This window comes from Carassius carassius, chromosome 24 (assembly GCF_963082965.1).
Source record: "Carassius carassius chromosome 24, fCarCar2.1, whole genome shotgun sequence".
NCBI lineage: Eukaryota > Metazoa > Chordata > Actinopteri > Cypriniformes > Cyprinidae > Carassius > Carassius carassius.
The window spans coordinates 26,280,399-26,424,267 of NC_081778.1; the positions used below are offsets into that span (position 1 = coordinate 26,280,399).

The 143,869-nt window shown below is 38.0% G+C and overlaps 7 protein-coding genes and 2 non-coding genes across 17 annotated transcripts; 5 read left to right on the top strand and 4 right to left on the bottom strand.

Moving 5' to 3' along the window:
- Nucleotides 1-4,575: 4,575 nt before the first annotated feature.
- Nucleotides 4,576-13,306, bottom strand: LOC132103695 (potassium voltage-gated channel subfamily V member 1-like). 2 transcript variants are annotated; one of them, XM_059508793.1, is made up of 3 exons: nucleotides 12,896-13,306; nucleotides 9,513-10,481; nucleotides 4,576-5,117 (listed from the first exon to the last, which is right to left on the bottom strand). In XM_059508793.1, the coding sequence occupies exons 2-3, from the start codon at nucleotides 10,456-10,458 to the stop codon at nucleotides 4,609-4,611; spliced, it is 1,455 nt and encodes a 484-aa protein (XP_059364776.1). In that variant the 5' UTR covers nucleotides 10,459-10,481; nucleotides 12,896-13,306; the 3' UTR covers nucleotides 4,576-4,608. The 2 variants fall into 2 exon arrangements, with proteins under 2 accessions (XP_059364776.1, XP_059364775.1); XM_059508792.1 differs by lacking the exon at nucleotides 12,896-13,306 and having other exon boundaries at nucleotides 9,513-10,562.
- Nucleotides 13,307-15,409: 2,103 nt separating this feature from the next.
- On the top strand, nucleotides 15,410-15,481 carry trnae-cuc (transfer RNA glutamic acid (anticodon CUC)). Its single transcript has one exon. It is a non-coding gene; the product is annotated as a tRNA-Glu (tRNA).
- Nucleotides 15,482-15,951: 470 nt separating this feature from the next.
- Nucleotides 15,952-22,031, bottom strand: LOC132103300 (protein DEK-like). 5 transcript variants are annotated; one of them, XM_059508293.1, is made up of 11 exons: nucleotides 21,935-22,031; nucleotides 21,227-21,401; nucleotides 20,319-20,527; nucleotides 20,109-20,203; nucleotides 18,631-18,751; nucleotides 18,178-18,480; nucleotides 17,936-18,055; nucleotides 17,448-17,559; nucleotides 17,198-17,343; nucleotides 16,769-16,837; nucleotides 15,952-16,679 (listed from the first exon to the last, which is right to left on the bottom strand). In XM_059508293.1, the coding sequence occupies exons 2-11, from the start codon at nucleotides 21,384-21,386 to the stop codon at nucleotides 16,668-16,670; spliced, it is 1,347 nt and encodes a 448-aa protein (XP_059364276.1). In that variant the 5' UTR covers nucleotides 21,387-21,401; nucleotides 21,935-22,031; the 3' UTR covers nucleotides 15,952-16,667. The 5 variants fall into 5 exon arrangements, with proteins under 5 accessions (XP_059364276.1, XP_059364275.1, XP_059364274.1 ...); XM_059508292.1 differs by having other exon boundaries at nucleotides 17,936-18,040; nucleotides 21,809-21,940; XM_059508291.1 differs by having other exon boundaries at nucleotides 21,809-21,940.
- LOC132103525 (protein DEK-like) lies at nucleotides 21,985-26,190 on the top strand. Its single transcript, XM_059508642.1, has 7 exons — nucleotides 21,985-22,016; nucleotides 24,372-24,465; nucleotides 24,582-24,698; nucleotides 25,036-25,147; nucleotides 25,261-25,409; nucleotides 25,767-25,835; nucleotides 25,925-26,190. Exons 1-7 carry the CDS (start codon nucleotides 21,985-21,987, stop codon nucleotides 25,934-25,936), a joined length of 585 nt encoding a protein of 194 aa, XP_059364625.1. The 3' UTR covers nucleotides 25,937-26,190.
- Nucleotides 26,191-26,648: 458 nt separating this feature from the next.
- On the bottom strand, nucleotides 26,649-26,720 carry trnae-cuc (transfer RNA glutamic acid (anticodon CUC)). Its single transcript has one exon. It is a non-coding gene; the product is annotated as a tRNA-Glu (tRNA).
- A 423-nt stretch (nucleotides 26,721-27,143) lies between these two features.
- LOC132103301 (sterol regulatory element-binding protein cleavage-activating protein-like) lies at nucleotides 27,144-52,542 on the top strand. Its single transcript, XM_059508296.1, has 23 exons — nucleotides 27,144-27,313; nucleotides 32,455-32,655; nucleotides 33,669-33,789; nucleotides 34,506-34,663; nucleotides 34,789-34,997; nucleotides 35,107-35,212; nucleotides 35,367-35,539; nucleotides 42,790-42,916; nucleotides 44,802-44,914; nucleotides 45,103-45,197; nucleotides 45,288-45,386; nucleotides 45,567-45,779; nucleotides 46,374-46,738; nucleotides 46,846-46,992; nucleotides 48,594-48,795; nucleotides 48,880-48,995; nucleotides 49,164-49,668; nucleotides 49,751-49,836; nucleotides 49,948-50,030; nucleotides 50,397-50,563; nucleotides 50,755-50,835; nucleotides 51,157-51,363; nucleotides 51,465-52,542. The coding sequence occupies exons 2-23, from the start codon at nucleotides 32,534-32,536 to the stop codon at nucleotides 51,708-51,710; spliced, it is 3,741 nt and encodes a 1,246-aa protein (XP_059364279.1). The 5' UTR covers nucleotides 27,144-27,313; nucleotides 32,455-32,533; the 3' UTR covers nucleotides 51,711-52,542.
- A 4,559-nt stretch (nucleotides 52,543-57,101) lies between these two features.
- LOC132103302 (tyrosine-protein phosphatase non-receptor type 23-like) lies at nucleotides 57,102-68,606 on the bottom strand. Its single transcript, XM_059508297.1, has 24 exons — nucleotides 68,395-68,606; nucleotides 67,100-67,174; nucleotides 66,818-66,945; nucleotides 66,649-66,725; nucleotides 66,452-66,501; nucleotides 65,784-65,915; nucleotides 65,598-65,678; nucleotides 65,232-65,363; nucleotides 65,082-65,129; nucleotides 64,669-64,784; nucleotides 64,482-64,561; nucleotides 64,166-64,280; nucleotides 63,945-64,010; nucleotides 63,719-63,864; nucleotides 63,214-63,519; nucleotides 62,975-63,129; nucleotides 62,724-62,875; nucleotides 62,214-62,393; nucleotides 59,443-62,059; nucleotides 59,157-59,341; nucleotides 58,961-59,065; nucleotides 58,714-58,852; nucleotides 58,509-58,622; nucleotides 57,102-58,421 (listed from the first exon to the last, which is right to left on the bottom strand). Exons 1-24 carry the CDS (start codon nucleotides 68,476-68,478, stop codon nucleotides 57,777-57,779), a joined length of 5,928 nt encoding a protein of 1,975 aa, XP_059364280.1. The 5' UTR covers nucleotides 68,479-68,606; the 3' UTR covers nucleotides 57,102-57,776.
- A 7,284-nt stretch (nucleotides 68,607-75,890) lies between these two features.
- Nucleotides 75,891-91,389, top strand: LOC132103303 (uncharacterized). Of its 2 annotated transcripts, XM_059508298.1 has the most exons (9): nucleotides 75,891-75,982; nucleotides 76,493-76,846; nucleotides 89,075-89,428; nucleotides 89,543-89,797; nucleotides 89,931-90,018; nucleotides 90,582-90,669; nucleotides 90,827-90,859; nucleotides 90,972-91,066; nucleotides 91,222-91,389. In XM_059508298.1, exons 1-9 carry the CDS (start codon nucleotides 75,952-75,954, stop codon nucleotides 91,280-91,282), a joined length of 1,359 nt encoding a protein of 452 aa, XP_059364281.1. In that variant the 5' UTR covers nucleotides 75,891-75,951; the 3' UTR covers nucleotides 91,283-91,389. The 2 variants fall into 2 exon arrangements, with proteins under 2 accessions (XP_059364281.1, XP_059364282.1); XM_059508299.1 differs by lacking the exons at nucleotides 75,891-75,982; nucleotides 76,493-76,846 and adding an exon at nucleotides 88,432-88,572.
- A 1,329-nt stretch (nucleotides 91,390-92,718) lies between these two features.
- Nucleotides 92,719-140,589, top strand: LOC132103305 (serine/threonine-protein kinase Nek11-like). 3 transcript variants are annotated; one of them, XM_059508301.1, is made up of 15 exons: nucleotides 92,719-92,944; nucleotides 106,356-106,521; nucleotides 111,334-111,452; nucleotides 111,656-111,720; nucleotides 112,912-113,038; nucleotides 115,686-115,835; nucleotides 116,071-116,149; nucleotides 118,041-118,126; nucleotides 119,568-119,687; nucleotides 120,758-120,851; nucleotides 121,012-121,141; nucleotides 126,234-126,373; nucleotides 129,899-129,959; nucleotides 131,360-131,403; nucleotides 131,506-131,686. In XM_059508301.1, the coding sequence occupies exons 1-15, from the start codon at nucleotides 92,787-92,789 to the stop codon at nucleotides 131,605-131,607; spliced, it is 1,641 nt and encodes a 546-aa protein (XP_059364284.1). In that variant the 5' UTR covers nucleotides 92,719-92,786; the 3' UTR covers nucleotides 131,608-131,686. The 3 variants fall into 3 exon arrangements, with proteins under 3 accessions (XP_059364284.1, XP_059364285.1, XP_059364283.1); XM_059508302.1 differs by lacking the exon at nucleotides 131,506-131,686 and adding an exon at nucleotides 125,945-126,045 and having other exon boundaries at nucleotides 92,720-92,944; nucleotides 131,360-131,458; XM_059508300.1 differs by lacking the exon at nucleotides 131,506-131,686 and adding an exon at nucleotides 140,225-140,589 and having other exon boundaries at nucleotides 92,723-92,944; nucleotides 131,360-131,456.
- Nucleotides 140,590-143,869: the final 3,280 nt, after the last annotated feature.

Here is a 143,869-nt window from a genome sequence, read left to right on the forward strand (position 1 = left end):
TCCTCCAGAGTCAGGGCTAGTCACCGCTGATCCTCCAGAGTCAGGGCTAGTCACCGCTGATCCTCCAGAGTCCGGGCTAGTCACCGCTGATCCTCCAGAGTCAGGGCTAGTCACCGCTGATCCTCCAGAGTCAGGGCTAGTCACCGCTGATCCTCCAGAGTCAGGGCTAGTCACCGTTGACCTTTCAGAGTCAAGTCAAGTCACCGGTGATCGTCAAGGACTGAGTCAAGTCACCGGTGATCGTCAAGGACTGAGTCAAGTCACCGGTGATCGTCAAGGACTGAGTCAAGTCACCGGTGATCGTCAAGGACTGAGTCAAGTCACCGGTGATCGTCAAGGACTGAGTCAAGTCACCGGTGATCGTCAAGGACTGAGTCAAGTCACCTCTGATCGTCAAGGACTGAGTCAAGTCACCTCTGATCGTCAAGGACTGAGTCAAGTCACCTCTGATCGTCAAGGACTGAGTCAAGTCACCTCTGATCGTCAAGGACTGAGTCAAGTCACCTCTGATCGTCAAGGACTGAGTCAAGTCACCTCTGATCGTCAAGGACTGAGTCAAGTCACCTCTGATCGTCAAGGACTGAGTCAAGTCACCTCTGATCTTCATGAACAAAGGCAAGTCACCTCTGATCTTCATGAACAAAGGCAAGTCACCTCTGATCTTCATGAACAAAGGCAAGTCACCTCTGATCTTCATGAACAAAGGCAAGTCACCATTGATCTTCATGAGCAAAGGCAAATCACCAATGATCTTCATGAGCAAATGCAAATCACCAATGATCTTCATGAGCAGGGTCAGGCCAGCACCAATCTTTTGGAGTCCAGTAAGGACACCAGGGAATTACCAGAGTTTCGTCGTCCCGTTGGTCCAGCCGCACGGAGGTCTGCTCCGCCTTGGGGGGCTCTGGTCCTGACCACATGGCTGTGGTGGTCTTCTGCTCCGCCCTGGGGGCCTTCCGCCCTGACCACACGGCTGTGGGGGTCTTCCGCTCCGCCCTGGAGGACTCTGGCTTCGTCCACAAGGACGTGGTGGTCTTCTGCTCCGCCCTGGGGGGCTTCCGTCCTGACCACACGGTTGTGGTGGTCTTCTGCTCCGCCCTGGGGGGCTTCCGCCTTGACCACACGGCTGTGGCGGTCTTCTGCTGGGGGGTGCCACATGATGTCCTTATGGATTTCTGTTTTGTGTTTCTTGGTTTCTGTTATGTTTCTGTCTGTTCCCCTCAGTGAGTCTGGCCCTCCGTCCCTCCCCCTGAGCCTCCATCTGTCCGCCTCCCTCCTGGTCTGTGTTGTGTCTTGTCGTGGAGCGTCTGGGAGCCGCTCCGAAGAGGGGGGGTCCTGTCACAGTGTCTGGGTTGTGTTCCCTGGGTTTCCACTAGGTGTCCTCCTTTCTCACGGTGTCTGTCTCCTTATCACTTCCTGTTCCCTTATTTGGTCACCTTCCTGCTGTTTAGTAATTGATTGTTCCCCACCTGTCTCCTGTTCCCTCATTATCCTTCTGTGTATTTATACCCGGTCTGTCTGAGTCTGTGTTACGGAGTCCTTGTTTAATGTCCTATAGTTATTCATGTCCGTCGCTTCTTGCCTTGCTTTGCCTTGTCTTCGTGTCTTGTTTATGTTTGATATTCTGGTTTTGACCCTGCCTGGACTGTTTACCCCTTTGGATTACCCTTTGAATAAATAACTTACCTGCAATTGGTTCTATCTCCGTGCCTCATTGGATCCCTGCCGTGACATGGACACATTAAAAAAAGTTCATCTTTTAACTGCAGGTTCAATCAAGAGGGGTTTCATCTTCCTGCACAATTCACTTAAGACACAAAGTCAAAGAAAATGTATGGACAATGGACAACCTATAATAGAAAAGATTTATTAACTTTTTTTGTTAATGTGAGTTTGTTTCACTTTTAAAAACACTAACCATAATGGTTGTCATAATCACAATTTTAGGTGCGTTTAGATGGTTGAAGCAGAGTTTAAACTTCCTTGAGGTATTTAAACATCTTCAGGAGTTTGAGCCAGAATCCCTTAAATGTCCTTGGAACAGAACAAGCAATTTGCTGTTAGAGGAAATAAAAGCCCCATTTAAGGACTTTCATATTCTGATATTACATGAGCGACTGAGAAGAGGTATTCTTGTTCATTTAGAAAGTTTTCAAAAGGCACTAGAGATAGAAATAGCACAAATCCAACATATCTCCAGGCTGTGGATTTAGCATTCAGCTTGGATTCAGGGGATTTATTTGGATAGCAGGCCTGGCGATGCCTTTTTTTTCATTGATCGATTATTTTCAACCTAGAATTTTACATATTTTCCCCCATCATAACATGATACTAAAATGTTATGGGTAGTTGCTGGGCATTGCTATGCGGTTGCTAGATATAATGGGCATATATATATATATATATATATATATATATATAATTATTATATTTTTTTTTTTTGAAAGTGACGTGACATTCAGCCAAGTATGGTGACCCATACTCAGAATTTGTGCTCTGCATTTAACCCATCCGAAGTGCACACACACAGAGCAGTGAACACACACACACACTGTGAACACACACCCAGAGCAGTGGGCAGCCATTTATGCTGTGGCGCCCGGGGAGCAGTTGGGGGTTCGATGCCTTGCTCAAGGGCATCTAAGTCATGGTATTGAGGGTGGAGAGAGCACTGTACATGCACTCACCCCACCCACAATTCCTGCCGGCCTGGGACTCAAACTCACAACCTTTCAATTGGGAGTCCGACTCTCTAACCATTAGGCCACGACTTCCCTATTCCCTATTTTTTGCAGATTGGACCAAAAATCTTAATTCAAATAATTTACTTAGAAACAAGCTTGCACAGCCACAAAAATGAAATTTAGATTAAAGGCTTGTTATCCATTTACATGTCTAACTTGTCAAGTAATAACATATTCCTGCAGTGCAAATCATTTTTACTGTCTAGCTGTGGTCAGTGGAGCGACTGATTCTCTCTAAGCTTTTAAGCTCTGAATGTCTAGCTGCAACTGTTTCAGAGTAATGTGTCAAATAAGCCATGCATCTTTGAGCAGACCTGTTGCTCTTACAAGGTCATCATAATCTTCCAGCCATTTGTGATATTTTACAAGGATCAACAATTCGCAGGGAATATGCACAGGGAAAACTGTTTCTCTAATGTAAATTCAGCCCTTAAAACACAACCAAACAGGAAAATCCAGACACAGATTTTATTACAGATCTTCAAAAGGAACAGTAGGAACTACTTATATTACAAACAATCAATGAGTTGCACAAGGATGAATAGAACTGGCATGTAGCAATTTTTGAAAAATCATTTGGATGATTGTAGTGTCATTAAAATACTTTGTCCAGCTTAAAGTGCAGAGACAATTTGAAGTAAGTCGTTGGCTGATTTAGTCAAAACATGTAAACACTGTGCCGTTTTCAGAATTTTTATGGTTGTTTTAAGCAGGATAGAAACACTGATGCAACCAATGGTGAGAATTTGGGGTGGGGCTAACTGTTGTCCAACCAAGGGCACTGTTAGGGAAACCTGTTTAAAAAAAGTCTATTTTTGCAATTCTGTTTTGTGCCACTAGTGGAGTAGAAATCACACTCTTCACCCTAAAATGAGTCTTATTTTTCCCCTGAGGTTCATAATCAAGTTTTATTTTTCCTTATAAGAAAAAATTATAATAACAATTCTAATTTAGTTTTAAGACCATTTTCTACTCTGTTAAATGGTCTGTTTTTGTTGCTGCTGCCTTTCAAGTTGGCATGAAATATGATATGGAAATTCTCGATATTTTATTAATAATGCATGCTATTGATCTTATTGTGAATGATTCATCCATGTATGTTTAATTTTTATTTAATTGTTTTTTTTTACCTCATTTATTCACCCTCATGTTGTTTTGAAGATATTTTGAAGACTGCTGGTAACCAAACAGTTTAGGTTCCCATTGACTTCCATTGTATTATTTGGCCAGAAAATGAAAGTCAGTGGGAACCAAAACTGTTTCTTCTACTCTTCAACATTCTTTAAAATATCTCCTTTCATGTTCCAAAGAGGCAAGAAAATTATACAGGTTTGGAAAGACATGAGTGTGAGTAAATTATGACAGAATTGTAAACTGAATTTTAAAACCCTCCTCTTTCTTACAATTACATGCAGAATTTCCTCCATCCAATCAGCTTTACTTGGATTTACATCCCAGTATGGAAGAAAAGATCTGTTGCTTCTTCCATTACATCGCAACATTAAGAAATAACCCATTTGCATGTGAAATGAGCAGTAGCACTTTATCTGCAAGCTGCAGGTTTGGGCTCATTTCTAATACAGTGTTACCATTTTAGCCCCTTTGCAAAGCTGCATTTGATTGTTACAGGATTGCAATGTTTCTACATCGGAAACACTAGAATGTTCAGTTATTTTTTGCAGGATGAATTTTGAAATTTGAAGTTGTTTTTCAAATGCAATAAACTCTAAATATTAAGCAAATTTTGATATCTGATGATATGATGCCTTTAAAGGTTTTGAGATCCTTAAAAGACCACTCTCTCTCTCTCACTCACTTATTCTCTATCTGTCTCTCTCTCAGGCCGCTTGCAGGCCTACTGTTATCACCAAAGATCTCCTGCACTGCTGCGTGTGCTGGCTCGCTCTCGCCCCTGCAACCGCAGCATCTCCAGTACGCTTCTGCCATAGGCATCCCGCAAGTTCACCCCTATCGCTGACATATCCGAGGCCGAGCTGCGCGTCAGTCGTTTCAGCGCCTCCCCGTGCCGCAGCGCCACCTCCTTCATTTTAAGTGTGAAGTAGCAGGCGGAGAACCGATCGTTGATGATGGCGATAGGTAGCGAGAGAATTAGAATGCCAGATAGGATGCAGATGAAGGCCATCACCTTTCCTAGTGCCGTGTCCGGACGGATGTCTCCATACCCTACTGTGGTCATGGACGTGGTGGCCCACCACCAAGCGCTGGGTACATTGGTGAAGGTGGTCTCTGGCATGTCATGTTCAATAGCGTATTCCACTGTGGCAAAGATGGAGATGCCCACGGAAAGGAACAGCATCAGGAGGCCAACTTCCTCGTAGCATTGGGCGATAGTCATGCCCAAAGACTTGAGACCTGGATCACACAAAGAAGAGGTAAAGTTCCTTCATCTAAAGGCCTATTCACACCAGCACAAATGTTTTTTCAGACTTGTCAGTAAGACCAAGTCAAATAGCCATTCAGAAAAAAATATATATACGTATGGCAGGTGAATATTGGTATCGTTCTGAACAGACCCACTGGGAAAGTTCACCCAAAAATGAATATTCTATCATCATTTACTCATCTTCATGTTGTTATCAAACCTGTATGACTTACTTACCTCTGATGAACACAATAGAAGATATTTTGAAGAATGCTGATAACCAAATAGTTTCGTTACCATTGACGTCCATTTTTTTGGAAACGAAACTGTTTAGTTACCAACATTTTTTTTAAATATCTTCTTTTTTGTTCAACAGAAGAAAGTAAGTCATGAAGGTGTGCACAGACCTTGAGACTAATATTACTTTTTACATTTTAGAGTTGTCAATCCATTACATATTATTCAGATTAAATAATAAAATGAATAGAATAAAATGAATTGAATAGACATTGTTAAAAAGTGACTTTAAAACTCAAAGTGTTTTTTTTTCTATGTCAGGTCCATGATTTGGTTTTAATACCTTTTATTTAAAAAATGTTTTATTGTTTTTTATGATTAAATTCACTAAATAAATGTGTTAAATTAACAGCCCTAATTTTAACATTATTACTGCATGCCAAGAGGATAGAGACTACTGCAAATAATTAACCTAATTACTAAATTACTGTTAACCTTTAAACAATAGCATGGAAAAAGGAGAGGCATCTCAAATAATTAGGGAAGGAAAAACATTAGGGCACTTTTTGATAATTTGTGTAATTTGTGTCAGTGTTCCCCAATGCACTGAACTCTATATGTAACAAAGAATCAAGCTACAGCAAGTGTTATATGCTGCGTCCTAATTTGCTTATACTATATACGCCCTTAAAGGGATAGTTCACCTTCAGTTGCTGGCCCACATTGACTTCCATATTATTGGAAAAAACTAGCAGCAGAGTTATTATAATATATAAAAGAATCTTTCACCAAAGCACAATGGTTTGTGGGAAATATTAGCTATTAGAATGTCCACAGATCCACACTGCAAAAATCTACCTGAAAAAGTAGACCATCCAGGGAAATGGAAGATTTTTTCCTTCTTTTTTTGTATAATAAAAAATTATAATAACAATTTATTTTTATTTTTTATAATTTATAATTACTGAATTTATAAAAAGTAATTTAGTTTTAAAGACCATTTCTACTCTGTTAAATGGTCTGTTGTTGCTGCTGCTGCCTTTAAAGTTGGAATGATATGGAAATTCTACCTATCCACCCTTCAAAAATCTACTTGAAAAAGTAGATCATCCAGGGACATGGATGCAGGGATAATGTGTTACTCTATGTGTGTGTGTGTGTGTTTGTGATGGTGATTAGTTACATTGTTTCACCATTAGATGGGGACAAGAGAAATTTTTTTATGAGTGAGTCAGTAAAGATTTTTATTTTGAAAGAGAATGAAACAGGCTTGTTAAAAATGAAGTTATTTTTTTACTTTCAACACCACCTTGTAAGATGCAGCCAACAAAATAAGGACCAACGCTGTCATTGGAAATCACCCTTAACAGATGAAAGGTTAGTACGACAAAGATATCGCTTTCTTCAGCAGACATTCAGACTAATGTTTAATTCTGAATATGAGATTGAGCTGAAGAATGAATGCTGTGTCAGATGCAGGTAATCACACTCGCTCAGTCTCTCTCTTATAATACTCTACATAATAAAATTTTGCTTTTAATACAGTGATATAATAAGCTTGCAATGAAGCAACTCCTTTTCAAATTAGTAACAGAGGCTTGGGCTCAGAAGTTAAACTGTCAACATGAGATCTGAATCCATGGAGGAAGGAAGTTGTTCTGCACAAAAGAGGGTTTTTAAATACACTGTTGTTTCTTATGTATTCTTATGTATTTACACAATAATGCCATCGAACTGTTGTACAAATGCAATATCATACTTGTAGCCATGCGATATGGCTGTATATCAGCACGGCTGTGATTCGACCACAGACACAAGGCCGCAGGTAATCACAGCATGCCGATATACAGCCATATCGCATGGCTACGAGTGTGATATTGCGTTTATACAACAGTTCGATGTACAGCGATGTAGCACTGCTACTTGTGGGATATTGCTCCATAAATATATAACATTTGCATCTGCCAGTTTGTGAATATTACTGCAAAAGATAAATCAAGATGTTTATAACAGTTATTAAATCATCTAAGATATTCTAGCCTTTAAATATAGACACCTGAGAACAGCTGCTATACTCTCTCACTACAAAATATCACGGCTTCCTGAGAAATGCTTTATTTATTCTTTTTTTAGCAGCCTCACTGAATACATTTACAGACAGAACATCAAGAATCTAAAGTCGACACCTAGCCTACTTACTGTGTGTATCAAAGCATGTCCTTTTATTTTTAGAAGCAGGAACTGTATTTTGTCATTAATACGCTGACTTTTATGGCCCATTCCATTCTCATCTTGACCAACGTGTCACATTTGTCTGAGCACAGTTCATATTTGATGATTATGGCTATGGGGTTTGCCTGACTCCATTCACGTTCATTTATTTTGTATCTTCTGATCAGACGAACCACTACTGAGAATAAACACCTTCAGAGGGGCAGAGAACGTTGTAGACAAGAGGGACCCCATTATTAAAATGTGACAGTTATGAAAATAGTCACTCCCATTCCCTCAGTCGATTATCTGTGTTCCTGTAGCTCAATGGGTAGAGCATTGTGCTATCAAGCACAAGGTGGGGGGTTAAATTCCCTGGGAACACATGATAGGTAAAAATTGATAGCCTGAATGCACTAGAAGTCGCTTTGGATAAAAGTGTCTGCTAAATGCATAAATTTAATTTCTGCTAAATGCATAAATTATCTGTCAGTGTTTTCTTCAGATATTTATCCTGAGAACAGAACCGACCGTGTCTGCTTAAAAATGTGTTAAATCTAAACAATGATAGTGAGACCCTGTGAAAATTCAGTCTGTTATTTAGTCTTGAAATAAAATATGGCTTTATCTCCTTTAAAAGAGAAAAAGAACCATCCAATGGATAATATATGAAACTCAGTTTTCCCTAATTTTACATTTCCACATGGAAGTTGGAATGATAAAACCCAAGTCGTACCAAATTTCCCCAACCGTACCCTTGTCTTTTAGCTCTTGCATATCATGTTGTTTAATTATTTGTGACTTTATGGCAGCATCTTAGAAAGAGATTCTTTCTTTTCACAAAAATGCAAGATCAAAGCCACCAGTCTGTTCTCAGTAACTTTGTGTGTATAAGGATCTTCCTCTAAGTCTCCCTGGGATACTGTCAAAATATGAATGGATGAATAAATTTACTCTCTCTCCCAAAAATAGACTGACATCATCATGAATTATTTCATTCCCCAGGTTGAGAGTCCATCAGGACCATGTTAAAATGCCCAAATGTTCTACTGTACTGCTAAACAGTGTGCTGTGTATTACATTTGATGAAATATGGTTTATATGATCTTAAGCAGAGCTTCAATGCAATTTTCTTCATCTTCATTAATCAATAAATACATGTTTAATACAGGTTTCAACTCTGATCTTACTGTAATGGGTGGAACTACATTTTAATTTTTTATTTTGGATTTTCTTTCATTTCCTTTTTTTTGATATAGTGGAATCCTTGCTTGCATTTGCTAAAGTTCTAATATAAGTCATGTCTATTTTATGATGCTTCATGCATTTATTAATCGTAATTGTCAATATAACATATTTTCAAACTGGTCAGTCTTGTGTCTTGCGAGTACCTTTGGCAAACCTGCTGCACTTGATTCACATGTCATTTTGCAAAGATGCATTAAACTGCTAAAAAAATTACAGCATAGACATTTGTAATGTTACAAAAGATTTCCTTTAAAAAATGCTATTCTTTTAAACATTATAACAGTCAAAGAATCATAAAAAATTTATAATGGTTTCCACAAAAATATTTATTATTTATTAAATGTAAAAAAAAATATTGCACTACTCTCTTTAACATTGATAATAAATTTTTCTTGAGCACCAAAACAGCATATTATAATGATTTCTGAAGGATCATGTGACACTGAAGACTGGAGTAATGGCTGCTGAAAATTCAGATTTGCCATCAAAGGAATAAATTACATTTCAAAATATGTTAGAATATTTTTTATTTTTATTTTACATTGTAATAATAGTTTGCAATATATTCTACTAAATGTTTGATCAAATAAATAAGAGACTTTTTTCAAAAACATAAAACATTTTTACCAACCCCAAACATTTGAACCGGTAGTGTGTGATTATATGATAAGTATCAATAGGTATTTCACCTGTTGAGTGTCGGCCAAGTTTTAGCATCCTGAGAGACCTCATTAGGCGCAGCACCTGAACTACCCGTCCAACGTTCTCCAGCTCCGTAGATCCACCATGCAGGCTCTCCACAGCCAGAGTCACATAGAAGGGCAGAATAGCCAGCAGGTCAATGATATTCGCCACACTCCTGCTGAATCTACACTTATCTCTAACACACATGTACCTGAGCACCAGCTCACCGGTGAACCAAATGATACAAATGTACTCAAGAGCGTCCAAGATGATGGGTGCACCAAGTATAGTGAAGTCCAGCGAAATCAGAGCAATGTTCAGGATGGACACCACCACAAAGAACATCGATAGCGTCCCAAACATCTTGGCCGCCTTAGAGGAGTCCGGCTTCTCCATAAGATCCCATAGACGTTGGCGTAAATCCTGGCACAAAACACCGGTGAAGTCCTCCTCCTCGTTGTTTATTACTTCAGCATCCTTACGAATATCCAATGAATCCTTCATCTCCTTCCGCCGGTAGTATCTGTCCCTACAACAGCTGTCTATGCGCATCTCATCGATGCCCCAGTACTCGATCTCCTGAAGGAACGAGATCACACACAGCTCCTCTCGCACATGTAAGTGACCCGTCTTGTAGAAGTTCATGATGTACTGAAAGGTCTGCGAGTTGCGGTCAAAGAAGAACTCGTTCTCCAAGAAATCTGCATCGTCGCATAGATCTAAAGCAGAGTCTCGACTAGAGAGGGCCAGCTTGCCCAGGCGAGTCTCCGGGTGAGAGGCCAACAGTTCCTGAGAGAGGATATACCGACTGCCTCCCACATTTATAATGAAGAAATCCAGCGGATCGTTGCTAGGTAGTGCAGGCTCGCTGAAGAAAACACTAGAGTCCAAGGACAGCAGTGAAGCATTGTCCTCATAGAACTCTGCTGGACTTGATGAATCCGTGATCATTGTGTTCTGTGTAACGCTGAGCCCTGAGAGACCCGGTGAAGGAAAGTGCATTAGTATGACAGAATGGAAAGAGCAGTATCAATAATAATAAGGATTTGGCAGCTGGTCTAAATTTAGGATAAAAATTACACATATTTAAACTTTTCACACTTTAAATGGTCTCTCATAACCCTGGGCAAACAAAATCTTCAGTTGTCATACTTTATGATATAGTAAAAAAAAATTTTTTCCGATTTTGATATTTCAGACTGTATTTGTGAACCATTGTTTAATGCTGATAACCCTATTGCACAAAATGAGTTAGAGAGTTAGTTTACCCTAAAATAAAAATCTGTCATCATTCATCAAACACCATCATGTGTTTCCAAACCTGTATGACTTTCTTTTTCAGATATTCTGAAATATTAAATACAATATTTAAAATATATTTAAAACATCTCAATGAAGGTCAGTGGGGTTCAATGTTGTTTTGTACAAAACAGTTGAAACATTCTTCAACATATCTTCTTTTGTGTTCCGCAGAAGAAAGAAAGCCATACAGGTTTGGAATGACATAATGGTTAGCAAATGATGACAGAAATTAAATATTTTTTGGTGGACTTTCCCTTTAAATCTTCTGAAACATGCAGTAAAAAATAATAGCGCCTCCTCATCACTCCAGTTAATGTTTTTGCGCTGATGATTTTTACTGCTTTATATAGATGCTATACATTTCAGCTTTGCAAGTTTGTGCAAATGTATAAAGCATATGAATATTAATGGTGTAAGCCAGGGATAGGCAACTCCGGTCCTGCAGGGCCACTATCCTGCAGAGTTTAGCTTCAGCCCTCATAAAAACTCACCTGCCTGTATCTATCTAGTAATCCCGAAAACACTGATTGCCTTGTTCAGGTGTGTTTAATTAGGGTTGGAGCTAAACTTTGCAGGACAGTGGCCCTCCAGGACCGAAGTTGCCTATCCCTTGTGTAAGCACTGAGACTAACGTGCAAGCAACACATTGTTTCACTTTGACACCTTGAAAGATTCATAACTCAGGGTTAAAACTGACCTTAAGTCTGGGTTTAAAAAGATGTTAACACAGGTCTAAGTGTAGTATGAAGCCCTATTATATGTGTTTTATCCAGTAAATATCACACATTACAATACTTCATCTGCCTTTACGATTCTCAAATAAGCATTTTAATAGATATAAAAAAGACAGTTTGGATAGTCTGTGTATACAGTAAGCTAAGTGTAATACCAACGTATTGATAGCTCTGTGTATTGAATGAGTAAATTCCCTTAATGAAAATGTTTTTTTTCTCTCTCTCTCTCTCTCTTTTACGCCATCACTGGCAGACATCAGACACGGTGGGAGGGAGAAGAAGCCTTTGGCAGTGTCCTACTTCTTCAAAGCTGCGTTGAGATTTAAATATTTTAGCTGGCCTGTCTAATTAATTGAACTAATGGTACTATTTTTGTAATCATTAATTCTCTTTGGTAAGGTCCTCTATAATATTGTCACGATGGTCATTTTAAAACCTGCATTTTTAACAAGGTCCCATGGGATCACACTAAAGAGATCTGAGCACAATGTAAGAACAACCTTTCAGAAGGCTTTTTTTCACTAAAGCAAGCCACTGTCAATGTAGCTACTGTATCACTGTAAAAAAGTGAACACAAGCACTGCTGTTTATACCTCATCTCATCCTTAAAAACACTTTCATTAGTGTAACCCAATAGACTCAAGTCAGTCCAGTCACATTAGATTCTATTTCTGACTGAAAACCAGTCAATGCAGAATTAAGTACATTTTAGGATTTGAAGTTAAATTGTGTTCCTTTTTTTTTTACATTCTCAGCAACATAAAAACATTCTCAGCAACATAAAAAAATTGCATTTTCAGTGTATTTTTTACATTCTCAGCAACATAAAAAATAGACTGAAAATGCAATTGAAAGGAAAAATCTGTCTTCTCTGATCTTAAAATAAAATGCATGGAAGTAAAAGCAGACTTCATCTAAGCATTCTAAAAAAAAGTAATGTACAAATTTGAGCTCTACTACAATTATACTGAGAATCTTTTATTTTGAAACAAAATCTGGTTCAATATTAAACATATTCAGTGGGGAATATAAAGGAGAGGTTTGTGTAGATCCAGAGAAGTAACAACAAATTAATATTTTATATAATTAAAACAATTCCCATCTATCAATCTGATAATGCCTGTGCAAAGTCATGCAATTTTTGTCAGTTATTTTACAAGGTATTTAGTGCACAGTTAAAGTGCTGTCTACAAGATTCTAAATAGAAAATAATATATGAAATCAATTAATACTCAAACGGGCTGTATGTAAATAAGTTTTAAACTAATGCAGCCTTTTAAATATCAGCTGGTTATCTAAAAATACAAAACATAAAGAATGATACAGGAACAACAGTAACTGTGGACACCCACCTTCAGCCTATAAACCTACACTGAAAGCTCGTGTGTGAGGTGAGCTGGATCCATCTGTCTCTTCACTCTGTTCCCACTTCAGAAGATGCTGTTCCACTGTCGCTAAACTAAAGTACATAAAGCAAACCAAATATTCCCAAATGCTCAGAGAGAAGAACTGATGCGGCTCGCGGTTTCGCAGGTTCATCAGAGTTCGGAACAGTTCTGAAGCGCGCCTCGTGCACCTTTCAGAAGCGTTTTAACGCGCTGGAGAGAGTGCGAGATATCAACCAATCAGGAGTCATTTTCAGGCTGCTAAGCAATAACCTCCAGACACTTAATACAACCAAAGAAAAAAAAAGAAAAGAGAAGAAGAAAAAAATTAGAAGCGTTGTAATCGTCTGGAAAAATCAAAGCCTTCGCTGTCACGAGATCTACGCTCGTATGCGCGCGCACTCGCGCAGCACATAGAAAGCAAACCATGCTTTGATCCTCGTGGGTGGGTCAACTTTGCCCTTAAACCTACGCTTGTATTAAATAACTTTTCCCACACATTTCAAAACAAAGTCCATGGTTTGGTGGTACGAACAGGGTGGACATGCAGCTGCGAGTTGATTTACAAACTCTGATTTTTAGCATAAAACCCGAGAAACAGGAGCTTGTGAGAGGATAAAGATTTGTCGGTCCCTGCTTTTAGGAAGTCTGAAATGTAGAAGCACATGCCAAAACACTTCTTTAACACCTCAGATGTTTATTTTACTGATTTTTAGTGTTATATGATATACCGATTAATATGATATGAATATAACAACAGCAATAGCCTATGGAAGAAAATGTAGTCTAATCACTTTGATTAGAACATTTCTGATCTCACTGCAGGCCTGCATATTGTATAACTACCTAATTGTATAACTGGTGATGTGTTCATGAATGAATGAGTAATTATTGAATCGGCAGGTGGATCAAAAATGTGTGGAAGGAGATCTGTGGTCAGAATAGCATCCCATCATTATTTCACTATTGCTGAATGAGCACACATTTTCGGTACAAAATATTAGCTGCAGGTTTTCCTTTATTCGTTATTTGGTCCAACTTCCTAAAGTTACAACATTTCTACATAAAATTTAATTGAAATGTAAAATAACTGATGAATTTAACTTGCACTGTGAGTGAAAAATATGAAAAGATGCATAATGTGCACCTGATGTAGTGAATAATTTTGGAAATGCTATTTCACTATTTCTCAGCCATGTAAAGTAGCATGTTGCCCTCTGCTGTTGGTAAAATTACTGGAAATATTCCTAACTATATAAATACTCGGGGCATTGCGTATATATTTTTTTTTTATGTTCTAAATGAAATATAGGCCTAAATTATATAGTGGCCTTAAAAATATTTGGACAATTAAGTATAGTATAGCTTTTTATTCACATTAGACCTATATTTTTGATGCCACACACCCAAAGGGACAATTTACCGACCCTCTTGTTCCATAGGCCTATACTTGAAGACTGTTGTTCTTTGGAGAAGTTATTGACAGGCAACATCCAGTATTCACTTTAATCTTTTTTTCATACAACGAAAGTGAATGTTGACAATGGTGAGGTTGTAATTCAAAAATCCTAACATCTCCACAGAAGAAAGGAAGTCTTACTAATTCGAAACAAGTGTTGGGCTTGTTACGCCAAAAATGTAATTTATTACACATTAGTTACTCTTTTCAAAAGTAATACTATTACTTTACTTATTACCAGTGTTGGGCAGTAGCTAGTTACTAATAGTTGAAATAATAATATTACTTTTTAACTAGTAGTGTGAATAATTACTGATATGATTTTAGTAATAATATTACATTTACCTTCCATAAAACAGCTTGTTACTGGGTTATTTTTGATGCCTCAACCCCTACTGATTTGAAATCCAACAATCCAATAATTCCTAGATTAATTTTCAGAATTTTCACAACTTGCACAGACACATGGAGTCACCTCCAGAGCTTCGGGAAAGCTAGAAATATGAAAATGCTTACATTTCAGATGTTGGAAATATTGGCATTACACCGATTTTGTAGTTTATGATTTACTGATTTTGCATTCATTTTATAAAAAAGACAGTAGACATTTATAATATAAAAAAGATTTATAAGATTTATATTTAAAATAAATGCTGTTCTTCTGAACTTTCTATTCATCAAGGAATCCTGTCGATGTTTCTGCCATGTTTCTCCTCCCGCCTGCAGTCAGGAAGTAAACGAAGTAAACAGTGTGGCGTTAAGACAATAATTTCTTCTTAAATTTCTCTTAGTTTGTTAAATGATTGTTATTTATTTGTATTATATGAACTCCATGTATTATAATGTAAGGAAAATTCTCAGTTGTCATTATTTGCTGAAAGGGGAATTTAAACACAGAAGTCCTTTAGAAGCACTGAGGTGTTAGCCGTTGGTTGATTGTTTAAATGTAATTTATTCTAAAGAGAGGATACTACGCTTTGTGTAACTCCTAATATGACATTTCTTGCGAACAACCGCAGTAATCCCTGGTGGTGTAGTGGTTAGGATTCGGCGCTCTCACCGCCGCGGCCCGGGTTCGATTCCCGGTCAGGGAACGACTTTAATTTTTTATTCACAGAATAGTTTAATAAACGTAGAAACTTCAAATCTATCTGTTGCCTACAGAAATTTGTTTGGAAAATGCCCGTTTTATAGCTAGGAGGGCGAGATCCACTAGGGGGCCTCAGCAAACACCTAATGGAGCATACGGGGATTTAGAATTATTCTAATTAACATTATTATTATTAATAAAATATGAATAACACACCCCCAATATTTTCTGGTTTCCCATTTTTGTTTATGAAAGAAAAACGATTAAAACAAGCAACTTTGTTGTCATTTTAGCAAAAATATTGGAATTTGGGAAAATAAGCTTTGCATGTTTGACAAATGATGGGGTTCTATTCAAAAAGGTTTACAAATGCTCCACAGATTAACACATTAAAACAGTTTAAACTGGAACAAAAACTTTGAAGCACAACACCATCGAGTGGCAATTGAACCTTAATCTTAATAAACAGACAGGTTATTTTCTATGAAATATCAATTTATTTCAAAATAAACACACCTCTTTGTTTCTGTTTTGTTTTTTAGTTTTTGTGACACATTATAACAGAGCCATATGTCTGATGATAACTGATATATTGGTTACTGAGGTCAGTGTATATAACAGAGGTCAACCCAGGACTTATCAGAGAACCTGATCTAACACTGACCTGCTGGTATGAGTAACATCTCAAATTAAGAGATACATTTGTTCCTTATGACTTGCATTAAATAGAAGAAAGAAAAATGCACATATAAAGTATATTTACAAAAAATCATCTAGAAATGAGAGCAAAACAAAGATTAAAAAAACAATGTTTTTTTTTGCTCTTTTCAAATTAGAATTAATATGCCAAATTTCTTTAAGCACAACACTGAAATGGAAGCTGACACTGCCAAAATATTATTATTATATTATGATGAAATACAATAACAAACCAAACAATTAATTTCTAAATGTGGCATGTTTCAACAACCAAACCACATCATTCACTGTCAAATTAAAAACCAATTTAACTTTAGAAAATACTTTTTTTTAAATACAAATAGCAGAATTTGCTAAAGAGTTGAGAAAACCTTATATAAAATAAAAATAAGAACTACACAATAATGAACAGTGTAATAAAAATCGAGTTTTCTACACGATCTTCAGATCTTCATCCTCACTGTCCTTTTAAATAAGGCATTTTCTTCACTTCAGGATATCAACTGAAAAACAAGAAAATTATCCATTACAAAAGCTGCGAACTGACAGAATCGATTATAAAACACTGGTTTAGTATTTTGGAGGTACTTACACCTTTAACTGTCTCCCGGATGAATTCCTTTCTGCTGCTCAGATCAAAGTCAGGATACTTGTCATAAACCTACAATGAAGAGGAAGTTCATAAATAAGTATCTGGAAACTTTTCAGGATGTCAAACATTAGTGGAACATATCTATATCTATTGTAATGAAATACACCTGTTCTAGGACTCCTGCATGGACTTAAAGGAACTGATTTCATCCATTAAAAATCACTGGACTTCAGTTGGTTACATACAATTGCAAAATGGATCAGAAAAGTGAATGTGCACCTAAGGTGAAACACCTCATTAGTTTGAAGACACCATTCAAGTTTGATATTTTGTTAATGCATTGACATTCACATATTTAAAGTATCGAAAAAGCCACTGTAACCGCTCAAAAATCCATTTTGTCCTGATAAATGCTTTGAAATAACATACTTTTCGGGTAATCTGCTTCATCGTAACTTCCTCCAAGTTGGCATCTTTCAAGAGATCCTTGATTGCCTCCTTTAACTGTTCTTCAGTAGGTGGTTTTTTAACCATCTTGATCAATGGCCGATCATCATCAGAGCTTTCACTTTCATCTGGAAGAATAATACAGCTTTTAAAGAAAAAATAAAATAAAATAAAAAATTTTTTAGATTTTAACTTCTGGTCTTGAATCTTGAAGCATTTGCTGCATTATTACCCTTGCTCTTGCTTGCTTTCTTTTTCCCTCGGTTGCTGCTGCTGTCAGCTTTCTTGGTTTTTGGGACAGGCTTTGCTGGAGCTTTCCTCTTTGTTGCAGGTTTCTTTTTTGTCTATTAAATTTGTGAATTAAATGGTGAGTTAAATGTAGTGTGTACGGTTACAACAGCAGTTAAGAAAATCAGATGGAAAAACTGAACACATTTCTGGGGCATCTGCAGATCTATAAATCAAAAGTGCTACAAAAGTTGTACTTGTTCTTATTATTGTGTCATAAATGAAATTTAGCTATTTCTTTCAGAGGCAGTTTAAAACTCAGTTTTCATTGTCCAATTAAGCTGTAAATTAACTAATTGTTCATCAGCCATTTTTAATACCTGACTTAATCAGCAGACCAAAACAACAAGCTTAAATAAGCTTGAATTCATTTGAATTATGTGAAAAAAATTCTGAATTCACAAATAATATTAATAAGTGTTTTTGTCTAACCTTTTTTGCATTCTTATTTTCATGAACGTCTTGGTCACTTTCATCTGATGCAGTCTGTTCCGACTTTTCTGATTTCTTTGTAGACTTTGTGGTTGAAGATTTCTTCTGAGGAGGAGATTTCTGTTGATTTGTGGACACAATACAAGCAATTTACGAATAGTTATATATTGCCTGAACTGTAAAACAATAAATGTGGAGCATTTAGGGGAAAAAAAAACAGAAAAAAAAACCTTTTCAATGACTTCTTCCTCCTTGCTCTCCTCTTCAGGAGCATCATCATCATCATCATCATCATCTTCCTCTTTATCAGAAAATTTATCTTCACTGTCTTTATGTTCTTGATTTGCTGTTGCAGACTTCAAAGTGTCCTTACTGTTCTCTTTGCCCTCTTCATCATCATCGTCATCATCATCATCACTACTTGAATCAGTGACAATGGGTTTGGACTTCCCGCTTTCTACTTTTTTCTGGGACTTTTTACTTTTGGATGAAGATTTTTCTCTTTTGGCATCTTTGGTCATCTTCTTTTTCTTCTTTAGGACAGGCTACAGACAGTAAATACACAAAAAGCCATTGGCAAACAGCAGAAGACAAACTCATTTCCAAAATATCTAGTATCACATTGACTGTAAACTGATATAAAAAGTTGCATTGTTATTATTCAGACCTAAAAAACAAACAAAAACAAACCTCACCTTTCCTGAGTTGGTTGGACATGTAAGAAATTTCATGATCCTCTCTGAAAGAATAATTTGCGTTCCAGACCTCTCCAGATCAAGAGTCTGACAAATGGTTCTGAGTTGTTCCTTGTGAAGCCTGCCAGACAAAAAAAAACCTAATTACCACACCCACTTTAAACCAATGACAACTAGAAAAATATTTGACTTTATGAATAATTATCCAAGGACCTCTTGTGGAGTTGACATGGAATAAACCACAGAACAAAAACTGGTCTGACAATGTCACTGTCAATAATACCTATCAGAGCACACATAATCTGTGCCTTCATCCCTTCATATACTAGGGCTGTCACTTTTAGTTCGAAAATCGATTGCACAATCGATCGGACCAAGTTTCGAAAATGAAAATAGGGAATTGATTTTAACCAAATATGTACACTATTAATTTAAAAATAATTAAACAATTAAAAAATATAGATGTAACAAACAAGCAGAAAAAGAAAATAAGGAATTCCGAAAGTGCAGTATGCCTTGCGAAACCTAGACAAAAAATACCAGCAATTTTACACGCCTATAAGACCCAGTGACGTCGAAAGCGACCTCTTATGCTGCGTTCACACCAAACGCGAATAGAGCGTCTGGCGCGAATGATTTCAATGTTAAGTAAATTCGCAAATTCCCCTCATTCACGCATCTATTTGCAGGAGATTCTGAGTTATGAAAAGGACCATTGCAAGCTGACAGCGACCGGCTTTTGTGGTGGAAAATTTGCAGTAATACCCCCACCTTGCGCAGCTGTACCTGAGTGTCCCTGGGACATCAGTGCGGTCGGAGCACGTTCTCTCAACAGCTGGACATATAGTGAATAAAAACGCTCTGCTCTGGCCCCCGAAAATGTTGATCGACTTGTTTTCCTGTCCAATAAATTTGTAATGGCCCTAGCCTTTTTGCACATTTCATTATGCCGCCTAGCCTAAGTGTCGGTTACGTTCAATAAAAAAAACACACATGGCCTGTTCTCAAGTCCATTAACAGTTTCATTTTTTGAACAGTTGTTTGAAATGGATTGAATCATTATTTAAAATAATCTTGGAGATTTTTGAATTGCCTAAATCATAAATGCAGCCGGGTTGAAGCCTGCAGTGATGTTTTTCTTTTGTTATGGCAGCCGTCCCCTCTGCATATATATTTCTTCGAGAATGTTGCACTCCTGTTGCTGTTTGTTATTCTGCACGAAACTTCATGCCAATAAATAAGAAATATTGATGACTTGTGCGTTTCCAGTGCTCTTTTTACGTTCGTCCGTTATTTGATGTTGAAAAAGGAAACGTCTTTTTATTTAGACATGGAAAATCGATTTTACAATCGATTCAATGAACACTTATGTCTTAAAAATCGAAAATGATTTTTTCACAAAAGTGACACCCCTATTATATACCACCGACGTGTAAATATATTAAGAAAAAAAAAGTCAAACCAGTTAAATAGACTACCTTTTCACCTTCTCCATTTTTTTGCTGTAAAGGCTACTGTCCTCCTCAAAAGGAAATCCATTAAACAGCCGAAGATTTTTACGCAGTGTTGACGCCTGTAAGAACATCAAGCAGCATTATTCAGTTACAAACTGTTATCTAACAATAATCTGTAGCAACATATGCTTTTTGCCATTTATGTGTTAAATGAGTTCTAAAACTAAACCTTACAGTTCCTGGGCGATCATATACAATCTTATGTAGAGGTTTGAGCAGAGGCGCTTTAAGCTTTCCGATGGAGTGATTAATCCGTGCAATGTCTCCCAGTTTGGCGCCACTTCCTGTGCTCTCAATCTTTGGCTTTTCCTTCGGTTTACTCATCAAATCAAGTCTCTGGATGATTTTTTTCTCCCGTTTTCCTTCAAGAATTTCGGGCTCGACTGCAAAGATAATTAAAAGGACATTACTGCTCTGTTCATAATGTACATACATTGCATTCCTATTTATATTCTGTATATACTCAATACTGTATATAGCAACTCCACTGTACATTCTGTAAATCATAGCTTCACTTACTCTGCATTTATATGTATATAAAACACTATGGCCTGGTTTCATAGACAGGGCTTAGCCTAAACCAGGATTAGGCCATAGTTCAATTAGGACATTTAAGTAATTTTTATAAACATGCCTTAGAAAAAAACATTTCTGGTGTGCATCTTGAGACAAAACAAAGGCACTGATATATTTTAAGATCAATCAGTACAAGTTTCTTTAATTTGAAACAACTCAGACTTGCATTTTAGTCTAGGACTAGGCTTAAGCCTTGTCTGTGAAACCGGGGGTATATTCTTGCACTCCTGGTTAGATGCTAAATGCATTTCATTAGCTCTGCATTATTTTGTACTCTGCATAATTACAATAAAGTTGAATCTAATCTAAAAATCTAATTACAAAAAGACAAAAACTGTAACGTTTGAGCATGGAATCAGGTATGATTTAATATATGAGCTGAATTATTTTATTTTTTTCATAAAAACTCAATACAAAGTAATGATACTGTAATAATACTTATAATCAAAAATAACAATTCTTGAAATAAAAGCTTTGGCGTCAATTGCTGATGTGAATTAACTTACACAATTTGGGTTTAGACCTGCTTCTAGGTTTAGGGCTTTCTGATTCATCCTGCTCTGTATCATCAGATGGACTCCTCTTCTTTTTCTTCGCCTTTTCTTTTATTGAATTTTCATCCAAAGGAACATCCTCTAAGTCGACAGCTTCCATTTTTTCACTCATGATCTCAGTTGCACCCTAAATAAATGGACAAAAAGACAAGTTTCTGTGCTATAATCGTCAATTCAACAGAATACTGTTAGTAGACGTGTTATTACTAGTATAATTCACATAAACAACAGCTCCATTCGTCGCCTTTAATCACATTATCAGTAGTGCGCTCATGCTGCAGAACGAATTTGGCGCGTTTGTGTCTCAGTTGTATAAACCCCAGATACAAACCTCCTGCGTGCTAACAGACTAGGAAAGTACGACCAATGTGAGGTAAACTATGTGAAAACGGCGGAAAACGTAAATTACAAAATCAAACGTGAGAAAAAATAAACGTTTACTCATACATAAACTGGCGACTTAAAGCTTTTAGACTGATAGCGCAGCAGAATAGCATATTCATCCCGCCTACTTGATCACAAAAACACAATTACATTTCCTTTTGCAGCAAATCGTGGAAGTCCTGCCTTCGTGTACGTGAACATAAAATTGAGAGAAAATGTTACAGACTGTAAAACCTCAGTAAACCTCATGGGCTTATACTTTATATATATACTCACTGTACGTTAGTGTTGCTGCCAATTGGTCGCGACGGTGGTGCGCAGTAAACATGGCGTTTGAAAAGAGAGGGCGGGCTATCACGTGACCACGCGGACACATAAAACCTATTCATAGGTTTCACATGACGTCACCATAGACTGTATGTCGTTTCAGTGGGCGGAGCATACATGAATATCCATGAGTTTCCAGTATTTTACAGATATATTCAAGATAGGTTCAGAATTATATTTTTTATTTTATTTATTATTAGTGGTGTTTGCCATAGGCAAATATTATTATTATTTTTACGGGGGTTTGGAGTCTGGGTTTGTTCTCCCTCAGCTAGGGGTGGGTGATATAAGCCTAATAAAAATCTAACAAATCTTTTTTTTTTTTTTTTTTAGAAATATCATGATTTTATCCTGATTCTTTGTCATGTTGGTTTTTCTATTCTGCAAGCTGTTTGAGCATCACAGACAAACTAATTTCCCTTTTATAAAGCCTTTTAAATATGAAAAAGTGTGGCAGATATTTAGGCCAGTGCATGGGTAAAGATATAAATCTTTGTCTTTATTTTATCTTTGTTATTAAAAAATGAGAACAAAGATACACATTACAAATACAGATATTATACAAATAAAGTGTTTTATTTTCAGGTACAAGAGGTGTATTTAGCAGGAGCATTAATAAAATTGAATGAACAAATATAAAAATAAAGCCCGATATACACTGATTTCTATTAAAGCAACTGAATTAAAGTTTTTCAGTCAAGACTATTGAGTCATTTTTCTCTGTGTGTTTGGTGTTTTATTAACATTAAAGGAAAAATTCACCCAAAAATTAAAATGGTGAAGAAAAAAAATCTGAATTAGTTTCCTTCTTCTGCTAAACATAAACACTTTTTTGAAGAAGGTGGAAAACCAAACAGTTGCTGGTTCACAGTGACTTCAGAGTATTTTTCCCCTACTATCAAAGTTAATGTGGACCAGCAACTGTTTGGTTATCAGCTTCTTCAGAATATCTTCTTTTGTGTGCAGCACAAGAAAAAAAATTATATACTGTAGGTTTGAGACAACATGTGAGTGAATAAACAATGACATAAATTACATTTTAGGGTGAACTATCCCTTTAATTACAGTCGACAGCCTACTGTACCTTAAGACCCGCACACATCTAATATACAGACATTCGATTATTTCAGTTGTTTACTTTCATTTAAGACATATCCAACTGAGTCTATACATAAACCTTGTGTGTTTTGACAGTATTAGCACAAAACATAACTTACTAATCAGGCACAGTTTGAAGGGCTTTTTAGTTTTCGATCCGCGCTTTGATTGTGCTCAGAAAAACCGCACGTCTGAATTAAAGCAGATTAAAAAAATATTTTTAAAAAATTGTGAATAAGTGTAGTGTCCCGCTGAGTTAACTGTGGTGTTAATGTATGTCGCTGTGTATATTCATTCCGCTGAGCCAGAACTGCAGCTGATAGAATGTGCGCAGCACACAATGCAACGATATTTCTTCGAAACCAGATCGTGGATACATTTTTTTATCGTCCACAACCAAAAATATTAACATCTTACCCTCGGCAGAAATCGAGGACAGAGGGCAGACCGCACCGCGAGGGCAATTTAGCGTTGGACCTCAAAGTCAGGGGCTCGAGACCACCTAAAATTACATTTATTTGAAAGCATTTGTGAGAGCTCGATTATGAGTAAATTAGTCCTTCCTGTCTGTGCAGCGCCTCTCTACAAATGAAGCTGTGGATTTGGATTACTTCAAAACACAAATATATTTTTGCTATAACTTTTCTGTTTAAAATCATTTTATTGACAAATCACAGGGAAGCGTGTGTGAGTGATCTGTTGTTTCTGTACGTGTGTGCGTGAATTATCTGACTTTCAAAAAAACTGTTTCAGTCAAAATCAGGCTGTTCAGCTCTCAATGCACTTCGATCCCATACGCTGCTTTAGGGTGGCAACTGGAGTGTCAAAGCTTATTCTCCCTTGTGGACACGCCACTGCTTTAAAGCTCTGCCTGGTAAACTTTTCATTGGCGTTCTGTTCTCACATGATGCACTTTTTTTGAGCTCGTACCCCCGAAGCGCGCGCACACTCCGGAGCAGAGGGTGGCGGTAATGCACCTAATTACACTGGATTCCAGCCGCCGTTAAAAACCAAGTAGAAGAAGACGAAGGCATTGTTGTTGGTTTATCAACCTTCTGTCAGGAGCCAAGATGGGCAGAGGATCACCAATTCCCCCAATGCTGCGGCAAAAAATAGTGGAGCAATTTCAGAAAGGAGCTTCTCGGAGAAAAATTGCAAAGAGTTTGAAGTTATCATCATCTACAGTGCATAATATCATTTTAAGATTCAGAGAATCTGGAACAATCTCTGTGCGTAAGGGTCAAGGCCGGAAAAAAAGACTGGATGCCTTTGATCTTTGGGCCCTTAGACGGCACTGCAAAGACAGTGAAGATACATTTTCTGATAAAGAGGAAGATGATGATGATGATGACGCTACTGAAGAGGGTAGCAAGGAGGAAGAAGTGAGTGAAAAGTTTTTTTTTCCTAAATGCTCCCAATATTCCTTTTTTTTTTTTTACAGTTCAGGCAATATATTACTATTCGTAAATTGCTTGTATTGTGTCCGCCAAATCAACAGAAATCTCCTCCAAAGAAATCTTCCACCACAAAGTCTACAAAGAAATCAGAAAAGTCAGAACAGACTGCATCAGATGACAGTGACCAAGATGTTCATGAAAATAAGAATGCAAAAAAGGTTAGACAAATCTTTCACATAATTCAAATAAATTTAAGCTTATTTGAGCTTGTTGTTTTGGTCTGCTGATTAAGTCATTCATTAAAAATGGCTGATGAACAATTAGTTAATTTACAGCTTAACTGGACAATGAAAACTTTAAACTGCCTCTGAAAGAAATGGCTAAATTAAATTTATGACACAATAATAAGAACAAGTACAACTTTTGTAGCACTTTTGATTTATAGATCTGCAGATGCCCCAGAAATGTGTTCAGTTTTTCCATCTGATTTTCTTAACTGCTGTTGTAACCGTACACACTACATTTAACTCACCATTTAATTCACAAATTTCCTAGACAAAAAAGAAAGCTGCAACAAAGAGGAAAGTTCCAGCAAAGCCTGTCCCAAAAACCAAGAAAGCTGACAGCAGCAGCAACCGAGGGAAAAAGAAAGCAAGCAAGAGCAAGGGTAATAATGCAGCAAATGCTTCAAGATTCAAGACCAGAAGTTAAAATCTAAAAATTTTATTTTTTATTTAATTTTATTTTGTCTGAGTTTGAAATGCGGTATTTTTCTTCCAGATAAAAGTGAAAGCTCTGATGATGATCAGCCATTGATCAAGATGGTTAAAAAATACCCACCAACTCAAGAACAGTTAAAGGAGACAATCAAGGATCTCTTGAAAGATGCCAACTTGGAGGAAGTTACGATGAACCAGATTACCCGAAAAGTATGTTATTTCAAAGCATTTATCGGGACAATATGGATTTTTGAGCGGTTACAGTGGCTTTTTTTTTTAAATGTGTGAATGTCAATGCATTAACAAAATATCAAACTTGAATGGTGTCTTCAAACTAATGAGGTGTTTCACCTTAGGTGCACATTCACTTTTCTGATCCATTTTGCAATTGTATGTAACCAACTGAAGTCCAGTAATTTTTTAATGGATGAAATCAGTTCCTTTAAGTCCATGCAGGAGTCCTAGAACAGGTGTAGTTCATTAAAATAGATATAGATATGTTCCACTAATGTTTGACATCCTGAAAAGTTTCCAGATACTTATTTATGAACTTCCTCTTTATTGTAGGTTTATGACAAGTATCCTGACTTTGATCTGAGCAGCAGAAAGGAATTCATCCGGGAGACAGTTAAAGGTGTAAGTACCTCCAAAATACTAAACCAGTGTTTTATAATCGATTCTGTCAGTTTGAAGCTTTTATAATGGGTAATTTTCTTGTTTTTCAGTTGATATCCTGAAGTTGATATTTAAAAGGACAGTGAGGATGAAGATCTTTATTACTCGAAACTCGATTTTTATTACACTGTTCATTGTTGTGTCGTTCTTATTTTTATTTTATATAAGGTTTCTCAACTCTCTAGCAAATTCTACTTTTTTGTATTTAAAAAAAAGATATTTTCTAAAGATTTTTTTTTTTGACAGTTAATGATGTGGATGGTTTTGGTTGTTGAAACATGCCACATTTAGAAATTGTTTGGCTTGTTATTGTATTGCAGCATAATGGGTTGACCTCTGTTGTATACACTGACCTCAGTAACCAGTATGTCAGTTATCATCAGACATATGGTTCTGTTATGTGTTACAAAAAAAAGTTTCCAGTTTAAACTGTTTTAATGTGTTAATCTGTGGAGCAGTTGTAAACCTTTTTGAATAGAAACCCATCATTTGTCAAGCATGCAAAGCTTATTTTCCCGAATTCCAATATTTTTGCTAAAATGACAACAAAGTTGCTTGTTTTTAATCTTTTATAATCAAAAAATGGGAGCCCAAAAAATGTTGGGGGTGTTAATTAGAATAATTCTAAGTCACCTTATACTCCATAAGGTGTTTGCGAAGTCCCCTAGTGGAGCTATACAACGCATTTTCCTGCTGTAGGTAGCAGATAGATTTGAAGTTTGTACGTTTATTAATCTATCCTGTCACAAAACAAAAAAAATCAAAAAGAAGTCGTTCCCTGACCGGGAATCGAACCCGGGCCGCGGCGGTGAGAGCGCCGAATCCTAACCACTAGACCACCAGGGACTACTGCAATATGGTACAAGAAATGTCAAATTAGAAGTTATACAAAGCGTACTATCTTCTCTTTAAGATAAATTAAATTTAAACAATCAACCAATGGCTAACACCTCAGTGCTTCTAAAGGACTACTGTGTTTAAATTCACCTGCCAGCAAATAATGAAAACTGAGAATTTTCCTTACATTACAATACATGGAGTTAATATAATACAAATAAATCACAATCATTTAACAAACTAGATAATTAAATTTAAGAAGAAATTATTATAATTAAATTTAAGAAGAAATTATTGTCTCCACGCCACACTCGACTTAGTTTCTCCTTGTGGCCAGTAGAGTTCGCAGTACTATGCGTTTTAGGGCTTTAACATTTCCTGTCATGGCCCATAGAGGTCGTAGGTTGCCGCTGCAGCTTTATTCCGCTGAAGGTTGAAGTTGAGGGGTCACGACTCATGTTGGAGAGTGGCTTACACTAGCTGAAACGATGCAGCCAGAACAAAAGTAGGGACTTACATCCACCAGACTGCTGGAACTCAACAGGAGCCGATTCACCGTTAAAACAAACCCCCAGAGAGGAAAGGCAGAATCTGTCTTTAGGGTATGGTTTGAGTGCTTTTATCTTGGTTTGTGTTCATATGGATTGCTGAATTAACGTTAGTTCATTTTAGAAGAATGGCAGGCCGTTAGTGCTATTTATTTCTGTTAACAGGTCCAGTAACATGCAGTCAAAGCGCTTCTTAGATATATGTATAATTTATAGCTTGCCGCTGTACTGACGAACATGCTAACGTTAAATTACCTATCAGATTGTGCTACCGACAATATATTTGCATTGTTTTAGGGGTAAGAGTAGGTGTGGACGGGTAGGTTTAGAGTAGGGGTAGTTGTGGACATTAAAAAACCCTTAAACCACATGAAAAAGATGCTGGTAGCATAAACTGATATGTATCATTTTTCGCTATCGATTTGTGCTAAGTTAACTAACATAACTTATCTTTTTAACGGAAGGTAAGTTAGCACAATCAGAGCGAGTAGCACAAATCGGCGAAACACCGGCACATTGAGGTGATTAAATAAGCATTTAATGTCTGATGTGTTCTATTTATTGACTACACATGTCAAGTTAATCAAAATAAAACTGGCAGGTGTTTTATCCACGAACTATTGCTAATACTAAAACGTTAGCCGCTCGGCTAAAGTTAATGTCATGGAAACGTGCATCAGTTTCATCTCCTTGCACTACACAAAGATAATAAATAATATCTCATGGATTTTAAAAGGCATGGAATGCAGGACAGTGCAGACAACTGAGTTAATGCAAAACTGTATTCATATGTAGTTCAGTGACCATAAGCTTTAGCTCTTTTAGACTGTTAGATATTATATATGACTGACAGCAGAAGAAACGTGGAATTGCATCAGACTGAGCACCGCGCCTTGTATTATTACAGTATAGTGCTTAACGTCAGTTTGATCGATACCGTAAAAGTACCACGGTACTATGAGTAACATAAGTATTAATGCTTAAAAAAAAAATGGTGTGACCTTCTCAATCATCACTGTACCTGGTACTATTGTTTATATGTCTGTTTAATAAACTGTAAAAATTTCTGGCTTATATGCAGGTTTTGTTGTGTTAGTTAATTATTTACAAATTTTGAATAATTTACTTCATTATTGATTTTGAAAGATATTTTTGGGGAAAGTTATTATGAGCAGGCTGATATCCCTGTCAGATAATTTACAGTGGGACATTCTGATGCAGACATAAATCCAGAGATCTTTTTTAATACATGAGGTGGTCTTGATGTTTTCATTTAATGTCAGATTTGTGGTTTTTTATTACCTTCATTTTTTGAAACCGATGTAAAACTGGTGTATTTTCAGTGCCCTATGTGAATAAAAGCATTGCTGGGTGAAAATATGACATTCACTTAGGACTGCACGATTCTGGATAAATTGAGAATCAAGATTTTTTTTGGTCTCATATAGAGATCACGATTCTCCTACGATTCTTTTTTATTATTATTACCATTATCACAAGTATATAAATTAATAATTTTATTTTGCAAGGATTCTTTAAATTGATAAAGTGTGACAAAGACATTTATAACAAAATATTTCTATTTCACATAAATTTTGTTTGTTCTGAACTTTCTATCAAAGAAACCTGAAAAAAAACTCATCTGTTTTCAACATAATAATAATAATAATAAGCAAATCGGAAATATTAAAATAATTTCTGAAGATAATGTCACACTGAAGACTGGAGTAATGATGCTGAAAATTCAGCTTTGCATCACAGAAATAAATTACATTTTAAAATACATTTAAGTAGAAAGCAGTTATTTTAAATTGTACAAATATTTCAAAACTTTACTGTTTTTGCTGTACTAAATAAATGCTCAAATAAATGCAGGTTTGGCGAGCAGAAGAGACTTTAAAAAACATTACACATGGTACAAAAACTTTTGACTGGTAGTGTATATATATATAATATTTAAAACCCCAGTTTTTTATATTAGAGTGATGAAAAAGTTGTTTAAATCACTGACTCAACGACTCACTCATAAACATACTACACTTGTTTCATTACTGGATGAATCAGCGTTTTTGAACTATTCTCTTGAATTAATAATTCATTCGTTGACAAATACATTTTTAGGTTTCTCGTCGCCACCTAGTGGTGAAACAATGCAATCGACACGAACGGTATTTGAAGCGCAGTACTTTCAAAAGGGGATTTGCTCTTTTTTGATCTCTATAATATAGACATCAGTGTTTATATCTGAACTATAAACTTTATAACAGTATTTCTTTGATAATATAAATGACTGTAAGACAGAAATATTACTGTGTAGTTGGAAAGACCGTTTGTGAAGATGTTTTTTTTTAACCAAACTTGGTAACTGCTCTCTCTGTGTTACACAGTGTGAACACGGATTTGAATGATCCGGTAAGAATCTGTCAAAGGTTTAAAACAGACTCGGGGAATCGTTGTCATTTAGAAAAAAGATCGAGAGGGTGTCTGAATCGAGATCGCGATCTTTTAACGATTAATCGTGCAGCTCTATATGCACTGTTTATATTCAAGTGTTTGTCGTTGTTTTGATGTTTCGGTCCAAAGCAGCAACTTTGTGTTTCACTCTGAAGTTGTATCCCAGCATGCATGATAGTTACCAGGTTCTTGTGTCACCATATTGTCAAGCAGGGTTGCTTGGCACAAACCGGTCTGTCTTTCTGTCTGTCAGCCGCACGTGTTTATCAGCCTGTGCCTGCACATTCTCAAGAATTTATGGTCGTTGCCTTTTGAGTTTGCCAGGATTTTCAGACTGGTGTCTCTGGACTCTGTTCTTTTGAAAATCTTCCAGATTCAGCAATCGAGGGAGGGAAAACATGAGAAAGAGAGACTTTGTCAAACTTAGTCTTAACCCTCTATGCTGGAATAGGAAAGGAACTCTTAAGTTCAGATAAATAGGAATAATTGACCTCAAATTCTTTCATCATTAATTTATTCACTCTCATGTTTCTTAAAATGTGCATGACTCTCATTTTAATGGTGAACAAACAGGTCTGTGTTGTTAGAGCTGCTGTAATCGCTGTAAAAATTGGGGTTTCAAGCTTCAGGATGGATGCAAATAAATAATAAAATTATCATATAAGGGTTTCTTATGGCTACTGTTCTAGAAGTCTTTAGACTTTTTAGAAGTCTAAAAGTTTGTCGTTATTCAATTGTTGACCTTAAAATCTGCATTAGCTTTTTTATTTTGTTACAAATTATTGTTGTAATTTTTATGCATTTACTGACAATTCTAATTTTATTTTTAATTCTGTTCTTATTGTTACTGCTTTTATTGTGTGTATTGATGCAGTATTGTATATATAACAATCCTAAGGTTCTATGAAATTGATCATTTTAAAAATTTATTTATTGGATTAATTAAAATTGCATAAAAATGATTGAATGATATGAGGGGGAGTACATGACTGATTTTTCATTTTTAAGTGAACTATTCATTTAAGGCATTTGAAGTTTCATTTGAAGGTTCAGTTGGATCCTTTTGGGGAAATTTCTAAAACTCATCTCAGCGCATCTCTTGAAATATCTGCCATTAGTAGCTTGCATTGTTGGTTTGAAAGGAGAGTGGCACTTGAATCTCATAATAAGAGAACATTGCACTGATATCTTAATATCAAAGTTGTTGACCTTTGCCTTGATTAAAATCAGTAATTTCTTATTTTAGATGGGGAGGGGGTGCTCTGTGGTGTAGTAACAGGGCCACTCGATGACAAAAAAAGAGCTTTTTGTAAACCATAGACCACCAGTATAAACCTTGAACCCTCTGGTTTCAGAGTTTGAAAGTCCAGAAACTACCTCTGGGCAAAGGGTTAATCAATCCTAAAAGAATGATCTGCTAGCTGGCTTGTTGGCAGAGATGTGTTTATGGGGTTTTTGGTTGGTAACGCATTACAGTAAGGTTAAAATCATTAACATTATTTATTGCATTGGGTATCATAAACTAACCATGAGCATGACTCTTTTTTTTTTTTTTTAGCATTTAGTTAATCTAGGTGGGGTTTTAATGAATACACTACCATTAAAAAATTTTGGAGTTGATAAGAATTTTAAAAGAAGTCTCTTATGTTCACCAAGGCTGCATTTATTTGACTAAATATACTATAGAAACATAATTTTTGTGAAATATTATTGCTATGTAAAATATTAGTTTTCTATTTCAATATATTGTCAAATGTAATTTATTCCTGCGATTGCTTGGAAATTTAATGTTCAGCAGCCATTACTTCAGCCTTCTGTATCTTTAGCAATCATTTTTTGATATGCTAATTTAGTTCCATTTGTATATTTCTTTAATATTAGTAATATTATTGTGGAAGCAGTGATACAAATTTTTCAGGATTCTTTGATGAATATAAAAAAGTTCAAAAGAACGGCATTTATTATAATGGAAACCTTTTTTTGGGACATTTTAAATGTCTTTACCCTCACTTCTGATCAATTGAATGCATCCTTGCTGAATACAAATTTAAATTTCTTTCAACAAAAAAATAAATAAGTTTTTGGTAGTCTGCATATTACACATTTATGTCGTATTCATTGTATTCAAGTTAGTTTTTTATTTAAAGTACCAATGATCAATGATGATGTATTAATGCATTAACGTAATTAATAAATGATATTAAATGTTGTATATGGTAATACATTTATTAACTAATGTTAATGAATTGAATCTTAAGTGCTTCTGCTTGGTTTTATGCATCACCTGCTGGCTCGTGTCATGTCAGAATCATAATACATAAGTTTTATGTTGGCATGTGAATGTTTTTGTACTGTTGGTGATGAATAGCAATACAGCTTGACATAATCTACTATGTTTATATATATATATATATATATATATATATATATAAGCGTAAAGATAATGCTTTTAAATTAAATAAAAAAAATAATAATTTATGCATTTAGGAGACGCTTTTATTCAAATTCATTCATGCTAACATTTTTTTATCTAACGTGTACCTTGGGAACTGAACCCACAACCTTTTGCCGTGCTATTGCAATGCTCTACCACTGAGCCACAGGAACACTTTTAATGCACAATGTGCTCTACAGTGCTAAAAATGCTTTTAGGTTTTATCAGTAAGAGGAAAAAAAAACATATCCTTCACATCACAATGAATGAGATCCGAGAGTAGTTATGTATATGCTTGTTTGCACAGATCCCTGGATGCCCGCCGGTGCACTCGCCCTGGCCGCACACGCAGACTCGATGGCCATCAGCTGACACCTCCCCCCAGGATGACGGTGAGAGAGCGGCTTCGGCAGAACATCTCAGCCGCCTTCTACCGGCACGGCCTGCTATGCTCCTCCTACCCAGTTCCCATCATTCTCTTCACATCTGCCAGCATCCTGACCTGCTGGTGAGTCTGCAGTCATGATATTTGATTCAAACAGGAAGTAATAGGATAGGAGCGAGATTTAAACTAATCAGGGACACAAACTCTCTCAAGGTTGAAGTACTTTATGTACTTCTGTGAGTTGGGAAAAGTAGCTTATCCGAACAAATCTGTGAGTGGGGTGTTTTCGCCTGAGAGAGGGCAAAATAGGAAGGAAACTGGCTTGTGGTAAGTTGTTTTGCACAGTTTGATTCGAAAGCAAGATTGTGCCAGGAGGACTGTGTGTAGCACAAGCACAAAAGTGGAGCACTGAACGCTTTTCTCATGCTTTTTCTTTTAGCCTCCATCAGCAAAATGTGAATTAACTCTCTGACGATTTAAAAAAGGGGCAAAATCCATGCGGAAAAGAGTGAGTAAGTGAATATTTCTCTCAAAGAACAGCCCAGTGTCTACAGCTGCCTGGAGGAACAAAAGTAGGTTTTGTGAAGGTGGCAACTACTTGCCACAATGGATGTCTGAGTTCTTTCTCAACTAGAGACGAGAAGGTACTGGGCAGTTACACAGAATAGCTTGACTCAGCCTCGAGACAGATAATAAAAGAACTTAGTTGAACTGTATTGAACACAAATTAAGCACACAGAATGATCATCCAACTGGAGAGTTTACCAGTCCTTCCTTGTTTGTATTGCAGGCAGTATTGTGGGTCTTGAGCAATAATATTTCTTAGTAAAAACAAGAATTTTACACTTTCTGTCCTTGGCTTTCTTAGAGCTTGCCTGAGGATATCAGAGATGACAAGTTAATCATACTGATCTGTGCTCCCTCCTGGTGCAGCACCTGTGACTGACTGATTGAATGCTATAAAACTGTCAGTAAACATGCAAAAACAACTCTTTGCATACTTATCGCCCTTTTCATTCAAATATGATTTGTTTTATGGATCTTGTATGGGCTCTTCATCATGAGGTACCGTGTCTGTGAGGAATTTGAAAAAAAAGATTGCTTTGTTGTTCCATGCTTTACCCTTTCTTTAACAGTTATCCTCTGCTGAAGCTGCCTCTGCCAGGAACAGGGCCTGTCGAGTTCACCACTGGAGTACGAGACTACTTGACCCCATCCCATGAGTCCCAGGGCGATCTGTCTGAGCGCCCTGATTGGGTAAAATTAAATGCTTTTGGTTGATATACAAATATCAGTTCTGTACAATTTTTGTTATTTTTGTATTTTGAAAGAAATTTGCATTATTATGCATAGAAAATCCAAAGAATCCTGTTTCCACAAAAATATTAAGCAGCACATTTGTTTTCAACATTAATAATAATAATAAATAAAACTTGAGCACCAAATCAGAATGGTCCTGAAGAATCACTGCAGTTTTTTACTTTGTTATTATTTAAATTAATGCAGCCTTGGTAAACATAAAAAAAAAAAAAATCTTACCGACCACAAACATTTGAATGGTTGTTACAATATAACCATTTTGAAGTATGTTGCCTTTCTGTGGAATTATTGGCGTGTTGCCAAGGCAGGCATTGGTTAGAGATTGTAAACCTTGCAAATGCTCGGTGTGCGGTGTGTCCTACACTGTTACAGACATTAATAATATGGCATTGAATCATTTTGAGTATTGTTACTTTTCTTATCAATCCGACCTAAAAAGACAATTTCACCTGGTGGACAAAGACCATTAATAAAAAATCCCATTGCCTTGCATGAAAAAGTGACATCTACACTTGTGGCCAGCAAACAACCACCTGCCACACTTCAGCATCATGGAATTAACTTGGTCAAGCACCACTGATAATGTAAAAGTCTAGTTTCTTTTGAACCTGTGACCTGATACTATTAATCCAAAAATGCTGCTTTTCCTGCAGTATCGGGGTCCTCCGGTGGCCTACATCCAGCAGGTCTTGGTCAAGGCAGCGGTCTCACCATGGGACAACAGTCTGGTTCCTGTGGACGTGTTCCGCTCTCCCCTTGGGCGTGTTTTCAGTGTTCTGGAGGAGATCAGAAACCATGTTTACACAGACAGGTCTAATATTCCCACCCTGACTTATAAGCTTCTGTTGATTGATTTCAAACCATTTATGTTTGCGCTTGTAACCACACATTTCTCAACCTCATTCTTTTCATTTTTCCTTATGTTTCTCTTCTTAGAAGTCTGGAGGCGCTGTGCTTGCAGGTGACGGACCTGTTGCCAGGGTTGCGGCGCATGCAGGCAGTCCTTCCAGAGCACGGCTGCCTGCTGGTATCCCCTGGCAACTATTGGCAGAATCGGCGTGACCTGTTTGATGCCGATCCAGACCTCCTGAAGACAGTCCACCAACATGAACCCAAAGGCCTTCATACTTCAGCCACTCTGAAAGGCAGGAATCTAAATAAATACAATTAAATCTCTGCTCAAATTAAAGTTACCCTTTGTTTTCGGAAACCTGTGCACTCACTCACCCCATTTTTACTCTGTGTGGTTTTTAGATTTACTCTTTGGTGTCCCGGGGAAGCAGACGGGTGTAAGCCTGTACAGCAAGAAGAGAGTGGTGACGTACACCATCACAATTGCACTAAGCTCCTATGATGCAAGGTCAGCCTTTGGAATATTTGAAATTAATTGTGGTTTCTAAGACAGGCGTTACATTTTCAAAATCTAGTTTTGGTTTTAATATTGTTTGTAGCGAACTAATCATAGTTTTCAAAAATTTTTAACATCTCCTGTGTGTGTTTGTGATTTTTGACAGGTTTGTAGCCAGTCTCCGAGCACGTCTGAAACAGCTTCATCCTTCAGCGAACTGCAGTCTGCGGGAAGACCACATGGTGCACGTCCATTTCAAAGAGGAGATTGGTATCGCTGAGCTCATCCCTCTGGTCACCACCTACATCATCCTTTTTGCTTACATCTACTTCTCCACCCGTAAGTGTCATCCCTACACATTTTCTGTGTCATTAATTTTCTTGTCCCTGGTCAGTACAATTATTATTTTTTTTTAAGGAATTAATCATTTTATTTAGCAAGTATGCTTTAAATTGATCATTAGAATGACAGTAAAGACATTTATAATGTTAAAAATTATTTCTATTTCAAATCAATGCTGGTCTTTTCGACTTTCATAAAAAAAATAAAAAAAATACTGAAAAAAAATGTTATCTTGAATTCCAGAAAAATATAAATCAGCACAACAGTTTCAACATTAATTACAATAATAAGAAATGTTTTTAAACACCAGATCAGCATATTTGAATGATGTGTGAATGATTTCTGAAGAATCACGTGACACTGAAGACTGGAGTGATGGCTGCTGAAAATTAAGTGTTGCTATCCCAGGCATAAATGACATTTTAAAATAACTTATTTTTTTTTTAGATTTAAAATAACGGTTTCCTATATTAATAAATTTCTCAAAATAATTGTATAATGTATTTTTGATCAAATAAATGCTGCTCAAATTTAGCAAATTTGAAGATTTGCTAATATTCAGATTTTATTATTTAATTTTTTTTTTTTTTTTTTTTTAAGTGTAATAATGTTTCATGATATTACTGTATTTTTGATCAAACAAATGCATCTATGGAAAACATGAGACATCTTTAAAAAAAATACAAAAATAAAAATTAAGAAATATTACCAATTGCTTTTAAACTGTGGTGCACATGCATTTTTCTTCCTGGTTTCGCAATATGTGTTGCACCTGTACATTCTGACCCTGGAGTTAGAACAGAGTGTCATACTATGTCTGTGATTTGAAACAATAGGTTATGTTCTCTTAACATGTTTGTAGAAGATTCCATAACTATTTTATTTAAAGGGCCACATATTCTCAGGAAGTATCTGATGTGCATTTAGTTTCTATAACCTTCATGGTGAATATATTTGCACAGATCAACAAAGAACTATCAACAGTGCTTATATTCTGATGTTGGATGATTATATGCACACATCTGTTTATGCCTCGAAAACATTTGGTTTTGTGTGATATATTGAAAATTGCTGTAAATTCTGTAGTGAATTATGCTAGTGTAATATTATTGAGCCTTTGATTTGTGTCCATTACTCTTATTCTATTCATGGGAATGGCACAGTCAAAATGACTGTAGATAATAGTACTTGCCAGAAATGGGAATATTCATAGTGTTTTCTGCTGCTCTCTATTGTTCTTTCTCTATTAATCATTCTATAGATTTCTTAAATTATTAAGAAGTAACATTACAGAGTGTTGAAACTGGATTTTTTTTCCAGGAGCCTCTGGGAAAAGCAGTAAATTGGCAGCAGAAAGCTTTTAGATTAACATAGCTGTTTGGTTTCTGACTGAGTGTGACGACTGGGTGAAGGAGAAGCTGGAAACAAGTGTGAGTATGAACAAAGTTTTAATGAGAGACGATAACCAAACAAGCTGGAACACAAACAACGCTGGGAAGAAGATACAGTCCGAGATGGTGGAAGGAGGTGATGAATCCAGATGGCGGTGGTGAGTTGGCAGCAGGAACTGCGGGGAATCGAGCCGAAGGTAAGTTGTGATGCTTGTGGTGGTTGCGAAGAGTGGACGAGGTTCCGGGGGAAGACACGGACATCCAAAACGCAGAACACAACAGAAAGCAAAGCATTAGATTAACCGAATATGTCGGTTCCCCATCTAAGAGACGTGGCGGCGGGGGAACCGGAGTAGGCGGATTAATACGTGCATAAAACACGGGTTTAATTTTGGACACATGAAAGGCGGGATGTATCCTCCTGTACGCTGGAGGTAGTTTGAGGCGGACTGTCACAGGACTAATGATCTTGGTGATAGTAAACGGGCCAATAAATTTGGGAGCTAACTTGTTAGATACGGATCGCAGAGGAATGTTAATGGTAGAAAGCCACACTTTTTGACCCACGACGTAAACGGGAGGCTTTGACCGGTGGCGATCGGCCTTGGCCTTAGTGCGCTCCCTCACCCGGAGCAGAGTCTCGCGGGCTCTGGTGCAGGTGCGGTGGCACCTCTGGACAAACGCGTGAGCGGAGGGGACCGCGACTTCAGATTCCAGACTGGGAAAACTGGTGGCTGGTAACCTAAGCTGCACTGAAACGGAGAAAGGCCTGTGGCTGACACTGGTAACAAATTGTGAGCGTACTCCACCATAGAGAGTTGTTGGCTCCAGGAAGAAGAATTCTTGGAGACCAAACATCGCAACGTCCTCTCTAAATCTTGGTTGGCTTGACAGTGACCGCTGTCTCCTTGGCTGTCGGTAATTTGGGCAAGGGAATGAAATGTGCCGCCTTCGAGAACCGGTCCACTACTGTCAAAACGACCGTCGTGCCATTAGAGGGTGGGAGGGCGGTAACAAAATCTAGTGCGATGTGGGACCAGGGTCTCGAAGGGACAGACAGCGGTTGAAGGAGCCCATCAGGAGGTCGGTTAGATGACTTACTACTGGCGCAAACTGAGCAAGCCAAAACAAAATCGTGGACGTCACGAGCCATAAGTGGCCACCAGAATCGTTGTTTAACTATCCCATTAGTTCGACTTATCCCTGGATGACAAGCAACGTTAGAGCAGTGACCCCACTGAATGACTTCGGACTAGGGCTGGGATAAACGATTATTTTTTAAACGATTAATCTAGCGATTATTTTTTCGATGCATCGATTAATCTAACGATTAATTTTTCAGACCGATTTGATTTTGATTATCTCCCCATTAATTGACTACTAACAATTTATACATGTTGATTTACATATCTGAATGAAAAAAACATAAATTCCTTAACATTGCAATATATGTTTATTGCTCTTAAAATTACAAAATAAAAGACTGACTAAGAATGCATTACTTTGCACTTGTATAGAGACAGCATTCAATAAAACCTTGAAACCTTGAAAACACATAGCTTACTGAAACAAGCTTACTGAACACATAGGGCCTAGCTTACTGAAAAAATAAGTTCTTTCAGATGAAAATAACAACAACTTGATGTCTAGTATTCAATAAAAAAGGTCACCCAAAATACTTGTTTAGAGCAATTGAAAGAATATAGTATGTAAATGTAAACTTGAGGGCTTTAAGCTAATACAGAGAGTGCTATTACAAAAAAAAAAAAAATTAACAGTGGGAGCCAGCAGCCTGTCATGGAGAAAAAAAATCTCTGAATGCTCCACGTGAAACTTTGGTGTTTCGCCCTTTTTCTATCTTGTTTAATGATTTTGATTAATATGCACAAGGGAGGGAGAGAGCAAGAAGCGCTCGTGTTGTTTGAAGACTGTGAGTGCACGCGCAGCCGGGGCTCTCTCTCGTACGCGCCCTGTCACTGTCACTCACCGTCAAATAAGGCTTTGACAGCCACCAAAAAAAAAGATCAATGCAGAAAAACCCCTGGATTGGTTATATAACGTTGGACAGAATGTTGATCCGGCCATCGCGTATATTCAGCGCACATAAGGTAAACGTTTTGCAAGCATTTTTTAGAGAAATAAAACCAGGTAGACGAATCGATGCGCATATTTTGCGTCGACGTCATCGATGACCTCGATGCATTGTCCCAGCCCTACTTCGGACCTTAACTCATCCAGCACAAATAAACGATTCGATGGACAACCGGACGGAGGCGTTACCCCTTCTAAGGCCGTCTTGACCTACGACTTGACCTCCCATAGGAGTGCTGAGACAACTACTTTCTCAGGTAAAATACACTCGGGAGTCACCTGACGGGCAGAGGGATCAAAAAGACGTGATAAAGAGTCAGGTTTGACATTTTTGGAACCCGGGCGGTATGATAGAGTAAAATCAAAACGACCGAAAAAAAAGTGCCCACCGAGCCTGCCTGGAATTGAGTCTTTTGGCAGTTCTAATGTACTTTAAATTCTTATGATCGGTCCAAACAATGAAAGGTACCCCTGAGCCTTCCAACCAGTGACGCCACTCCTCTAAAGCTAATTTGACGGCCAACAATTCTCTGTTACCAATGTCATAATTGCGTTCAGCAGGAGATAAACAATGGGAGAAAAACGCGCATGGATGTACCTTATCGTCCGAGGCAGCACGTTGGGACAGCACTGCTCCTACCCCCACCTCTGATGCGTCGACCTCCACCACGAACTGCCGTGTGGGGTTAGGGGCCACAAGGATGGGAGCCGAAACAAAGCGGCTCTTGAGGTTAGTGAACGCAGTCTCGGCTGCGTCCGACCACCTGAACGGAGTACTGGGAGAGGTCAAGGCCGTCAGAGGTGAGGCTAGTTGGCTGAAATTGCGAATAAAACGCAGATAGAAATTGGCGAACCCCAGAAACCGCTGTAGGGCCTTACGGGAATCTGGAGATGGCCAATCTATCACAGCCTTAACCTTGTCAGGGTCCATACGTATTCCCTTGAACGAGACGATATACCCTAGGAAGGGAACAGACTTTGCATGGAATACGCATTTCTCCGCCTTGACAAAAAGCCCATTCTCAAGTAATCTCTGGGGCAGTCGTCTGACGTGTTGAACGTGTTCCTGGAGAGATGAAGAAAAAATCAGTATGTCATCCAGGTAAATATATATAAACTGATCTACCATATATCTCAACACGTCATTAACGAGTGCTTGGAAAACCCCTGGCGAGTTGGAGAGCCCGAACGGCATCACAAAGTATTCAAAGTGCCCTCTAGGGGTATTAAAGGTGGTTTTCCATTCATCCCCCTTCCTGATGCAGACCAATGATAAGCATTACGTAAATCCAATTTTGTGAATACGGATGCTCCCTGTAACCTCTCAAAAGCTGAAGACAAAAGTGGCAAAGGATAGGTGTTCTTTATCGTAATGTTGTTCAGCTCTCGGTAGTCAATACAAGGTCACAGAGAACCATCCTTTTTACCCACAAAAAAGAATCCCGCCCCCGCTGGAGAAGTGGAAGGGCGGATGAACCTCGATGCCAAGGAATCAGAAATGTATTTCTCCATGGCCTCCCTCTCCGGAATAGAAAGAGAGTATAGTTTGCCTTTTGGCTGAGACTTACCTGGCACTAAGTCTATCGCACAGTCGTAGGGACGATGCGGAGGAAGAGAAGCAGCACGTGACTTACTGAACACCTCCTTCAGGTCCAGGTACTCTGCGGGCACGTTTAATAATATCATGTTCTCCTTCTGAAAGACAGAAACAGGCACAACAGGACAAGCAGAAACCAGACCAGACCCATGACAACTTTCACTCCACAATGTGACAGTGTTGGAACCCCAATCCACTCGTGGATTATGTTTGATTAACCAGGGGTGACCTAAAACAATGGGAGCTACGGGGGAGTCCATGAGAAAAAAGGATATGGTTTCACAATGATTGCCTGATGTGAGCAGAGGGATGGGTTCAGTATAGTGGGTGACGTGTGGCAGTTCCTGGCCGTTGAGTGCGGTGACATGGATGGGAAGAGACACAGGCAGGACAGGAATGTTCAGGTGACGTGCAAGGAGTGAGTCGATGAAATTACCTTCGGCTCCAGAGTCCAAAAGGGCATGACAGTCGTGAATGTGATTCTCCCACCGCAGTTTCACCGGAAGGAGAGTCAATGATGTAGTTGAGGACTTCCCAGCGGAGATCCCACCCGATAGTAGCCTCATTTTTACTACCGGGCTGGCTCTTTTACCGGGCAGGAATAGATGGGATGTCCTGAGCCTCCGCAGTATAAACACAATCCTTGGGACCTCCGCCGCGTTCTCTCCCACCGGGACAGCCGAGCTCTACCCACTCGTGGTCGTCGACGGGACCGACCGTGTTCTCTCGACTCGAGCGGCCCCTTTGCGGAGAGATGGGATGGTGTGTAGGACTGGTCTGTCTACCCAGACTGTTAATCCGGGCATCAACTCGAAGAGCCAGGTCGATTAGTCCTTCTGAACACAGTCGGCCAGCCCATGCAGGAATCGATCCCACTGCGCCGCCTTGTTCCACTGGCACGGCCGCGGCCGCCAGGGTACGGAACTGGATGGAATAGTCCGTGACCGAAGATCTACCTTGTTGCAGGTCTGAGAGCTGGTGGGCGGCTTCCCTGCCGGCCACAGCTCGTTTGAAGACCCGTTTCATCTCATCCGAGAGGGTGTGGAACGAGGCGCAACATGGATGTTGGTTCTCCCACACCGCCGTCCCCCATAAGGCGGCTTTGCCAGATAGTAAAGTCAGGGTAAATGCAACCTTCGACTCCTCGGTCGCGAAGGTGCGGGGCTGTAAAGCAAAGTGCATGGAACACTTGTTAAGGAAAGTCTTGCAGAAATTTGTCTCACCGGAATAATTCTCTGGCGGCGGAAGTCGCGGCTCTGTCCGGAAGTGATCCTGGGAGGTCTCCCGGGGGACGCAGGCGCAGGCAGTGTGATTGGCGCAGTGGGAGAGGTGAGCTGGTGGATCTGCTGGGTGAGCTCGGACACCTGTGTCACCAGCGCTTGGATAGCGCGTCCGGTGTTTGCGATGCTCTCCTGCTGCTGATCCATTCGATTGACGCTGTGATGGATGAAGTCAGACAAGGAGGTGGTGCTCGCTGCTTCCATGATGGTGAGAGCGTTCTGTGATGACTGGTGCAAGGAGAAGCTGGAAACGAGTGCAAGTATGAACAACGTTTTAATGAGAGACGATAACCAAACAAACTGGAACACAAACAACGCTGGGAAGAAGACACAGTCCGAGATGGTGGAAGGAGGTGATGAATCCAGATGGCGGTGGCGAGTTGGCAGGAACTGCGGGGAATCGAGCCGAAGGTAAGTTGTGATGCTTGTGGTGGTTGCGAAGAGTGGACGAGGTTCCGGGGGAAGACACGGACATCCAAAACGCAGAACACAAAAGAAAGCAAAGCACGCTTAACCAACATGAAACAACACTCTCACAAACACAAGATGTGAGACAAGCCATTATATAGAGAAGGTAATGAGTGACAGCTGCTGCTTATGACAATTAACGGAGACGCCCACAAACTAATCAGTGCAGACGCGTAACACACAGACTTCACCCACAAAGTGCAAAACCCAGAGATCGCGGTTTACCAACCGTGACACTGAGCTTTCGCCAAAGGTTGTTTCAGTCTGGTCTGGTGATTATCCTCAGAACAGCACGTTCAGCATCAAGAATTCACATGCCTTCTTTCTAGCAGCATTTGTATGGATGTTCAAGAGCTCAGTGACGTTGAAAATGCTCTTGATAAAAAATAATTCTGGTAATCCCTGCCTCTCACTTCACAGGAAAGATTGACATGGTGAAATCCAAATGGGGCTTGGCGCTGGCTGCTGTGGTGACGGTTCTCAGCTCTCTGCTCATGTCTGTGGGACTCTGCACTTTGTTTGGCCTGACACCCACGCTGAATGGAGGGTAGGAGCTTAGCCAAAACACACCTTCATTCATACCACTAGAATGATTCTGTGCATCAGTATCACAGGGCTTCTATAGACTTATTCCCTCTGGAATTGAAATGTCACTGTTTGATCTCTGAGCAGGTTGATGTATAACCAGACGTCAATAATAATGATAGCAGTTTAGGGGAATTATATTGCCAGGAAGTGGGCAGGGATAGTCGTCCTCCAGCCTATAAGGCTGCATGTGTGGACTTACAGTCACAGTGGTGTGAGCTCAAGCTGTCCAAACAAATTTGACGTGGTTTACTAGGACAGGTTGCAGTCAATACATACACACTATCTAGGCCACATGTGTACAACAGGGTAGAGTTGTTCCGATTCCGATACTAGTATCGGAAATATCACCGATACCACAACAAATTCTGGCATCGGCGAGTACATGAACCCATATACCAATCCGATACCATTTTCAAGACCTAGTTATGACCGCTAGCTTTGCCTAACCACTGCACGGCTCTTCTTCGCTGCTCAGAATGCATTGCAAACACCGGAAGTTGTACTGTGTTGCCACCAGGTTGCCACAAGCAACCCCTGTTTAGAGCAGCGAAGAAGAAATGAAAACGCGTTAGCAGCACTGATCTATATATGACTGGATCGCTCATCGCGTTCTAAACTGCCAACAGACAGTGAAGCCGCTTCTATATTATAGATCAGTGGTTAGCAATATGTCCGCTGTTTAGCAGTATTTCAGACTGGACCAACCAGACAGTAAAGCGGCGACTAGGGATGCCACAAGTACTGGCACTTCACTACCAAGTCGGTGCTGAAAATTTAATAATGTGATGATACCAGCGTCTCTGTAGTAGCTACCGGTAGTAAGTTACCGACTCCTGAGTATATTCGGTACCCGCAGCTGCGTTCAGTCACTTCAGTGTTAGTCTAAGTGCTGGGCACTTAAATGCAAAATACTATTTAAATATTACTCCTGCAAATTCTACATCTCTGTGGGAGACGGGCACAGATGCGCGGGAGCTCGCTGTTTTGTAGTCTCTGCCGTGTGTCACTATATGAGGACACGAACACATAAAGCGTCACTTCATGAGAATTTACCGTTTCATTTGAGAAAACTGTCATATCATAAACACAGACACTCAAAGATCTTCATGGAGAGTAAATTGACAATATATTTAGCTACTGTTGTAGCTTACAGTAGATTTAGCTACGTCTCTATTAATAATAATAATTATGCCTAGACGGTTGCTTGTTTTTTACTTGTTTTGTTGTAAAGAGATTTTCTGATTAATATAGAATTTTTTATATTCCTAGACTTATTTGTTGCAGTTTTTTATACAGTTATATTGTAAAACTAAAATACCTTTTTTAGTTTGCGGTGTTCGATTTTTGGCTGCATTTGAAGTTCTTTTTCGCTTAAGAAAATAAATATTACTGTCAAATTCATGTCAGATAATAAAAATACTGTAATAAATACAGTAGTTCATCATGTATTTGTTCATGTTTTATCAAGGGATAAGTCTGAAGCACACCATAAAATAATTCTAGCAATTTACACAGGGCTAGTAGTATATGCAGCTGTATATACAGATATACACCCAGGTATCGGATCAGTACTCTGTATCGGCCGATACCCTGAGCCCAGGTATCGGTATCGGGAAGAGAAAAAGGGTATCCGAACATCTCTACAACAGGGCTGCGGAAAGTCAAGTCTGACTGAATTTTTCTGTTTTCTGATATTATCATCAATAATGAGCTAGCTCCTCACGTTCCTCACATTCATAGAATATATTATTTTTACATCAGAGATTATTTAAACAATTTTCTTTCTGGTTAGTTTTGATTTGATTTTCAAAGGGTGATTTGTTTTGTCTGCTGCTGTTCTGCAGGGAAATCTTCCCTTACCTTGTGGTGGTAATTGGTTTGGAAAATGTCCTTGTCCTCACCAAGTCTGTTGTGTCAACGCCTGTCGACCTTGAAGTTAAACTGCGTATTGCTCAAGGTCAGAGATGATGCATTCATCTGCACTGTTAAAATATGTGCACTGAATTTTCCTGTCCTTTTTTTAGTAGATGTACAGCCCATTCACTACTAAGCACTAAGTCTTACTGTTTGTTGTGTAGTGACACTTTATAACAGTATTATAATGTTTGTGACCGTTCATAATATATTAATACATTTTTTCTTAAGGTCTAAGCAATGAGAGCTGGTCCATCATGAAGAATATGGCCACTGAACTGTGCATAATTCTCATTGGATACTTCACTTTTGTACCAGCAATTCAGGTGCAGCTCTTGTAAATAACTCTGATATATGATCTGCTTTTGGTGGTAGTTGTGCATTTCCCTCTTTTTTTTTTTTTCTTCTGTGTGTAGGAGTTCTGTCTGTTTGCTGTGGTGGGTCTGGTGTCCGACTTCTTCCTGCAGATGTTTTTCTTCACCACTGTGCTGTCTATTGACATCCGCCGCATGGAGGTGAGAACCACCCACATAGAGAACATTCTAGAAATTTATTTTACAGTTCCACATGAAATACACAAATCATTCATTGCTTCATTTGAGTATCTGGAATGTTCTTTTTTTTAAATTATTATTATTATTATTATTATTATAATTATATCGCCTTTCTCAATTCTCACGTCTCTATATAAACAGTTGGCTGATCTGAACAGGCGTCTCCCAGCTGAAGCGGGGATGCCTCCACCTAAACCAGGCCCTTTACGTCCACGAGAGACACCTCCGCCACCCCGTCCTTCTCCCCACACCATCACCCTTCAGGCTCCTGCGTTCCGAAACCTCCGCTTGCCCAAGAGGCTCAGGGTGGTGTACTTCCTAGCCCGCACTCGCCTGGCTCAGAGAATCATCATGGTAAAAATTACGCCCTTCTAAGCTTCATTGTGACATTTTGAGCTGAAAGCCAGTGCCAATGTAATATTAAGAATAAAAAAATTATTTAAAGTACTTTTATTCATCAAATAAACACTCAATTGATCAAAAGTAACCGTACCATAGAGACATTTATATTGTTACAAAAGATTTCTATTTCAAATAAATTCTCTTCTTTTGAACTTCCTATCCATCTAAGAATCCTGAAAAATAGTAAGCAGTACAACTGTTTTCAAAATTGATAATAAAAGAAACATTATTATCAATAATTATCAATAATAAGGTTGGAGTAATGGCTGCTGAAAATTCAGCTTGCATCACAGGAAGAAAATATATATTTTAAATATTAAAATAGTTATAAATAATAGTTATTTTAATTTGTAATATGCAATTAGATGTTGGTTTTTGATAAAATAAATGTAGCCTTTGTTAGCAAAGAGACTTATTTTAAAAACATTACAAATCTTAATGAACCAAAACTTTTGAACATTCTAAATTATATGCATAAAAAAAAAATAAAGAAAGCATAAAATATTGTTTAATTTTATTTGAATGTGTTGTCCCTTTATTTAATAGGTTGGCACTGTGATCTGGATTGGGATCTTGGTCTACACGGACCCTGCTGGTCTGAGGACTTTCATTGCTGCCCAGGTGTCAGAGCAGAGCCCTCTTGGGGAGGCGGGGCTTCCTCCTCACCTGGGCGTTGCTCCAGTGTTTCCTGGTGGAGACCCAACCAGCACACTGAGCGTGCTTCCTGCCCCTGAACCCACTCCTCTACCCGAAAACCAATCCCGGGGTCACCGAGCAGCCCGCCCAGAAGTTGCCCCTGTGTCCAGCCCCCAGATCACTTGGGGCCCTGAGGATGAGGAGCTATGGAGGCGGCTTTCTTTCCGCCACTGGCCCTCACTCTTTAGCTATTACAATATCACTCTTGCAAAGAGGTGGGCTACTCTCTCATTTCTTGATAGATGATATGGTTTTGGCCCTTTCTTAACATCTTATTTTGTCTATTGTGTAACACATTTATGCCCCTGTCTGTTGCCCTCAGGTACATCAGCATTCTTCCAGTCATCCCCGTCACGCTCCATCTAAGCCCACAAGAGGCCATAGACACACGCCATCCCCAGGATACACGCCACGCTCCTCCTCCCAGCATCAAGACCTCCGATCTGCAGACAGACCTCACACTCTACAAGTCAGTGTCACACTTCAGCTGTCTGGGTGTTCTACCTGCTTTTAGAAATGTCACTTCTGCAGTCACTAATTCAGTTTGAATTGTTATAACAAATTAACCAGATGTTTTAAGAAATGAAACAACAAATATGCATTGCTGCTTTCCTATTGTTTTTGTTCATTTTAATTGTATTTATTTATTCGATTTCATTTAAAAGTTCGGGGTCTGTTCGATTTCTTTTAATGTTTATGAGAAGGCTCTTCTGCTCATCAAAGCTGCATTTATTTCACCGGAAATACAGTAAAAACATGAATTTTGAAAAATATATTAAATTACTAAACCGTTATTTAAAATTTATATTAATATTTTGAAATGTAATTTAATGTTGTGATGGTGAAGCCACATGATTCTTCAGAAATCATTCAGATATGCTGATTTGGTCCTCACATAAAATGTCTTACTATCAGTGTTGGAAACATTTGAGCTGCTTAATATTTTTGTGGAAACTATGATAGGATGAATAAAACATTAAAATGATCAGCATTTATTTGAAATAGAATTTTTGTACTTTACTGTCACATTTGATCAATTAAATGCATCCTTGGTGAGTAAAAGTATTATTGTCTTGTAAGTAGTAAGTCTACTGACCCCAACTTTTTGAATGATTTATTTCTTTATGAATTAGGGTTAGGATTAGGATTGAAGCATGACATAAATGTACAGCATGCTATACATTATGGTATTGCATTGTTTAAATTTTTTTTATATTTATATTGCCCTCAAATTTTCAGTGGGCAAATGTATTGCCCCCTTAAGAAAATGTAAACTAATACCCTTTTCTTATAGTGTAATACTAGTTGTAACTGAACTTACAGCAGGAATTGTAAGTGACACCACAAAAACACATTCCACCAGCCTTGTCGTATAACAATAAATAGAAAACTGTCATAAAACACCTATGCTATTTGGGTGTTCACCAGAGGGTGATTAGTATAAGAATGGAATTTTTTTGTTCTTTTGTTCACCGTGTTGTATTTATAGATCAGGCAGTAGTCATTCATTAGTAATCTATTAGTTGCTCAATGACTTTTCTCAGAAAACATGTATTACCGCTTTCCTTTGTGGTCTTTCTATGAACAAATGTCAAGGATTTAAACTTCATGGTCAAAATATTCTTTTAAAGAAACAAACCCTTGCATTCTTCATTTATACATGGAAAAACTGTCACTGATTTACTACGAGTGCCTGAATGAGCTCATACTTGCACACACTGGAGATCCAAATATCTGACTGCAGAGACAAACTCGCTTTTTATCTATGAGGACATTATGGTTGTTAGATACACATCAGTTGGATGTATGTCAGTTTGCTCTACCTAATTCTTCCTTTGGCCCCCTGCCTTGTTTTCTTGTTTTCTGTGCTGTATTTACACTGTGAGGACATATATAGAGTGTGTGCACGTGCTCAGATGTTGTTCAAAATTCTGCATGTAATGCTTACCTCTGAGTTCCCATTCCTGGAGGCGGGTGGAGTGGAGTTTCAAGAGAGACTTGTTTTTGTTTAGAATAATGGCTTTTTAATTATTTTTTTTGAAATTTATTGTAATATGTGTTTTTGTTCAGGGTGGCAGCTCTTGGACTTTTCGCTGGTGTGGTGTTAGTTCTTTTACTCTTCTGTCTGTATCGTGTGCTCTGCCCACGGAACTACGGGCAGAACGGGGTTCCCCATGGGCGGCGCCGCCGTGGAGACCTGCCCTGCGATGAGTACGGCTACTCACCGCCAATCAGTGAAATTTCCCCTCTGCTGCTGAGAGGCCACAGCATGGTGAGAATCGAATTTACATGCACTGACACATTTCCATAAATGCACTCTGAGATATATAAAATTACATTTGGCATCTCTTTTCAGGACATTGAGTGTCTGGCCAGTGATGGCATGCTGCTGGCCAGCTGTTGTCTGGCGGGACATATCCGTGTGTGGGACGCACAGACAGGAGACTGTCTCACTGTCATACCCAACAATGGGTAAGGAAATGTATAAACTCAATTAAACCGACCTGCACCCAGTGTATGGTCCCTAATAAATGTAATATTCAAAAAATATATGTATACGCTGTTGTACATGTAAAAGACAGTATATATTCTTGTAAATTTTTTAAAATTGTATTTTTACGCATGTGTATCCACTCTTAGTCTGCGCAGGAGCAGCAGCAGTGGTTGTTGGGAGCACCGTGATGGCTGGGATCACTTAAGTGCTTGTGAGGCTGAGAGCCTCTTGGGGGGAGATTTTCGGGAACCGGGAGGAGGAGCTGTGGGAGGACCAGATGTAGATATCTTCCCAATAAGGAGGAGGACCACCCCTGCACGCCCTGCCCTGTTTGGGGACCAGCCGGACCTCACCCCTCTCATCGACACCAACTTCGGGTCATCACCCCCATCTCAGACTTTAAGCAGCTCTGGCTTTGATTTCGGGGGATTGGTAGAGAAAGCGTACCAGGAGCATGAGCCCTCACCAGCACTTGCCTTCCCGCCTTCTCCTCCTCCAGCTTCACAACAAAGGCGACGTAGCCTCGGGGACCAGCCTGTGTTACCCCCAGAGCTCCCCCCACAGAATAATGGCGACTGGGACAGCTCGGTGTGGGCCATGGAGCTGAGGGGTAACCTCATTGCCACAGGCCGCAGCAGTGGCAAACTGCAGGTGAGAGAAAGAGAGGGCTTTTATAAGGATAACATTGATCTATCAGTGTGATTGATATGATGTCCTTATTTTCTCGCTTCAGCTGTGGGATGCAGTAGAGGGATCATTACGGTGCAGTAATGAAGATGGAGTATCTGGAATCACTGCCTTGGCTTTTCTCAATAACAGGTGCATTTCATAACAATGTGAAGCTCAAGCTCATATATAAGCCACACCCTCATTTCACACCCATCCACCGGACTTATGTTTTCCTGCTAATGGAGATATTTTCAATTGCAGAATTGTGGCTGCTCGTTTAAATGGCTCACTGGATTTCTTCACAGTGGAGATCACCAAGCCTCTTGGATTGTTGCAGTATCGTGGTGAGTAATGTCAAAATAATACAAAAAAAAAGGTTATAAACCTTAAAAAAATTACAAAACCAGGCCTGGAAATGTCATTCAAATAAATGAAACCAGGAAAGTGATAATTTTTATTATGAATATACATTTTTATTTATTTCAGCTAGAATTTTTGTCTGCATTGTCTGAGTGGGATTTCTATAACATGATTTTTAAAAATACTGATCAAGTAATCAAAGCCAACAGGAAAAGTCACTGAAGTTCATTGGATCAGAAAGCATGGGAACCCTAAAAACCAGAAGATTAACACTGACAGTTACTCACAGGAGAAAGTGGAGGACCAAATAAAGTGGAGTTTTAAGCATTTTTCCTGATTTTGTGTGTAAGGACCTCCAGGCCGAGGCAGTCTGCCCCCCTCCCCCTGTTACAGCAGTGAGGATGTGATCAGCTGTCAGCTGACGCGCTCAGTGCAGTGTGCCCACCAGAAGCCCATCACTGTGCTCAAAGCTGCCGCTGGCAGAGTGGTCACCGGCAGCCAGGATCATACAGTCAGGGTGAGGGTAATATATAAGGGAATTATTACATATCAAAAATGTAATGCTTATATAAGGTTGATGTGTGCATCTGTGTGAGTTCAGATTCTGGAAATCTGCAGAGCTTCCTGTGGGCACAGGTTTTGTGCAAGCCTACTGTTAACTTGTGCTTTAGTTGGGTGTATTTTTTTTTATTTCTTTTTATTTTTTAGGTGTATCGTTTGGAAGATTCTTGTTGCCTCTTCACCCTGCAGGGCCACTCAGGTGGTATAACTGCCATATACATAGACCAGGTCAGAATCACATCACTAGATCTCACACATATACACATGCAGTTTTGCCATTCATGTTTCTGATCTACAATATTTGTGAATTTACTGAACACATGGTAGACAGACGGTTAGATGGATGGATGATTGGTTGGATGGATGGATTGATGGATAGATGGAAAGGTAGATCTAAAGATAGGTAGATGTTTAGTTGAATAGATGGGTGGATAGTTAGATGAATAGATGGATGGAGATTGTCTCTGTACAAATAATTACATTTACTTTTTGCAAATGGAAAAAGTGTTGAGAGATTTTCCCATCACAGTTTTTTTTGTTATGTTGTAGACCATGGTTCTAGCCAGTGGGGGCCAAGACGGCGCCATCTGTGTGTGGGACGTCCTAACAGGCAGCCGAGTGAGCCACGTGTATGGTCACCGTGGTGATGTCACCTCATTGGTTTGCACAACTTCCTGTATCATTAGCAGTGGGTTGGATGACCTCATTTGCATTTGGGACCGTAGTACAGGCATAAAGCTGTACTCCATACAACAGGTGTGTGATGATGAGAATTAGGACTGCAGGATTTCAGCAATAAATCAGCATCTTGTGATTTGTTATTAATGAAATAATATCTGTCTTTATGTCCGTTTCAGGAGGTGGGCTGTGGGGCCAGTCTAGGGGTGATCTCTGAAAGCCTGCTGGTGACGGGAGGACAAGGTTGTGTGTCATTTTGGGACCTGAACTATGGGGACCTGCTGCAGACGGTGTACCTGGGCCAGAGCAGCGAAGGTCAGAGCGTCAGGCAGCTCCTGGTTCTGGACAATGCCGCCATCGTCTGTGACTTTGGTAATGAGCTCAGCCTAGTCTACGTCCCCTCCGTTCTGGAGAAGCTGGACTGAACACACACACACACACACACACAAAAATACCAGCCCACAGATTTGGTGAAATTTCAGAGTGGCCGGCACAAAAGCATTCACCCTTTAATCTGTATCACTGCAAGTTCCTTGCAGACCTGAATGATTTTTCTCGTGCACCACCCTACACTTGGTAGGGAGGGAGTGGCCACTTTCTACCACATCTGAACAGGATGTAAATGCAAAACCTGATTTTTTGGTGCCTCTGACGCTTCATAGGAGTATTGGTAGAACACCATACAGAATATTCAGTGTATGAATCTGGACAGAATTACATCAGGCTAGTACAATAGCTGCAGTGTGAGGTGGCTCACTTGGTCTGCCTTAAGATGTCTGTTTGCGTGTATGTGAGTGGTAACATGCTCACGGTGAGAATGCCAGGCCGCCCAGTCCAGAAACTCTCAACTGTGTGACAGCTAGAGGTGAGAGAGTTCACAATAATATGTTTGTAGAGGGAGAGGAGGAACAAGAGGTGGTTGATGGGGCAGAAAAAGGCATAGATATTTCCTGCTGAAAGGAGTGTTTTTTTGTGTGTGTGTGTGCAACTTATCTTTGAGTGTTTGAATCTTCAGAAGTATTCAGGTTATGTTGCACCCCATAATCAAAAGAATTACCTGAGGTTTGATTAAAGACCCTACAGCAAAGTTCGAACATCTTAGCAACTGCATAGTAATTATTTTGCAATCTTGTATAAAGTCAGTTAACCTATTTTAGGTCAATTCATATATATTAACTCTTATATGACAATTAAACAGCCCTGTCCTTTTTAAATACATAAGACAGTAGTTTTTTACATTACAAATTATATATATTTTTTACATTACAAATATATATATATATATATATATATATATATATATATATATATATATATATATATATATATATATATATATATATATATATATATACATACATGTAATGTAAAAAAAATACTATATTAAAGAAAATGTACTTTAATAATTTTTTTAAGTACAACTGTAAGTATATTTACATCATGACTGTATTTGTTATACTGAATTTATTTTGAAAATGGAAAAAAACTATTACAAGCAATCACAGCAATGCCTTTTTTTTAACGTTTAAATATTTGTTTTTATTTTCCTTTCATATATTTATATTTTCAGCGTAGAGAATTATGCAGGTGGTGCCTAATTGTCACAAAAAATAATGTCGCAATGCAAATAATGTTTATGATCTTTAACATAGACCTCAGTTTTTGTATTTTTCTTTTCTTTTGATTTTGGGATGAATTATGAACTGGATGCTGTGTTTCTGTGAGTGGTTATGTTTGTAAGATGCATACTGTTTACGTCTGAATCTCTGGGGTAAGGCGGGGGGGTCTCTTTAAAATTGAAATCAATTATTTATTAGTGAAATTTCTAACAAAATTATGCAAAATTTGGCATATAGATAAGTTAATGTGGAGATGTGGTGATAATAATTAATATGCAAGAAAACCTTTGACTAACTTACACTGTAATAATATGATCATAAGTCAGTTACTGACAGACGCCAGGCAGCTATGGAAGCATATGGGTTGCAATATTCAATTTGGGTTGTAATATGCAAAATGACAATGCAATATGTAAAATGACAATGCATTTCTGTATTTACATTTACATTTTCCAATACATTTATGCAACGTCTGGTGCAAAATGAAAATTAAATTACATAATTTTCATTTGCCATTTCATACAACAGTTTTAATATGTAAAATGAATACTAATTTTAATGCTTTATAAGTTGCAAAATTAAAATGAAAATGTATTACAGAAATGATTAGATATGTATAACATGTTCAAGCAAAAACTGTGGCAAAATTATCATTTAAATGCTATTTTTCTTAAATGCATTAACACTCACAGTCAAGACACTTACGATTGCATTTTCATTCAATGTCCCGCAATGAATTTAGCAAAATTGAATGTGCACATTGAAAATGCATTCCGAGCCGATCACGTGTCCGCCCCCTCCCGCCATGTCAATCACTGCGTGAACAAGGCGGGGCTTGCAGAAAGACTCAAATCTCAAAAGAGGATTCAAGTGAGCGAACATGGACAAGAAAGTTGGTCCGTGTACGTTTTGATCATTTCGGTTTATGGCTTCAATATTTCATTCGCACTTGTGGGCGGGGCTGAAACGCTGCTTTCATCTGATTGGTCGAATCGCTCCACCTTCAGCTCGGTCTTTTTATTCTTTCAGGCAGAATAAGAGTCAGTGCGGGTGAAGCACTGTAATGTCTGAAACTACACTCACTGTTAATTAGCATAATATTTGAATCAGATGTAGCTGGGCACATAATTCAAAACAACCTAGAAATAATTTGCAGGTCTCAGCAGCACGAATTATGTGCCCAGCTACATCTGATTCAAATATTATGCTAATTAACAGTGAGTGTAGTTTCAGACATTACAGTGCTTCACTCTCACTGACTCTTATTCTGCCTGAAAGAATCAAAAGTCCAAGCTGAAGGTGGAGCGATTCGACCAATCAGATGAAAGTAGCGTTTCAGCTCCGCCCACAAGTGCGAATGAAATATTGAAGCCATAAACCGAAATGATCAAAACGTACACGGGCCAACTGTCTTGTCCATGTTCTCTCACTTGAATCCTCTTTTGAGATTTGAGTCTCTTGACCTTCTGCAAGCCCCGCCTTGTTCACGCAGTGATTGACATGGCGGGAGGGGGCGGACACGTGATCGGCTCGGAATGCATTTTCAATGTGCACATTGTATTTTGCTACATTCATTGCGGGACATTGAATGAAAATGCAATCGTAAGTGTCTTGACTGTGAGTGTTAATGCATTTAAGAAAAATAGCATTTAAATGATAATTTTGCCACAGTTTTTGCTTGAACATGTTATGCATATCTAATCATTTCTGTAATACATTTTCATTTTAATTTTGCAACTTATAAAGCGTTAAAATTAGTATTCATTTTAGATATTAAAACTGGTGTATGAAATGGCAAATGAAAATTATGTAATTTAATTTTCATTTTCATTTTGCACCAAACGTTGCATAAATGTATTGGAAAATGTAAATGTAAATATAGAAATGCATTGTCATTTTGCATATTACATTCTAAATTGAATATTGCTACCCATATGCTTCCATAGGCAGCAAGATGAATAGCTAGAGAAAAGAGAAAGCAATCCTTGCAATCCTGCCTTAAACACATGAAAAATCAGTTCCTTGGCCCATCTTGTCATATCTGAGTCTTGGACTGAAATTTGGAATGGATATATAATACGGTTCATTTCTACAGCACCTGTATGTTGAGTGCATTTTTAGCTAAGCTGTCAGTACGAATCACCCAAAGTCATTAGAAATGCTTCTAAATGCAGCAGATGATGAAAACCTTTGATGGAGTTTGATGCCTCTCTGTGCTGAAAAGTGATGGACAGGGCTGCTTTTTATTACTAGATTGTGTCTATTTTCTTATTTTCCTGTATTAAAATGTGTTTTTGTTGTAGAGTGATGAGCAGTTTACAGGTTTCACTGAGATTGTTGACCATTAGTTGTTACTGTATATTTGGGCCCTGTTTGTAAATGTGTGTATGATTAAAACATTAGTATAACCAATCCAGCCCTGCAGAAGCCACACTGTGTGCATTGGTTTGTCCTATGTTTCATATAGCCATATCAGTCAACCACTTTTGTGGTTATCTTTCAGGACAAATGCACACATTTGTGAGAACTGAAATTGAAATGTTAAAATGCACTTAGAGACTTCTTTGGTTTCATTTGACAGTAGCAGAGATTTAAATATGCTTCATTTACATTTTCTACACATAGGTTTGTCCGAATGTGCATTCCAGTGACAGGGTTTTTTTTTTTATTTTTTTTTTATTTTTTATGTTTGGATAAGAAAATATACCAAAAGTGTCACCATGCAAATGAGTCTTAGGTGTTTTTTTTCTGCACTTTAAATCTTATCAATTCGATGATTTAAACTTTAAGTTTGCTTTCATTGCAGTGCAAGGACCCTATTCGAATTGCTCTGTTTCTTATCACAGATTTTTGTTTTATTTGATTTTCGCAAAAACATTACTATAGTGCCCAAAAACCATTGAAACCAGTTTTTTGCTTGCGAAAAATATTTTTCTTTCTGATCAAGTCAATAGAAATTAACATGACTCAAGTTTCATGAATGTAGTGAGAGAACTGGTGTTCAATTAGTTAATTTTATAAACTACACACTTGAAACCCTGTAGTAGCATTGGTCAAAACAATTGTTCTACTATTTTTATTTATACACACACACACACACACACATACACACACACATGCACGCACGCACGCACACGTATGTGCATTCTTCAGTGGGTTTGTGATTGTGTTATTGATATGGCTGAACTTTCATAGGACCAATTGGTCTTACAGACTGTACAACTGTTGTGTGTAGAGCAAAGATGTTCTAATTTGTTTAAACATAAAAAAAGCCATCATTTTCACCATGATGTGATGTATGGCCATTAATCACTCAAGAACAAATGTACAGCTAGCAGCTGGGAATAGTCCTGAATTATTTATGAGTGGTAAATTTTTTTTAACATCATATTTTTAGGGTGTCATTTAATGAGGTTATACATTAACCACATGAGCACAGAGTGCTGAGAAAAGACAATGACTTATTTATAATCATCTCCTTGACCATACTGAAAAGCATCATTTAGTTGATGGCAGGGTTGCTGCCCCATACAATGGCAGCAGTTTTATTGTGAAGAGTGAAATAGCCCCAAGCTCCATTGTGTTGATTTTACTGCTCGCTCTCCCTTCCCAGAGGAGCACATTCCTAGACATGATCGATGCATGTGGTATTGAAGTGAAATACTGCTCTCGACTTGCTGTATCTTACTGCTGCTGAAGTAGAAATGGGCTGGAGGATGTTAAAGTGATGTGAAATGCCTGAATGTTGCACTGTTTCTTAAGATTGGGAGGGGGCAGAGAGAGACTGGCTGTAAATATTTTGTCTTTTTTGGGAGGGCCTACTCTGCCCTCTTCTCTGTCTTTTCCAAATACACTACACTGTGTACCAGACAGTAGAGGATGTAACTAATGCTCTGTTTTATTTTTAACACAGATAAAAAAAAACCTTTGTACTTATTTGCAAATAAAAAGGCTTTCATACAAAGTGTTTTCCTTTTCTTTGTCCTTATCTGTTAAACTTCTGGTATTAAAATTGTATTCTGGACTAAATATTACAATCTATCAAACATTCGTAGATGCATGCATTTATTGAAAATATGAATTGCAACCTGAGAGTAAGGTAAGTAATGACAGGTTTTTAGAACAAATAACAAATTTGAATGTGTGATGTGCAGGAGACTGGGTAAATATCACTTTAAAAAAAAATAAATGACACCATTTATATTGACATTTGTTAAGATTTATTTACACCGTTCAAAGAATGACAAATTAGAATCAACTCATAAAAATGCTATGATTTCTGAAGTGATTCAGAAGTTTAAGTGTCTTAAGTAGGAGTACATTAAGTCATATCAAGTAGTATTCTCATCATCACCTTCAATTTGTCCCTACATATACTTTGCAGATCACTGTAGCTCAAAACAGGTGCGGTGACTAATAATATGCAACCCACAGTGCAAGCAGTATGTGTACAAAGGGCAAGCAGATAGTCGCTCAATCAAACTGTTAATATCTTTTCTGATAATAACAATAGTAGCTTAAATAACACTGTTTCCATTCTCAATGTTTATATTTTTGGTGTAGAGGCAGATGCCCATTGCAGAAGAGCCAACACTTAGGCACCTTACAGGCAATCACAAACACCATGGCATTAGGAATGCATGCTAGGAGACAAGACTGGATTTACGCAATGTAACCTGAAACACCAGGAACAGTGCTGGAAAAATGCCAACTGGAAAAACTTAACTTTTCAGAACACAAGCGGACAGACTTACACACAGTGGTGAGGTCCAAGAGGCATGTGCATGGACAAGATGATACACAGGGTCAGAAACAGTTCATAAGAGCACTGCCTGTGGGGGAGAAGATGAAAGAGAGCTCCATTATGTTGTTTCAGCTTTTGTTGAGTGTCCAGAGAGGATCCAAACTACTGAGCGGATCATCGCCATCTGGTGGTCCCTGCAGCCCTTTGCCTTCTTGCGGATGAAGGAAGCTTTGCTTGTTAATCCGCTGCTTGCCTCGATAAGCACTGTCCATAGTAAAGGCTTCAGGTGTGAGAGAAGCAAGCAGATCTAAAGATGAGGATGTGGGCGGAGCAGGGACATGAGGTGGTGGAGAAGGGGCATGAGGGGCATGAGGTGGTGGAGAAGGGGCATGAGGTACTGCTTCAGTGGATGGGTGGTGATTTGAGACTGGAGATGCAGGAGTTGAACCAGTGATCCCATTCCCTTGGACGCTGGGAGCTGAAGGTGACTGCGTCATGCCTGGAGAAGAAGTGCAAAAGAGGGGGGGACTGATGGAACCAGGCATAGCTTCATAACAAAGCGGGTCCTGAGAGGGTGGAAGTGACATTTCTGTAGGATCTGGTTCCACTGTGCTTGGCGCTTTGGAAGCAGAGGGAATCTGGTCTTGGCCAGAGTCTTGTTCATGGTCAACATTGGGCGGTCGAATGCTAAGTTTGGCCACAGTGGCCTGTATAGAACTAAAAGGCATGTCTCCTCCCAGAACAATGTCCTGAGATTCCTGTCGGGGGTATGACTAGAAAGACATACAAAATATTAGATAAACAATCACACTGCTGTTCAGTTTATGAAAAAGGCAAGTAACTAAGAAAAAAGTGGTTACCTTCAATGCAATATTATTTGAAGTCCTGGTGCAAGGGGATGTAATAATGCCATGACGTTGCAGAACCTGCTCTGTATGTTTAAGAACAGCCTCATAGCAAAATTTGAGGTGAAGCTGTAGAGGTTTTTCAACAAAAGTACCATTAAATTATATCAACTGAATGCTCTTTGCAAAATCTCAAACCTCATTGAAAGTGTACATTTACCTTCTCTTGCAGCATGTTCTTCCTCTGCTGCCTCATCTTCCTCACCAGCTGGATCAGGTCAGGTATACCATTACCTGCTTCAATTTCTTGCAGCGCTGCATAAAGCAGACAGAAGGCACCAGTACGGCCAACACCAGAGCTATGAGAAACAGAAACAAAAAAGTAAATGTTCTACTTCTCTGCATTTTGCTTTGCCTTGTCTGTGTTCAATATAACTTGTAATGTACTTTGTGATAAAGTATGGTACCTGCAGTGCACTATGACTGGAGTGTGTAGTGGACGCTGAAGCAGGTAATGTCCGTGGACTTCTTGAATGAAATGGATGAGGTTGGTTTTACTATCTGGAAGACCCCTTTTTGTAAAAAATAAAAAGTTATTGTTTTGAGAGGTAGTGGTTTTAATAGACTGACCGTGTAAAATACTGTTTAAGAATGAGTCCTCACAGTTCAGGCCATGAAGTAAACTGAAGGTGTACAACGGTGCGTTTCAAACTTTGATCTCGATACTCCAGTTCTATCATGTGCTCTATATGGGTAGGAGTGATCTTCTGGGTGGTCAGGGTAAGGGTGATTGGCCCCTGGGCAAATTTTTGGCCTCTCTCTGAAGGAAAGTATCTCAATTCCTTTTGCTGAGAATAAAATTAAATGCATTGTAAATCATTTATAATAATTTTAAAAGCCAGTGATATTCTAGAACTTTTCATAAAAACTCATGCCAAAGGATATTTACCTTCTCCAGTTCTAGCTCAGACACTAACATGACGATTACAGAAACTTTCTGCTCGTAAACCATGAGCCAGAAGTCGGCTGAAGTGCCAATGAGGGGACCCTGTGTTGCAATGAGCCGGGGGCAGTATGGGGATAGGTCCTCAATGAAACTGGCATTGATGTAATCATCTTTACCGGAGTGCAAGACAACACGATTGCAGTCGTAAGGCATCACATCCTGATGGCGGTTCTTCATGGTGTAGCAACGAGCAATAGAGATAGAGAGCTGGCGAGTATCCTTCTCCTGCTGCTCTTGCAGTTCTTTCCAGTGGGCATCAAGTTTCGACAGACCTCCCTCCCATGTTGGGCGCTCTAAGGATTGAATTGTTGATCTAAACCATTCCAGCTGTGCACTGAGTTTCGAGACCCTCTCTGGTGCTTGGTAAGGGTCACCCTGGATAAGTCTCACACCCTCAGCTTTTTTTCTGTGATGTTCCTCCTGAGGGTCAACTTTTGTGGGTAGTAAGACATTTGCGATGTCCTTAGTGCCTCCATGCTGGCTCTCGGGGCTTGAGGAAAGCAAGTCATCAGTACTAGAGTTCTGTCGCTGAAACAAAGTGGACTCGGATGAAGTCATGGCACCAGCGGGTGTTGGAGCCTGAACTGAGGACTGTGGCAATGTTGCTCCTCCAACTTGGGTTAGAGCAGGAGATGGTCGCTGGGTGACCATACCAAGGGAGGGAGGACCAGGAGAGGGAGAAGGTGATGGGGCAGGAGAAGGTAGCACATGAGGCTGTGGTGCACCTGGTGCTCCTGAGGATGGAGGTATCATGCTTTGAGGCCCTGGGGGAGCAGCATCTACAGGATGCTGCATTGGTCCAGAAGGAATGTTCCCACTTTGTGGAACAGCATAAGATATTGGACCTCCTGGGGATAGCTGTTGTGCGACTAAAGTCTGTGAAGTGGGGGGCTGGGACTCTGGCTGCAGAGCTGCCACCGACTGATTTGATAAAATAGGAGTACCTCCAGGAAAACTCAAAGGTGCAGAGCTAGGAGGAATGGTTGGCTGAGGTTTGTAGATATTGTGAGGGATAGCTGGAGGACAGGACTGGGGAAGGATTTGAGGATGAAGTTGGTTTTGATGCTGTGAAGGATTGCTAGGGTGTATTTGTATCTGTGATGAATGAGAGCCATGTGGGACCTGAGGTTGAACAGGAATAGTAGCCCTCCCAGGGACTGCCGGGTACACTGGCTGTTGGTTGGGTTGATGAGAAGGAATTATCTGTGACTGAGGGCAGTAAGATAGTGATTGGGAGACTGAGGGCATTTGTGGATGAGAGGAAGGAGACATGTGAGTGGATGGTGCAAGCATTTGTGGCTGCTGGGGAGGAGTCATCTGTTTTGAGGCAGAAGGTATCTGCATATGCGGTTCAGGGCCTAAATGATGAGAGGCTGGGGGTATCTGGGGGTGAGGAGGACCTGGTAATTGACTGAAGGGAGGTGTTTGGGACTGTGAAGCAGATGGAATCTGTTGACTGGCATGTGCTAAGTGTGACATTGACACAGGAGGCCCCGGCTGGGAGGATTGGGAGGATGGTGGCATCTGTGAAGGCATGCCTGGATGGGGAATCTGGCCCGGAGTGACAATGTTAACTTGTGGAGTTTGGGACTTCGGATAAAAAGAAAGAGGGGGGTAACCCTGATGAGGCTGCACATGGGTAGCTGGAGCTCTAAACTGTCCTTGGATTTGAGGTTGATGAAAGTTTGGTGGTCCTGGTTGTCTTACTTGAGCTATGTACTGTGGGAACCGAGGCTGATGCCCAGGCAAAGGTCTAGGCATTTGCTGTTGAGTTGGTACAGGTGGGTAAAATTGCTGCTGTTGACTTTGACCTCCCTGTTGAGCAAATACCTGCTGAGGTTGAGGCTGGTGAAGATGGGCTGGCATTGCCTGTGGAGTTTGGCTTATGGGAACAACAGGTTGGTGCATGTACTGGACATGGGGTGTCAACTGAGGTGGAGCTCCATACACTGATGATACTGGTGGCATCTGTTGGTGTTGGCCAGGAGAAGGCATAACTGCCTGGATAGATGCAGGACTGTAGCTTGGAATAGGTGTCTGTACACTATCCACTGTAGTGGTGGAAGGTTGGACTGGTGGGCCGGGTTGGTTCTGTGAAGATGGAGGGTAGTACCCAGACACAGATGGTGGTGGAAAGACCTGACGGTTGGGCAATTGTGGGAACTGTTGTTCTGCCAGAGGAGGCTGAGTAAGACTGTGACTGAAACTCTGAGACAGGGAAGGGGTTGGAAAACAGGAGATCTGAGCAAGGACTTCAGGAGGCGGTAAATTTGGAGGAAATCTGGGTTGAGTATAGAGTAAAGCTGAGTTAGCTCCAGACCAGCGCAGAATAGAGCTAGCAGCGGCTCCAGAAAGTGCAGCATGATGACCAGATGGTGGAATGGTAAGTCCAGGAGGCAGGCTGCGTAGCTCTTCTGGGAGATCTCCACCAAGGGCTAGGATAGCAGCACTCAGCTCTGCCAGTTCAGGGTCATTTAAGTTGGAAGGATCCACAGTTTGGCTTTGCTTCGGGGGTGGTTTTGGGGCAGTGGGTCTTTGGGGCACCTTTTTTTTTAGCTCTCTGTCAAACGTTAAGAAGAGTCAAATTACAACTAAAATTTTACAAAACAAATGAAACTTTCTATTAAAAACAAGACACTATGTCAGACCAAGAGTTTTGTGTGCAAAGACTGATACAACTGAGTAAACATATTGATGACCAAACTCATAATTACTTTTCCATTATGGCTTGTCTCTCTTCTTTGCGAGTCTTGCAGACAGTCTTGGCTTTCTCCAACAGGCGAGAGGCCTTTGTTTCCAGATCTTCATAAAACTCTTTGCCCTCCTGAGATTTCTTAATTAAATCTTCATAGGCCTCATAGGAGGCCACAAGCATCTGTACAGTGCTGTTCCATCTAAAAAGTAAATAGACACCATTTATATCTTTTGGAAGTATACTGATGAACTATGTAGATAAATCTTCCGTTCAAGATGCTTAACAGATTATTATTATTAATTTAGTTTTTGATTTTCTTTAGTCTTACTTATTTAAAAAAAAAATCTGTTATCAATGTCATAAATGTATGTATGCATGTTTGTAATAGCTCCTAAAAAAAAAAAACCCACAACAAATTCTTTGTGTGTTTGCACACACTTGAAACAAAGCAAATACTGATTCTGATGATGCTACAGTTACTAAAGTTTATGCATATTTGTCATGTAAATGTAATTCCTTTGAGTCATACTTATGTTCAGTTTCTGCCAGGCCCTTGCGCACAGTGGCATACTGTACATTAGCTTCTGTCAGTGCCTTCAGGATATTCTCTTGAGCTGTCAGGTTCTGATCAATGTATACTTTCACCTGCTCATACTTCTTAAGCTGCTCCTCAAAGAGTTTCTATGAGGGAAAAGTAAGCATAGATAAAACCATAATACAGTGACTGATGTCTAATACAATCCCTTTAAAAAATAAGTTGCAGTCATGTAAAGCCCATACCTTCATGTCAGCATGCTCAGTTGTTACCAGAGAAGTAGTTATGTCATCATGCTGAATGAGGTCTCTAAGCTGTTTTTCCAGGGAGCTTCGTTGGTCCCGCATTTCCTGCACTTTACCCAAAATTCTCTTCATAGTCTGGAGACCTGCCATCTCATCTGAAAATGACAAAAAATTATAATTCTCATAAACATACATAACATGAATTTTCATGTGAATTATTTAAGTCATAAAGCACCCACCCTCACTAAGTTGAGGTTTTGGCAATGCCTCTCTAAGGGTGTCTAGTGGTCCACCGAGGAGTCTCAGATTGCTGATGTGCAGATTCATGGCCCGGTGAAGTTCTGTGTTGGTAAAGCTGGCTTTTTTGTGTGCCTCAAAATACTTTTCCAGGTCTCTCCGCAGCTCGGCTAGAGCTGAGGGCCGTTCTGGTACAGCCTGCTTCCCAGCAGCCTCTTCTAAACTTCGCTCCTCTGCCTCATCCTCATCTAATACATCTCGAATCTCCCGCAGAGAGCCTTCTACATCGGTGAACACACCTGAGAGGACTGAGGAGGGAGGAAAATTAGTTAAAAACAAGAGTTTAGACTTTTCTAACGTTTTACTATATTTTATTTATTAAAGAGCTTTAAATAGCTTGAATTTAGATGCACAACTTGATTTAATAATAAAAGCTTAAGTAATCAGATTTAATTACTAGTAACATAAAAATACCATGAAAAAGGACTTTGAAGTGATGCCACTAACCCTGCATTGACTGGATAAGGTTTTTTACAGTATCAGGTCTCACACTCAACGCAGCACATTTTTCCATCAGCACAGAAGGTAGGGTATTATACATCTCCATATTGTCAACTGACTCAGGGTCTAGACCGAGAGAGTCCATGAACTGTCTGTAGGAATATGACAATTGAGACATTTAGATGCATACTATGTATTTTGTATGAAATTACTTTAAGCTTTTTACACTCACTCTAATGTTTCATTCTTGTTGTCTATTTTTGCCATGACTTCCCTTAGCAGCTTGGCCTTCTCTTCACTGTAATTTTAACAGAAAAAGAAAGTTTTAAACCATATTAGATAGCACAGGGGAACTGACAATTATTAGAACGAGGAACTCTTGAATGGTGTGTGTGTGTGTGTGTGTGTGTGTGTGTGTGTGTGTGTGTGTGTGTATATAATATATATTTAAACCTGTAGAGAGAGGAGGCCTCGTGGGCAGCCATGGGCACCAGCTTTGCAAAAATGTCTGGGCCAGTGACAGTGGGGTCTGTTGGGTTTACAGGCAAGGCTTTCACCAGTGGGGCCCCTGTGATAGAAGCAGGAAAGCATAAACTCCTAGGGCAGTTTTAAATCTTTCCACTTACTTTTTTTTTTTTTTCCTCCAGCAAATATTAATTTGCATCTTCTAGTCAAATATTAATTGCACTTCTTCTAGTCATACCATATAATGAATCAATGACATCCCAATGCAGTTACAAAGCACTACAACATTTGTTGGCTAAAATACCTTTCACTGAGGTCAGTGTCTCCAGAGGTGGCACAGATTCATGGTAAATGAAGTCATTGTCTTTTTGGGCAGAATTACATCTAAAATGAAAAGTGACATGAGAAGTGACAAATGAGCTTCCTGTGACTTTTTATACAAAATGCATTACGCCTTACGGTAAGTTAAGCATAACATCTTATCTGCTCACTTTCCGCCAATGACATCCATGGTAAATCTAAGGGCTTCCTGTACACTGTCTGGCTGACCCTTAGCCAGCTTAATTGCCTCGCTGAGTTTGTCTACGGAGCTTTGAAGGTAAGCAACCTGTTGAAAAAGAAATAAAGTATTAGATTAGATTAAAAAGGTTTACAAAACAGCCGTTTCTTTCTGGGTTCATTTCAAACTTCTCAAAAACATCCTCTTCCTCTTTATATATAATAGATTTTTTAAAATGGTTTTATGGTAAACTATAAGAGATAAGACACACTGGTCTTCCTTAAAAAAAAAAAAAGATCTTTCTGTGGCCAAGAGACTAAGATGAGGTTGAAACAAGTTCTCCAAGCCAAAGAGCACAGATGGCCACTAACTGAAACAGAAGACAGAAAAACAGGCATGTTGTACCCTCTCTCCATACTTCTGCTGCTCTTCAGCCTGTTTCCCCATGTGCAACTGTTGAGAGAACAAGGATTTGTATGACTTGCTTAGAAACCTAAAAAATTCCAACAACATGCTCTGTAGTTAGTCCAAACTCATTTTTAATAGAAGACTCACATGAGCAACTGCAGCAAAGTAGTAAATCTTCATTTGCACTAATTTTTTCCAGTCTTTCTGTATCTTTCCTAACATTGAAGCGGTTTCTGAGTTCTCCAGAGCTCTGCATGCCTCTTTGTAATAGTCCACCACCTGAAAACAAAATATTATATATCCAAACATATCTTACATATCATACTGCCAGCAAATGGGATGTGTATATATATATATATATATATATATATATATAGCTATAAGCATGCTCAATTTAGTAAAAAAAAATCCTAAAGGAGAAATGTGAAAACCCTGAACTAATCTTTGTCATGGATTTACCTTAATTTCAAGCCAAGGTAATTGTAAACGGTAGAAAAAAAAATAAGGAAGTACCTGGGCACTTATCCGAGCGACGAGAAAGCTCTTCCTGTTGTCCAACATAGATTTTTCCAACAGGCACTCTTGGGCCTGACCCTGAAAGAGGCAGTTGGTACTTTAGCCCTAATCTACAGCATAGCATAAAGATGAAAATGCGCATCCTTATGACAGCAGATGAGTGAAACTAATGACAGCTCATACCAGCATGAGGTTGATGTTAAGATTGAGGATCTGGTGACTCATGTCCACACTGAAGTTGTGGCTGAAGTGATCTCTCAAGTAGGTGAACGCTCCAGCCGAGCACTGGAAGTGTGTGCAAGATACTTTCATTCCCTAACAGTGAGGGGAAAAGGGACAGTTATGAATAATCCTTTAGCTGCAATTATGTGTACCAGACCAGTAAAAATAACATTCACATACTGCTTGAAATCATCTGACGTTTCCCACATAGTCACAGCCTCACATGACACACCCACGGACTACTCACACTCACAGTCTGTTCGCTGACTGATCAATGCATATTGCTCTCAGAACTCGAAAGCATTTTCTCAATCTGGTGTCATGTAAAATGGTGGCGAGGTAGCACTTTACCACAGCAAAATTCTGTTCTGTTATTGCTATTTTCTTAAAGTTGGCATGAAATGGAAACTCACACTATTTTCCTATTGCTTCTCATTGATTTTTAATGTGAATTATCTATCCATGCATATGATTTATTTGTTATTTGTGAAGAAGCGCTAAAATATAAATAATTATTATTTTTCAGCCTGATGATTTAAGTAGCAGAAACAGCAATTCCGACATGATGTATTAAATCACATGATATTTCATTCGGTGTATGTAGGCTGTGTCTTCTCTTATTCATTCACCTCTTCGGACACCCTGTTGTCCATGGCTCCCAACATTGAATGGAGTGCTCCTACAACATGGAAAACATGACTTGAATCAGGAAACAAGCTTGATTCTGAACAATACCCTTCTCTCAACAACACTGTAGTTATTTTAATCACAGACAATGCAGTCATTGACTAGAGGTATAATACGTATCAGTCTAGTACTAGCTCACCCAAATTATAAAGAATGCAGGCCTGCTCATAGCAGATGTCCTCGTGGGTCACTGTCTTCCCAGAAAATATCTCTGTCCTATATATTAAACAAGAAAAAGTTTAAGGGAAAAACTAAAAGTCAACAAAAAGCAGTATAGGGAAATATGATGGCTGGGTTGGTGCCCTCACCAAGAAATCGGCACAGCAGCTTCCTGCCCCAATCCCAAAGGCACACGACTCTGAAGATAGTGCAGTTGCCCGAAGTACTTCCTTAAGGTGCTGCAGCCTTCAAAGTCTCGTGTGACATTCACAGCACTCTAGAAAGCCAAGACAATGAAGATAATGAAGACATGCATGAACATAGACGTCTATCGGTTGCTTAACTGGTGATAGAAATGTTAAGTGTGATTTTCAGGGAAGACATGTGACATGATGACTAAAAGTATGCCTTGAATGCACAGTAATATTTACCTGTCTCAACTGCTCCAGTTTCTTCAACTGCTCATTATAACGGTCAGGATCTTCACCGTAGTTCTTTAGTATGAACTACGAAAAATTTAAAATGTATATGAATGATCAAAAGATCAAAGCAATGACGTGTTCCGGTCTTTCTGGGCATTAATGAGACTATCAGTACAATACAAATAACAAATAAATAAATCTAATATTTGGTGCTTATTTGATTAGTGATGTATAAATTGTGCAAAAATCATAATTATTTCTTATTTATTTTATGCCATAACTGTTCTTGGTCTTACTTTTTTTTTTCTTTTTTGAAAACTTCCTGTTTATATCCAGGATTAAAAAAAAAATCTTAAGCACTTAAGCATTGGTAATCAAAAGAATTATTATTATTTTTTTTTATTTTTTTGGACACTAACAAGACCATTCAATACAACATAGATACAATTTTAAAAGATCACAAACACTGTTACAGCTTAAAACACTTGAGAGTAAAGAGACAATGAAAATCATAATCAGGCTTTGTCATGGAATCTACAAGAACAATCTGGAGTTGCAGTTCCTCTTGAACCCCTGACTCACTAAACTATTAGTATTGTTAGTATTGTTATTTTGTTTGCATTCAGCACTGTCAATAATTACCATGCAAAAACATAAACAACCTGAACCTGCTATTCTCCCTTTGGCCTAGTTTGTCAGGAAAGGATCTGATAAACTAACATGACACAAGCTGATAAAAATTCCTGACAGCTGGAAGGAAGTGAAGGATAGTAAGTTTAACACAATAATATATGCATTTAATTCACTACCACACAAAGTTATTTTATTGTGTCCTCAAGCAGGGACACTGCAGTAATTCCAGAGGAACCAATGATGATTATAAAAAAAAAGCAGAGATTCATGACTTTAGTGGCATGTCATTGCATTCCATAACATAACATGACTGTATTTAGTGATCAAAAAACAATTAGCACAAGAGTAGATCATGCCTATGGCGATTTTTTTTGTCATTTAAGAGTTTAACATCACCAGTCCCCGTCCACATTCATTACAGGAAAATACAATATTGTATTCCACAAAATGACACCTGGGTAAGTAAATAATGACACATTTTGGGTTAATGACAGATATATTTTTGGTGGAACTGTTCCTATAAGAAAACACAGAATACCTCACATACTACCTGAAAAACAAGGCCCCCGACTCAAATCTGAGTTTTGGGGTAGATCACTTATGTTTATTTTCAGCTTGAACAGGAGCAGTGACTGCAGTGAGTGTCTGATCAGGTCTGTCTGGTCCCTCACCTGTTTGACAGTCGGGCTGAACTCAAACTCTCCTGCCTCCTTCAGATCCAGCCAGATCATCGGCATTCGCGGCACGGCTTCCATCGCAGCCGCCGACTAAACTAGAACAGAAGTATAGCGATCACGCACCTGGAAAGATAGCTGCGGAAATATTATTTTCTATTTTACAGCTCTAAACGTCTGTCATGTCCCCATTTTCACCCATACAGGAAGCGATTGCAGCTTCCGGAAGTGACATCATGATATCTGACCTGTGAATCTGGGAAATGTGGTCCTGCAAAAAATAAAAATAATAATAATAATAATAATAATAAAAATGTACTGATGCTTTAGCCCATTGTATTTACATCATTATACTGTAAATGTAAAACCTGCAAATAAATTACTTTATTTTCTGAATTTTTTAATTATCTGGTGTTCAGGTTTGCTTGACTAGTGTCATATAAATAGTGCAGAATCTCAATTCTTGCCATCTCTATGATATAACTTTTCTTTAATTTACTTATTTAATCATAAAACCTTGTTTATTTCTAGGATTAAATGAAACATCCTATTGATTATGAATGTCTTCTCAGACCTTTCTCACTGTATCTCTGTTATTGCTTATGGTTTCATTATGCATCATTCATTTAAAATGTCACAGTAGATATTTTATAGAATTAATAAAGTGTTTTGTGCTCCCAGGTGTTGTCAGTGATCAGTGTGTGTTATCCTCCTCTGAACTGTCCCGTGAAGTGATCCAGTGTCACTATTGACTGTAGATTTACATGTTCACATGAGCAACAAGTACAGCAAGTGCGATGAGAAAAAAATTGGCACAGATGATCCTGGAGTGAACATTTCAGTAGATGATAAATATAAAAGATTTACTCTAATTACTTCTTGATGCTTTTGTTGTTTTGTTTGTTTTGATTAAGGGAGTATAGGGTATTTGAGTATAAAGACGTGTTCTCACTATTAGCCAGTTGCCTTTTATTAACATATTGGCTGTTTATTCGTACTTCTAAAGCACATATTCTTCATGACCATATTTTACATATTAAACAACTACCTTACCAACTATTAATAAACAGCAATTTAAAAGTTTATTGTAGTTAATGGTTTGTTGATAGCGACAATTGGACCTTAAAAGAAAGTGTGACCACATTTTCATATCTACAAAATCATATTCATATTTAGAAAATATATTTCCATGACCTTTGTTAGTGGAACATAAAATAAGTCATTTAGCAGAATGTCTGTTCTTTTCCATACTATTATGTGAATGGTGACCAGTTGTCAAGATTTAGTGGTTTAATGTCTGTAAATTTCTTACACAACATAAGAGGTACTGATGCTATTTTTTGATTGTATCTCAGTTGTAAAACATTTACAAAGAAATTATACCTTGACTTAAAGGATAATGTGTCAAAAATGTATTTAGCTTTATAACTTCGGAGCATGTTTTACATCTGTAGATGGGAAAATAATGTTAAGAAACTTTTTGGTTCTTATGTGGTGTTAAGCCCCGTCTAGGGGTAGAGCGTAACATGGGAAAAAACAAGCGTGAACCATCAACTTCTTTTGAATTTTATTTGGGAGTCCACTTTCAGGAGCTGACAGTGTCAAAATAATAAACAAAATGTGCTAAATATTAAACCCTCTAAATTACCCATCCAAAATAAAGCAGCAAAAAAAAAAAAAAAAATGTATATATATATATACACACACATACAATTCTCTTAACCGAACTACCTAATCCAAAAACAGAGATCCAAATATTACAAAAACAAAAGGTGGCGTCTAACTCCTTACTTTCCCAAAACTATTTACAATATTCACAATAAAAGATTTACAAAGAAACATCAAGTTCAGAGGAATATCCAAAATTAAAAATCATACAACAGGCAAAAGGTTCAAGTAAGCCAGAGGTTCACTGCAAAGCAACAAATATCCAAGCAATCTCAATCTAGTATACAAACAGGGGTAAAACAATACAAGCACAGTACAAACAGCATGGTTCACAAAATGGCCACCCCCATTAAAGGAAATGCTGTCATCTCTTTTAAAGGAGCGAAGACCAATCAGAGGACAACAGCAATGAGTCTGCAGGAACCAATCAGCAGCAACCTGGGCAGACACAGACAAACCAAAACACAAAAAACTATAGGGTCGTAACACCCCCACAACATGTTTTACATAGTTTACAATTAACACCTAGACAGAGAATCTGCTATCACGTTGTCAGCACCCTTCTTGTAATTGATTTGTAATTGACAGATGAGTGACCAACGCATGAGTCTCTGGTTTTTGTTACACATTCTTTGGAGAAAAACAAGGGGATTATGGTCAGTGTATACAGCAATGGGTTGTGGACTAGAACCGATATATACTTCAAAATGCTGTAAAGCAAATAAAAGAACTAGGGTTTCCTTTTCAATGGTACTATAGTTTACTTGATGAAGATTAAACTTTTTAGAGTAGTAACATACAGGATGGTCATCTCCTTGGTCGTCTTCTTGTAATAGGACAGCACCCACACCATTTCCACTGGCATCCACTTCAAGTTTGAAAGGTCGACTGAAGTCAGGAGCAGCTAGAACAGGAGAAATACATAACAGACTCTTCAAAGAAACAAATGCACACTGACAGTTATCATTCCACTGGAAATTGGCATCTTTGCAAAGGATATCTGTGAGGGGTTTCACAACAACAGAAAAATTCTTGCAGAAACTCTGATAGTACCCGGCCATCCCAAGAAATCATCTAAGATCTCTTTTTGATTTAGGCACAGGAAAATCAACAATGGCTTGCACTTTGGCTTCCACAGGGCGAACAGTACCATGACCAACTTCTTTGCCTAAATAAGTGATGGTAGCATGACAAAACTCACATTTTGTTACATTAAAAGTGTTAAATTGGCATCTCGAAATCTGGTAAACACTTTTTCTAGAGTTTTCAAATGATCATTCCAAGTATTCGAGTAGCAGACCACATCATCCAAGTATGCTTCACAGTTCTGTACATTAGCCAAGACACAATTCATTAGACGTTGGAAGGTCGCTGGAGCATTTTTGAGCCCAAAAGCTAAGATCTTATACTGAAGGAAAGCATCAGGGGTAGCAAATGCTGAAATCTCCGAAGCATGTTCAGTCAGCGGCACCTGCCAATACCCCTTAAGTAGATCTAGCTTAGTTACAAACTTAGTGCTGCCAATGCGATCAATGCAATCATCTATTCTGGGAAGAGGATAGGAATCTGCCTTGGTTAGTTGATTAACCTTTCGGTAATCAGTACAGAAACGGGACGTTCCATCAGCTTTGGGACCAACACACACTGAGAACACCACGGACTACAACTGGGTACAGCCAAACCATTTTCAATCAAATACTGAGTTTCTTTCTTCAGGATTTCACGTTTCACAGGGTTTACACGGTAAGCATTTTGTTTAATGGGTCGATGGTCACCAACATCAATTTCATGCATTAGCACATGGGAAGTCGTGGCCTAATGGTTAGAGAGTCGGACTCCCAATCGAAAGGTTGTGAGTTCGAGTCCCGGGCCGGCAGGAATTGTGGGTGGGGGGAGTGCATGTACAGTTCTCTCTCCACCTTCAATACCACGACTTAGGTGCCCTTGAGCAAGGCATCGAACCCCCAACTGCTCCCCGGGCGCTGCAGCATAAATGGCTGCCCACTGCTCTGGGTGTGTGCTCACAGTGTGTGTGTGTGTGTGTGTTCACTGCTCTGTGTGTGTGCATTTCGGATGGGTTAAATGCAGAGCACAAATTCTGAGTATGGGTCACCATACTTGGCTGAATGTCACTTCACTTTCACTTTTTTCACTTTTTTTTTTCACATGAGTCACAGTAGGTACATCCGAGAAAATCGATGAATACTTCTCAATCAACTGCACAATTTCACTTCGAGCTAGATAAATGAGAGAGCTTAGAATTGAGAGTTACTAAAGCTTCAGAATTTTGAAGACGTGCACCAGAAAGGCATGCACTTCCTAACCGAAGATCATCCATACTTGGAGAATAATCATAAGAAGCTGCATTTACAGAGGCTACTACAACTGGAGTCACAGAAGTTACAGGAACACTGATGGAGTTTTTAGAATTAGAACGAGAACGTGAGTTTTTAGAATTAGAACGTGCAGAGCCAGGCAAAGGTAGCAACACAAGAACTTGATCGCCTATTTCAAATGAGCGTTGAACAGTCTTTTTTATCAAATGTTCCCTTCATACGGGTTTGGGAAGCTGACAAGGACTGTTGTGCTAACTTCCACACAGAATGCAAGCGCTCACGAAATGAACTTACATGATCTAGGACACTCTTAGAAGAAAACCCTGGCAGACATCCAGAAAGTAATTGCTCTTGCAACAATTTTAATGGACCACGAAGGGTATGTCCGAAGACCAACTCAGCCGGAGTAAAACCAAGGGATTCCGGAGTGGTGTTGCGAAACAGCAAACAACAGAAGAGGAATCTGCTCATCCCAATCTTTCTCATGTTGGAGACAGTAAGTTCTGATCATAGTTTTAAGAGTTTGGTGAAATCTTTCGAGGACACCTTGGGACTGTGGATGGTAAGCACTAGATGTACAGGGTTTAATACTAAACTCTTTCATTACCTTACGGGAAAGCCTAGACATAAAATTGGATCCTTGATCGGATTGAATGAATTTTGGAAGACCAAATGTTGTACAGAACTTCACTATGGCTTTCACGATGATCTGAGTCTTTAGTGAACGTAGGGGAATGGCTTCAGGGAACCTAGTAGCACAACACATCAGCGTTAACAGATATGAGTGACCAGATTTAGTTCTTGGCAAAGGACCAACACAATCAATAACTAGTTTCTCAAATGGTTCACTCATTACAGGAATGGGTTTCAAGGGAGCTGGAGGAATAACTTGGTTTGGTTTTCCAGCAACCTGACACTCATAGCACAATCGACAATACTGGGTAACTGCAGACTTCATGCCGGGCCAGAAAAAATGTTTAAGAAGATAGGTCTTCTTAATACCCAAATGTCCGGACAACTCATGGTCATGCCCCACACTCAGTACATGTTCTCGATATGACTTAGGAACGACTACCTGGAACACAGAGCTCCAATCTTGCTTTAAGCTCTCAGGTCTCCACTTACGCATTAGCACTCCGTCGTCAATAAAATACGGGATTGTATGGTCAGCTATCTCAGCTTTGTCAACTGCAACAGAACAACATGACTTCAAAGTATTCAACTTCAACATGACTTCAAAGTAACAACATGACTTTTAACTGAACCAGTCACAATGTCTGAACGCAAGTACACAGTATGCAAAGGAACTCTTACAACCCCAAGTTCTATTCCTTGAACTAGAACTTCTGAGTTACAACTAGATTGTGCTGAAAATGGAAGTACATCTGCCAAGATGAAGGTTTGTACGGCACCAGTATCTCGAAGAATACGTACTGTTCTAGAATTTGAATCTGATTCAGACAATGACACTACACCTTCACAAATAAAAGGTTCAAAGGTAGGATCAATAGAGGGTAAGGAGTCAGGAGAATGAGCGCATACAAAAGCTACAGACTTTGATGCATTCTGAGCCTTCCTCTGGCTTTTCCTCTGTAATGCAGGACAAACAGCAATCAAATGTCCTTTTTCATGGCAATAAAAACATTCTCTTGACATCAATGATAAATCATTTGTGTGATTATCTAGGGACACAGCATCTGCACTCTTAGAACTATAGTTGCTATTCACAACAGTGTGACGTGACAAACGTGGGGACTGAAAAGCAACCTTGTGCGCAAGCACGAATTCATCTGCAAAAACCGAAGCTTCAGTTAAAGAAGAAACTTTTTGTTCGTTGAGATAAACTACCACTTTTTCTGAAACGCAGTTTTTGAACTCTTCCATCAAAATTAGTTCCTTTAACTGCTCAAACGTAGTGACTTTGCTCGCTACACATCATTTCTCAAACAATGTAGTCTTCTCACGTGCAAATTCGACAAATGTTTGACTGGGGTTTTTCAAATTAGCCCTAAATTTTTGACGGTACGCTTCTGGAACAAGTTCGTACGCTCTTAATACAGCCACTTTAACCGAATCATAATTCATGCTTTGTTCAAGTGTCAACACCGAACATACCCATTGCGCCATCCCAACAAGTTTACACTGCAACAAAAAAGGCCAAATATTTCTCGGCCACTTTAACGTGGCTGCAATGCACTCGAACACAATGAAATACGCGTCAACTTCCCGTTCTCTAAACGTAGGGACTAATGAAATTTGTTTACTAATATCAACATCAGCGTCAGGACTTAGACACAGGCAATGTTGCAGGAAGAAAAGGAGAAGTGATTACCGGCGTCTACACAGGAGTATTTCCCCGTAACACTGGAGATTGTAACTGCTTAGCCTGCCCAAACTTCAATTCGAGCTCCAGCTCTTTCACCCAGACATCTCGTTGTGTCTCAAGCTCTACCGCTCGGACATGAAACAGCTGACTTTGGTATTGGCTTCGGCTTAGCTCCACTTCCAGTTCTTTCAACTGGATGGCCAGTAAGGGGTCTTTTACCACCAATTGTTCTACTGTCGGCGCGATCGTAAATTTATCGAGTTCAAATTTGGATGACATACTAATCACCGTAACTCCTCCCTTACCAAAAGAAAAATCCCAGTCAAAGAGAAACCACAACAGAACAACTAAATGACTCATTACTTTCCACTGGAATGGACGAAATGGATGAGCTACCAATTTACCAAGAATGGACGAGCCACCAATTTCCATGTTACGCCCCATCTAGGGGTAGAGCGTAACATGGGAAAAAACAAGCGTGAACCATCAACTTCTTTTGAATTTTATTTGGGAGTCCACTTTCAGGAGCTGACAGTGCCAAAATAATAAACAAAATGTGCTAAATATTAAACCCTCTAAATTACCTATCCAAAATAAAGAAGCAAAAAAAAAAAAATACAATTCTCTTAACCTAACTACCTAATCCAAAAACAGAGATCCAAATATTACAAAAACAAAAGGTGGCGTCTAACTCCTTACTTTCCCAAAACTATTTACAATATTCACAATAAAAGATTTACGAAGAAACATCAAGTTCAGAGGAATATCCAAAATCACAATCGTACAACAGGCAAAAGGTTCAAGTAAGCCAGAGGTTCACTACAAAGCAACAAATATCCAAGCAATCTCAATCTAGTATACAAACAGGGGTTAAACAATACAAGCACAGTACAAACAGCATGGTTCACAAAATGGCCACCCCCATTAAAGGAAATGCTGTCATCTCTTTTAAAGGAGCGAAGACCAATCAGAGGACAACAGCAATGAGTCTGCAGGAACCAATCAGCAGCAACCTGGGCAGACACACAAACCAAAACACAAAAAACAATAGGGTCGTAACAGTGGGACCATCAGTGCTAATGAAATTAGGAAGGAAATGGAAATCAGCATCCGCAATAGTAATTTCTTTCTCTCTCTCTCTCTCTCTCTCTCTCTCTCTCTCTCTCTCTCTCTTGCGTTTTGTCTGACACTCTGCATAAAACATCTTCTGTAAGCTAAATTACAATGCTGCTTATTATTCTGCTTCTTCTGCCTGGTAAGAAAATATTTTCTTATGTATTTTGTAAATTTTGTTTGTTGACCATTTTTCTTAATTTTTTTTTATTATTTGATTTAATTTATATCACATTATAATAAACTGAAAATTAATTGACTATATAAAATGAAGACCAAATCTGAGGCCACTAAAATGTTATTTTGTGTACTTTTTATTTTCTAATGAAAAGGTTAGATGTTTAGATGTTTTTTAATATCTGGTGTATATGGAGTTCCCATTTTCTCATTTGATTAGTGACAGAATCTTGAATATCTCTTATTTAAAGAAAAGCTGTGGCTTAAATATTGTCCTTTTTATGGTTTTAATGATGCTTTATGTGGTCTCAGACTTGTGGACTTCACTGTACTCTGATATTGCTGATTGAAAATTTCTTAAAACTGGCATAATGGATATTTTAGATATCTGTAACAGATATTGTCTGAATAGATCTGATTAAACTATCTAAAGTAACAAATACTCTAAATAAATCAAGTGTTCTGTGCTCCTCAGGTGTTCTCAGTAATCAATGGAGTGTGAGTTATGTTTCTCTGAGTCCGGTCTGTGCTGCGAGGGGATCCAATGTTTCTATTAACTGTAGATATGAATATCCAGATGGTCAACAAGTACAGCGAGTGATGTGGTGTTCAATGAGATCAAACCATGGCTACTGTGCGGTTAAGCCGTATGTTTATGATGAATCCAACAATAATCAAAAAAACTTCCAATACATTGGAGACAAAACCTCAAATTGTTCTCTTTTGATCAGTAATATTGATCAAACACATTCTGGAGAGTATAAATTCAGATTTATAACCAATGGAAAAAAATATACAGGTGATCCTGGAGTGAACATTTTAGTAGACGGTAAATATAAAAGATTTACTCTAAACTAAAAAATTACTTCTTGATGCTTTTGTTTTTATGTTTGTTTTTATTAAAATAAATCTCCCAGTTCAATTTTAATTTTTATAGATTTAAAAGTGTCCATGAGCAGGTCAAGAGAAAATGGAAGCACAATAGTAGGAGACTCTCTGAATTTGACGTGCACACTCAGCTGTTCTGGTAATTTAGCTGATGTTCAGTGGTTTAAGAATCGTGATCTGATTCGACACTCAGCCCGTCCTCACCTTCAGCAGAGTAACAGCTGAAGACTCGGGGAATTACTCTTGTTCTTTGAGAAACTTTAAAACAACTGTATCTGAAGAAAATACCATTTATATTGAAGGTTGGTCAAACTGATATATATATAATTAAAATTTTCATATTCACACAATCATATTTATATTTGATAAATGAGATAATTGACAATAAATGGTATCTTTTTGTTCTCCTCAACAGATGTCAGCGGGTTCCCAACTGTTCTGATTATTGTGCTGATTTTAGTCTCACTTGTTTTCATCGCTGCAGCTGTGATTCTTATAAGAAGGTAACTAACACACTAACACACACCAATGTATTATAAATCTCTCAGTCAATCTGAATAAAACATTAATTGATATTCCACAAGTCAAGTCATCTTTATTCATAGTGCTTTATACAATATAGATTGTTTCAAAGCTGCTTAAATAAGAAAGTGACAGAATCAATGATTCAAACATCACCAAAAATGAGACAAATCCAAATTCTATAAATTATCATTTAAGGAAATTTTTGCATCCATTTCTTCCTGCTTAAAGATCAGGATACATGACACCAGCATTAGGTGGGAAGGAAGACTTCTGTCCTTCTAGTCTGTCCAGCAGCTGAAAAACTTAGATTAGAAAGCAGAATGAAGAAAAGAGATGATTTGGTGCATCTGTGCATAGTTGTCAGAAGAGTTTTATAATGTTGGTGAGGGTCAGTGGTTAAGGCTTATGACACAATGCTGGTGAACTGCAGCCAAAATAAATTGCATCAGATCACTTCATGTTTTTTTGATTTATTTTTATAAGGAATCATTAAATAAATAATTCTGTCACATTTTCTCTTACAAGGAAAACAAAAACTCAAGTAAAACCAAAGAAGAAGATTGAAGAAGCCGAGGGTTCTCTTTACTGCACTCTTCAAACAACTGTAAATATGAAACCTAAATATAAAAACTTACAAACATAAAACATTTATCCTTAGGGAGTAAACATGACATGTAAAAACAGTAAGAATCACAACAAGTGTTATTATGTGTAGCACTGTGCTAAGTTAGAAAATTATAATTGTATAAGATGTACATAATGCCCTGTTGAAAGGACCCGCTTCTCAACCAACTTCTTGTTTGGTCAAACAACTTCATCAGAAGCTGAGCTAAACTGGTATTTTCAGCAGGGTAGGCATGAAATAGAACAAACTATGACAGTTAGACCTATATTTAAAGACACGTTCTGTTTATCTGTTTGCTGTTAGGATGACGCAGTCTACTCGACCATCACAAACCAGCAAGAAACCAAAGATGTACTGCAGGAAGCGTGAGAATTCAAGAGACACATCACTATGGTAATTTTTTTTTCATTTATTTATTCTCACCAGTAGTTATGGATATGATGTGACATGATTCACGATTCATCATATTTAATGTAAGAAAAATATTTGTCCATCTTGAAATAATATTGCTAGTGAATATGAGTTTCTGTGTGTTTCACTGAAATGATCTTCTTCATTTCTAGGTCTGCAAACACAAAGCAGCAAAATGAGAGTCTGGTTTTGTCTACATTGTTTTGACCAAATGTCCCCTTTCTAAGATAAAACATGAAATCACCTACATTGTGTTTAATTACTCAGTAAAATAAACGTTAATAGTAGAAGTTGAAGATGAAAAATCCCTAACATGAAGGAAGCAAACATGTGTCGGCTGTACAGTTTGTGTGTTTTCAGCTCTAAAATTCTCAGATGAAGAGCTGCCTCTGCCAAATATAATTGTGCTTCTTTGAACATTTTAAGATTGATAAAATAATTTTTGTGGCAGCTGTGAAGGACGATGTTTAGAGTTGAGATTAGGCAGTTAAGATAAAGAAAGCATTTCCATAGCAATGACTCCTGACTTCAGTGTAACAGCTACCAGCCGAAACACGATAAAGCACAACATGTTTTTTCTGGTTCTTTCTTGTTTGAAAATATGAATATGAATGCTTCTTGTTTGCTGATTGGCTGCAGTTGGTTTGAGTTTGAGTTGGTTTGGTTTGGTTTAAAGAGTTTATTTATCACTCATAAAATATAATTAATGTAAATTTTTTTATAGCAATTTTTGAAATACTTTTTCAGAATCTAAGAAATATAGCAAAGGATGGGTTATATATGTTTCCATTTACATGATGTGTAAATTTACCCACCAAAATTATCATGTTTAGTCAGAAAATAGGGAAATCCATATATTCCTAAAAACAAGGCATTTTCTAAAACCAATTTTACATTTTTCTAAGGGATATATATATATATAATTTTTTTTTTTTTTTACTGAAACCTAATGGAAAACATTCACCCAAAACTTATAGATATAATCACAGCAGAAGTAAAAAGCATGTTCAAGAGATCCAGGAAAGGACAAACAAACTGAAATCTCTTCTTTAAAAATTTCCTTGTGGATATATTTTAAACAGGAATTTTTAACAAGTCTCTTCAACCTTTTGGGGGCAACAGGGTCAAAGTCAGATAGAGTGTAAGAAACCTCAACATCAAAGCCATAGCAAAGAAAATCACCAATATGTTTAAAAACTCTGTATTATCAATGTCATTACACTTATTGTCACATAGTTTACTACTGTAAAAAGGAATTCACTATCAGTTTAATGGATCCCTGAATTAAAGTGTCAATACCTTAAAATCATAATGACCCCAAACATTTGAATGGTAGCCTATTGTAAATATAGTAATAGTCCTCATTAACACAACATATTAATCAGCTTTAATATTTAGGGTGAAAAGTTAAACTACATTTTATTTGATGGGGCTGACGAGGGACCTGGATAATGGGTAGGGGGTGCTGACCCCAAAAAATGTTAAGAATCACTGCTGTAGCAGTGTTTGTAAGAATCCATGGCAGCACACTCCCTCACCCTGCTCGATGGCACCGCAGGTTCACCACAGGCGGTGAGGGATCTTCAGCAGCACGTCCCTCCTTCCTCCCGGGTTTCGGCACCAGTGTAACAATATACAAACTTCATATCCACAGGGAGAAGGAGGCGGGATCCGGCGGACATTCAAATAAAGCTTTTAATGACAAAATAAAGACAAAACAGCGCAACAGCCCCTCACGGACGACTGTCGTGCACAAACAAAAACCAAACAAAAAATAAAGTCCAGGCCTGGTCCTCTCTCGTCCTTCACTGTTGTCGCTCCACTTTTGTATCCTTTTTTTGTATCCTAGTTTTGTATGTTTTGCCTTTATAATAAACTTTTTGTTTGTTTTTATTTTGTACGAATTTAATAAACTTGCAGCTATGCAGCATTACAGACCAAAAATGAATAATAAATGTTTTGTGATATTTTGTAGTGTTTGAAATAATTATTTTATCTTTAAAGACTTTTTAATTTGATCTCATAATGCACCAACTGATTCCACTGATATTCAAAACCTGACTGAAAATAAAATGTTTTAGTTGACAGTCAACAATACACATTAGCAACATCCAAACAAGCAAAAAAAAAAAATATTACATATTTATTCTATTTTATGTCATGACTTTTCTATGCTTTACATTTTTAAATCCTCAAACTTTGTTTATTTTCAGGATTAAAAGATTCAGATTCAGATAGATGCAGTGGTGATAAAACGTCTAAGGTTACGTATGTAACCCTGGTTCCTCGAAGGAACGAGACGCTGCGTCGAGAACGTTTGGGGAACGCGTTCAGCGTGACGTCTCTGAATAATGTGTATAATCAGTCCAAAGGAAGGGCGAGACGTCATAGGCGGGTGACGTCAGAGACCAGGAAGCATAAAGCATGAGCGGCGAAGCCGGAAATCAGCCTCAAAGGATGAAACAAGCGCCAGCCAGAGATGCCGGAAGTGTGGCACTGCGACGCAGCGTCTCGTTCCTTCGAGGAACCAGGGTTACATACGTAACCTTAGACGTAGAGCACAGCTAAAGCAAGATAAGGAGAAGGAGCCTGGCAGAAATCGGGGACAACCCGTCCAATGGCCAAACTTCAGAAGGAGTGAGTCTTGACTCCAGGAGAGGGGAGATCAGAGGACTCGAGGCTTAGGATAGCATCCTGATCACCGCTTAGCATAAGCTACTTCTGGCCGGAGGCCTCAGCCTCAGCGCACCATGGAGGAAACATATAACCAGAAGGTTTCTGCTCACTGACTGGCCACCGAGAGGAGTGCGGTAGGCCACCATGGCCGCCACGTAGACCTTCAGGGTGGAGTGGGTCAACCCTGCGGAGAGCCTGCAGAAACTCCAGCACTGTACCATCCGGGCAGTTAACTGGGTCGAGCTGGCAGTCTCCGCACAAAGAAGTGAAAAGCTTCCACTTCAAGGCATAAAGTTTCCTCATTGAGGGAGCTCTGGATTGGAGAACGGTCTTACAACATCAGTTGAGAGACGGGAAGCTAAGAGTTGTGCCTCCTCAGAGACCACACCTACAGCCTCTAAGCTCCAAGCGGGGGCGCACCCTCCGCCTGCGAGAGGAGATCTCTCCTGACGGGAACCTCCCATGGAGTGCCGCCAAAAGAGAAATCAGGCCCATGAACCATTCCCTGCCCGGCCAGAATGGGGCTACTAACAGCAGCCGGCTCTGTCCCGGCGCACTCTCTCCAGAACTTCAGAGAGCAGAGCAATCGGGGGAAAAAAATGTACAGATGAATCCTTGGCCACATCTGTACCATGGCGTCCAGCCCCAGTGGAGCTGGAGGAGTCAGAGGAAGCCAGAGGGGACAGTGCGATGTGTCTCGAGTCGCAAACAGATCCACCCGAGTCTGGCCAAACTCTCCAACTCTACTTCATCACCTCGGTGTGAAGCCGCCATTCCCCGGGCCTTGGCCCCTGCCTCAACAGGATGTCTTTTCCCGTATTAAGATGCCCAGGAATGTGAAGTGCTCTGAGCGAGAGGAATTCGTCCTGGGCCCACTGGTACGCTAGTTGTATAAATGGCGTGAGTGCAGACCTCCTTGGTGGTTGATGTAAGAGACCACCGCTGTGTTGTCGGTGCGCACCAACACATGGCAACCTCTTAGGTCTGGGAGAAAATAACGAAGTGCACGAAGCACGGCCAGCATCTCCAGGCAGTTGATGTGCCATGTCAGATGGCGACCACTCCACAAACCGCGGGCAGGGTGGCCACTCATGACCACACCCCAGCCGGTGAGGGACGCGTCTGTCGCTAGCATCCCGCGGCGACAAGGAGCTCCCAGCAATGGGCCCTGAGACAAGAACCAAGGCTTCCTCCACATATCCAAGGCACGTAGGCAGCGCCGCCTGACCTTTAGCATGCGAAGTGGGTTTCCCCTCAGGGAGAACCCCTTGGTCTTGAGCCACCACTGTAGGGGTCTCATGTACAGCAGGCCAATAGTATTCACGTTGGACGCAGCTGCCATCAGACCCAGCAATCTCCGCGACTGCTTGACAGTGAGTGACCAGCCTTCTCTCACTCTCGCGACTGCAGTGAGGATCGACTCGATCCGAGCAGGTGACATACATGCCTGCATCGTGGTTGAATCCCACACCATGCCCAGATAAGTGGTTCTCTGAACTGGAGAAAGCACACTTTTCTTGGCATTAAGTCTTAACCCCAGCTCTTTCGTGTGAGCGAGAACGACATCTCGGTGCAGAACCGTCATATGCTCAGATTGAGCTGATATCAACCAATCGTCAATGTGGTTGAGTCGTGAAAGTATGGGGTGAGAGTGGAAGGCCAGTGGAAGATCCGTATTGGTAGGTTTTTGCCCCCAAAAGCAAACCTCAGGAACTTCCGATGAAGAAGGATGGAGATAAGTGCATCTTTTGTTAGATCGTGACACACCAGTCCTCGGACTTGGCCTGTGCAGGCATGCTAAACTTGAGTCCCCTGACTGAGAGGTTCAAAAAGCACAGACCTAGAAAAGGACACACTACCTCATCCTTCCTTGGAACAGCGAAGTACCGGCTGTAGGACCCAGACTCTGCAACCCAAGGAGGGACCACATCGATGGTCTCCATCCTCAGAGAGAGTCTACTTCTGTTCCATTACCAGAGCCTGCTTGGGGCCCACCAGAACTGGATTCTGTGGCCTCCCACTACAGTGTGCAGGACCCACTGAGAAAGCCAAACTAGCTGCTCTGGAAACCTCCCAGGAGGTCGCGAGCCTCTTAGCACCGCTACGTTTCCGGGCGGTAACTGAGAGAAGCGCTCGCTGGAGACCGCTGTGCCCTGGAACACCGGCAGGGTTGGCAGATCGATCTCCTGTCTTCCCCAGAGGGGCCTGCCCTCCGAGGTCCTGAGCCACAGCATCAGGACTCTCGTAGCTGAAGTCTACTAAAAACGACGGTCCTCAGACCCACGTCGTCTGCTAGGAAGACTAGACCAGAGCCTGCTCGGGGCAGGACCCCGTGAAGTACACTTGGCAGGGGCTCCCACACCACCATGTGACCTCCTAAGGGAACCAGTCTCGCGAGACTGTCCTCTGGTGTGCCTAGAGTGACTAGCTCGGTGTCCTGAAGCGGTGGACCGGCAGGGGACGACCATACTAGCTGCTCTAGAGACCTCCGTAGAGGTAGCGAGCCTCTCAGCACCGCTACGTTTCCGGGCGGTAACTGAGAGAAGCGCTCGCTGGAGACCGCTGCGCCCTGGAACACCGGCAGGGTTGGCAGATCGATCTCCTGAGGGCACTGAGGAGAGACGGGCACCGTGTAATGCGGTGTACACCACTCTTCCCCAGAGGGAGCTGGCCCTCAAAACGTCCTAGGCCTTACGTGTCAGGACGTTATGATGAAGGCTATCCAGCAAAAACAACGGTCCGTAGAACTGCTTTCCACTAGAAGCCTTCGGCCTGGGAGCGCCACTCTGACTCTAGCGTCTGCGGAGTACAAAAGTGACACCCCCGGCACGAGGGGCTGGAACATGGTTGGGACTGCTCTGCCCAGCAGCCCCTGACCGCCTCAACTTCCTCAGAGGAAGAGCGGTACACACGTGTTCTCACATAAGAAATTACATCCCTAGAGCCCCTGCACATCTAACTTCACATCGTCAGATAAATATTAATATATAGTAGTCAACAACCAGACGAGTCAACACGGTCTGGTGTAGAAAAAAAACTCACATAAATATGAAACAATGTAATACACGCGTTGCCTCGGCAGCGTGCATGTCTATTTTTTTTTTTTTATGCTACTCAGTCACACAGACAACATCAATCAGAAAGATGAATGCTGCAGCGAGCTCTGCCTCCGAGGACGAAGAAACCACAGCACGGGTTTTCAAGCCTCGAGACCGAGCTCTAGATCTAGTGAACACGGGTGGAGATAGGACGAGCCGTCTCCAACCCGTTCGCCAGATCATGTGCGATTCCCGCTATCTCGGTCGCCGCCGTGCCTGAGCCCCAGCACGACCGCGACTGCAAGATCGCAGGCACGGACACACTCCTCGGAGCGTGCCCGGCGAGAGCGGAGTGCTTAACAGCGAGAAAAGCACAATCAGCCCCCCGAGAGCCGACTGCGTGTGTAACTGGTGCTTGTGCAACTGGCGAGCTCATCGACGCCTTTCCATATCAATCTCCTCTGAGAAAGACAGGCAGTGCGTAGTGCCCTCTCAACTTGGAGAAAGTACCGCAAACGCGGGCTTCCGAACCCCCGAGAGCTAAGAAAGAAGATAGGGACTTGCTGCCCGTCTTTCATTCCTTCCAGCAGATCCGAAAGTCACCCGCCTATGACGTCTCGCCCTTCCTTTGGACTGATTATACACATTATTCAGAGACGTCACGCTGGACGCGTTCCCCAAACGTTCTCGATGCAGCTCGAGTTCCTGAAGAGGAACTAAACAAAGCAAAGTAGTGTTCTGATCTCTTTTGCCACACTCTCAGAAAAATAGGTACAAAAACTACTTTTACCTTAAAGATACTGTGAGAGTGTAAGATTCTGCTCGTACACGTGAACATCTTGTGATAAAGGACATTGTGTGATGAAAAGGATGATGTGCTCATTTTAACTTTATTCTAGTTTCATGATATCTGATTATATCGGATTACTCAATACAGTGTTTTATGCTTGTTCATCTGTTATTTGCCAGACATTCCACTGCCTCATTTCCCTATAAAAGTGACACCCCTTGTACAATAAAGCTGAGGTCCCGGGTACCTGCTCTTCTCTGCTCAGATAACCCAACCTGAACCAAAAATTATATTTGTGATCTCGAAGGCAAGAATATACAATTTATTCTTACAGCTGGGGGCTATGTCCGCGAAAAGGGGGGAATCTCCTACAGAACCGGGGAGAGACAAATCCCGAGATCAAGTGGGGAAAAAGACGCACCGGAGAATCAGGCGGACCTACGTAAAAAAGGGGTAAGTGTTTTTGTATATTTCTTGAAGGAAATATAGCGCTTACCCCTGTAGGATCCTAGTAGGGGATTAATTTAAAAATTATCCCGCATTTCCCGTAAAGAGACGGGAAGGAGTTGTAATCACTAATTGCTAGTGGAATTAAGCTTTCCATTGTTGTTACACTACGGCTGGCAACAATAGTCAATTAATTGACTATTAGCGTCGAGTGATTGGATGTGCAGTACTGGCCACACTGTACTTTTGATCACAGTTGCGTATTTTAAATTTCGCTGTATTTTAACCATCGCGGAAATTAATTTAGTTTGGGGATTGAATTAATAACAGAGGAACTGAAAAAGATGAGAGAAGCAGTAGTTCAAAACAGACTTGTTCTTGACCTTTTGACATTGCAGCAGGGAGGAGTTTGTAAAATGTTAGGAGTATCTTGTTGTTTTTACATTCCAGATAATTCAGAAAACTTCACTAACATTGTGGACCAGATGAGAGAATTCATTCCAGACCCCAAGACAGATGATTCCTGGCTGAACTGGCTTAGTGGCCTCTGGGGAGGATGGGGAACTTGGATTTTATATACTGTTGTACCTGTTGTTATACTAATAGTGATTCTTCTGCTAATAGCACCGTGTGTGATGCAATGTATTAGTACTTCTGTAATGCGTTCTGTTACAGCGCTCACCACAAGAGATACCTATCAAGCAATGGGGCACATAGCCAATCCAGTACAGACCTTTGCTAGGGTCCCTGAGCGACTGGAGATGAATGTGATTGAAGCTGAGGATTTTCCAACAGATGCTGATAGCTCTACTGGAGATGATTATGTGCATACTTATGAGTTAGAGCCTGAAAACTGAATCAGATATATGTGTGTAATCCTGATTAAGAGTTGTACTAACTATTTTTTATTCCTATTCTGAAAATTGTATCACAAAATGAATACTAATTGAAGGTACATATCACATATGATTATTGTTTAAGAAAGTATAATCAAGAAACATAGGATATGCCCAGGATTGTTCACGGTTATGTAAAACATGTTTTCGACTGTCTTAAAGTGGCCATTGTGAGAGTGTAAGATTCTGCTCGTACACGTGAACATCTTGTGATAAAGGACATTGTGTGATGAAAAGGATGATGTGCTCATTTGAACTTTATTCTAGTTTCATGATATCTGATTATATCTGATTACTCAATACAGTGTTTTATGCTTGTTCATCTGTTATTTGCCAGACATTCCATTGCCTCATTTCCCTATAAAAGTGACACCCCTTGTACAATAAAGCTGAGCTTAGAATGTACTACACCATGTGTGTGGAACACACGCTCTGTCGCTCCCCACATTCTGCACTCATTCTTACTTAGTATTTTGACAATCACGTCTTTTCAAACAGAGAGATATATGAATTATCAGACCCCTATCAAATCAATATTCCATCTAGCTAGTAGTAATATATGTTAAAAAAACACGGTCGCCTTTCGTTAATAATTATAATTACGTTTATTCTATGATATCGAACAAGATAGTGAACTGCATTTGAAGCTACTTTATCCAGCTATAGAACAAATGTGGATTTACATTATACTATACATGAGAGCTAGTCCGTCTGCGTTTTACACAAGACATCATCGTTTCACAAAATATATGGATAGATACAGTTGGCTGAATGGATGCATACCTGTTTATTAGAATGCAAGCGAGTTCGGCATCTCTCTGTAGTTTCAGCTTGTCACGAAGCTCTCTCCATCTTGGAAACGCAGCACCAATATTTACCCGTGTCTTGTTTCTTTTGTACCTTTGTATTTGGCGTTCCGCCAGGTTCCACAGGAAGTTAGATAAACTAGAGGGGTCAAAGGTTATATGACGCAATAGACGGGCAACAAAACGGAAATAAAGAAACGTGCCGTGTCTTCTAATTAACCTATAATTTTCTCCGAATTTGAAAGTTGGAAACTGTTGGGATAATGTAATGTACACAAAAAAAAAAATACATAACATAGATATAGTGATTTCTGCTATTTTTAAAGCAGAAAAATTCCCACCTCTCCCACTCCCACCTCTCTGCCTGCCTGGATTATTGTAATGTCAATTTTAATTACGAATGTTACTCGTGCTTGTATTTCGGCTTGTTCCCTGCGATTCGTTTCCGTTTTGTTTTTGCCGTGTTGGGCTTTTTGTTTCGTTCTTTAAAGATTAAAGTGAATCTTCCCTGCATCTGGACCCTGACCTTGTTCTTTTCACGGCGCCGACCCTACCGCACCGTGACAAAGTTTACCTTTTGGAAAAGTACCACGACAGCATTTGTACCTTTTTATCAGAGAGTAGATAACAAAACCATTAAATTACCACACAAAGTAAATTTTTATATATCCTCAGGAAGTGACACTGCAGAGGAGCCAACTGTAATTATGAACAGAAAACAAGCAGTCATGATGCTTCTGCAACCTGTAATATAATATTGCAGTGTTTAGGTTAGTGAGGGACCAAATAAACAAATAGGTTCAGATATGTGATATACTGTATGACTAGTTAAACGGACTCACAACATCAGAGGAATTAATTAATTTTTTATTATTATTTCTTTACAACTCTTTTGCTTGAATAAATGTCTTTCAAAATCCATGACGTTTGTCAGTGAAACTTAAAATTAGCAATTTTTAGCATAATCTCTGTTCTTTTCAATACTATTATGTGAATGGTGACCACAGTTGTGAAGTAAGATTTTTACTGAATAATAATTTTAATGTCTCTGTACATTTCTCACACATCATAACAAGAGGTACTGATGCTATTTTGGATTGAATCTCAGGTGTAAAACATTTACAAAGAAGTTATACATTGACTATATTGTGTCAAAAATTACATTTTCTTTAAAGCTTTAAAGCTTTAAAAGCTAAAGCATGTTTTACATCTGGGGAAATAATCTTAAGAAACTTTAGAAACGTTTCATTCTTTCTTGCACTTTTTGGTTCTTATGTGGGACCATCAGTGCTGATGATATTAGGAAGGAAATCGAAAATCAGCATCCGTCATAGCAACTTCTTCTTTTCTTCATTTTCTCTTGCATTTTGTCTGACACTAAAACATCTTCTGTGAGCTAAATAACTGAAACAGTGAATTACAATGCTGCAAATTATTCTGCTTCTTCTGCCTGGTAAGAAAATATTTTCTTATGCATTTTTTACATTTTGTTGGTTGACAATTTTTCTTTAATTAAAAAATTACATTTAATTTATATAAAATTATAATTAACTGAAAATTAATTGACTATATAAAATGAAGACCAAATATGAGGCCACTAAAATTCTTTTTATTTTAATGAATAGGTTAGATGTTTTTTAATATCTGGTGTACATGGAGTTCCCATCTTCTCATTTGATTAGTGACAGAATCTTGAATATTTCTTATTTATTTAAGCCATAGCTTTTCTTTATTGACCTTTTTTTATGGTTTTAATGCTTTTTTTTATGTGGTCTCAGACTTGTGGACTTCACTGTACTCTGATATTGCTGATTGATTCATTATGTAAATTATTTATTAAAAACTGCCCTAATAGATATTTTAGATATCTGTAACAGATAGTGTCGGAATAGATCTGATTAAACTATCTAAAGTAACAAATACTCTAAATAAATCAAGTGTTCTGTGCTCCTCAGGTGTTCTCAGTAATCAATGGAGTGTGAGTTATGTTTCTCTGAGTCCGGTCTGTGCTGCGAGGGGATCCAATGTTTCTATTAACTGTAGATATGAATATCCAGATGGTCAACAAGTACAGCGAGTGATGTGGTGTTCAATGAGATCAAACCATGGCTACTGTGCGGTTAAGCCGTATGTTTATGATGAAACCAACAATAATCAAAAAAACTTCCAATACATTGGAGACAAAACCTCAAATTGTTCTCTTTTGATCAGTAATATTGATCAAACACATTCTGGAGAGTATAAATTCAGATTTATAACCAATGGAGACAAATATACAGGTGATCCTGGAGTGAACATTTTAGTAGACGGTAAATATAAAAGATTTACTCTAAACTAAAAAAATACTTCTTGATTCTTTTGTTTTTTTGTTTGTTTTTATTCAAATAAATCTCCCAGTTCAATTTGAATTTGAATTTTTATAGATTTAAAAGTGTCCATGAGCAGGTCAAGAGAAAATGGAAGCACAATAGTAGGAGACTCTCTGAATTTGACGTGCACACTCAGCTGTTCTGGTAATTTAGCTGATGTTCAGTGGTTTAAGAATCGTGATCTGATTCGACACTCAGAGCCCGTCCTCACCTTCAGCAGAGTAACAGCTGAAGACTCGGGGAATTACTCTTGTTCTTTGAGAAACTTTAAAACAACTTCATCTGAAGAAATTACCATTTATATTGAAGGTTGGTCAAACTGATATATATATCTATATCTATAATTAATAAAGTTTAAATGTTCATATTCACACAATCATATTTACATTTGGTAAATGAGAGATGTGCATAACTGACAATATCTTTTTGTTGTCCTCAACAGATGTCACCGGGTTCCCAACTGTTCTGATTATTGTGCTGATTTTAGTCTCACTTGTTTTCATCGCTACAGCTGTGATTCTTATAAGAAGGTAGGACATTTTGATTTGTTTGTACTAACACACACCGATATATTATAAATCTATTTTACCGTCAGTTGAAATTAAACATTAACAGCACACACAAAAAAAGGTCTGATTTGTTTATATTGATCACTGATTATATTGTCAGGAGAGTTTTGTAATGTTGGTGAGGGTCAGTGGTTAAGGCTTATGACACAAAGTTGCCAAACTGCATCTACCCAAAATAAAATGTAATTTGTTACATTTTGGTGTTACATCAAGCAAATATGCATCAAAATATGTTTGATGCATCAGCTAAACAGTGCTATTAATAATGCATATCTGTTATTGTATTTTAAGGTTTAAGGAAATAACTTTAAACTTTATTGATAATGTTCTGGTAATTCTCTGCCGAGACCTTATCAATTTTTCTATAACTTTTGCCCACGTGTACAGTATTAAATTAAATTAATAATGAAATAAGCAATATTTGTAAAATATTTTCACAGAATCAACCCCCTTTCCTGAAAATATTTTGATGCATCATCTAAACAGTGCTATTTATAATGCATATCTGTTACATTTACTCTTAGAAGGAAAGCAATAATGAAAGAAAAATCAGTGAAAGAACGAGAAGAAGTCAAGGATTCTCTTTACAGCACGATTCAACCTCAAAAAAAGGTAAATATATTTGTAACATATAATATACATTTATGTATGTATGTATGTATGTATATATCAAGCATGTGTCTATATATATATATATATATATATATATATATGTACACATGCTGGATACTTAACCAACTTAAGCAACAAGTGTTGTTTGGTCAACCAGCTTCATCAGAAAAACCACACTGGGTATTCTGAGGTAAGCTGTTTTTTTTCAGCAAGGTAACCATTAAACACAACAAAAGACGACAGTTATACATACATACAGTTATACGTCTGTTAAATGTTCTTCATCATCTGTTTGCTGTTAGGCTAACAAAAACCTACCAGGAGCTGAGGATGTACAGCAGGAAGATGAAGTGCAATATTCATCTGTCACCATTAAACCCAAAGAACTGCTTCAAGTGTGAGCATTCAATACACATAGAACTGTGATCAAATATACTGTAATGGAGATGATGCAAAACAACACAGTTTGACACCACATTTATATATCTTAACATAATATTGACAGTAAAATGAGTATGGGTATTTCACTGTAATGATCTTATTTATTTCTAGGTCTGCAAACACAGAGCAGGAGAATGATTCAACCATCTACAGTGCAGTGATGAACGGTTAATCATACTTTCAGAAGTTAAGATAGGCCTACAGCTTTGTATCATGACATAAAAGCAAACGTGGCTCTTAGTGTGTGTGTGTGTGTGTGTGTGTGTGTGTGTGTGTTTGTTTGTGTGTGTGTGTGTGTGTGTGTGTGTGTGTGCGCGTGTGCGTGTTTTAGCTCTAAAAATGTTGTGTGGTTACTTCTCCTATACAAATATAAATGTGTTTCATTTGAACTAGATTGATAAAATCATTTATTGGCATCTGCGTTGGCATTTGACATTGTAACCATTGCTTAAAAGAAACAAGAATGGCAGTTAGAGCTCAAAAAAACGTAAACTTTAGAGTTATGTTAATAAATGCATTAAATTATAAGAAACATTTGAGGGGACATGTAAATAGGCTATAACAAATGGAAATTTGACACTTAAGGACATGCAGTTTTGTGTTGTTTTGCTTTTAAATACATTTTTAGTTGCAGGGAATGTAATGAATTTGCAACTATTGTAATAGAACAAATAAGCATAATAAAGTTTTTGTGACTTTATTAGTTTTTGTTATTATATATAGGCTATAGCAAATGGAAATTTGACACTTAAAAGGTTAGTTCACCCAAAAATCTAAATTATGTCATTAATAACTTACCCTCATGTCGTTCCAAACGCGTGAGACCTCACATCTTCGGAACACAGAAATAAGATATTTTAGATTTAGTCCGAGAACTCTCTGTCCCTCCATTGAAACTGCGTGTAGTATACTGTCCATGCCCAGAAAGGTAAGAAAAACATCATCAGACTAGTCCATGCGACATAGGGGTGAGTTATTAATGACATCATTTAGATTATTGGGTGAACTAACCCTTTAAGGACATGCAGTTTTGTGTTGTTTTGCTTCTAAATACATTTTTAATTGTAAGGAATGTAATGAATGTGCAACTATTGTTTTAGAACAAATAAGCATAATAAAGCTTATTATTATTATTATTATTATTTTCTGTTTAAGCCTACGTGATCCCATTATTTAATTTAATAAATGATCAAGATTCATATCCATAAAGGTAAAACTGTACTTGGTTGACAGTCAACGCTGCACATTAGCGTCATCTAAAGGAGAAACATTCCACTGCACTGTTCCCATGACAACCACTTAACACACGGAAGTTGAGCGCTTGTGTTCGAACGAACTTCCGACGACAGGTGAGGTTAAAAACATCTATCTTCAACTGCAATACTTTTTTATATAAAACAAATCGAGCACATTAAGTAATTTGTAATTTAATGACCTCATTTATTACGCATCGCTAAATATTCTAACTGAACTGAAAGAGTTGTGATAAATTATTCTTGTAGCCTAAGTCAATTTCAAAATAATGTTTATGTTGCATATAATTTTAGTTTTCAATTCAGGAACTTAAAATACCAAAACACAAAACAAATAACTAAAAGAAAAAGAATTAAGGTCAGAAGAGAGCATCTGTTGACATTTTCTCTTTGTAGTCGGCTGCTCTGGTTCCTGACTGAAAGATGTCCAGATTTCGTGAGCGTCCAGGCCAAGCACAATACCATCCTGAGCAGAGCAGTCTGATAGCTAACAGATACCTCATCCAGCAGAGACTCGGGAAGGGCAGCTTCGCCACTGTTTACCTCGTTCAAGATACAAAGACAGTAGCAGCGGAGAAACTGTAAGTCCTTTAAATATGACACCATCAATGTTCTTTACAACAGTGATTCCCATGCAGTCTGCTTCCAGAGGACCTGCTCAGACGACTTCATTTAACCCTGTTAAGTTTAGTAGAGATGTCTCCACGCTAGTGGTCACCATGCATTTAGTGTTATAAAATTAGTCAAGGCAGGGTAATTGATGGGTTAAGAAAGAATATGCTATTACAAACTGTCATAAATTAGAATATCTCTTAACTGAAGTGAAAAAATATCACAGATTGTATCAGTTTCCGAGGCGTTTGAAGAACTGAGAAAAGACTGAGAAAAGACTGCATGTACAGTACTTGTGCAACCTTCCAATAACCACATTCACAACCCCCATCATAAGCACACACACACACACACACACACACACACACACACACACACACACACACACACACAGACACATGTGCACATGGCCTAATTATATGCCTATACTGTATAAGTCTGTTGGTCTTCTTTTGAAAATATAAGCTTTGAAGCTTACAGTGAGTCTTACGATTATGCATAGAATGTCCAATTAAAAAGTCAATGTGATAGCATCATTATTTTGTTTTTAAATAGTCTCAGATTTGCAGATATTATTAAATTACTAGTTAATTTTACTAGTATATTTTTTTCTGTGTAGGATTTATTGAGTGGTAATGATGATTTCAGATGCATCTTCTGCAGGTGAGGAAATATTCTAGTGCACATTTAGTTTTTGTTGAAATTATTCAAATTCTGGCAATATTGAATTTATTTTCTCCCCCTTCCAAATTAACTACTTTCTCCAGCCACTTGGGAGCAGCATTGGTCTTTGTAACTAGTAACCAGTCTGTATTATTTTCCTTAGAGATAGTTGAGGAACCCTGCATGTTACTATCAACCTATCTGTTATTCCTTAGGATCACAAATGGCGTAAGATCAAACTCTCTATTATGCTTTCATTAGAGAGCCATATTTACAGTTCATGTCAACATTCAACATATTTTTTTGAATTTTTTGAAAGCCGTGTCTTATGCGTGGTTATATTTATTTGACCAAAAACAGTAAAAGCAGTAATATTTTGAAATATTTTTTACAGTTAATTAATTTTATTATTTTTATTTTAATAACCCTTTATTCCTGTGATGACAACGCTGAATTTTCTGCAGCATTTACTGCAGTCTTCAGTGTCACATGGTCCTTAAAAAAATTATTCAATGCTGAAAACAGTTAATATTTTTGTAGAAGCTGTGACACATTTCCAGGATTCTTTGATGAATATACAGCTAAAAACAACAGCATTTATTTGAAATAGAAAACCTTTGTAACAAAGATTTTGTAAATGTCTTTTCTGTCACTTTTGCTCAATTTAATATATAAAAATAAAAACTATGAAATTTATGAAATGATTATTTTTTCAATAGTTTTGTCAAATGAACCATGATATTTTTTTGAAGTAAAAGTCCAGCGGAAAAAAAATGAAACTAACCGTAATTATTTACTCATCCTCATATCGTTCCTTACCATTAATATTTTGTTCTTTCAGTAGAGCTCAAAAGGCAAAGTAGGCACTCTTGTCCATGCAATTCAAATGAACAGGAATGCAAAGCACTATAAAAATGTCATAACATATGACAATTCTGTATTTTAAGTCTTGAGAAGTCGTATAGTTTTGTGTAAGTAATAGAGTAAAATTCAATTTGGTGGGCCATTTTAGCAACTACCATTAAGTAGAATGGGATTTCTTATGGATAGTTTTATATGTGTATTATAGATCTTAAACAGTAGAGCTCTGTCTTGAGCCAGTGTATTTTTCTGCAATCTTATTGTCTTCACATATTGATTTCTATGATTTTTGGTCTGTGGGTTTATAATTGGATTCAAATACACAAGCAAACTGCCTGGAGAAGAGCCAGTTACAATGTTGTTATTTGTCAACACACTGTTAAACTCACATCAGACGAGCTGGAACTGAAACTGGAGATGCTGGTGGAAATGAAGACGAATTAGGAAGAGGTCCACACTTTAGCTGCCCACAGGCGAGTGATGTCACGCTACAGGTTACTGTTCCTTTAGCCCTGAGCTTTCTGCTTGTTAGCCCATCTCAGCTGTTTGCCAGACTCTGACCTGTCACATGCAGAGTGCTGACACCAAACCTGAATGCCCACCTTCAGGATACCACCGCACTTCCTGTTCCTTTCTCTCCAAAGCACACTTATACACCATTTCTTCTTCCTTAGTCTTCTCTCAGCCTTAAAATCCTGCTGGGTGTGTGTTTTGTGCTACTGCCTCAGTGGCTCTTAAAGTGCTGTGAACTCCTTTGTTTCTTTGTGAGAACCAAATGTCAGTGCTGGGTGCTGTGAATTGAGACTGCCGTACACCTTTCCTCCAGCTGGCTTCTCACTGGGCTTTATTAGCCCAGACAAATTAATTTCTATTCAGGATTCGCCCCAACCGTAGGGCTCACACCCTGTGGGTCCCATAGCAGGTCTTTCCAAAAAGCCACTGCTTCAGCTTTCGCTTGAATTCTTTATAGTTGGGCTGGAATTTGTATATACAGGCTGATTGTACGTTTTTAGAGCTGTGCTTATTGCTTGGTTGTGATTGTTAATAATGGTGCCTTTATCTACTTTTGAGGACCCTTGTAAAACATTTTAAGACAGATGATTTTACACTTGCATATTGCTTACCTCTGGTTTATTTCCACATCTCATTTATCACTATAAATTCGTGTACTAGAGACTTGCATTATAGGACTGTTTTATGATGCTTATTTTGTCCTTTTTGGAGCATGAGAATATAAATCACCATCTACTTTTCTTGTATGATAAAAGAGCAGCTCAGACATCCCGCTGAACATCTTAATTTTTGTTTATAGAAGAAATAAAATTATATGAACCATATAATGGCTTTTGAATATATATTCAGTGTGACACAATCTGTATTTTATCCAGATAGGGAGCCATTTCGAGAAGTGTGACCTTTACGCGAACAACATCTCTGTTTAGAAAATGAATGTGAGCAGAGGAGAGCAGCCCATCATCTGCTCTGCTGTTCATTAACAGTCTCACAAATGTGCCAAAAGGACCACTGTGGGCACAAAAGATTTCCAAGCAGTGTTGTCTTCTAAATAAATCTACATATGGGAAATGTGATTATAATAGCAAACTTGTCATTTTACCACCTTGTCCTGGTTAAGGTATCCCAATATATAATGTATCAAAAGGAATAAAAATCCAAAAATAGTCATTCTGTCATATGCTTCAGTTTTTATTTTTCACACTTTTCCGTTCAGTTACAATGAATGGATATTTTTATATATAACTCGTTCAGTTCCTTTGAGTGACAAACATTTGTTGATTGAAGTTGAATTCAGTCTGATTAATGAACTAATCATTCAGAAATTTTGGTACTAGATAAATCAGTTCATTAAAAAGTTTTGATTCAAACATATCATTTTGTCTCCAAGCAGACATCTCTCATGAACTCTCATTGAAAGAGGAGTATTAGTAAACGATGACAAAATGTAAATTTTTGGTGCACTGTGATTTTAATCTGAAATGAGATTTTGAATGGTGTAAACAAATGGTTTGTTATCTTGTTTGTGACTGCTGATTTCATCTCTTGACCTCTTGACCCCTCATGTACTATTTTCATTTTAAATGAGGAACAGTTGTCTCCAATGTGGCACTCACTTACAACAAAACCGGATCTGAAGCATTATAAATATAATTAGTTTATTCTCCTCTCAGCGGCCAGAGGTGGCTAATCTCACTCAAGGAGGGGAATGTTTCTCTCTTCAGCCCTGCTAGCCCACTTTCAACTTGTCCTCTGTGGATTTGCCTGTCAGACAAGATTCCCTGGAGACTCCTGGCAGCAGTGCTTATTTCCGCTCCTCTCATGATCCAGCTCTCAATTATGCAACCTCCCAATTGGGTCCAGGTCAACCAGAAATCTCCCAATTTGTTTCAGGTGCCCAGACTCTCGTACAGGCTGGTCTTTCTCCACCTCCTGATAGCTCTCTCTCTTAGGCACGCTATACTCTCCTTGCACGCCACTGCATGACAGATTTGGGGCTTTCTTGGTCTATGCTGATACATCTGTTTGATTCCAGACCTTTAAACTGGTTCATTCACTGACCTGGTTCATGTATCTTGAGAATTTCCTCTCCATATATTTTTTATATTACATATCATAGTATTCGTGATGGTGCCTTTTAGTGTCATCCGGACTTAACAACACCTCAAAAAGAGAAAAATGTTTGCCACATTTATGATATAGATTGGTATAATTGTGTATGTGATGTTCTAAGATGATGCAATTATTTTTTGCAAAACCTCATCACAGATAAGCGGTGACAGTTTAATTTAGGCCAAGGCTTTGGTTGTTTTAATTTAAAGGATGTAGACTTTGAAAATGAGCAGGGGTTGATCAACAGAGCCCTGTGATTTACTGTATATTCAAACGTGTTTCCTCTGATCTGGCGGTTAAAATAGAATAAGGAACCATGCAGGTTAAAATTGCAAAGGATTGTGGTTGGTTATTTGCTCAGCTTTCCAATATCCTTAAAATAGATCTTAAATTGCCTCTACGCCTCCAGAGAGAGACTAAGAAATGGGACATGAATGCATGTTCAATTATTCACCACAGGAAATTTCAGTGATTTATGTTCTCTTTTTTTCTGATGATATACCATTTTCTATCAGAAGAGGTCTAGCTGAGCTTTTCTTTACATTCTTCCACACATAAAATGCCAAAAATCTACATAAACATGTAATGCGAAGCAATATGTTGAGGCTGAAATTGAAACCACATATTTAAAAGAAACAGTCTTGTAGATACCTGTATTTAACATACTTCAAAATAAAATTAATATTAAGAATCAATTTTAAGTGACCCATATCTGTCTTTGACACATTTTTAAACTACAGAGTAAGGGGTTAAATTCTGTATTACAGAATCCTGGAAAAGAAATGAATATAGAGATGTCTGCTTTGACATCTATTGGTCATCATCTAACAGACTAGCGAATATTGATTAGTGGATGTTTAGAATAACAAGATTAGACTAAATGAATTTTCATGTATCATACAATATATTCATATAAATATACAAAAGCAGTACAAGGAATGAGAGGTCATTTTGTAAATATAGTCACAGCTAAATACCACTGCCTCATATTAAATGCTCATGAAAATGTTTTTAAGCAAAGCTGTTTAGTGCCAAATAACTGACATTATCATCATATAAAAACTGTACAGTGTGAACTGAGTTTAGTTTATCATTTGCTTAAAATTTAGTGGATAAACACAAACATGTAACAGCTTTATGGATGATCATAATAATTTGTTGTTTCAGGTAGAAACCTCAAATGTGTATCCATAGTACAGTGTAAACGACTTTCCATCAACTCAACTGTTCATTAGATTAGTCTTGAGACATAATGCATTAAAAAGGTATGTTATCTCTAATGAGACATGAAAGGAAATGGCCAGGAAGATGAAATTAGATTTTTGAAATTAGACCAACCTGTCATACTTTTTACCTAATGATTCTCTGTGTGTCTCACCATTCAAGTAAGTCTATGTTGTGGTGTGGCCTAGTGTGGGTGCCATTAAAATCATTGTTTGTTATCGGAGTTGCAACATCATTGTAATGATAAACCTTCCTAATCATTGGGAAGAAGGAGGCGGGAACCGGCGGAAAATCAAATGAAACTTTAATGATCAAAATAAACACAAAACAGCGCAACAGCCCCTCGCGGACGACTGTTGCGCACAAATAAAAAGCAAAACACAAACTAAAACCCAGGCCTGGTCCTCTCTCGTCCGTCACTGTCGTCGCTCCGGTTTTATATCGCTCCATCTCCTCCGTGGGACTCGAGACCAGCGAGTGTCGCAGGTGTCGCTCATCTCCAATCACTCCACCGGCCTCGTTCCTGTTCCCACGCCCCTCGGCCCCGCGCCACTCGTCACATACCCCCATCGCCCCTCGCAGGCCGGGGGTACTCCCGAGACTGTGCTCTACAACCCCCCCCCCCCCCCTCCACCCCTCCGAGGGGACCGCTCACGATGACCTGCGGGAACCTGGGGGTAGGACAGACGAGGTGAGAGAAAAGGAGATGGAAGGAGGAGCGAGAGAGGGGAGAAAAAAAAAAAAATCCGGTTCCCAGACGCACTGCTGCTCGGCCCTCCACCGGCTGGGTGATCTCCTTCGCGGTGCCTGGCGGTGGCACTGGACGGCCCTCGGCAGACGGCACGACACTCCTCCACCGCCCAGTGGACGGCGATGGCTCTTCTGGTTTTGGGCAGCTGGCAGGAGTCCCCCATTCCCTGCTCCTCCCCATTCCGGTGGATGGCAGTAGGCTCCGGCCCCCTGGCGAACGGCAGCCGCCCCTCCACATCACGGGCGGCCGACAGCGAGCTCGCCGTCCCCGGCAACTCACTCCAGCCCACCGCCTCGAGCCCCTCGTCACAATCATGTCCCCAATCATGTCCCTCGGCCCCGCCCCACTCGTCACAATCATGTTGGACATTTTGTTTGTTAGGGGTATTAGGTTGTTAGGGGTTTCTGGACTGGTAACTGAAACAGGTTCGAGTATAATTTTAAAACATGTAAAAATTTTGTTTAGTTTAGTATATTTGGTTTTCAGAAGAAATGGGCAATATGAATAGGCCACACGTAGTATTCAATTCAATTCAAGTTTATTTGTATAGCGCTTTTTACAATACAAATCGTTACAAAGCAACTTTACAGAAAATTATGTTTCTACAATAATTAGTAGTAGCTAGTAGTTTGTGCACGTTTGACAGGATTTTAGAAAAATAAAATAAAATACAAGACGTAGTCAGCTAGATGATGAACTATCAATATTATTAATTAATAGTAATTATATGATGCAGTCACACATGTAGCAATAATTGTTAGTTCTGTTTGTTGATTCAAGGTTAGCATCATCTGAGGTCCTCTGAGGGTCAGCATCATCTCTTCTCAGGTGTTCTGGATCCAGACTGGAGCTTGTGTAAATCCTAGTTACATCCCGTGGCAAAACATAGAAACAAGATAGAGACATCATTAGCATAGCTGCTGATCCAACAAAGTAAAATTAGTTTAACCCAAGCTAAAGAATAAAAATGCAGATGCAACTACACTCACAATTTAAGAGATACATTATTCGAATGCTTGGCGAAAGAGATGCGTTTTTAATCTAGATTTAAACAGAGAGAGTGTGTCTGAACCCCGAACATTATCAGGAAGGCTATTCCAGAGTTTGGGAGCCAAATGTGAAAAAGCTCTACCTCCTTTAGTGGACTTTGCTATCCTAGGAACTACCAAAAGTCCAGCGTTTTGTGACCTTAGGGTGCGTGATGGGTTGTAGCGTGGTAGAAGGCTAGTTAGGTACGCAGGAGCTAAACCATTTAGGGCCTTATAGGTAAGTAATGATAATTTGTAACAGATACGGAACTTAATAGGTAGCCAGTGCAGAGACTGTAAAATTGGGGTAATATGATCATATTTTCTTGACCTGGTAAGGACTCTAGCTGCTGCATTTTGGACTACCTGTAGCTTGTTTATTGACGAAGCAGGACAACCACCTAGAAGTGCATTACAATAGTCTAGTCTAGAGGTCATGAAAGCATGAACTAGCTTTTCTGCATCAGAAACAGATAACATGTTTCGTAGCTTGGCAATGTTTCTAAGATGGAAGAATGCAGTTTTTGTAACATTGGAAATATGATTTTCAAAAGACAAATTGCTGTCTAATATAACACCCAGATTTCTGACTGTAGAGGAAGTAACAGTACATCCGTCTAGTTGCAGATTGTAATCTACAAGATTCTGTGTGGTGTTTTTTGGTCCAATAATTAATATCTCTGTCTTATCCGAATTTAATTGGAGAAAATTATTTGTCATCCAATCTTTTACATTTTTAACACACTCTGTTAGCTTAGATAATTGGGAAGTTTCATCTGGTCTCGTTGAAATATATATCTGAGTATCATCAGCATAACAGTGGAAGCTTATTCCGTATTTTCTAATAATATTACCAAGGGGCAACATGTATATTGAAAATAGAAGGGGACCTAGGACGGATCCTTGTGGCACTCCATATTTTACTGATGATAAATGAGATGACACCCCATTTAAGTAAACAAAATGGTAGCGATCGGACAGGTAGGATCTAAACCATCTTAGAGCCTGCCCTTGAATACCTGTATAGTTTTGTAATCGATCTATGAGTATGTCATGATCTATGGTGTCGAACGCAGCACTAAGATCAAGTAAGACTAGAAATGAGATGCAGCCTTGATCTGACGCAAGAAGCAGGTCATTTGTAATTTTAACAAGTGCAGTTTCTGTGCTATGGTGGGGCCTAAAACCTGACTGAAATTCTTCATACAGATCATTTTTATGCAGGAAGGTGCTCAATTGAGCAGACACAACTTTTTCTAAAATTTTAGACATAAATGGAAGATTTGAAATAGGCCTATAATTTGCCAGTACACTAGGATCTAGTTTTGGTTTCTTAATAAGAGGCTTGATAACCGCCAGCTTGAATGGTTTTGGGACGTGACCTAAAGATAACGACGAGTTAATGATATTGAGAAGCGGTATTAGTATTAGTAGTATACCTAGTGTTGTCCGTCAGTTATGCTTGAACATTTAACTTTATGTTAAGCATTAGTTGTAGTTGTCTCTAGAGAGATATGGCATCTCACAGCATGATAAAGAAATCTTGCCTTATTTCCCTGGGGGTGTAGTGGTATTTTGAGGCATTATGTGCACAAAACGTTCTGTTGAAAAGGTTAACAGGATGGTTCAACAAAAAAATGAAAAGTCTGCCGTCATTTACTCATTTTCATATCATTTCATTTGGTATGATGAGTACGCTTTTGGTATATGATTTTTCTTTAGGAGAGTGCAATGCTTTTAGTGCTCTTAATGTTTCTGCTTTCAGCTCAAGCTTTAATAATGGCATATTGGCAAAACAAAAAATGAAATTTCACGGATTAAATCTAGTCATTTCAAATAGGAAACCGTGTGTTTGGGAGTTTCTTGAAACCAGTTCCATACCTGATTTCACTCATGTTCAAGTTAGTCACATTATGCACCAACAGAAAGCTTTTTGGTTTAAAAGTGACTTCTGTGTAAGCTTAATACATTGCTTCACTATTGTCAATAAACCTTTTCTGTGCATAATTTTGCAAATGTGACTGCACCTTTCTAGCACAGAATATAGCACACTAATCACATACAGTATATGACTTTTATTAATCTTATGATACTTTTGCATTTGTACTTTTAGTTCTTAAAAGCTCCATTCCCCGTATTTCAAGTCATATGAGTTTGGAATGACCTGAGCTGCCAAAATGTTTTGTTCTGAATGAGCTACTCTATTAAGTAGTTGCTTCCTGCATCTTTAAAAACACATTAACTATTAGGCCCGTTTCTCAGCTTCCAGGAAAACATGACGAATGAGAGCTATCTAAGGCCAGCATTCAGCTACTGAAGTGCACTTTACCCCCCTGTTCCCTTTGCTGTAATGATTTTCAAGTAGGAAGAGGAAAGAACAGAATGTAGGAGTAAAGAGAGGAGAGGAAAATGAGTCCTCCTTCAACAACCTGAGAACCAATTTACACCAAAAGCAGGAGGCAGATGCAGTGCTTTCCTCTCTGTTGGTGGTATTTGATTAACTCCCTTAAGGTCTGGAAATAAGGTCACTGCTTTGTGTTAAATGCTCATTTGCATTTTTCTTCTCTCTAAAAGCCGATGGGATTAAATTAGCCACTCTGAGAATTCCTTATTTGTCCATTTAACTTGAATTATGATGTGCATAAAGTTTGATCAGCAGTCGTGGCGATCATATTTCGCTGCCGTCTGGAGTAAAAAATAATTCTCCACAGAGTTTCTCTCCAATTATCATTCTTTCAAAAATCATTCTTCGTTTTTAAAAATGGCTAATGATCACAAGCTCTGCATTATTCAAGACCATCAATTCTTATAATTTAATAAACGCATGATAATTTATGCTTATTGCTTTTATTCAGATGGATTTTCTCTGATTTTAAATCAGTCTTGTGTCTTTCATCTGAAATGGGTGGCTGATTCATTTCTTCCTTCACACTGCTCAAGGTAAAAAAGACCAAGGCAACTTTCTGTCAATGGATATGTCCATCCCTTCATTTTAACACTTTAAGATGAATAATTTCAGTGACCCTCCATAATTTGTGAGCTAATGAGAGACTGAATTTACCTTGTGGTCCTGGCTTCCCGATCCCTTCAAACTGGAAAAGGTCAGGGAAAACAATCTGTTCTTCCCTAAATTACATTTTTGGGGCCAGCTGGTAATTGAGAGATGCAACGCTTATATAAAAAGTGCATCTGGGGCTCGGGAAGTAGGAAACTGAGAGCTCTTGAGAGCAAAACCCACAGCCTAAAGGCTTGTTCACTCCAAGGATGATAACTATAAAGATAATGATAAAGATATAGTTCTAAAATTGATCACACCACACCACAGTTATAATGATAAAGGCACAGAGACACAATATCCCTTAAATCACTTTCAGAGTAAATTTTATTTTTATTTTATTTTTATGTAATGTATTTCTGTGGTTGCAAAGCTGAATTTTCAGCAGCCATTACTCCAGTCTTCAGTGTCACATGATCCTTCAGAAATCATTTTTTATATGCTGATTTGGTGATCAAGAAACATTTCTTATTATTATGTTTAAAAAGTTTTTGCTGCTTAATATTTTGTGGAACCCATGATACACTAACATTAAAAAGTTTGGTGTAAGTGATTAAAAATTTAAATTAATACTTTAAATCGGACCTCAGAAGACTACAGAGGGTAGTCCGGACTGCTGAGCGAATTATCGGTACAACCCTCCCATCTATTCAAGAACTGTACTTATCCAGAGTGAGCAAAAGGGCTGTTAAAATCACTCTGGACCCCTCACATCCAGCACACTCCCTCTTTGAACTGTTGCCATCTGGTCGACGCTACAGAGCACTGAGCACCAGAACGACCAGACACAGGAACAGTTTCTTCCCTCAGGCAATCCATCTTATGAACAGCTGATAATAACTGTGGGACACACTACACTATTTATATTTATATACACTACACTTTTTATCCAACACACATACTTCTATCATACAAATCTTTTGCACATAATATACATGTACATACATGGAACACACTATACTACTTATATTTATATTTATATACACATACACTTATTTATCCAAGTGAGTGAGTGAAGTGACATTCAGCCAAGTATGGTGACCCATACTCAGAATTTGTGCTCTGCATTTAACCCATCCGAAATGCACACACACAGAGCAGTGAACACACACACACACTGTGAGCACATACCCGGAGCAGTGGGCAGCCATTTATGCTGCGGCGCCCGGGGAGCAGTTGGGGGTTCGATGCCTTGCTCAAGGGCACCTAAGTCGTGGTATTGAGGGTGGAGAGAGAACTGTACATGCACTCCCCCCACCCACAATTCCTGCCGGCCCGGGACTCGAACTCACAACCTTTCGATTGGGAGTCCGACTCTCTAACCATTAGGCCACGACTTCCCTGACAAACACACATACTTAGCGTACAGTTCCAATTTTTCCACATAATATACATGTACATACATAAATGCTCTTTTTAATATACCTGCCATACATTGTCAATTTGTATATTGTCAATCCTTACCCACCTATTTGTATTTTTTTGTATTTTTTATTCCTTATTGTGTTTTTTGTTCTGTCGCTGTTATGTTGCACTGCGGAGCTCTGTCACGAAAACAAATTCCTCGTATGTGTGAACATACCTGGCAATAAAGCTCATTCTGATTCTGATTCTGATAATTCAGCAAAGATGTATTGATCAAAAAGAATGTTAATAGCTTTATAAAGTTTATTGCAATATTACAAAATATTTATATTTCATATAAATGTTGCTCATTGCTGTTTAACGTTCTATTCATAAAAGAATCCTGGAAAAATGGTATCATGGTTTCCACAAGAATATTAAAAAGCAAACACTTTTTAACAATTATAATAACAAGAATCATTATTCATTCGATAATAATTGAACACTAAATTAATCAAATTCATCCATTTGAATGATTTAACGTGACACAAAGACTAAAGTGATGGCTGCTGGAAATTCATCTTTGCCATCTCAGGAATAAATGACATTATGTAATATAATAAAATAGACAAAAGTTATTTAAAATTTTAGTCAAGTCTGTTTTATTGCCAATTCTTCCACATGTACAGTACATACATACAGAGAATTGAAATTGCATTTTAATTAGTGGTGGGCATATATAAATTTTTTTAATCTAGATTAATCTCACTGTAATCTTGGAATTAATCTAGATTAAACCAGATTAAAATGGCTCAGTTGAATTCTGCCAAAGGCATTCAGAATATGTGTGCTACCCAAATAAAATAATGACTAAAAGTAAGTCTTTTAGAACGGGTTTCTCAAGCCAGGTGGTGAAATAGACCAGGGGCTCATCTCCAGTTTCCAAAATGCATCACAAAGTGCTTGAGAAAGCTGTAAATGAATTCCACATTGCACAAGGTGCAAACAATCTTACGCCAGTTTCACACATACTCCGTCTGCAGTGCGTATGCATTTCGTATTTTTTTACGCACCCATGTTAACGGATTTCCAGCATTCACACGGTTGCGGTCCGTCAGTGCGTTCCAGGAGCGTTGCGTCTGCAGCAGTGCAGCGATCATTCACATACTGAGTAGCGGACTGCAAACACGTCCTGTGTGAAAGCACAATGAGTATGAGTCCGTGCTGCTTCAGCACCACATACTGCAGACAGAGTATGTGTGAAACAGGCATGAGCCTTGTCGAGGTTTCCATCAGGAAGCTTCTTTAAAAAAATTTCCCTGAAGCAAACCCCGGCGGCTTCAGCTGCATCCATGTTAGCACGTCACGTTTGAGTAGGGATACACACAGATTTAAAGAATCGTTCTTGCCCCCTACAGTGCAATTTGGTTAGGCATACATCCGCCCTAAAATATCAAGGTGAAAGTCATCATAGCTCACCTAGTATAGACCCAGCTCTCAACCCAACTTTGAGAATAGATTAACGGCGATATTTTTTTTATCCCCGATAAGAGTCTCACGTTAATGCAGCATGTTAACGCCGATAACGGCCCACCACTAGTTTTAATACTATTTCAGTAATATTAATATTTACTTTATTTTGATGGGGAGCATGAGACCTTTAAAAAATAATAATAATAATCTTAATTATTCCAAATGTTTGACAGTTTGGAAATGTTTGCTAGTGTGTATTGCATGCGATATTGAAACCACAAGCTTCTCTTCGTAGCTCCAAGAAAATAATTAAACTTAAGATATTTTTACCCCCCTCTCTGTGCTTTATTGTGCAGGAAGGTGCTTAAGGAGATTCCTGTTGGAGATCTGAAACCCAATGAGACGGTCCATGCCACTCAAGAGGCTCAGCTTCTCTCTCAGCTGAACCATCCTGCCATCCTCAAGTTCTTCACCAGCTTCTTGGAGAGAGACGCCTTCTGCATCATCACTGAGTACTGTGAGGTAAACTGTCCTCTGGGAACACCTGGCTGGGCTTCTTTTGGTCTCTTCTAGTCATAATAAGCCTGAAGCAAGTCACATGATCTGGTCTTGGTAAACTGTGTTGGTCCATTGTGGTTACATTTTGAGCAAATGTCTTGTTGTGCCCTTAAGAATTACTCTGGGGAGGGAATTCTATTTGCAGAGTCATTCCAAATGAAAGTGAACATTTCATTTCATTTACTTTAGGAACGTACCTTCCCCAAGGGCTTTAGAAAAATGTACAGATGATAATTTTCAAGACAACATGAAATCAAAATTGACTATTAACTGTGCATTCTTTGTACACGCTTCTGATGTTATTGTGCATGATGCATCAATGCAAAAAGTAATTGGAAAGTAGGTAAAATTTGATTGCAAATGCCGTTTAGTTGAATTCCTAGCCATAATTTTTGGTGTATTTGCTCCCAACCCCATTCAGTAACCAGCTCTCAAACAGTCTACTCACACTGTTCAGCGATGGATCAGAGATGCTGAGAGCATCCTGACATCACTCAGAGGTCGCGCTCATCTCCCCCACAGCTTCTGTCTCAATCTCACCATTTCAACGTATCGTCTTTTCCTTGCTTATTAAGACATATCTGCAGGTCAGACAGGTCTTGTGTCATCTTTGCCCTGTGCTTTGGAAGGTTTGGTCAGTGATTATTACATGTTGCACATCTCCTTTATCTGTTTCTTTGGCACACAGGATGTTGCCCAGAGCTGCTTTGTTCTGCAGGTAACTCTCAGGGAATTTTATGGACATTCAGTAAAGAAAAATCAGGAATGAGATCTCTGATTGTTTGTCCTAGACAGCATTGAGAATAAATGGAGGGCAGATGAAGGCGTTTGCTTTATCTGCTTCTCAGATTTTTAAGATACTGAAATATATACTAGTAATAAGTCTTGTCTAGAGTTTCAGAAGATATCATAAAGGGATAGTTCAACCAAAAATGAAGATTCTGTCATCATTTACTTACACTCATGTTGTTTCAAACCTGTATGAATTTATTTTTACTGTTGAACACAAAAAGAAGATATTTTGAAGAATTTTGGCGACCAAATAGTTGATGGTAGCCATTGACTTCCATGTTTTTTTTCCTACTATGGAAGTCAGTAGCTACCAGCAACTGTTTGGTCATAAACTCTTACAGGTGTGTAAAAACTTGTAAATGTGTGTAAATGATGAGCTTCCACAGTCATCACTTTGGACCGGAGCTTATATTATGCCTGCATCCTATGCTGGAATGCCACTCTCTTGTGAACACACGTACAACAGTTAGCAGAGATTACAGCTTATAAAGTTTTAATGAGAGAAAGGTGATACAGTAGATGAAACATAACTGAGAATTATGTGAAGTCTCCTGGGTAGCAATACAGGTTTCCATGCCTTTCTGTCTTGTGTCAAAAGCCAAGTTTTTTGTTTGTTTAGTTTTGAACAGAGATGCTACAAGTTTCTTACCCTTTGAATGTTATGGAGATAGTTTGCCTTAGGACAATTTTCTTTTCTTGTCCAAATCGCTGCACTAAATTGATGTGTCAGACCATATCTATATTACAATATTAGCTTTATTAAACTTGTTACAAAATTTGAACCTGTGTTGACCTGAGCTAAATTTCAAATGTCCAACATTTGTGAAAGAGAAAAGTCTAATTTCATTTTTGTTAACTTCTTTATGAAACTAGACTTTTACAGTAATAAGGATTTGGAGGGAAATTTCCTTTTCTGGGTTGTATATTAGATAAAGTTTAAAAACTTATGTAACTTGTGAAGAAGCTTTTTGGTCAGAAGAGCTATGGAAGAAAATGAAGCACATAAGAATTTTATCAGCTGTTTCCACATCGTTTCGAACTGTTGAAGAACAGCTGGTATAAAAACATAAAAAAAAAATGTCATGAATGTTAATGCTGTTTTGAATGTTTTCTGTGCTCTGGGTTACTGCAAGTCATGTCGAGTTGCTATGTAGATTAAGAGAGATCCCTCCTTTGCATTGAGTTCCATTCTCCTAGAGACATGGGATGCACCATAAGCCCTACTATTAATCTTGTGATTGTCTCGTTCTCAATGAAGCAAGGTTTGCTCTGATCTACAGCAGCTGAATAAAGAAAATCCAATGAATGGAATGCAAGCATATCTCTGCTTCCAGCTTCTATTCCTCCTCGTTGTGTTCTCTTTCATTGATCTCATTGATCTTTGATCTTCTGTCTGTATTTTATTTTATTTATTCTACTATGCATTTTTTTTAAATACTGTTAAGACCAGATAGTTTTCATTACTGTATTATGCTAATAGTAATGAGATTTTCCCCCGTATTGAGGGTTTGAGGGGTAAATGTCCTCAATTGTCATGAAAATGATGTCACAGTGAAAAAAAAGAAAAGAAAAAAAGCAAACAAACAAAAAAACCTTAATTATTCCAACGCCTGCCAGATTTAAAAAAAGCAAATATGCAGCAGTTGAATTAATAGTCTGTGACTATTCAGGATGCTCTATAAAAGCATATTGCGTGCAGATAAGGAGCTGGCTGTGTATGTGTACACTAATTGTCTGGCATACCACCATGCAATTATTTGTGGAAATGGTGCCTTTGATATAGTCACAAGAAAAATATACTGTTGTAAATTAATAAAAATTTCCTCTACATGACTCACTGCAGATCTCATTACCACCTACTCCTTTGGATAAATGTCATGTCTCCATGCTAAGAGACTGAAGCCACAGGCACACACACACACACACAGAGAGAGAGAGGGTCTGGCTTCCTGTTAGAAACAACTCTGGGTGGGAATCATTAGGGCATGGGAAACCTCTGTTTAACCATTGGCCCTTCATCAACACACACACACCCACACTCACATGAAGAAAGTGATCTGATTGCCCCTGAGCACTGTGCACCTGAATGGTTGAATGGTAACAGTGATCTGATAAAGGATGGAGTTCTGCTCTTCTCTAGTGATGTTGCTCGGATCTGTCCATGTCAGTCATCTCATCTCCTTTAGCAGGCCATTCTTCACCCCACCAGCTGCTCCTATCTCAAAATATCAAAGAAACTATTGAGACCAGAAGTGACATGCCCATTCAAATTCTATTCTGTTCTGTTCTATTATTTTGTTTTCTTTTCTATTCTATTCTATTCTTTTCTATTATATTCCTTTATATTCTATTCTTTTCTATCATATTCTATTATATTCATATATATTGTAATGTTTTCTATTCTTTTCTGTTATTTTCACTTCTTTTCTATTCTATTCTGCTCTACTCTACTCTTTTCTTTTACCAAGGTAAATTGCAACTGACATTGACTGAACTTTCATTGTATGATAGATTTGTCTTGGTTTTTCTTGGTTAATAAAAATAAATGATATACATTACCATTCAAAAGTTTGGGGTCTGTAATATTTCCATAATGTTTTTTAAATAAGTTTCTTGTGTGCACCAAGGCTGCATTTATTTGATTAATTTACAAATCTTTTTGATTCCCACTTTTCTAGAGATCCCACTCTGGTGGGCCTGGTCTGTTTGATGCAATTGCTCAACAGAAAATGTCAGTTAATTTGAGATCTGTGACATACTGATAAATGAAAACTCTCTTTTTGTGTAGCGAGTGAAATGGAGGTACGACTGGCCTACAGGGAGGTGTTCATTATACTTCTGTTCATGCTAAAATGGCCATTCCAAAATTCATTGCTCAATTAAACCTTTGCACTCAGGAAAAGCATTGATGAAAACTATTTGAAAGCATTTGAGAAGGCTTTTTGAGTGATGATGGTCATAACCATAGGGAGCCAACAAATTAGCCATTCCCAATTACATTCATAATGTGAATTGTCTTTCGCTTGGATGTGTGGTGAGCCCCACTTTCACTGAGCTAACACTTCCCTCGGGCAGTGTGCAGGAGGGTTTATCCAAAGACATTTCAAATGAACTCCTAAGCCTGCAGTATATCTACAAAGGGTGCTAATCTGACTCATGCCTGTCACTGCGTTACCGATAGAAGACTTTCCTAATGGAACTCACTCTCTTGAGACATCGACAAATGTCTGTTGTTATTGAAATGAGGGTTGCTGAGTTCAGCTCTGTGTTCAAACTGTGCGCCGCTTCAGTCGTATCATTAGTGGGATTGATTATTCTCTTGGTGGCACTTGGATCCTTAAATATGATGCATGTTTATATGCTCATTCTAATTCCATTACTGTACGTTTAAGGAATAGTTTCCATAAAAATACGCTATTGTTTTTCATATTTTTGCCTTTTTGTATATCTTTGGATATCATTTGCACTGATGAGTGTTCAATTTCGATAAGTCAGCGTCAAGTGAAAAGCTGAGAACTCTTTTTTTTTAATTGACACTCAGAATTATTTTGAATTGTGTTTGATCATTAGCAGTGGGGTCTCTTTCTCTGTTTTTCCTCTCTTGCTCTCTCTCACGCTCCCTGTAGAGTTTTCCGGAGACTCCAGGCATCGTGACTTCCACTCCCAGTGTGTGTGTGTGTGTGTGTGAACAAGAAAATGTGTGTTTGTCTGAAGTGTAAATAGGTGCCCAAAGACTCACATTCTTAAAGACAACTTCACAATCCAGTAATGCAAAGAGAGAAAGATCAGAGAAAATTTACACATAGGAAACCAGAGAAAACACCACAGTATTACTCTTTGAAGTGTCTTTTTGGAAACAAAGACTGTTTATTTAATCTACTTTTTGTCTGCTCTGTGTAGCCAGGACTTCCAGTGCTTCACGCAAAAGAGATGGATTTTCATTTCTAACATTTTGTGCCTCCTTAATTTCTCTCTGTTCCACAGGACAAAGATTTGGACTGCAAGTTGGAGGTGCTGAAACGCACAGGCCGGACGTTATCAGAGCCTCAGGTCTGTGAATGGCTCTGTCAGCTTCTGTTGGGAGTACATTACATACATCAGAGGTGAGACACCGCTCCTCTTTTTTCCCATGAATAATTAATAACTGAATTAAAAACTGATTTGTTTTAAGTCTTTTATAGCTTGCCCTTACATTAAAGTTTGCACTTTAAAAGACAAATATGCACAAACTGGAATAACACATCTCTGAATCCTTGCTTCTCTCAGCTTCTGTGACTATTGATTCTGGTTTGTCTCGTTTAAACAGGAGAATACTTCACAGAGATCTAAAGGCCAAAAATATATTTATAAGGAACAACATTCTTAAGATAGGTAAGCTCTGTTTAGCAGTCCAAAGGGTGCTTGTGCTTGATGTGTTTTTTATGTTCTGGCAATGCTTTCAAAAGCTACTTTTAATGGCACCAAAAGTCCAAACACTTAAAAACAGGCCCTTCTTTTGTGACAGTTACTCATCTACAAAGAAACAAAATCATTACCCAGTAAAAACGTGTACACCGGTCAGCAACCTCAGTTTTTATAGAAATACAGAAGAGCCAGATGAGCATTGCTTTTTTATTACAGTGCATTGATGGACATCAAAATGTCCTGCCATACTTTTTGTCAGCATGAAGTAACTTTTAGCTCATTTTAGTGTAGAATGAGGGATTTGTGTGTTCTTGAAGTATGAAATTCTTTAGTACAGCATTACGCTTTACATCAGTTTGTGCCTAAGCCTGCCAAATAACAGTGTTTGCTTCAAAGTAATTCTCTGGTCGCACTGTAAAAAATTTAATGTTGAGAAAACTCATAATTTCATGTCAGCATTATTCTATCCAAAGTGCTTCACACAACTAAAATGTCTAGTTTTACGCAATCAATAAACAGTCACGATGCATTGACATTTTGGAGTTCTTCCAGCATCTTGTGTTTGTACGTTCACTAAATGTTAAATGTCTCATTTATCTAATGAATTGGTGTCACAACAACCGCAGATCTCTTGTTCAGCAGATGTGCAATTAGCAACACAGGAAGCTTTGTCTTTATACATTTTAAATTACTGCTTGGCTCTGAAGGAGACAACATCTTGCAAAGCTTTTTACCTTAAAAACAACACAACTTGCAGCCTAAAAATGTTGAATTACTTTTTTTCTCTTTTTTCAAGAAGACACACAGTCTCTCAGAGTTTACAGTAACACACAAACCTCAATATCTGTGGCAATTAACAAGTAGATCATAAAGGAATAAGATGAATGCTGAAAATCCACACAACAAACTAGAAGGACAAAACAACTACAAAAAAGTAAAAAGTGAAACAAGCTAGAATCTCAATAAGCATGTGCATGGTAGTCAGTTACTCACAAATAGTCTCAACAAAGGCTAGTTTTGTGGCTATTATAAAGTTTGTTTGTCTAAATAGAAGGTTAAGGTTTTCCTTTTTTTATTTGGATATTACATTTTAGTTTGCAAGACTCATTTTTAAAAATGTGTTTATGCTGATGTAACTGTATTTATCCCTTGTTAAAGGTGACTTCGGTGTATCCTGTCTGCTGATGGGGTCATGTGACCTGGCGACTACCTTCACAGGCACTCCATACTACATGAGCCCTGAAGCCCTCAGTCACAGAGGATACGACTCCAAATCAGACATCTGGTAGGAATAACTGAACCATTAAATCATTTTAGTTTATTCTTAATCAGTCAATATTTGGGGGTTTTGCATTGTATGGATTTTACAATTGCAGTACAGTAGACTCAAAAGTTTGAACAAACTCACTGAATTTATACTTCACATGATAATGAAAACCTTTTGATCTACAGGATTATGCCTGAAATTATTTGTGTTAATGATGATGCAACTTTTATTGTCAGAAAAAGTCTGTCATTTGTCTTGCGTTACAACAGATTCACTCAGAATAGCAAGACTTTATCACACAGACAAATAGACAGACAGGGCACTTACAATAAAAAAAAAAACTATTCAAAGCTTCCGTACAGATTTAATTTTTGTATAACTTATTCAGCTCAAATACAGCTTGATGTGCGAAAGAATACTTAAATCTTTGATTATATCTTGGAAACTTACACTTAAAATTAGATGGCAAAAGTACAAATTCATTATACAAATAAAAAATGATTTGGTTCAGAAACAATATTATTGGCCAGCCTTACAAGGTTTTTATGAAGAGATAGCTGATATACTTTTTGAAGTGACTGACCCATTATTTTAGAACACATTTTCAGTTGATTCATCAACTGTTTTTAAACTGACAGATAAACTCATGTACCATACAGAATTACAGTACTGTAAAACAGTCATAATTTCTGAGGAAAAAATGTTTCTACATCAATTTTTTTTCAGTGTCCTTTCCTAGATGTTATTTTATTTACTTTGGTGATTTTACTAATATTCTTAAATGTGAAAAATATAAATAATAAAGAATGAGTACCATAGGTGCATCCAAACATTTATCTAGTGATGTATATCTTTCAGGAGTTTTAGTTCTCTGCAAGTTATTCTTTCATTGAATCAGAACTCATAATCCTCAAATCACATCACATCATTATGCAAAATTGCAAGTAGGTATTATGTTTGATTGCTGTCAAATGGTAGTCTTGAAAAATTTGAGGTCTGGCAATCCATGAAAGCTCATCACGTAAATGGTGTTTTTTTTAGTCATTTTAACTTGGAAAAATTTACCAAAAGATGCAATCAGGCATAGTTGAAGGTGCAGGTGGAAAAATAGCAAGCATAATTAACATAAATTCTGATTTCTCTGGTTGCTTATTGAGCTGTAACAATCTGTATTGGAGCTGTGTATGTGTGGTAGGGGTGAAATATAAATTCATGGCATGGGACGTTTCCAGAGACACCAAGGTGAGATTCCCTCTTAAAGATCTTCACTAGATAGGCTCTTAACACCACCAGAGCTCTGTCCTCTCCTCCCCTCCATATACAGTATGTGCCAAGATATATGAAGGGAGGGAACATGGGGAAACCAGATCCACTGGGGAAATGGTGAGATAACAGCATATTAGTAAAGTAGAAAAACTGAGGGGGGGAAATAACTAGAAAACAATAAGATAGAATGAAGGAGGAAGGGAGAAGACAATCTCATTTGCCAAACTGCTACAGGCACTAGCTGCTAATTTAAGGGTCATTCTTTTCTTCACGCAGTCACCTCGTTGTGTTTTTGCCACCAAGAGCCGAGGGTCTCTGTTCTGTTCAGACTCATAAAGCAGTCTATTGGGAATTGGACTCTTCACTCTGTGGCCTTGATTGTGTAAAAACACAAGCACCAGGCCCACTGGAGGAAAGGGGATACTGAACTTCTTAACAGAGATTGAGAGCAGGAGGGTGAGCTAAAATAGAAAACAACCTTACACAAATTATACCAATTTTTCTCTGTATTGTTTGTGTATTTTCAAACAGAATGTTTTTGTTTTTTTTACTATGATGCTAATTGCAAATTTTATTGGACTTCTGATTCATGTGGTTCTCAGTGACGCAAACTAATTTTGGAAAATCACTTTTGCATCAACCACACAAACTAAACAGTGATTTTAAATGTAATTATTAAGGATATTTTATTATTCTTTTTAGCATCATTTTTATGATTATATTATTTTTTTCTTGTAATGATATCTTTATTCTATTTTTGTCTATTCTTCTTTTATATTCTTAATTAATACATGCTAAACTAGGTCCCCCAACCATTCTATCAAGAACTTTAAGATTCAGTATTGCTGTGATTTGTGTTCGAAATGCTAAAAGGACCATGGCTGCTTTATGTAAATACTAAAGCAAGCCTCAGCGTGGATGCATTTCTTTCTTCTGCAAAACAAGAAGATGTTTTGAAGAATCGTAACCAAACAGTTCCCTTTGACTTTCATTTTATGGAGCAAAAATACAGTGGAAATCAATGGGAGCCGAAACTGTTCATTCTTCATAATATCTCCTTTTACAGGGGTCTCCAATCTCAGTCCTGGAGTGCCGGTGTCCTGCAGAGTTTAGTCCAAAAGGCTTCAACACAGTTGCCTGGACTTTCTAGTATGCCTAGTAAGACAATAATTAGCTGGTTTAGGTGTGTTTGTTTAGGGTTGGAGCTAAACTCTGCAGGACACCGGCCCTCAAGGACCGAGTTTGGAAGCCCCTGGCCTTTTTATGTTGCACAGAAGAAAGTCAGTCATGTTCAGTCAGCTTTGAAATGACATGAAGGTAAGTACAGGATGACAGAATTTTCATTTTTGGATGGACTGTCCCTTTAAATATTTCTTTTTTATTTGTTCCATGGGTGCAGGTCTTTAGGCTGTATCCTCTATGAGATGTGCTGTTTGACGCATGCTTTTGAAGGGCAGAACTTCTTGGCTGTGGTGACGCTGATTGTGGAGGGACCTACTCCATCCCTGCCAGAAACATACTCACGGCAGCTCAACTCTCTAATGCAAAGGTACCTGCTTCAGGCACAAATTGGTCCCATGTCAACCCACACCGCTAGGCTATATCTGTCCGACTACTCTCTGTGGATGAGTAGAAAGACACAAATCTATTGCTTCTTTGATTCAGCTGTTTTCCAAAGCAGATTATGCAAAATCTGAGCAGGTTTAGAAGCATTCAGCTAAAACTATCAGCATTTCATGAGGTCTTAAACATAATTCTCTCTCTCTCTGTCCCTGTGGTGCCAGTATGTTAGAAAAGGATTCTTCACGCAGGATCTCGGCAGCAGATGCGCTGAGGAGCAGGTTCATTGAGGAGAGCTTGCAGGTGAGGAGATGCTGTTAATCAGATCAGCTGGACGGGAGGGAGTATCTGCTTCAAAGTTCAGAGTATCTGCTTCAAAGGTTAATGGGAAGGACCATAATGCACCTGAAAGACTTTGATTGTCGGCCAAGCTCAATAGGTTTCTAAAAGTCAGTTATGCATACTCATCACATCATCGATTCGCCATTGCATTTGACTCACCCTCGCGTAACCTTTTCAGGTTGTACTTTTGAAATGTCAGTGATTGACATTGTTGCTGCTTGGTGATTGTATTGATTGTGGCTTGTCGTTGTTGGCCTTGTTCCCCGGCATATATGAATTTTTATGTATCTTTCAAACAATAGATCAATCTGTAAATGTATAAAAGTTCAGAACATTTGAAATGTTCAGAAATGTTCCTTTACCCTTTTTGGACAAGACTACTTTTTTCTGAGAAGCTTGCATAAATTTTCCCAATTTTCTCAATCAACCTCTGTTATATACATATACTGTATGTATATATATACAGTATATATGTATATGTATATGTGTTTTTTTATAGTTAATATTTTATTTTACTATTAAAATTATAACCTTACCTTCAGGCCAAAAGTGACTTCCCATAATCCTGTGGCTGTTGATGTCATGTCATGTTATGTTAGAGGCACTTTAATTGGGTTTAATTTTGAGTTAGAAATGCGTTATAGAGACATCTTAGTTATAGATAATATAGAGACAGTAAATTTTAGAGAATGTGGACAGGATGTAGAACAAATTATTAATAAGTGTGCATGATTTACTTAAAAGAAAAGCACAAATTATTATTTTGTGTGCACAGTTTACTTAAAACGAGAGAACAAATTATTATATTTAGTGCACAATTTCAAATTAGGAAACTGATTAGTAAACAGTGTGCACGATTTATATTATTTTTCACAGTGCTTTTAATTTATTTTTGCCTTTGTCAATTAGTGTAACTAAATCGAAACTTATTGTTGCGCTACCTGATGTGAATTCATTATGAATCTAGGCCTTTTTCTAACTTTCTGTGTACAGTATACAAGATGCAGACATCTAGATCACATGACATCCCCTAATGCCCACATCCAGCCAATATGTCTTTTAATAACTGCAAACCACAGATGTAGAAATCTACAGTAATCTAATGACTGCTTAACTTTTTAGAGCTACTGTGCATATCATTAGTATTCTCGATTACATAAAGAATTATGAAACACTCCCACTGCAAAAAATATAATTGCACTTAAGGCATCTTCATCATGATGTAAACTTGTAATGGCCCTGTGTATTGATTTTGATCTGTATATATAGCCCTTGTTTAATGCATCTCAGTTACAATATTTGCAGTTATAGGACCCTTTCATCACTCGCAGTCACATTGTCTTGTTTAAATCAGGGTGCTTGGTAATACACTTCTGCCTTTGGAAGCTAGTGATCCCCTGACCCACATCTGAAAGCTGCTGGTGGAATGTGTCTTCCACTGGCTATTACACCATCAACATCTCAGAAACATGTAATCAGAGAAGGAAAGGGCATCTAAATGACATCTCTGAACACAATACTCACTGATGGCTTTTCCCTCCTCTGTTGTTGTGTACGGTTTCAAGTCTTTCTTCTGCCTGCGTAATTTGCACTTTACAAATGTCTCGTATTGTTCTTTAAATGTGCTTGTGCCAGATTCTTCTTCCCTGAGGTTAACATCAGCCTTTCTCTCCGCTCTCCTTTTGCTCTGATTCTGAGTCTGTGCAACAGTTTATACTGATTGAAAAGTAGCTTCGTTGCAGCAGTTTTGCTTTTTGTTTTCGAAGCTCCTGGCAAAACACTGCCTTATAAGAGTCCAGAGAGAATGGCATTAACCGATTTTTAATCTCTTTTGTTATTTTTCTCAATGTAGAGGATGAAAGACAAGTTTTTTAGCCTGACGCTGCGAGACAAGTCGATGCGGGGAGAGAGAGATGCGTCGCAGATCCTGAGAGCACTGTAAGTGAATCCACAGTTATGTGAGAGAGATATTTTGCAGGCAGTCTCACTTCTCTGTTCCTGCACTGATGCTGTCAGCTGAGAAATGCATGACGAATATCTACACAAGGGATTTCTGGGAACAGGACTGTTTTGTGTTGTTGTTTTTATTTTGTAATTTTCACATTGTAATTGGAGGGGATCTGAAAATATGTATGTAGCTCTATTGCTGCGTACCCAGTGTATGGAACATGTTAATCAGGCAGCAGTCTGTGAGCAGCAGACTTTCATTAATTCAGTCATCGCTTTCCATGCTAATTAAAAACTTTGTCACCAGAGCATGTGCCAATCATAATTAACTATGACCTAGTGAAAATCTATGCAGTGTTAAAATCAGCAGCGCATAACGAGATCTGTCAAGCGCAGTTCATTGATTCTTGAGTATTGGGACATAACCGGTTGCAAAGCTGAAAAAGTTTTTGTACGCTACCATTTAAAAGTAAATTCTTTTATTCAGCTAGGAATAAAAATGGACAGTAAAAGATTTATAATGTTAAAAAAACATTTCTATTTTTAAATAAATGTTGATCTTTTGAAGTTTAGATTCATAAAAAAAAAAAAAAACGAAATATTATAAATACAAAAATATTAAGCAGCACAACACTGAATCAGCATGTTATAATGATTTCCATCACAGGAATAAATTACATTTTAATATATATATTGAATTATATTTAATTTGTACTACATTTGTATTAATATTATAAACAAATCTAAGTACTGTACAATGTACTTTTGCTACAATTATAAAATAATCAAATAAAATGCTACAATACATTTGTGTTAGGAACATTCAAGTGATCATTTGATTCATTTTAAAGTGTTAACGTTGCTATATTAAAAACAAATGGCAGGTAAAGTTGTGGGACAAATATAGTTTTACGATATGCATCAAAAATGACTCTCTTTTGTTATTTTGTACCTTTCAATTTTCTTTTTTGTCTGACTTCACCATGAGGCAAAAAGCTATTTGCAAGAATTGTTATTTAGCCTTGACTTGTTATTTTGAGCCTTTGGTCATTAGCTCATTCAAACACCATTCTAGTATGCATGGTGTCCAAAGACCTAATTATATACTTTTCCTTTTTTGTATTCTACTTTTTTTTTATTAAATCCTAACTTCAAATAAAAGGCCCTATTTCTTTTGAGATTTTCATGAATAAAAATACTCTTCTAGTAAAAATAAAAATGGACACATATTCTCTTATCTTTTCTCATTCCTTTTCCACACTTTTTAATAATAGTAAACTAAGATATATGTTGACTAATAAACCCCAATGGAAAATTCATGAGCATCAACAACTTTAGCACATCAGCTCTGATCACACAGTTCAAACAATGTCTGTAAAGCAAAGGAGTAGTCATTAGTCATTCCAGTAAATGTAGTCCTTGAACCCCACAGGCAGAAGAAGTTACATTTGCAGACACTGCGGGAGAGATCAGAGGTGCAGAAAATGAGCCCGAGAGAACGCATGCGGCTCCGGAAACTCCAAGCTGCAGATGAGAAAGCAAGAAAGCTGAAGTGAGTGACGTTCATTGCGCTGACCGTGTCACACTGAATGTTAATCAGATGTGACTAGCAGTTCATATTCCATAAAGTTAGCATGAGTGTCAGGGCCTTTCTCTTTTCATTGTGAAATGATTTTTGGCAGTGTGTCTCACATCAGCTCTGATTCTTTGTGTAATATGTGATGCACTGATATAATAGGAACAGTCAATGTCAGCTCATATTTGACGCTCCAAAACAAATGGATATATTATGCACATTATTACACTTTTTTTTTTCTTTGCTTTATTACACTTTTCAGAAAATTCTGTCATTTATTGTTACCCTGTTTTTTTTTTCAAACCTGTATGTCATCCATTCTTCTACGGAACAGATAGTAAGATACTCACAAGATGTAGATGTACAGTTTGTTTCCTCATCTAAGCAGATTTGTAGAAATTTAGCCTTACTGTACATCACTTGTGCACTAATGGACCCCGCAGTGAATGGGTGCAGTCAGAATGAAAGTCCAAACAGCTGGTAAAAACATCACAATAATCCATAAGTAATTCACACGACTCCAGTCCATCAATGAATGTTCAGTGACAAGCTGCATGTTTTGTAATTAACATCCGTCATTAAGATGTTTTTCCTTGAATCCTCTATCCATAATATTGCTTTCTCCAGTGAAAAGATCAATGCACAAATCAAGCACAGTTTAAAAACGAAAGCAGTCCAACACAGTTCTAAACACATACAACAGGGGATGGAAAAAGCAATATTATGGATTATGGGCTGGTATTTTCTCCTGAAGTGACTGTTTAAAGTTAAACAACCTCTTAGTGATGGATTTGTTTCTTACAAACACGCTGCTTTTTACTTTGGAACACATTTTTTTGATTGCTTGGAGTCATTTGGATTGTTTATGGATTATTGTAATTTTTTTATTAGCTGCTTGAACTTCCATTCTGACGGCACCCATTCACTCCAGAGGATACACTGATGAGCAAGTGATGTAATGCTACATTTCTTCAGATTCATTTAGATGAAGAAACAAACTGTTTGTGTAAAGTCTTAACCTAAGTACAGGTTTTGTCTTACTACAGGCAAATTGTAGAAGAAAAGTACCAAGAAAACCACCTGCGCATGCAAGAGTACAAGTCCAGAAATTTTCAGAAAGTCAGTGTGGACGTTTTAACGGTATGTTGATAGGATTCCTCTCAGACATTATGCATAATTAATAGATTTATTATCACAGCTGCAATTTCTTTCCTTTTTTCAGCTTTTTGTAATGATAGAAATATGAGAAACTAAGATATATTTTTGGTACAGCATTTGTGTTTTTACGTTTTTTCAAAAGGTGAGAACGGAAGGAGCAGTTAACCAGACTCAACCGATTCAGAGTGAGACTTCAAACATAAGCTCCGAACTGTCAGATAACATTTCTCAAAACTCTGATAAGATGTGCAAGTCTGTCTCAAAAGACCATGGTGAGTGGTGTTTTTAACTGAAGGTCAGATGGGATAAATTGTAGGTCTGGGTTGACAAAATCCATAACCCAGGATTAAAAGCATCGCTTAACTCAGAATTATTAGAGTTAAACATTGCATTTGCAAGGGTTAAAAGTAGCCTTGGCCTATTAAGACCATAACCCAGTGTTAAGTGTGGCATGCAAAGCCCTACAGTTGGAAAAGAAAGATTTTTAAGTTTAATTAAACTTTCCGAAAGTAGATTAATTAAATAATTTTTGAAACCTTGCTCCCCTGGTACATTTCTCTTGCTTTTTAAAGTCACAAAGCACATGCCTGATGAAATTCTACCCATCTCTTCCGAATCAAAAAGTTTTAACTTTCCGTCAGATATGACTTTCTTTTTCTCTACATCTTCATTAAAATTCATTGTGTGCTTGGCACTCCAGTGCCTCTTTCTCCATGGTTTAACAAACAACATATCCCAGTACAGAGCGAGGTGCCATGAGTATTACAGTGCACAAAGAACTCAGTGATAGAAAAAAAAACAATGTTCCATTTTAATTTGAAACTCATATGATTCCTAGAAGTTTTAATGATGTTCCACCAAACAGATTTATCAGAGCAGAAGTTGCCTGCCTTAATGAACGAATGATAAGGAAAGTAATTTATTTGCATCCCTTATTGAAGGTAGGACCTCAGATCCATGTGAATGCTTTCTGCAAGTACGATGCTATTTCTAGATTTATTCAGATTCCAGATTTATCCAGACCAGAAACAATCTACTGTAGTGTGTACACATGAATAAGGTTAAGTATGAGCTCCACTGTCTACAGATGTGCATGTGGTTCAGCAACTGGTGCCAACTATAAAATTGGGGTCTTATGGAATGATTGAATCAGGTTACTTAATCCATAAATAACCAGTTGTCATTTTACTTGCAATTCCAGTAAAAAAAAAAAAAAAAAAAGCATTGTAGTAAGTTAATTCATGCTTGTGTCTAAAAAGTTCTTGAATGACGTCATGTTGCCTTGGAAATCTGTTTCTGTAGGTGTGTTTTTATACACAAATCCCTGCCTGCTGAGTCATTAGCAGATGGGCAGTACAGCAGATGCTTTAGGTTTCAGACATAGACCTTGACACAAGTTGGTTAAATGTCAATGCAAAAATGACTCAGGAAAGTTATGTTAGTTTTGAGAACAGTTTCTCTACAGCATCATTATTTTGCAGATGGTTGATAAATTATTATTAAATGCAGTGACATTCAGACATTAAATGTGTCCAAATTTTGAGGCCACTGTAAATGATTATGCATGAATATCAGACAATAGATTTGTATTTATGTAATGTTTATGCACATTTGTTTAGGGTGACCTGTCATTTTCTGGTGCTCATTTGCATCATTGCTAAATCGTACAATTGGCTTAAGTTAATATTTGTGTGGAGGCTGATAACCAGATTTTTGACATGTCTGTAATTTTGCATTGGCTGTGAATATGTGCAGAGTCTGATCTGGCGTATTGCTTGTCTTCAGTGATTCATTCTTTTTCCAGCGTCATTATATGCATCAAGGGAAAGATAAATTATGGCCAAAACGCCTCCTTAATCTGGTTTTGGTATCATGATGATAAATCTCAGAGACGTGTTTTCAGGAAGTCCTGATAGGTTATCTATTAGTTCCCATCTCTAATCACTTTAGATTCCTCTGTAAATGAGATTTTTTAAACGAGTGCAGAGCCACAGCTGTGCTCTTAGACGACTCGGGGAGAATCCACACGGTGTGATTTATCGATAGAGGACGCCAGGGGTGCAATCACTGTGAATCTGAAATATTACTGTATTGTAAGTGGGAATATGTGGGAAAGAAAAGCGTGCAGCAAAGCTCATGTGTAAGTATGTGGATCTGTATTATTAAAAATTAAAGAAGTGATGCATTGCTGCTGGGTTTGGAGTTAATGGAGTCAGATCTCTTGTCCTTAATGTAGCTAATGTCTTTATTATTTAGCTTCCATAAAACAAAAAAAGAAATAATTTAAGTTATCTCGAAAGCAAGGAAAACTCAGCGAATGAAAAATGATTAAATAATTAATGCTAAAAGAATAATCATGTGCATGTTTTGGATAGTTTAGTTAAACTTAGTCGCCCACCAGGAACACTGAGCAGGTTAACCCTGCTACATCATTAATGTGACCCTGGACCACAAAACCAGTCTTAAGTCGCTGGGATATATTTGTAGCAATAGGCAAAAATACAATGTATGGGGCAAATTATAGATTTTTCTTTTATGACAAAAATCATTAATAATCAGGATATTAAGTAAAGATCATGTTCCATGAAGATATTTGTTAAATTTCCTAATGTAAATTTATAAAAACAGAATTTTTAATTAGTAATTTGCATTGCTAAGTACTTCATTTGGACAACTTTAAAGGCAATTTTCTCAATATTTAGATTTTTGTACCCTCAAATTATTTTTTTTAAATAGGTGTATCTCAGCCAAATATTGTCCTATCCTAACAAACCATACACCAATGGAGGGCTTATTTATTCAGCTTTCAGATGTTGCATACAGTACATCTCTGTTTTGAAAAATTTACACTTAGGACTGGTTTTGTGGTCCAGGGTCAAAAAAAGAGGTAAATGCGCTTCTGGGATGAAATATGTATTCAGACATTATTATTTTACTGCTCTTGTCATTTTGAAAGTTCATAGTTTCATATTAGCATGTTGTTCAGTGACCCAGGCGGCCCTTTCTGGTTATCTTCTTGAGATCTGGAAGTAAATAAACATACGGTGTGATACAGCTCATGTCTGCAGTTAAACTATAATGACTACACCAGGGACTTCTACGCTTTGGAAAGATGCCGTTCAAATAAATAAACTCTGACAGTAAGAACATCATGTGCAAACCATATCAGCGTAATTGTCTCCAGCCTGTAACTGGCTCTCTTTAATTTGTATGTGCACATCACTACTGTTAGTATTATTAAATAGTACTGTAATAACAATATAATAGAGTACTGCATCAAATGAAACAATGGTTTAATAAAGCAATAAGCCACAAGAGGCCTTGAATTACTGTGTATTTATTCGCCATATATCTGTCTGTATGGATGGCTGCATAAATATAATACCGTTTATAAACTTCTTTGTCATTGCATGTTTAGGTAAATGTGTGGCCTTTTTAAAATGCAAGATTGTAATTCATCTGGTAAAGGTTGGCATCAGACACAAAATGTATAAAGGTCATTTGCTGGGGTGCTATTAGGGAACCTTGACCCCAGGGTTGAGTTTCTTAGGAAGTGCTTTCAGGATTTGACTTCGAGAGCATAGAGCGAATGGCAGGAAAACAGCTAATGATTGTTTAATTGTTGTTAAATATCTCAGTGTGTCATTGTCATCGCTAATTGGAATCAATAAAGTTAGGAATCGGAGGGTTCTATGAAAAATGCAGACTGTCATTTGTAGGGCTTTTCATTTATCTCCATTAAAATCTAATTTTAACTGGTTCTAAAGTAAAATAAGGATTTAACCTTGATTCAGTCTTGGATGACACACAGTCCTCTACTTTACAATAAACTGAGATTTGAGGTTTTGCCATAATATGTAGTGCCAAATGTTTTTCAAAAGATTTTACTAAACCGTAAACGCTGCTACACAAAACCTGACATGTGTTTGTTCGAAACCCTTTCTACATAAACTACCAAAGCTTTATTTGATCAAAAATACAGTAAAAATAGCAATGTTGTGAAATATTATTACAATTTAAAATAATATTTTAGTGTATTTTAAAATAGCATATTCTTGTGATGGCCAAGCAGAATTTTCAGCATCATTACTCTAGCCATCAGTATCACATGATCCTTCAGAAATCATTGTATTATGCCAATTTGGAACCATTATTATCAGTGATCAGTGTTGAAAACAGTTGTGCTGCCTAATATTTTTGTGGAAACTGTGATGCCTTTTTTCTTTAAATAGGAATTTCAGAAGAATAGCATTTATTTGAAATGGATATATTTAATAACAATGTAGAAGTCAATGCATCTTTGCTGAATAAAAATATAAAAAACAACTTTTAAATGATGTATGTAAAGAAATAAAAAGGTCTTCCACCCTTGGCAAAGTACAGCCTAAAGTTTCTTAAAAATGCGCACAAACATTCAGAGGCCAGACTTTTGGTGATGAGGTTTTTGTATAAAACAGGCATAAGCAGAGTCAATGAAGCAGGGCTGAGGTCTGAACAAATGATCATTTGAAATGACTGAGCTGAATCACACAAGCTTCCTGCACAGTGATGCAGTAGAATGCACTTTGTGCTCTTTGTCATGTCTAATCTTCTTTGCTGGATAAAACAGAGCTGTATGTTAAATGTGTTCTCAGAGATTTCTTCTTTAATTCTAAATTGTAGGATGCACTTTCTTTGGGATGCAACAGTTTATTAGTTTAGACAGGACTGAAACATAGAGCATGGTGTGGTAGGACATTAGCCTTAAAGGTTATTAACTCACAAAAAAAAAAAAAAGCTATATATATATATATAATATAGATAGATAGATAGATAGATAAGGCTAACTGAACCATGCTTACAAGCCAAACCATGACCTCTTGGAAAAATAAATGGCTTCTGTCCTTTTTGCACTTTGATGAGAATTTTATCACTGGTTGTTGGTCTTGTAAGTCAGCTGTTCATTGAATGCAGGTGTAAATGTCCATAGATCTTAGATGAAGAGCTCTACAAAAGAAAATGAAACTGTTGAGATCCGTCAGAGTGAAGTACAGTCTAACACTCCCTCCATCTCTCCTGCCATCTTTGTGTGTCAGATTGTGGAGGTCCAGTCGCTGGCAGCTGTCTTAATAGAATGAGAGGCATGAAACTGTGTAATCATCTTGGTCGCAGGCCCAGGAACTTGTGTATGATAGAGGTTGTCGGTATTCATTTGTTCACATGTGCTTGGTGTAGAGGTATTTTCTGTGTCAGAGATGGAACTGGCAAAGATCCCAGTGCCATTAATCAGAACATTTTATGTTTAAATAATAAAGGTCTATCATATCAAAACATTGCTCAACAATTCAGAGTATCAATATTTATTTTTTTTTTTTCACGTCTCAGCAATCCCAGAGGATCCTCAGGCGGCAGAGGCATTTTACTCCGTGGATGAATTTGAGTCATGCTCGGAGGAAGATTCAGATGGAGAGGAAGACTCAGAGGATAATCTCCCCACAGACCCTTCCTGTCAGACATGTGGACAGGTGAGGAGAGATCTGCTGCCCGAGAGAAGCTCTCGTCAATCAGCTTGTGTGACTGTGTGATAGATTTAACTCTGTGCTGCCTCAATCTTGTACACACCTGTCAACAAAACAAAAAAATGCAATATATACAGGTGTATCTCAATAAATTAGAATGTTAATCTCAATAAAGAAGAAACTTTCATTTATTTCAGTTATTCAACTCAAATTGTGAAACTCGTGTATTAAATAAATTCAATGCACACAGACTGAAGTAGTTTTGAAGTAGTAGAAGTAACAGTCTTTTTTTTAAAAATTGTGATGATTTTGGCTCACATTTAACAAAAACCCATTTTAAATAGCATTTTGATAATTGTTTTCATATTTGATATTGTTGTCGTAATTATTATTACCTTTAATTATGCATTCAGCTTTTATGACCACACATTAATTTAAAGACTTTATATACAGTATGTACTTTTAAACAAAAGTACCTACGTTTAATTTGTTGCATTGCAACCATTTCAGTTGAACTAGGGTATGCAATATATTTTTTTAAATGGAGAAAAACAATTAAATGGTGACCAATTACTTACACTTCCCTTTATACATTCATACAGTATACATCTGAAAATTAAAACGGCATCCACTAGCCATATTGCTAATGCCATATCTCCTTCTGTGCTCAAGGACATTATTGGTTTGATATTCCTCAAATATTCTCTTTTCCCTTCTAGTATCTTTTTGATTTATTCACACTAAACTCAATGACCCCTCAAGTCTTAATAAGCCCTCATTGACAGGTTCATCTGTTTATGAAGCATATAATAAGATGAATTCAGTCTTATCTTACATGTACTCAAATCTACAGGAAATCGTTAATGTACAGGTAATATGTCTGCGGTATTAAAGTCTGCATTATGCAAATGCATTTTGCCCATAGAGGGTTTCTCAGCCAAGCTCAAACTCATTATTGCAGAAACTTGGTAGTGCTTGAGTTTAACAGCTCAACAGCCAACACATACGTTCATATCAGGTGGTAAAGAGCCAGGGGCTCATTTGGACTCCCAAGAGATCACATACTATGCACCTCAGCAGACTCTTAAAGCGGAAATCCAATACCAGGCATCTGCACGATTCGATCAGGCCAGCTGAGATTAAATCTATTTGTCACCATTGAAAAAAAAAACTCAGAACCATGATGATATAAGTATGAAACCAAAAGAGAGAGTGGAAGAGAGAGTGGAATAGACTTCTGCCCCAGTGGATATTTGGTAATTAGCTGGCTCACAGTAAGAGTGGAGTGGCGATGTTTGTGCTGCCAGTCGTGACCGGCTGAGATTCCCCAGAACTGAGGATAGAAGAATTGCATTTTGTAAATAGCAGAATAATACACAGCCAGACCTTTATTTCCTTCTTTTATGATTTCAGTGCTTTGCACCAACGGCTTCATACCCTTGAACTGCCCAAAGGCTGACCTTCTTACACAATGTACTTGTGTCTTATTCACAATAAAATAGGTCCTGCTTTCTGCAAACCAACTGACGTTTGAATATGGTTTTCCCGTTGACAATATTGTGCTTCATCATCTGTTGGCACTTTAATTTTTGCTTCTTTTCAAATGCATTTTTATATTTTTATTGTTTTATCCATGTCCCAGATCCAGACATTTAATATAAATATATGAAATCCAGCATAAAAAAAATCTATTGCATTTTTAAAACTATAATAATCTAAACATAGTGAAATATTTATAAATTTATACATTTTATAAACATTTCCATATTTTATTTTTTAAAATGCTTTATTAACTTTTACATTTTACATACAAAAAAGTATTGTATAAAATTTGGGCAATTACAATTGTGTATAATATTCAATCTAACTGTAAAATATATAATAATAATTATACTTTTATTTACTTTTATGAATTTTATGAATGATAATTTCATGATGAAATATGATGTTTTGCAACAATAAAAAATAAATAATCTGGTGTGATGAATGTTTATGTTAAAAAAGAGGTCATCTTGAGTGAGATAATCATAAATGAGATGTAGGGGAAATTATGTTTTGGTGGAAAAGTTAAAGGGTTCACCCAAAAATGAAAATTATGTCATTAATAACTAACCAAACCAGTAAGACCTCCATTTATCTTCGGAACACAGTTTAATATATATTTGAGATTTAGTCCGAGAGCTCTCAGTCCCTCCATTGAAACCGTGTGTACGGTATACTGTCCATGTCCAGAAAGGTAAGAAAAACATCATCAAAGTAGTCCATGTGACATCAGAGGGGTCAGTTAGAGTATTTTGAAAATAGCAAAAACTACGACTTTATTCAGCATTGTCTTCTCTTCCGTGTCTGTTGTGAGAGAGTTTAAAACAAAGCAGTTTGTGATCTACGGTTCGCGAACGAATCATTCGATGTAACCGGATCTTTTTGAACCAGTTCACCAAATCGAACTGAATCGTTTTAAACCGTTCGCGTATCCAATACGCATTAATCCACAAATTACAAAACCTGTTAACTTTTTTAATGTGGCTAATACTCCCTCTGAGTTCAAACAAACCAATATCCCGGAGTAATTCATGTACTCAAACAGTACACTGACTGAACTGCTGTGAAGAGAGAACTGAAGATGAACCGAGCCGAGCAAGATAATGATACGTTCATGAGTCAAGAACCGGTTGCATTGGTTTTCGGATCACCAGTAGTTCTTTCGGACAGTTTCGGACAATAAAGTTGTAGTTTTTGCTATTTTTGGACCAAAATGTATTTTCGATGCTTCAAAATATTCTAACTGACCCCTCTGATGTCACATGGACCACTTTGATGATGTATTTTTTTTACCTTTCTGGACATGGACAGTATACCCAGCTTCAATGGAGGGACTGAGAGCTCCCGGACTAAATCTAAAATATCTTAAACTCTGTTCCGAAGATAAATGGAGGTCTTACTGGTTTGGAACCACATGAGGGTGAGTTATTAATAACATAATTATGATTTTTGGGTGAACTATCCCTTTAATTGATGTTTCATAAGAAAAACAATCCTTTGAATATATATGTACTTTTGGGGATTTCAACCAGATGATTTTTTAAAATGGTAAAATTTTGAATATTTTTTAGGAGAGATTATTTCCTTAAAGTCCATAAAGGGCAAAAAAGTGCACCTTATTATGTTGCTGATGGACCTTTAGCCCTGCTTCAGACTCGACTAGAGGCTTTCATCTTAACAAGGTGAATGTCTCAAGGGAGTATAAAACCCTTCAGGTTCCCTTTATAATGGTTCCAATTCCTCTCTCTAGTTCATGTTATCATTTCAAACGGGAGACCCATTGATCCGGAATGGTGTTTATAGGACCTGTATTTCAGGACCCCTGTGTGGCTAGACTGACATTAGGGAATTGATCTAAAGCGAAGGCAGCACCCTCTCAGCCATATATTTTCCACTAATATTATAATGTCTCTGTATGTAGGCCAGAGGGAACATAAGGTGTGTTTCAGCCTGAACGTGTCCCCTTCTTGTGTGTCTTGTGTATCACAGGACAGTGACCTGGAAGCCATGATCAGACACATGGAGAATGTTCTGGATGCTGACTTGGTTGGTGAGTATTTATATTATTTTATTTGCCCAATCATTCTATAAAGATAAATGCATAAAATGAAGATTAATCCAGCATTTGTGGGGGATAGGCCTGTGTACCTATACAAACCCAATGGCAGGTACACTCCATTGACAGTGTAAGATATATAACATCTTTCTCCAATAGTGACTGGCCAATTACATGAAAGGTCAGTGAGCAGACACAGAACTGCTTATTAAAGGTCAAGGGCCTGTAAAAATGATACATTCCTCTAAAGACATGTGAGCATGCTCATTTAGCTCCATACACGTAGAATGAATGACCCATTTGCCAGTTTCACCCCTCTGTGTGTGATGCCGAGTAATTCTTTTCTTGTTCCTGATGACTCTGAGGTGAGAATGTCAGGAAGCCACTTGATTCCATGGTGGCATTGATCAGGTCATTCATGTGAGGCTATTTACAGGCCCAGACCACATCTCAAAAGTTCTGTGCATTTCCTTGTCAATAGAACTAGAGTATTTATGTCCAGCTCTCAGTCTCTTTCCTGGCTTATTTCATCATCTTAGGTTTCAAATGCTTTATATAAACTACCATTTTGGATCACATCAATCCCTGGCTATTTATCCCTTCTAAAAATGACCACATTCTATCTAGAATAAATGTGCAAATTTATTAACCCATACTAAATATTATTATTAATTAATTTCATTTTTGGCACCTTAATGTATTTTTAATTAAATGTTTGGTTTAAAAAGTATGCTTTTGCATTTCTTTAAGTGCTGCTTGGTATTGTTATCAAATGCAATGGCATTCATTCATTTCTAAGTGTCTTTGCTGTTTGAGACCATTGTGAATAGTTTTTGTATATATCAGCTTGAGTTAGCATTTATTTGTGAGTGTTTTCATGCATGCTGATATCTTCATTTCTCGATAGCTTTTGTCAAAGCCTGTTATTCACAAAAATGACCAGACAGATTACCAAATCCTCATATTAGGCCATATATAATAGCAATACACTATTCACCAATCCTCCTATCCCCTGTAATGAAAATGTTACTCCTCACTTCTGAACTCAGCTTATCTGTAGAGTAAGATGAATGATAGCAATGTTAGGACAATGCATGATGGGTAATATGAGCTCAGGGTTGGTCTTTTGGCATGAGTAAGAGAAGAAACACTTTTCTAACCTTATCTCCTTTCTTTCTCCAACCACCTTGTCAACACAATGAATGTCAGATTTGCTCAGCCATAAGAAAGAGTATAAATGGAAAAATGAAGAAGAAATAATAGTTTTTTGGTTCAAAGTGAGTAGCAGTAGATTTGATTTCAGGCATTCATCATGAACTATCTGACTAAACTGCGGTTCAAAAGACGGATTAATGTGTTCTTTTAATTACTGTATGCTGCTAACTGTGTTTCAGGAGCTGAAGCAGAGGAACAGAAGCCTCAGCTGGGTTCTCTAGGAGTGAGTAGCATCAATACCTTCATGACTGAGGGCAGAATACAGCGCATGAGAGAGTGAGTGTGCCATCCTTAACCTGTTCACTATCTGCTTTTCTTGCTCCAGAAGCTCCTAAAAGCCCATCCTGCCTCTCTGTCATTCCTAAAGCCAGAGTCTGATTTTCACAGGGCCGGGCAGATGTGTGGCTCACAGCTAAAACTATCATGAGACAGATGCTGAACTCTGATGATTTATTAGAAATAGTACAATAGCTGTATCAGCAGGTGCCAAACATGGGCAAAGTGCATCACTGATGAATAGCATGCATTTGAAAAAAATGTAATCTAGACAGTAGCATTGTTTTAGCAGTGATCGTTTAGCACTTAAATGGCTTCTTTTTTTTTATTGCATTGTTTTGCAAAGGCTGATTCTATGTGTGATTCAATTCAAGCATTATATGAGCATGGTATGAGCATTATATGAATTCAAAATTACATTTAGAGGCCTCTGGACAGCATTTCCAAACATGAACAAATGTCTGAAAACACAAAAAATGAATATTTATGGTCCTTTTGTACACTGTTGTGTATATCTATACCTGCTCCTGCTGTGTTAGTAACCCAATAATCCTCCCTGTGATGTGTTTCTATAGGTACATTTTAATATAAGGTTCTGCTTGGAATGTCATTTATGATACATAAAGCCAATTAACAATTTTTCAGGTTATTGTACACAGATGCTTTTCCATTTTTCCTCAGGACATCATGTTAGTCATCTTCTGTATAGATACCTTCAGCTTCTTTCCTTATTTCCTAAGTTGTAGAACAAAAAGAGCTTGTACAAGAGCAACAAATTATTCCCTGCAAAAGCTGGGTCAGTCAGATGATTTTTTTTATATATACTTCAGCAAGGCTGCATTAAACTGGTCAAAAGTGACAGTAAAGACATTTACAGTGTTAAGTAAATGCTGTTCTTTTGAACTTTATATATTCAACGAAACCTGAGAACTGTATTATGCAGCAAATAATACAATTACATTTTTTTCAACATTGATATTTTTAAGAAATGTTTCTTGAGGGCCAAATCATATTAGAATCATGTGACACTGAAGACTGGAATAATGGCTGCTGAAAATTCTGCTTTGCTTCACAGGAATAAATTACGTTTTAAAATGTATTAAAATAGAGTTTCAAAATATTACAGTTTTTACTGTATTTTTGATTCACTAAATGCAGCCTTGGTGAGCATACTAGACTTCTTTCAAAAACAAACAAACAAACAAACAAAAAAATTTTAACAACCCCAAGCTTTTGAATGGTTATGTATTTTCTTTGACAAGGATAGAATTATGCTGTACATTGAGAAACATAAAAAATAATAACCATATAAATATTATCTTTTTCCAAGAGACCATTAGAGTATGTACAAAACAGCATTGTTGTTTCAATGGCTGTCAATAGAATAAAATTGGTAGATTTTATCTTACTTTTTTGATATTATTATAATCTTTTTTTCTATTCCACTTGGGGGTCACTAGAACCCAGCTTTGAAACTCCTGCCCTAATGTACCATACTTTACCATTCTGTTCCATGCCACTCCATACTCCAGTATAAGCTTGCTAGAGTCCTCTGTCTTCCCTTCAGCATGACTGCAGAACCTTCCCTGACGGCAGGCCGGCCTGTAGCTCTGCTATTGAGTGTGGGTTGAAGATATTAATAACAGAAGTGCTCTTCTTGCAAGGGCAGGAATTAGAGGCTGTCAGCTCCCTCTCTGCAAGTCTCATAAGACTGTAAAGAAGAGGAGGAGGGAGAAGGAGAGCACAGGTAGCAATTTACAACAGCTGCATTTTCCCTACACAGTCTCTCTTCAGCTGTGTGGACACTCTACAGTCTTGTTCCTCCAGATGCAGCTCTACTCAGCTTCCACTTTCGGAGTGAAGAAGTTCTCAGGTGTATGCAGGTGCAGGCTGATTCTAAATCTGAACAAAAAACATTTATCTTACTTTGTAAGTTGGTTTATTCAGTTGAGTTGCATTTCAACTGAAGGAACTTTCAGCAAAATAATAATATGGGTGACTTTTCTGTAAAATGGTTTTGAAGGTAATAGTATGCTTTTTTTAATATATATTTTTATTATGTTTCTTTAATAATTTTAAAGAAGATTCATAATATTATTAAAGAATAGAATATGGAAAGGTAAATTTAACAGAATTTACTTTTGAGGAGAAGTTTTAAAAAGTTTGCACAAAACATTGAAATGTAGAAAAATTAAAAAAAATAATATATATTTTTTTATTTCTTTATTTTAGAGATAAATTTATATTTTCCATATGCAAAGAGAAGTGACAGGAGAGCACTTCACTGCCAGGATAAAGGAGTGACTGCTTGATAACTTGAAATTGAAATTAAAATTGAATTGTCTGCTAGCTTAACTTGCAGTGCAAATGAAAAACATAGCTTGAAAGGTTTAATTTTTAAGAGATCATAATTTTTGTACTAATATACTAATATAGTATTTATTAGTATTTTGAATTTTTTATATTTTTAGTTTTCCTGTTTAAATTCTGTAATTTTGCTGTGTGCTTTTGCCCTTTTATTAGTTTTTAACATTTCTGTTTTGCTTTAATTTATATTTATTTCAGTTTTAGTACTTTAACTTAAAAAATTTTAAACTGAAACTTATTTTAAAATTAAGCGTTTTTAAGTTAGTTGCCAAAGCAATGTTTCTCTTTTTTTTTTAAGTTTTTATTTGATTTTTATAATTTTTTTTACATTTTAAACAATATTTAACAATATAAATCATTTTAGTTTTATTTCAGAATTACACGACTCGTCATTAGGACACATAATACTGGGTCACCAGATGTTATCAGACTATAACTATTATACTGTCATTAATTGTTTAATAATTTAATTTCTGTAAATTTTCATGTCAAAATCTTGACATTAAAAGCAACAGATGCTTTTAAACTTATTCTGGGCTTATGCCCCTTACAGTGCATATATCAGCTCATTTGGATTTTATTTTAACCAAATTAATTTCCTCTAAAAGTCACTTGTCAGATGTGAGATTTGAACCCACGCCCCCATTTGAAGACCAGCGTGCTTTTCCTTTGAGAAGACTGAATCATCTTGAGTCAGCCTTTTTGACAGTAAAAGCTCTTTAGATTTCAGTACATTATACAGTATGTGCATTTGGGAATAACCTCGAGGACAGCACTCAAGGGTATATCTGAAAACAAAAGCATCTTCTGATGTTGTTTGATGTCATCGTTTGATGATGATAACACTCTACTGCTTCACCTACTGTAGCTCATCTCTGCAGGACACATGAGTTCTCTCTGACTTGTTAATGTATGGTATTGCATCTTCTGTTGATTATTATGTAGGACCTCTTTGTTGACTGCAGCTCATTAAGCCTCTCGAAATAGCTGATCAAAGCTGCAGCAGGAAGCGTACATTCACTGAGATATAGGTCCTCTTTTATCAGAGCAAGCACAGAGAATGGGTTCCGCTGAGAAACGTCTGAGCTGTCAATGTAACGGCCCAGGGCAGTAGATGCTTGTAAGTCATTATGCTTTTGTTGTTGAGGAGATTCCCAGGGTTTGGGAGCTCTCTATAGAAGAACGGAGCGTGGTGATTGCAAATGAAAGAGACTCCGGTTGGCCAGGAAGTGGAGGGGCGGGCGGAGAGCTGTGTTTATCATGCTGGGAGAGGGGGCTGATTGCAGCTCAGCCTTGATTACCAACACTAATCAGCTGGAAATGGACTATGTGCATGTACATGAGTGAGTTTGTGTGTGTGTTTGCCACAAGTTTGACAACTTAGAAAGGAACGCTTCTCTTATATGAAAGCACTGTCTGAAATTGACTTAGAGACAACAGCATTGAAGAGGGCTGGTCGTTATGATCTCAAAGGTCTCTCAGTTATTATTGTCTTTATTTCTGGCTTCTTGACAAAGTCGTGAGTCATTTTAACAGAGGGGTCTGATTGCTCTCCTTTCACTGTCTTAAACTTTATGACTAGCATACTTAGCTTTGTCTTTCATAAAAAAGATGTTTATAATGCATCTCAGTTTAGTTGTGCAGCTCCACTCAGCTCCGGTTTCTTTCTTTCGGAGTAAACAAGGTATATATATACATGTGCAGGCAGATTCTAGTTCTGAACAGGTCAAATACTCTTACTCTGTAAATGGGTTCATTCAGTTGAGTTACTTTTGAGTTGAAGAAACTTACAACAAAATAATAATATGTGTTACTTTTCTGACCTTTAGGATGATTGAAAAAAATATATGCTTTTTTACATCATGGTACTTTAATGATTTTAAATAATTATTTTACATTTTCCAGAATTTACTAGGGAAAGTTGAGGGAAAGTTTTTAAATGTTTGCCAAAAATAGTGAAATGTATAAAAAGTGCTAACTGTGCCAAATGTAACATTTACTTAGCATTTTTATTAGAATATTTATAAGAAAAAAAGTTTTATTTTTGCTCTCCTTTTACCATGTCTTAAACTTTATGTCTAGCATACTTAGCTTTGTCCTTTATAAAAAGGGTGTTGATAATGCATCTCAATTTAGTTTTTTTCCCCTTCCTATTATTATTAACTATTACTTTCTCTTGTGGAATATATGTAAAAGTCTTAGTGTCCATCTTATTCAGGTCAGTACTTAATAAAAAATGACATGCATTTTTTACTATCCCTCTTATTTTGGTAAAATAATTAACATTTTGCAGATACTGCAAAGTGTATGTAAAATCTTGACCACAAGATTTTGTAGTTTTGTTCTATTTCAAATAAATTGTTCTTTTGAACTTAACATCATTAAAAATCTATCCACGGTGTCCACAGAAATGTTAAACCACACAACTGTTTTCAACATTGATAATAATAAGAAATGTTTCTTGAGCAGCAAATCAGTATATTAGAATGATTTCTGAAAGATCATGTGAAGACTGGGGTTATGATGCGAAAAAGTCGGCTTTACTTCACAATTTTAAAAAATAAATACATTTTATAAAAGACATATATATGTATGTATGTATATATGTATGTATGTATGTATATGTATATGTGTATGTGTGTGTGTGTGAATATATATATATATATATATATATATATATATATATATATATATATATATATATACGTGTGTGTGTGTGTGTGTGTGTATTTATTTATTTATTTTATTTATTATTATTTTTAATAGTGTTCACTATCAATTATGACATTTCCACATTTCCATAACCTCCTCATGTTGTGCCACTTTAAAATCACTGCAAATTAAAGCATACGTATATTCCATGCAGTTCATAAAGTAAAATAATTTTCTCTCTCCATTTAACCGTGCTGGAGTGCTCAAACTTCCAGAGTCACAGTGAAACGCAGGGGAGCATGGAAACAAGGAGACAGCAATTACCTCACGCTGAAGTGAGCAGAGGGTACAATCGATTTAATCCCAGACCGCACACGCTCATATCCCGCTCCCCATTACTGCAGAAGATCGAGCAGGCTGGAGGATTGCACTCACTGAAGCCAGCCACCACAGCCCTGTCATTCCTCAGCATGAGCAGCTGCTGACACCTGTATGATATGACTGAAAATATGAGTGCTGTCAGCCTCCAGGCATAACTTTCCCTGTTGACAGTCGACACTCTCAGGTGACCTGTTATATCATGTTAAAACAGCAATAACAGAACTAATGAGAAGTAGTGACAACAGGTATCCTTCTGGAAAACAGAACGGTTGGTTGTGTAATAGTTTTGTTTTGCAAAGCCAAAGTGGAGGATCATTCTATGAATGGATGCTTTCCCAGTTTATACCAATAAACATTATAGTAATATTTTTTTTATTAATAAAATAGGATACATTTTTACACTTTTAGAGTTTCATTTGGCAAGACTTCTGCTCAAGATCATAAAAAAAGTGCTTCATAGAAACAATAAATAGTGATATTTCATGTATCATTTTTTATCAGCAGTTTGTGATATGAAATCATGGTATAAGGATTTACCTTTTATATCACCCCCTTTTGACAAACATAACTAACAGATGTGATAAAAAGAGATGATGCCATATACATTTATGGATTTGTTTAATACTTAAAAAATACCAGGGTTTATATACATACAAACATACATATATGATATTAAATGAAATAATGAATAAAGTTATTGGAGTTTTTGTAGATGTAAAAATTGGCACATTGCTAATATAATCATTTAGTGTTTTTAGAGTTATATGCAATATATACTTGTATTTATTTCAAATTTCATTTAGATTTTATTTCTATAATTTGTTTTCATTTAAATTTGATTAAATTGATATGCTTTTATCATTTTAGTTTGTTTTTCATTTAAGTATGAGTTATTTTCATATTATTTTATTTCAGTTTTATTTACATTTTTCAGTTACATTTACTGTTTTTGTTTTAGTATAACAACACTGACATTTACACATTTGTGTATGAGGGCCAGAAATGACATCTATTTTCTGGAATGCCAAGGAAATCCAATCCAGATTCTAACTGGAATAATGAACTGATACACACCCTATCAGCTCATCGTCGCTAAATATACTATTCACATGCTAATTAGTTAAGTATTTCTCTAACTCCTGCATGTCACGTTCTCTTTCTGTAGAGACTGTAGTGGTCCCTTTTAGGCTCAAGGGCTTATATTTTGTCTTTTTACAAATCAGACTCAGGAAAAAGGCGGCACAGATGTGATATGTCAAGACCAGGTCCACACTGAATCTGTACCAATAACATTAATTGGAAGTTGTTAAAAGCTAAGTCAAGATGAAAACAAAACTTTGGGGTCGAGAAGGCTCAAACTATCGATAACACTGTCAACAGGGGGTGTCTTTTCCATTAAAATATGTTTATCTGTCATAGGAAATGTGTTGTTATACAGATAGAAATTGAAAATTGAAAGTCACAGATTTCATCAAGGGCTCATTTTTCTTCTTATGGGCATGAGGAGAAACATTCATACTTTTTATTTGAAAAGAACCACAGGCATTACACAGTTTGAGTTCACTTGTTTTCAAAAAGCATGTTGATTTGAGTCTGAGACCACTAGTGAATAGCTTCTATTTTAATACATGTGATTATAAATGATATTTTCAGCATAAATATGTGAGGGAAAAGCTAAATTGACAAGTATTTTGTACACCTGTACTTTTTATGTACATTTTTAAATTATGAAAAAAAACAACATAATATTTTTTTGTTATTTACATCTGTTTTGAATCCCATGTTTTCAGTGTGGTTTTCAAATTTTTAATTCCACTGAATTTAAATAGTGTACTGTATATAAAGCATACAATTTAATTTTAAGTACACTCCATATAGATAGTTAGATATGTTTGCTATAATGCTTGAAAAGAAAAATCTAAATATGTTATATGTTATGCCCTTGCTTGCTAGTCTCAGAAACAACCAGACTAGTCATATATTTATTTGTAAATGCCCAGCTGAATCATACAGATCTTTGTACTTGTTAAAAAGAGTTAACCTGTTGAGAGATTTTTTCTTTTTTTTGTGGTGTTTAAAAAACCAGATCACGGTCACAGTTCTTTATACTGTCAGAAGAGTCTGCTTTTGTGAGCTTTCGCAATAACACCATTAATTAATATTCCTGTAGCTCAAGTGCTCCCGTATTGCTCTATGAATCGCAAGGTTGGGGGCTCCATCCCCGAGAACACATGATAGGTAAAAATTGATAGCCTGAATGCACTGTAAGTCACTTTGGATAAAAGCGTCTGCTAAATGTATAAATTTAATTTTAATTTAATTTTAATTTAATGGTCACATTAGTACAAGGTCTCAATGCCTCAAGATGCTGCTCATGTAGTTCTGAACTTCTTAAGCTTAGAGATGTGCTACAGATGGACTGACACAAAAAGATAGACACGACATCATCTGGACCCCTTGTGTTTCTTTTAATTGGCTTTTTAGGGGGGATATTGTTCATGTCTTCCAGCTGTCTCTTTCATTCCTTGTTTTTTCCACACCCTCTGATGGCATTATATTTGGCTTTTGGGTACTGAGAGAAGCTAACCCAAACCTTGTACGTCTGAACCCTGTCAGATGATACCGCAGCAGAAACCTCTGAGCTACTGCGGCCAGCAATCCATCAGCTTTTCACACTTTACGTCACATATGTTACAGTGTCCAGAACAATGAAACGCTCTGTCTTGGAAACTCCAAATCAATTGAGTTCCTTAGACAAGATTTCTGTGGCTCTATCCCTCATAAGAACGACAATTCCAGATATACCAAGATTTAATTAATTACCTTTTCTTGTGCTATCTGACCTTCACTGTTGAGCTCGGTTGGACTATTACTCTGTACTGTCTCATCGATCTCTAGACTATACATTTTGAGAAAATCATTCAGATATCTCACTGTCTCACACTAAATATGGACGTATTCACAAAGGCCCCATTTGAAGAAAAAAAGGAAAAACTTTCTGTTTTTTGTCTGTCAGCTGTGGATGTATTTCACCGTTTGTGTGTGTGTGTGTGTGTGTGTGTGTGTGTGTGTGATGGGCTGTTCTGCTTTTGCTGAGGGGTCCAAAGGTGCCATTAGAGATCTCACTGACATTGACATGAGGATGTGATTCACGATACCTGATGCCTCACAAACCCAACACCTGTCAGGGGGCAAGGTCCCACTTGGATGCATCCACTTGTCCCACATAGTTGAGAAACTGAATGCTGTAGAACAGGAACTCCAGAAATCTCCTTGCTTTTGAGTCTTGGGACTTTTGCAAGTCCTTCATAAATGTGAACTGGGTTATTTGGACTTATTTAATTGTAAATTGAACTGTGGTCTCTTAGGTCGGTGTGTCTGAAGCTAGGAGAGGAGGTGTTCCTGAAGGTCTATGACTATCTGAAGCAGGCCAGGCAGAAGCAGGAGAGTGAAGAGAGCATCAGACTGGCTCTGATCCAGCTGGTGGAGAGGCCCGGTGATTGCTTTGAAGTAGATCAACTTCTTTATTATGAAGAGCTGCTTGTGGCGGCACAGGAAAACACTGTAATAAGATAACAATGAAGCAGATACACACAAAAACACACACACTCACAGATGTTATCCGTCAACAACTATATAGATCAATTTATGTACTTTCAAGATCCACATGTGATGCAACTTCATATTGTGCAAGTGCTTTATAAGGATTGTGCAGAATTCAGGCTATATATCTGATCAGTAAGAATAAAATAAATTTATATATAAATATATATATATATATATATATATATATTTTTTTTCTTACTGATTAGACATATAGCCTGAATATCTAAACTAATCTAAAGTGTAATACTGTATATAATCATACTGGAAATAGTCCAAAAGAATGTAAAAATATATCATTAAAAACTACACTTCCTTTAAACTCAAAACACAATTCTGCATTCTGTTTGCTACGTAAGTTAAATTTCAGGATTGAGTTAGAATTGAAAGCCATTCTTTATTCAATTCTGTTTGCACAGAACTCTGATATTTATGATGTGTGATGCATTCAAGTCATATTTCATAAATATTAGGTACTTAGGTCTATACACATTGTCCTTGTAAATATAGATAAATAAAAATGTTGAAATGTTATTTAAGGTAATATATTGTTTTGAGACCTGTGCAAAAAAAATGAATGCCCTTGTCTATGTTTTATGTTTTTTGCTTGATATTCGTTTTAACCTCTGGGTCTGTCACTAGTTCATTCTTTCACTTCTTACAGGTTAAAAAGAACTGCACTGTACAGACATATAACATTTTTTCATTGTTTTGTGTAAACCCCTGGTGTTTTATGATTACAGTTATTAATCAACCTGTTTTGTGGTGTCTGTTCACCAAAAATTGGCTGATTTCTCACATCTTCAGAAGTTAGTGTGCGCACTAAAATGCAACGGTACAAGATCAATAGTAGAAAACACTGAGACTTAGGGACTTCAGCGCTCAGTCAGCCTTCTCTATTGTTCTGTTTTTATCACTGAAGCGAGACATTCATTAAATTTATCTACTTTTTCTTGACTTGAATGTTGTTTTTTCCTGTTAAAGATAATCCAAACTCCTCTCTGAGGAGTGTTTTCACAATACCAGCACTGATATAATCAGATAATGTATGTTTAGCTTAGTCATCGTGATGGATTACTAGTACTGCTCTACTAGTAATGCTCTTTGTTAGACCGTTACAATGAAAGTTCAAGGTTTGTGCATCACCAATGGATCCTCTGCAGTGAATGGGTGCCGTCAGAATGAGAGTCCAAACAGCTGATAAAAACATCACAATAATCCACAAGCACTCCACATGACTTCAGTTCATTAATTAAGTCCAAAGCTGCGTGCTTGTAAGAAACAAATCCATAAATAAGGATTCTTAACTTTAAACCATCACTTCTAGCTATACACCATAAAAACATGAACACGAAGATTTTCACTTCACAAGATGTTAAGTCAATTCACCTTTATTTATATAGCGCTTTAAACATAATACATTGCATCAAAGCAACTGAACAACATTCATTAGGAAAACAGTGTGTCAATAATGCAAAATGATAGTTAAAGGCAGTTCATCATTGAATTCAGTGATGTCATCTCTGTTCAGTTAAATAGTGTCTGTGCATTTATTTGCAATCAAGTCAACGATATCGCTGTAGATGAAGTGATCCCAACTAAGCAAGCCAGAGGCGACAGCGGCAAGGAACCGAAACTCCATCGGTGACAGAATGGAGAAAAAAACCTTGGGAGAAACCAGGCTCAGTTGGGGGGCCAGTTCTCCTCTGACCAGACGAAACCAGTAGTTCAGTTCCAGGCTGCAGCAAAGTCAGACTGTGCAGAATAATCATCTGTTTCCTGTGGTCTTGTCCTGGTGGTCCTCTGAGACAAGGTCTTTACAGGCGATCTGTATCTGGGGCTCTAGTTGTCCTGGTCTCCGCTGTCTTTCAGGGATGTAGAGGTTCTTTCTAGGTGCTGATCCAGCATCTGGTCTGGATACGTACTGGATCCGGGTGACTGCAGTGACCCTCTGATCTGGACACAGACTGGATCTGGTGGCTACGGTGACCTCGGAATAAGAGAGAAACAGACAAATATTAGCGTAGATGCCATTCTTCTAATGATGTAGCAAGTACATAGGGTGTCATGGGAAATGTTCCCGGTTCCGGTTTACATAATTAATTAATTAATTACATAATAATTGCAGCCTAAAAATCCTTTAACGGATTTGGATATTAAAAGCATATTAGTATGTTATGTGTAAGCCAGGTTAAAGAGATGGGTCTTTAATCTAGATTTAAATTGCAAGAGTGTGTCTGCCTCCCGAACAATGTTAGGTAGGTTATTCCAGAGTTTAGGCGCCAAATAGGAAAAGGATCTGCCGCCCGCAGTTGATTTTGATATTCTAGGTATTATCAAATTGCCTGAGTTTCGTAGAGGATTATAATGTAAAAGGAGCTCATTCAAATATTTAATTAAGTGATGGACTGGAGTCATGTGAATTGCTTGTGGATTATTGTGATGTTTTTATCAGCTGTTTAGACTCTCATTCTTATGGCACCCATTCACTGCAGCGGATACAATGTTTGGTAACGTAATGCTAAATTTTTTATTTTTGGGATCAGCAGAAATTCACAGTGCATTTTATCACATCAAGTTCATAGCTGTGCTTGAGCTGTCATGCTGTGCTTGTTAACTCTCATTTACACTTTTTAAATGGCATTCCAGTTTGCCCTCAAGTATAAACCGTGTACCCCACGTCCTCCTACTGTGCTCACCTTTCCACATGTGAGAAAACAAAGCTTTTATACACCCCACTGCTGTAAGGTTCAGAGAGCTACAATAGCCAAACATCCATTGTTTTGTCCTTCTGGTTGGTGTTGTGGTCATATCAACGCTGTCTCATTACCGTATCAGACACCTTATCATGTTCTGCTTTACTGATATGTCTTGAATGGAGAGAGACAAGAGTATTGTCATGGACAATGACAGATGTCGCGAGGGATTCGCTGCTTGTGCTTCCAGTCAAACAAAAAAAAAAAGTTTATGAAATGAATACTCCGGAAAAGAGATGGTGAGTATAGTTTTAACAGGCTATATTCACCTATTCAGTGTTTGAAAGTGATTGACAGCTGTATTTACTAACAGGTGTGACTCTCATATCAGTTTGTTCATACAACAGCCTACAGGAATGTAGCATGCTAGCATCTAAAGTAAATAACAAAGATGGTGGCTTCCATTACTCCAAAAAGCGATTAGCAAAATGTGCTATCTCTTGTTGGTAGCTGATTGAGACAAAAACTACTACTTCCACATTTCTTTCAAGTATTGCACTATGTTTCCATGGTTTCTCCCGGCAACCGAGGGTAGGGTTTATATGATGCCATTGACAGGCGACGCAAAAATACAGACTGTTTAACTGGTTAAAATTGAGGTTTTCTATTCATTTAAATACTTTTGGTACACAACTAAATATTTAACATTCTAGT

Coding starts and splice junctions, on each gene's coding strand:
- LOC132103695 (XM_059508792.1), bottom strand. CDS start 10,509: ATGCACTTTCCTTCACCGGGTCTCTCAGGGCTCAGCGTTACACAGAAC. Junction 5,118..9,512: donor ACTTGGCCGACACTCAACAG/GTGAAATACCTA, acceptor TGTGTGATCCAG/GTCTCAAGTCTTTGGGCATG.
- LOC132103300 (XM_059508291.1), bottom strand. CDS start 21,907: ATGAGGTTTACTGAGGTTTTACAGTCTGTAACATTTTCTCTCAATTTT. Junction 18,056..18,177: donor AGGAGAGCAAGGAGGAAGAA/GTCATTGAAAAG, acceptor ACAAATCAACAG/AAATCTCCTCCTCAGAAGAA. Junction 17,344..17,447: donor GAAAGCAAGCAAGAGCAAGG/GTAATAATGCAG, acceptor TTATTCTTCCAG/ATGAAAGTGAAAGCTCTGAT.
- LOC132103525 (XM_059508642.1), top strand. CDS start 21,985: ATGGCGTTTGAAAAGAGAGGGCGGGCTATCAC. Junction 25,148..25,260: donor GAAAGCAAGCAAGAGCAAGG/GTAATAATGCAG, acceptor TTTTTCTTCCAG/ATAAAAGTGAAAGCTCTGAT. Junction 25,410..25,766: donor TGAACCAGATTACCCGAAAA/GTATGTTATTTC, acceptor TCTTTATTGTAG/GTTTATGACAAGTATCCTGA.
- LOC132103301 (XM_059508296.1), top strand. CDS start 32,534: ATGACGGTGAGAGAGCGGCTTCGGCAGAACATCTCAGCCGCCTTCTAC. Junction 45,387..45,566: donor TTGACATCCGCCGCATGGAG/GTGAGAACCACC, acceptor CTATATAAACAG/TTGGCTGATCTGAACAGGCG. Junction 50,564..50,754: donor GCCAGGATCATACAGTCAGG/GTGAGGGTAATA, acceptor TTTATTTTTTAG/GTGTATCGTTTGGAAGATTC.
- LOC132103302 (XM_059508297.1), bottom strand. CDS start 68,478: ATGGAAGCCGTGCCGCGAATGCCGATGATCTGGCTGGATCTGAAGGAG. Junction 64,562..64,668: donor ATGGATGTCATTGGCGGAAA/GTGAGCAGATAA, acceptor TTTTCATTTTAG/ATGTAATTCTGCCCAAAAAG. Junction 62,876..62,974: donor CTGAGCATGCTGACATGAAG/GTATGGGCTTTA, acceptor TTTCCCTCATAG/AAACTCTTTGAGGAGCAGCT.
- LOC132103303 (XM_059508298.1), top strand. CDS start 75,952: ATGCTGCTTATTATTCTGCTTCTTCTGCCTG. Junction 75,983..76,492: donor TATTCTGCTTCTTCTGCCTG/GTAAGAAAATAT, acceptor TGTGCTCCTCAG/GTGTTCTCAGTAATCAATGG. Junction 76,847..89,074: donor AGTGAACATTTTAGTAGACG/GTAAATATAAAA, acceptor TGTGCTCCTCAG/GTGTTCTCAGTAATCAATGG.
- LOC132103305 (XM_059508300.1), top strand. CDS start 92,787: ATGTCCAGATTTCGTGAGCGTCCAGGCCAAGCACAATACCATCCTGAG. Junction 111,721..112,911: donor GAACAACATTCTTAAGATAG/GTAAGCTCTGTT, acceptor CCCTTGTTAAAG/GTGACTTCGGTGTATCCTGT. Junction 120,852..121,011: donor TCAGTGTGGACGTTTTAACG/GTATGTTGATAG, acceptor TTTTTTCAAAAG/GTGAGAACGGAAGGAGCAGT.